This window comes from Mesoplodon mirus (genome assembly GCF_964341445.2).
Source record: "Mesoplodon mirus genome assembly, chromosome: X".
In the NCBI taxonomy this organism is placed as follows: Eukaryota; Metazoa; Chordata; class Mammalia; order Artiodactyla; family Ziphiidae; genus Mesoplodon; species Mesoplodon mirus.
The window spans coordinates 112742663-112886841 of NC_138981.1; the positions used below are offsets into that span (position 1 = coordinate 112742663).

Below are 144179 nucleotides of genomic sequence, written 5' to 3' on the forward strand. Positions count from 1 at the left end.
GAAATTCAGGCCACTCGATCTTCCCTTGGCTTGGTTTAGTTGAACAAACATTTACTGGGTGTGAGCTATATGTCTGGGACTGTGTAGGTATTCTACTGGTTAGACTAGAGAGTTTTCTTGGTAAATTCAGATGAACCTTACTCTTTTTGTGCCCAGAATTGTGCTATATGCATAGTAGATGTTTATATTATTTCTTTTGAACAATTGTGTTAAAGATATTAATTAATTAATAATTTAAGCTGACTTTCCAAGGACTCAAGGTAATGCTTGCCTCTGACCCTAAGAAGAAATGCTCAAGATTTCTCAGTCCTCACCCCAAATTCTACTGTTAAATTTGCACCAAGGCAAATCTCAGACTTTTAGAACTGGAAAAATAGCGGCATTATATACTAGAAGAACAATTGACTAGATGTCAGAGGTCTGACCCATTCCCTAACTAATTGTGTGACTTTAGTCATTTAATAATTGTATTTATTTCAAAATGTTTATTTGAATGCCTATTCTTTGTCAGGCCCCATTCTAGGTGCCGGGAAGAGCTGGAGGTGAAAGTGTGGTAGAGGCAGAAATGAATAAGACATATTCTTTGTCTTAAGGAATTCATTATTAAGTGGCGAGATAGACATATATGCAAAGAATTGCTGTATAACCTGATCAATGCTAAAATAGAAATATATGCAAAGTGCCTTAGTAGCATAGGAAGAAAGAAGGCCTAACTTTAGATGGTGGTGAAAAATCAAGGAATGCTTCACGGAATTTGTGACACTTGACATTTATTTGATATTTGAGTTGGGCTTTGAAGTATGAAAACAAGTTAACCCAGGAGAGGTGAGGCAGAGGTTAAAGTGGAAACAGCGTATGCAAAGTCATGGAGTAATAAATTGTGTGAGATCTTTATTCTGATCTTCACTGGAGATCCTTGTGTCAGAGGTTGATTAAACACAGGAGGGACAAATTTCCATTACAAGGAAGATCACTCTGGTGATAGTGTAAGGAACAGCCTAGGAAACCATTCTCAGTTCATGCCCAGCCCCTTGCCAGCCTTTAAGGTTGCACTTCCATGGAGTACTACGGAGAACATCAGATACACAGCTCGTACTTTTCCCCCTTGGGTTTTCCATTCTATAAGTGGGAATGCATCAAGTTGTTAGAAATTGTTATGCTCTCTGCATGTTGAGTTCCCCTGTCTTGGATGATAATAACAATCGTTAAATTAAACATCTATGCTGTGCACATTATTTTGGTATTTAGGGTGCTGTGGGAGAGATACAGAAATAGTAATGACAAGGTCCCTGCCCTTAGAGAGATTATAACTTACCTGTGAGAGAAGAGAAGCCTCCTAAGTGTCTAGAAGTACTTCATACTGACATATGAAAGTGGGCTGCTTAACAATTTTACCTTTTGTATAATCTACAATGATTTGTTAAGTTTGATGAATTTTCAATAGGTAATTTATTTACATGATTCCCACCTCAAAAGGTACACTTCCCCTGCATTTAGTTTTTCTACCAAGAAGCAATTGATATCACCAAATTCATATGCATCTTTCTAGAACAGTCTATGCACCTACAACTAAGTATAAATATGCTTTATTTTACCTTCTATTACACAAGTGATGTCATACTATAGACACTGCTTTTTTCACCTTGCTTTTTGTCCTTACAATATATCACAGAGCTCTTTCCATAATAGCACATGTAGAGCTGACCCACTCTTTCATGTTGTTTTTGTTTGTTTATGGGTGTATTGTATTCCATTGTTTGGATGTGGTTTAATTTATTGAATCAGTGAGGTTGATTTTAATCTTTTGTTTTACTAAATGATCCTGAAAGGAAAACTAAAACCAATTTTAATCCTATGGCTTTTTTTCCTTTTTTTTTTTGTGGTAGGCAGGCCTCTCACTGCTGTGGCCTCTCCCGCCGCGGAGCACAGGCTCCGGACGCGCAGGCCCAGTGGCCACGGCTCACGGGCCCAGCCGCTCCGTGGCATGTGGGACCCTCCCGGACCGGGGCACGAATCCATGTCCCCTGCATCGGCAGGTGGACTCCCAACCACTGCGCCACCAGGGAAGACCAATCCTATGACATTTTTGTCTCATGCATTTTTATCAAGACTTTAGGTGGAGAAAGGAAACAGGCTGGGCTTTAGATTGCATTATGTTACGTTTCTGCTGCTTCTCACCTCACATCTAACTCATACTCCCCCAAGAAAAGTCATCTGCAGTAATGTCTTCCATGTTTCAAGACAACTGTTTTGAACACCTCAGGATTCTGGGCTACCCTCAGTTAGTGGAAAGATCATGGATTTGGTGCTAAGCAAACCTTGGGCTCAAATTCATATCCTGGTTTCATTACTGTCTGGCTGGATAGTCTTGAGCAGGTGAATTAACCTCTAGGACTCAGTTGTGATATCTGTAGAGTAGGGATAATAACAGTAGCTACCCTACTGTGTTGCTATGAGGATTTAGCACAATAATCCATGCAAAGAAAAGCATAATGCCTAGTATCCACAAAATGTTTAACAAAAGAAAGTTTGATACACTTCCTGTTCATTAATGTGGAGAAACTTGATGGGACAAAGGAAAACACATCATTTTCACACTAGCTATTCTTGACCCTTTAGAAAGATTTCCACTTTGTTAGGGTTTTCACAAAATACCAAGAGCTACTAGAAAAATCAAACTTTCTTTCACAAGGTGTACATTCCTCATTACATCAATTTTCTCAGGGCTACTTTTACATTCCTGTTCCTTAGAGTGTAAATAATAGGGTTGAGGGGAGGGGTAAGTACTGTATACAGAAGGGAAAGCAACTTCAATAAGTCTTCATTCTGAGGCCCTGATGGGAAGCCATAGACAATGCCCAGAGTCCCATAATACAGACTGACCACTGTAAGATGGGAGGAACAGGTAGAGAAGGCTCTCTGCTTTCCTGTGACAGAAGGAATCCTCAGAATGGTGGAGATGATGTCAGTACAAGAAGCCAGAGTTAGCAGAAAGGGACCTAGTGCAAATAAAGAGGTGCATATAAAAGAGGTCATCTCAGCTACTTGAGTATCAGTGTAGGCCAGTTTCACAATGGGCTTCATATCACAGAAGAAGTGGTCAATCTCACTGGCAGCACAGAATGTTAACCGAAAAATGTGGACCATGAGAAGGATGGGTGCCAGAAATCCAGCCATCCAAGAGGCGCCAGCTAGCTGTAAGCAACCCCAGTGGTCCATGATGCTGGAATAATGCAATGGGTTACAGATGGCTATGAAAAGATCATAAGACATTACAACCAGTAAGAAGCATTCTGTAGCTACCAGAGCAGCAAAAATAAATAAATAAATAAATAAATAAATAAATAAAACTGACAAGCACAGTCTGAGAAGGAAATAGGTACATGAGGTGACAGCAATGTCCTTAGCATCATGGGCTCAATGGTAGTGGTGTAGCCAAACTCCAGGAAGGAAAAGTGGTCAAGAAAGAAATACATGGGAGAATGAAGGAAGCAATCAGCCAAAATCACAGTTAGGATTACAATGTTGCCCATGAGAGTCACCACATAGATGACCAAAAATACCCCAAAAAGAAGATACTGAAGGCCGTGAAGATCCCCAAAACCCAAAAGGATAAGTTCGGAAATCTGAGTCATATTTTCTTCAGTACTAGCCATGACTTGGATCTAAAAAAATAAAAAATTAAAAAAAAGAAAAGAAATATAAAGAATGACCATTGATCAAATTCTATTTTTAGAAAAAAATGAAACTGCTTAGAGGCATCATACATATCAAGCATAATTGGCTTCTTTCTGGATGTTCAAGATTTTTAATTAATAAATTTGATCACAGTCCCCCAGAGGCCATTTGGAAAGTTCATCTTTGACTTCAATTATCCCTTCATATATAGAATGTATAGGCCCTTGAAGCTATGATTATGACACATGAAGATGCACATTTTTCCTGCTATTTATTTTTGAAAAAATAGAAAATATTCTATCTTTGGAGATCTTACTCTGGTTGTTTCCATTGCTGCTAGAGGTGTTATCAAGAGCAATGAATATTCTGAATGACTTACCTGTAAACTGTATAAAGTCTATGATCAAATTTGTTTCCTGTTTTAGAAATTCCATACCAATTAAATAATATGAATTGAATTCCAAATGTTGAAGGATGTTTAATTCTTAAAACTTATTTAATAGTAAGTTCTCTGTACATTAGTAGAGGAGGCATAATGACATGAGGGTGAACTAGTGATGGTAGGGATATGGTATGATATAATAGAGACATACCTGAATTCAAATTCCAGCTCTGCCACTGAATGACGTGTGCCTTTGAGTAAGTCACATCACTTATCTGACAGTTTCCTCATCTTTAGAACAGCATATTGATTCTATGTAACACGATTTGCACAATCACTTGTCCATATTAGGCATCTAATACATTCATTCATCCATTCGACAACACTTATTGAGTGACTACTCTATGCCAAACTCTTTGAAAGGTGCTTAGAATAAAATGGTGAAAAAGTCAAGAATTTTTTAACAAGTCAGGAGTACTCTCTACATCTCATGGAGTTAATATTTTAGTAGGAAAGAAAGACTAAAAACAAGTGAAGAGACCCATAAAATAATTTTGAGTTGTCCACTATGAGTGTAAAAAACTAAGGACCCAAAATAGGAATATGCCATATGTATGTGTGTTTAGGAGAGGGCTACTTTGGTTGGTGTGGTCAAGAAAATCCTAAAACATTCAGACCTAAAAAAATGGGAAGGAGATATTCATGCAAGATTTGGGAGTGAGGGGTGGGAGAAAGTATTCTAGGCAGAGGGAACAGGCCTTAAGCAAGGAATGATTTAGAGTGTTAGAAAAACTGAAATTGAAAAATACATATATATGGTTTAGGGGGAGTTGGAGAGAGAGAGAGAGAAACAGAGTCAGAGACACAGAGAGAGAGACAGAGACATAGAGAGACAGAGAGAAAGAGATGAAGAAGAGACGAGTAGAAAAATAGGAAAGGGCCAGGTCATATATGTCCTTGTAGGCCATGCTATGCCATGTAGACATTAAATATGGTAGGAATTCATTGGAGGAGGTTAAGCAGCATTGTGATCAAATTTACACCTTATAATCACTTTTTACACTGTGTAATTAATTAGAGTGAGAACTTCATGGGTAGATTAAGACAGTTAAGAGATTATTTCAGTGGACCAAGTGAGAGATGATAGTAAACCTGAATAAAGTGGTTGCAAAAAAGTTGGAGGGAAGACAGGGTCAAGATACATTTTGGAGGTAGACATGCCAGGGCTTACTAATAAATTAGATGTGAGGAGTGATAAAAAGTGAACTATCAAAGATAACTCCTGGGTTTCTGGTTTGAGCAACTGTTTCCGTTTACTTTAATGGTAATAATGTGGAGGGAAGTTTAGGTGAAAGTTCAATTTGAAGGTGTTAAGTTTAAGATGTTTGTTTATGAGAATTCTGAGTGGAGAGGAGAAGCGGACAGCTGGATTTGAGAGTATGTAGCCCACATGAGAAGGCCGGAGTAGAATATAAATTTAGGAATCATCAGCATATGGATAATATTCAAAGCCACAATAATGGACAAGGTGACCTGCAGAGAGATTATGGATACACAAGAATGTACTACGCTGAGCTTTAAGACCCTCTTTCTCTTAGGCCTGACAGAAGGAAAAGTAAGAAAAAGAGATTGAAAAGGAGTCAGTGAGGTAGGATGTAAAGTGGGAGGAAATACAATAAGAGAAGCCATGTTTGAAGAAAGTTATTGATTGTGTTAAAAGCTGGTATAAGGTTAAGATGAAGACACAGAATAGTCTCTTATGTTTGGTTACATGGATAATAGATTCAGTAAAGTAGTGGAGACTGAGGAGGAACAGAAAAATTGAGTGGTAACTATAGAGAGATGAGCATTGACTTTCCCTTTTGCATGCTGATCAGAATGATCCAGCATAGAGGGGTTTTTGATGATATATTAGTAAATGAGGAGCTAATTTTAAGAGTGAAATCTTTTATAAAGTGAGAAAGGATGGGATACAGAGCACAAGTGGAGGGGTTCACCTTTGGTAAGGGCATGGACACTTCATCTTTTTAATAAGAGGAAGGCTAGAGAAAATAGATGCAGTTGTAGTTAAGTTGATACATCTAATCTTAGGAAGATGGTGGAGTTTGCTTCTAATGGTTTCCATTTTCTCAACGAAGTAGGAGAAGATGTTATCATGCAAAAGTGAGGGTAAAGGAAGACATATGGGAGGTTTGAGGGCAGAGGAAATATAATAGTCATATCTGCAAATGAGAATGCTATCCTTCTAAAAGAAACACTAAAATTTCCAGGCAGTATTGAGTGGCAATTTGATTTTTGAGAGCATAAGTTTAAGGTGTAACCACACGGCTTTCTTGCATGATCTTCATTAGCAATGTTTAGCTGCTAGAGTGGAGTAGGCAAATAGTTGGTTTCAATCAGATTTGGAGTTTGACAAATGAAAACAATGGAAGAAAAGAGGGGCAAGAGAGTTAGGGAATATTTGTAAAAAAAAGTTGTAATGAAGGACTATATGATAAGTGTTAAGTCTCTCCCATTTCCTTCTGCTGTTTATTAAAGACAGAAAGGACATTAAAACTGTCTTTTGACCAACCCTTTAATTTTTTGACTAAAAAAGAAAATTCAGGCAGGTAAATTGTCTTTCTTAGGATCTAGATCTAGTTAGTAACAGAGCAGGAAATTATACCCAGGTCTTATTTTCTGGTACTTGCTCTTCCATTATAGCATGCTCTTATACTTTTTGCTTTCTTTTTGTCTCTCTTCAGTGTCCAGCCCTTAATGTGTAACATGTTAAGTACCTGAAGAAAGACTTACCTTCAGTTTAGTAACTTACGTGTCAGGAGCTTAATGATTTTCAAAGAACTTTCAGATCCATCATTATTTTTAATCTTCCCCAAAATCTTGTGAGGTATGTGGGAGTGGGAGTAGGTCTTTGATTCGTCTCATCTGAGTTTTCAGATACAAAAACTGAGTATGATGATTACTATACTACAACATTGTATTTGTATTTCAATTGTGGCTCTTTTTTTTTGGAGGTAAAAAGTTAATCTTATGTATGTTGATATAAGTGTGAATTTACAAGATGCTGATCATATTATGAGCCAAGAGTTTTTGTTTAGAAACTGGGTGATAGGAGTCATATGGAGATTGCCATCATCTGAGCCAAACAACAAATACCGGAAACTGAGGCAGCTTTCCATGATGGACATGTAACAAAAAACCTGCTTTAGAAAAAAGGGGTTTGGAAGGTAGGATGAAGTAAACTATTTCAGAGCTCTGGTGGGTGTCCAGCAAAAGTAGTACCTTCTTAGGAGAAGAGAGAGAAGGTATTTCAGGCAGAGGGAATAATGTGGAAAAATGTCCAGTTACCTGAGGACCATGTTGGCCATTGATTTCAGAAAGATTGTTTGAGCAAAATGAGTAGGGGGCTGAGGACAGAAAAGTGGGGGAGCACATATATTTTTCGAGAAAGAAATACCAAAAAAAAATTTTAATGGGTTAAAGTGGGAGAAACAAAGAGAGTGATACCACAGAGTCCAAGGAAGGAAAGGAGACATCAGAATTGTTAGTAAAGAAGGAGCCATGAATATTGGAGTGCTGTGACAAGAATCCTGACAGTACTGAGACAGGGAGGTAAAAAGTAAAAACAACAAATGTAGGTTATTATTTCAAGACTGTTGGTGAAGTAAAGGAGAGGGAGAGAGAGCCAAAATAAAGTAGAGGTAGAAGAGAGAGAGAGGGTTGAGAGAAGATATTCTTGTTCATTCTTGATTTTGCTTTTTAGTAAAGGAGAAACTTGATCAAGATTCTAGGTGAAGAGTCTAAGTCCAGAGAGAAGTAAATATGAAAGACATGCAAAGGGATGACTGATGGGGCAAGGAGGGTTAGAGGGGATGGGATGGGGAAATATACAAGTGGAGGCTTTATCTTTAGACAAGAAAGAACAATCATCTTTTAGAAGAGGAGAAAGGGGTAAAGATGGGTGTGGATAGTGATTATCAAGATAATTACTTCATCTTTTTCCTTCCACTTGAGTTTGGAAACTTAAGCCATCCTTAGATGGCTACGATGAGCCCATGGTAGAGATGTTCACTTTCCTTCCTCAGAGCCTGTCTTCTTGTTCCATCTGCATATGTGGAGCCCAAAATACTTAGCAGAAACCAAAGTGGATTGCTAAGACATGTAGCTGGTTTGCTGTACCACTACTATGTCGTTTGACCAGGAATAGATCCAGCAACATCATGACAGACACGATATTGTATGTCCTTTAAAAAGATCCAACAGGGCCTTAAGAATCATAGCTTTCCAACCTTTCCTTTTACATCTGCACAATTATACTTTAATCCCTAACTTCCCTGGAACCCACTAAGCTTCCAAAAAGAAGAACTAAGAGTACTTCACCCTAAAGGCCCTTTTGGTTTTCAGGTGGTTGTAACCAAAGCATTTTTAGCTCCTGCAGTGACCTCCTTTGGGTTTAGAAAGAGCACAATACTTGCCTATGTATCCATGTTTTAAACACTCCTACAACCTTCTGCAAGCAGGGATTGGTAGATACAGTTCAAATAAGAAAACCAATTATCTTTAAGTTTGGCTCCCAGGGGAGCTTTGCTTTTTAATTGAGAGATCAATGTTGGATTCTCATGACATCCTGAACTTCCATTCAGTGACTGCTGACTAATAGTGTGAAATTGGAAATTGGAGTATCTGACATGTCACATGGGTCAGAGCCACGATCCATTTAGGCCAGCCTCCAGAGGCTGCTGAAAGCACCAAGCAATAGCTTGGAGAGGGTACAATGTGAAAAAATACTGAAACGAGTGACAGAAAATCTAGGTTCTAGACTTGGATCTCCTGCTGCATGTGCAATCAGGTGTGTCATTTCATTTATCTTTACTAAATCCCAGGTTTTCCTACTTTGAATGGGAGCGATAATCCCTGCCCTGCTGACCTCACAGAGTTGCTGTGGGACTCAAATGATGTACGGGAAACCCTTTATCAACTAGAAATCTATATGATCCATAGTAATATCATACTTGAGGAGTGTGTTAATGATGTCGCTGATCACAGAAGTTGAGGATAGTTTTGTCTTTAAGTTCAAAGATATCTGGACCCCTAAAACTGGAAGTAAAACTCTTACTTTTTTTACATCATTAAATACCGCCTGAAAACATCTAAATCCCTTCCCCCAAAGCCTTCAGTCAACTCTAAATGAGTTTTACATTCTAATTAAAAGCACAACTGTTAGAGTTTGTTTTTTTGTGTGTGTGTGTGGTACATGGGCCTCTCACTGTTGTGGCCTCTCCCGTTGTGGAGCACAGGCTCCGGACGCACAGGCTCAGCGGCCATGGCTCACGGGCCTAGCCACTCCACGGAATGTGGGATCTTCCCGGACCGGGGCACGAACCCGTGTCCCCTGCATTGGCAGGCGGACTCTCAACCACTGCGCCACCAGGGAAGCCCTAGAGTTTGGTTTTATAATCGAATTAAAAGTCTTCTTACACAAGCTGCCAGAGGTAGTTTTTAAAACCAGTTACTTTGTCATTTTTCCACCCTTGGTAGACAGATTGCATCTAGCCTCCTGAGTAAGTTTTGTCAGTGCAGGTTCTGCTTTCCAAGCTATATAGAAAAGAGTTGTTTGGGGTAGTAAAACCTCTTTGTATAGCAGTTAGTGAGGCCTCTCCCATTTCTCTGATGACTTTGTGAAGCATCATACAAAACAGAGCACTTGTAGAGACATGACCATTTCTTCTCTTATCCCAGGCCATCATCATTGTCACCATCTGGTTACAGAGTTCACAAACAATGCCTGGCCCCTCCTCTGTGTCAGTCAGTACTCTAAATGCTGGGAATATAAAGGTGAAGAAAGGCTGGGAAGCTGAATCCATGACTTAGGAACTCAACGACTAGTGGAAATGACAGACATGTAAACAAAGCAGTGGAACTGAAACACGATAAATGCAACAAAAGGACTCTGTATAACATGTAGATGTAGCACAGAGAAAGGAGTTGTGGGATGGGGGAAATAGTAACAGTGAAGGTCCATTGAAGGACCTGCCTTTTTTTTGAGGATTTTTTGGTTTATTTGCTTCCAAAGCACTTTTTCATCTATCATTTCATTAATCTTTATAATGCATTGGATTTTGAAGGATGAATAGAAGTCTTTTGAGCCAATAAGTGGGTGGAGTTTCAGTCAGAGGGAATAGCATGTGCCAGTAAAGAGTGACAGTAGAGAAGGCTGGAGAAGGAGGCAGACACAGAAGATGGTGGGCCCTGTACACCATCTTAAACAGTGTGGAGTTTATCCTGAGGTCAATGAGAAGGGTTTTTAAATAGGGAAGTGGCGTACTCATGTTTGTGTTTTAGAAAAGCTATATACTTTGGGTGGATATGCAAATAAACTAGAGTCAAAGGAGGAGACTCAAGACAGGAAGTCCAATGAAGAGGCTGTTACTTCAATTCATGAAAGAATGATGGTTATTGGAAAAGGAGAGGAGGCAATGGCTTCAGGCAGTAGTAACATCACTGTCTTTATCACTAAGACCATCTTGTCCCTTCATCATTATTCAACTTTATCAAAAGTAATTTGTGGAAGAAAATAATTTTTCTGAGTATTTGCAAACATATGAATGGATCATAACCCTGAAGTTCACGTGTGACTTAGTTATTTGGTGTCAACTCACATTTCCCATAGAAACAACAGCAGTCCTAAATCTCTGGCCATCCCAGAGAAATCGATTTAAAGTACAAAGTACTTGAAAAGCTTTATGTTTGCAGTGAAATATAGTTGTTCTCTAATAACATTTGTCACATGAATAAATGAAAGAATGAAGGAATAAATGTATTAATATAATTTACTAACACAGGCAAAAATCTGTATTAGGTATTATCAGAGATGCAAAGATGTCTCAGATGTAGCTCTTGGCCGTGAGGGAAATGAAAAAAATGGTTCAGCTGGACAGCTCACCAAAGTGACACCTCCTCTCTAATGGCCAGCATGCTCATCGCTAAGGCTCAGCACGAAGTTTTATTAAAAGAAAATTCAATAAATGTTACGTAATCTTCAATACACAAAGAGTACTAACCTAAGAATCACACAAGGTGTCAGGTCTTTGATTTTAAGCTCATGAATTTTTCAAAAATGAAGTTTAATGAACAATACATAATTTGCACATGGTGAATAATTAAAACAGTATAACTAATCCTCCCTCCAATTCCAGACCAACAGTCCCTCTCTCCAGAGGCAACTATTATAAGTTGTGGGTGCTTCAAGAAACTTTATGTGCTTATACCAGCATTTATATACATTTACATTTTTTCATATTTATACAAAAGTGATTGCACAATCCATAATAATTTCACAGAGCTTTTTAATTTAATATATTTTGGAGATCTTTCTGTATCTGCATGCATAGATCAATCTCATTCATTTTAACATTTACATTCTGCCTTGGCATATGAATAAGCCATTATTTATTTATTTTTGTTACAGAGCTTGTTTTCTAAGAAATAAAAACATTATAGATATGATGAAAATTCTTTTTGTCCCCAATCCCATTTCTCATGAGCCCCAGAGGCATCCACTGTGCTAAAGTTGCTGTGTGTCCTACATGTTCATGTTTTTATCCTACTATATATGAATGTATCTATAAATAATACATGATAATATTTTGTATATTTTAAATTTCACACAACTGGCATAACATTTTGCAACTTGCTTCCCCCCAACCCCCGCCACTTCACATTTGTTTCTTCAGACCTATCCTTGTTGATAGTTGTAATTTTCGTTCACTCATTGTTGATTTATCTTGCTCCTAGTTATACTGAATACTGTGGGTTTGTTGGCTATCCCTTGTAGGCTATAAATAAAAGTCCTACAGTTGGAATTATTTTTCTCAAATCCTTGCTTTGACTTTGAACTGGATAGATTAATAAAAGGATGGAAGATTCTTATAAATTGAAAACCTGGAAACTTTTTGGTCCAGAAAAGGATGGACATTTATGTTAATAAATTTTAGCCAGTACAAACAATAAATATTCTTGAATATGTTTTTTTGTATTTCTTTAAGGTACCTGGGAGTTGAATTGCAGGCTCGGAGTATATTCATATTTTCATATTTACTAGGTATGACCAAATTGCTCTCTAAAGTGGATGTGCAAATACTTATTCCCACAAGTAGCATAAACAGTTATGTTTCCTCACATTCTTGCCTGCATTTGGTATTAGCAGATATTTTTATTTGTGGTAATCTGACGTAATAGTATCTCTGTGCTAATTTAATTTGCATTTCCCTGATTATTAGTGAGGATAAAAGAATGTTTTCATCTTTTTACTGGCCATTCAGGTTTTCTCTTTTGTGCATTGTCCAATAATATTTTGTCCATTGTTAATTTGGATTGTTGTTTAATAAATGTAGTCCTTTATGGAATCCATATCTGTCTGTTATATATTTGTTGCAAATATCTTCTCCAAGTCTGTCACTTGCCTATTAACTTTGTTTACTGCAATGTCTTATAGCATAGAAAGATGGAAGGTTTTATTTTTTTTTGATATGGTTAAATTTATCAGTCATTTACAATTTGTACTTTTCATGCCTTATTCAAAAAATCCTTTCCTACCCCAATATCATTAGTATATTATTCTAAATTTCTTTAAAATTTTAAAAGTGTTTTAAAAAACATTGTTATTGAGTCCATCTTGAATTTATTTCTATATATGATGAAATATAGGAAATTAATTTTATTTGTTCCAATAGGAATAAGCAATTGTTTCTACACCACTTATTGAATAGTCCCTCATTTCCTCTCATGATCTACAATGTCAATTCTGTCACATACCAAGGTCCCTTATACAGCTGACCCTTGAACAACATGGGTCTGAATTGCACAGGTCTACTTATATGTGGATTTTTTCCAACAGTAAATACTACAGTACTACATTATCCGTGGTTGAATCCACAGATGTGGAACCAGGGATACGAAGGAACTGTGTGTATATGAAGGGTCAACTGTAAATTATACATGGATTTTCGACTGCAAGGAGGGTTGATGTCCCTAACCCATGCATTGTTCAAAGGTCAATTGTATTCTCAGCTTTGTGTCTGGGTCTCTCTTTTCTCCAACTGACCTGTTTGCCTCTCTCTATGCAAATACTACGCTATTTTAATTACTATAGTTTCTAAGTCTTGATATCTGTAGGATAAGTACTTCCTATTTATTCTTCTTCATAATTGTCTTGGATATTCTTTGTTAATTTTTCATATGAATTTTAGAATCAACTTGTTAAGTTTCATGGAAAATCCTGTTGGAACTTTGTTTGGAATTGCCTTGAACTGATAGATTAATTTTTGGAATTGTGGACATCTTTAAGTTAATGAATTGTTGTATATAGAAAAATGGTATATATCTCCTCTGATTAAAGTCTTCTTTTAAGTCCTTCAGTAGTGCTTACAATATTTTCCTAAAGAAAATGGGCATCTTTTGTTAGAGTTATACTTAGGTTAATAGTGTTGCTTGTTATTATGAATGGTAGCTTTATTTTAACTAGTTTTATATTTTATTTTTTTTAATTTTATTATTTATTTTTTTAAACATCTTTATTGGAGTATAATTGCTTTACAATGGTGTGTTAATTTCTGCTTTATACAAAGTGAATCAGTTACACATATACGTATGTTCCCATATCTCTTCCCTCTTGCATCTCCCTCCCTCCCACCCTCCCTATCCCACCCTCTAGGTGGTCACAAAGCACTGAGCTGATCTCCCTGTGCTATGCAGCTGCTGCCCACTAGCCATCTATTTTATGTTTGGTAGTGTACATATGTCCATGCCTCTCTCACTTTGTCACAGCTTCCCCTTCCCCTTCCCCATATCCTCAAGTCCATTCTATAGTAGGTCTGTGTCTTTATTCCCATCTTGCCCCTAGGTTCTTCATGACCTTTTTTTTTCTTAGATTCCATACATATGTGTTAGTGTACGGTATTTGTTTTTCTCTTTCTGACTTACTTCACTCTGTATGACAGACTCTGGGTCCATCCACCTCACTACAAATAACTCAATTTCGTTTCTTTTTATGGCTGAGTAATATTCCATTGTATATATGTGCCGCATCTTCTTTATCCATTCATCTGTTGATGGACAGTTAGGTTGCTTCCATGTCCTGGCTATTGTAAATAGAACTTCAATGAACATTTTGGTACATGACTCTTTTTGAATTATGGTTTTCTCAGGGTATATGCGCAGTAGTGGGAGAGATTACTACAAGCAACTCTATGCCAATAAAATGGACAACCTGGGAGAAATGGACAAATTCTTAGAAATGCACAACCTTCCAAGACTGAACCAGGAAGAAATGGAAAATATAAACACACTAATCACAAGCACTGAAATTGAGACTGTGATTAAGAATCTTCCAACAAACAAAAGCCCAGGACCAGATGGCTTCACATGCGAATTCTATCAAACATTTAGAGAAGAGCTAACACCTATCCTTCTCAAACTCTTCCAAAATACGGCAGAGGGAGAAACACACCCAAACTCATTCTACGAGTCCACCATCACTCTGATACCAAAACCAGACAAAGATGTCACAAAGAAAGAAAACTACAGGCCAATATCACTGATGAACATAGATGCAAAAATCCTCAACAAACTACTAGCAAACAGGATCCAACAGCACATTAAGAGGATCATACACCATGATCAAGTGGGGTTTATTCCAGGAATGCAAGGATTCTTCAATATACACAAATCAATCAACGTGATACACCATATTAACAAACTGAAGGAGAAAAACCATATGATCATCTCAATTGATGCACAGAAAGCTTTTTTTTTTCTTTCTTTTTTTTTTTGAGGTACCCGGGCCTCTCACTGCTGCGGCCTCTCCCGCTGCAGAGCACAGGCTTCGGACGTGGAGGCTCAGCGGCCATGGCCCACAGGCCCAGCCGCTCCATGGCATGCGGGATGCTCCCAGACAGGGGCATAAACCCGCATCCCCCGCACCAGCACGTGGACTCTCAACAACTGTGCCACCAGGGAAGCCCCACAGAAAGCTTTTGACAAAATTCAACACCCATTTATGATAAAAACCCTGCAGAAAGTAGGCATAGAGGGAACTTTCCTCAACATAATAAAGGCCATATATGACAAACCCGCAGCCAACATCGTCCTCAATGGTGAAAAACTGAAACCATTTCCACTAAGATCAGGAACAAGACAAGGTGGCCCACTCTCACTACTACTATTCAACATAGTTTTGGAAGTTTTAGCCACAGCAATCAGAGAAGAAAAGGAAATAAAAGGAATCCAAATTGGAAAAGAAGAAGTAAAGCTGTCACTGTTTGCAGATGACATGATATTATACATAGAGAATCCTAAAGATGCTACCAGAAAACTACTAGAGCTAATCAATGAAGTTGGTAAAGTAGCAGGATACAACATTAATGCCCAGAAATCTCTGGCATTCCTATACACTAATGATGAAAAATCTGAAAGTGAAATTAAGAAAACAGTCCCATTTACCATTGCAACAAAAAGAATAAAATATCTAGGAATAAACTTACCAAAGGAGACAAAAGACCTGTATGCAGAAAATTATAAGACACTGATGACAGAAATTAAAGATGATACAAATAGATGGAGAGATATACCATGTTCTTAGATTGGAAGAATCAACGTTGTGAAAATGACTCTACTACTGAAAGCAATCTACAGATTCAGTGCAATCTCTATCAAACTACCACTGGCATTTTTCACAGAACTAGAACAAAAAATTTCACAATTTATATGGAAACACAAAAGACCCCGAATAGCCAAAGCAATCTTGAAAATGAAAAACGGAGCTGGAGGAATCAGGCTCCCTGACTTCAGACTGTACTACAAAGCTACAGTAATCAAGACAGTATGGTACTGGCACAAAAACAGAAATATAGATCAATGGAAGAGGATAGAAAGCCCAGAGATAAACCCATGCACATATGGTCACCTTATCTTTGATAAAGGAGGCAAGAATATATAGTGGAGAAAAGACAGCCTCTTCAATAAGTGGTGCTGCTGCCGGGGTCCCGAGACCCGGGGACGGCTTTCCCGGTAAAGCGCACGGAGCGCCACGGGCTGCTGCAACGTCACGCCGGCCTCTGCCGCCGCAGGCCCGCCCCACACTGCACGCCCCTCCCTCCCCTCTGCCTGAGTGAGCCAGAGCCCCCAATCAGCGGCTCCTTTAAACCCGTCCTGTCTGAGCGAAGAACGGACGCCCTCCGGCGACCTACGCACAGAGGCGGGGCCGGGTCCAAGGCTGAGACCCGGGAGCTGTGAGAGCAGAGACAGGGAAATCTCTCTGTGCAGTCTCGGAGGCAGCGGACTAAAGCTCCACGGTCCATTTGATGTGCCCTGCGTCTGTGGAGTGCATGAATGGACAGCGAATCATCCCAAATTGAGGAAGTGGACTTTGAGGACAAGATTTAAGACTTTCCCCCCTTTTCCTCTTTTTACAACGAATTATTCCAAATTGAGGAGGTGGACTTGGAGAGCAAGATTTTTGATTTTTCCCCCTCCTGCTCTCTTTTTGTGAATGTGTATGTGTAATCTTCTGTGTAAGATTCTCTCTGTATAGCTTTGCTTCCACCATATGTCCCAGGGTTCTATCGGTCCGTTTTTTTTTTTCAATAATTACTTTCTAATTTTAATAACGCTACTATATTTCATACTTTATTCTAATTTACTTTACCTGCTCTTTCTTTTTTTCCTACCTTCCCTTCCTCCCTCCCTCCCTCCGCTCCTCCTTTCCTTCTTTCTTCTTTCCTCCCTCCCTCCCCCCCACCCTTCTTCTTTCCACATTCTTTTTCTTTCCTTCCTCCCTCCCTCCCTCCTGTCTTTCTTTCTTTCTTTCCTTCCTCCCTCCCTCCCTCCCTTCTTCCATTCACTCTTCCTTTTGCTTTCATTCCTCCCTCCCTTCCTCCTTTCTTTCCTTCTTTCTTTCCATCCTTCCTCCCTCCCTCCTTTCTTTCTTCCTTCCTTCCTTCCTTTCTTCCCTTCTTCCTTTCTTTCCCTCTCTCTTTCTTTCTTCTACTAATTCTTTCTCTCTACCTTTTCTCCCTGTTATTCTGAGCCGGGTGGATGAAAGGCTCTTGGTGCTGCAGCCAGGAGCCAGTGCTGTGCCTCTGAAGTGGGAGAGCCAACTTCAGGACACGGGTCCACAAGAGACCTCCCAGCTCCACATAATATCAAGCAGCGAAAATCTCCCAGAGATCTCCATCTCAACACCAGCACCCAGCTTCAGTCAACGACCAGCAAGCTACAGTGCTGGTCACCCTATGCAAAGCAACTAGCAAGGCAGGAACACAACCCCACCCATTAGCAGAGAGGCTACCTAAAAACATAATAAGGCAATAGGCACCCCAAAACACACCACCAGACGTGGACCTGTCCACCAGAAAGACAAGATCCAGCCTCAACCACCAGAACACAGGCATTAGTCCCCCCCACCAGGAAGCCTACACAACCTACTGAAACAACCTTAGCCACTGGGGTCAGACACCAAAAACAACGGGAACTACGAATCTATAGCCTGCAAAAAGGAGACCCCAAACACAGTAACATAAGCAAAATGAGAAGACAGAAAAACACACAGCAGGTGAAGGAGCAAGATAAAAACCTACCAGACCTAACAAATGAAGAGGTAATAGGCAGTCTACCTGAAAAAGAATTCAGAATAATGATAGTAAAGCTGATCCAAGATTCTATTTCCAAGATCCATAATCTTGGAAATAGAATAGACAAAATGCAAGAAACAGTTAACAAGGACCTAGAAGAACTAAAGATGAATCAAGCATCGATTAAAAACACAATAAATGAAATGAAAAATACTCTAGATGGGATCAATAGCAGAATAACTGAGGCAGAAGAACGGATAAGTGAGGTGGAAGATAAAATAGTGGAAATAACTGATGCAGAGCAAAATAAAGAAAAAAGAATGAAAAGAACAGAGGACAGTCTCAGAGACCTCTGGGACAACATTAAACGCACCAACATTCGAATTATAGGGGTTCCAGAAGAAGAAGAGAAAAAGAAAGGGACTGAGAAAATATTTGAAGAGATTATAGTTGAAAACTTCCCCAATATGGGAAAGGAAATAGTTAATCAAGTCCAGGAGGCACAGAGAGTCCCATACAGAATAAATCCAAGGAGAAATACACCAAGACACATATTAATCAAACTGTCAAAAATTAAACACAAAGAAATCATATTAAAAGCAGTAAGGCAAAAACAACAAATAACACACAAGGGAATCCCCATCAGGATAACAGCTGATCTCTCAGCAGAAACTCTACAAGCCAGAAGGGAGTGGCAGGACATAATTAAAGTGATGAAGGAGAGAAACCTGCAACCAAGATTACTCTACCCAGCAAGGATCTCATTCAGATTTGATGGAGAAATTAAAACGTTTACAGACAAGCAAAAGCTGAGAGAGTTCAGCACCACCAAACCAGCTCTACAACAAATGCTAAAGGAACTTCTCTAGGCAAGAAGCACAACAGAAGGAATATACCTACAATAACAACCCAAAGCAATTAAGGAAATGGGAATAGGAACATACATATCAATAATTACCTTAAATGTAAATGGACTAAATGCTCCCACCAAAAGACACAGATTGGCTGAATGGATACAAAAACAAGACCCATATATATGCTGTCTACAAGAGACCCACTTCAGACCTCGAGACACATACAGATTGAAAGTAAGGGGATGGAAAAAGATATTCCATGCAAATGGAAATCAAAAGAAAGCTGGAGTAGCAATTCTCATATCAGACAAAATAGACTTTAAAATAAAGACTATTAGAAGAGACAAAGAAGGACACTACATAACGATAAAGGGATCGATCCAAGAAGAAGATATAACAATTGTAAATATTTATGCACCCAACATAGGAGCACCTCAATACATACGGCAAATACTAACAGCCATAAAAGGGGAAATCGACAGTAACACAATCATAGTAGGGGACTTTAACACCCCACTTTCACCAATGGACAGATCATCCAAAATGAAAATAAATAAGGAAACACAAGCTTTAAATGATACATTAAACAAGATGGACTTAGTTGATATTTATAGGACATTCCATCCCAAAACAACAGAATACACATTATTCTCAAGTGCTCATGGAACATTGTCCAGGATAGATGATATCTTGGGTCACAAATCAAGCCTTGGTAAATTTAAGAAAATTGAAATTGTATCAAGTATCTTTTCCGACCACAATGCTATGAGACTAGACATCAATTACAGGAAAAGATCTGTAAAAAATACAAACACATGGAGGCTAAACAATACACTACTCAATAACGAAGTGATCACTGAAGAAATCAAAGAGGAAATTAAAAAATACCTAGAAACAAATGACAATGGAGACACGATGACCCAAAACCTATGGGACGCAGCAAAAGCAGTTCTAAGGGGGAAGTTTATAGCAATACAATCCCACCTTAAGAAACAGGAAACATTTCGAGTAAACAACCTGACCCTGCACCTAAAGCAATTAGAGAAAGAAGAACAAAAAACCCCCAAAGCTAGCAGAAGGAAAGAAATCATAAAGATCAGATCAGAAATAAATGAAAAAGAAATGAAGGAAACGATAGCAAAGATCAACCAAACTAAAAGCTGGTTCTTTGAGAAGATAAACAAAATTGACAAACCATTAGCCAGACTCATCAAGAAAAAAAGAGAGAAGACTCAAATCAATAGAATTAGAAATGAAAAAGGAGAAGTAACAACTGACACTGCAGAAATACAAAAGATCATGAGAGATTACTATAAGCAACTCTATGCCAATAAAATGGACAACCTGGAAGAAATGGACAAATTCTTAGAAATGCACAACCTGCCAAGACTGACTCAGGAAGAAATAGAAAATATGAATAGACCAATCACAAGCACTGAAATTGAAACTGTGATTAAAAATCTTCCATCAAACAAAAGCCCAGGACCAGATGGCTTCACAGGCGAATTCTATCAAACATTTAGAGAAGAGCTAACACCTATCCTTCTCAAACTCTTCCAAACAATATCAGAGGAAGGAACACTCCCAAACTCATTCTACGAGGCCACCATCACCTTGATACCAAAACCAGGCAAGGATGTCACAAAGAAAGAAAACTACAGGCCAATATCACTGATGAACATAGATGCAAAAATCCTCAATAAAATACTAGCAAACAGAATCCAACAGCATATTAAAAGGATCATACACCATGATCAAGTGGGGTTTATTCCAGGAATGCAAGGATTCTTCAATATACGCAAATCAATCAATGTGATACACCATATTAACAAGTTGAAGGAGAAAAACCATATGATCATCTCAATAGATGCAGAGAAAGCTTTCGACAAAATTCAACACCCATTTATGATAAAAACCCTGCAGAAAGTAGGCATAGAGGGATCTTTCCTTAACATAATAAAGGCCATATATGACAAACCCACAGCCAACATTGTCCTCAATGGTGAAAAACTGAAACCATTTCCACTAAGATCAGGAACAAGACAAGGTTGCCCACTCTCACCACTCTTATTCAACATAGTTTTGGAAGTTTTAGCCACAGCAATCAGAGAAGAAAAGGAAATAAAAGGAATCCAAATCGGAAAAGAAGAAGTAAAGCTGTCACTGTTTGCAGATGACATGATACTGTACATAGAGAATCCTAAAGATGCTACCGAAAAACTACTAGAGCTAATCAATGAATTTGGTAAAGTAGCAGGATACAAAATTAATGTACAGAAATCTCTGGCATTCCTGTACACTAATGATGAAAAATCTGAAAATGAAATCAAGAAAACACTCCCATTTACCATTGCAACAAAAAGAATAAAATATCTAGGAATAAACCTACCTAAGGAGACAAAAGACCTGTATGCAGAAAATTATAAGACACTGATGAAAGAAATTAAAGAAGATACAAATAGATGGAGAGATATACCATGCTCCTGGATTGGAAGAATCAATATTGTGAAAATGACTGTACTACCCAAAGCAATCTACAGATTCAATGCAATCCCTATCAAACTACCACTGGCATTTTTCACAGAACTAGAACAAAAAATTTCAAAATTTGTTTGGAAAAACAAAAGACCCAGAATAGCCAAAGCAATCTTGAGAACGAAAAACGGAGCTGGAGGAATCAGGCTCCCTGACTTCAGACTATACTACAAAGCTACAGTAATTAAGACAGTGTGGTACTGGCATAAAAACAGAAAGATAGATCAGTGGATCAGGATAGAAAGCCCAGAGATAAACCCATGCACATATGGCCAACTTATCTTTGATAAAGGAGGCAGGAATGTACAGTGGAGAAAGGACAGCCTCTTCAATAAGTGGTGCTGGGAAAACTGGACAAGGACATGTAAAATCTGAGATTAGATCATTCCCTAACACCATACACAAAAATAAGCTCAAAATGGATTAAAGACTTAAATGTAAGGCCAGAAACTATCAAACTCTTAGAGGAAAACATAGGTAGAACACTCTATGACATAAATCACAGCAAGATCCTTTTGGACCCACCTCCTAGAGAAATGGAAATAAAAACAAAGATAAACAAATGGGACCTAATGAAACTTCAAAGCTTTTGCACAGCAAAGGAAACCATAAACAAGACCAAAAGACAACCCTCAGAATGGGAGAAAATATTTGCAAATGAAGCAACTGACAAAGGATTAATCTCCAAAATTTATAAACAGCTCATGCAGCTCAATAGCAAAAAAACAAACAACCCAATCCAAAAATGGGCAGAAGACTTAAATAGGCATTTCTCCAAAGAAGATATACAGACTGCCAACAAACACATGAAAGAATGCTCAACATCATTAATCATCAGAGAAATGCAAATCAAAACTACAATGAGATATCATCTCACACCAGTCAGAATGGCCATCATCAAGAAATCTAGAAACAATAAATGCTGGAGAGGGTGTGGAGAAAAGGGAACACTCTTGCACTGCTGGTGGGAATGTGAATTGGTACAGCCACTATGGAGAACGGTATGGAGGTTCCTTAAAAAACTAAAAATAGAACTACCATATGACCCAGCAATCCCACTACTAGGCATATACCCTGAGAAAACCATAATTCAAAAAGAGACATGTACCAAAATGTTCATTGCAGCTCTATTCACAATAGCCCGGAGCTGGAAACAACCTAAGTGTCCATCATCGGATGAATGGATAAAGAAGATGTGGCACATATATACAATGGAATATTACTCAGCCATAAAAAGAAACGAAACTGAGCTATTTGTAATGAGGTGGCTAGACCTAGAGTCTGTCATACAGAGTGAAGTAAGTCAGAAAGAGAAAGACAAATACCGTATGCTAACACACATATACGGAATTTAAAAAAAAAAAATGGCAAGAAGAACCTAGGGGTAAAACGGGAATAAAGACACAGACCTACTTGAGAATGGACTTGAGGATATGGGGAGGGGGAAGGGTAAGCTGTGACAAAGCGAAAGAGAGGCATGGACATATATACACTACCAAACGTGGGGTAGATAGATGGTGGGAAGCGGCCGCATGGCACAGGGAGATCAGCTCGGTGCTTTGTGACCGCCTGGAGGGGTGGGATGGGGAGGGTGGGAGGGAGGGAGATGCATGAGGGAAGGGATGTGGGAACAGATGTATGTGTATGACTGATTCACTTTGTTATAAAGCAGAAACTAATAAAAAATTAAAAAAAAAATAAGTGGTGCTGGGTAAAATGGACAGGTACATGTAATAGTATAAGATTAGAACACTCCCTAACACCATACACAAAAATAAACTCAAAATGGATTAAAGACCTAAATGTAAGGCCAGGCACTATCAAACTCTTAGAGGAAAACATAGGCAGAACACTCTATGACATAAATCACAGCAAGATCCTTTTTGATCCACCTCCTAGAGAAATGGAAATAAAAACAAAAATAAACAAAAGGGACCTAATGAAACTTAAAAGCTTTTGCACAGCAAAGGAAACCATAAACAAGACCAAAAGACAACCCTCAGAGTGGGATAAAATATTTGCAAATAAAGCAACTGAGAAAGGATTAACCTCCAAAATTTACAAGCAGCTCATGCAGCTCAATATCAAAAAAGCAAACAACCCAATCCAAAAATGGGCTGAAGACCTAAATAGACATTTCTCCTAAGAAGATATACAGATTGCCAACAAACACATGAAAGAATGCTCAACGTCTTTAATCATTAGAGAAATGCAAATCAGAATTACAAGGAGATATCATCTCACAACGGTCAGAATGGCCATCATCAGAAAATCTAGAAACAATAAATGCTGGAGAGGTTGTGGAGAAAAGGGAACCCTCTTGCACTGTTGGTGAGAATGTAAATTGATACAGCCACTATGGAGAACAGTATGGAGGTTCCTTAAAATTCTAAAAATAGAACTACCATACAACTTAACTAGTTTTATTGGGGCATAATTTACAAACAGTAAAATTCACCAATTATGTGATGAATTTTGGCAAATGTATACAGTTGTGCAATGGTGACTATAATCAAGATGTGGAACATTTCCCTCACTCAAAAAAGTTTCCTCATGCCCTTTGAAGTGAATCTCCTCCACTCACACTGGGTCCTTGGCTACTGCTAATATATTTCTTTTCACAATAGTTTGTCTTTTTCTAGAATTTTATATAAGTGGAATTATTATATATGGTATATAGGCCTTTGTGCCTGACTTCTTTTACCCAGCATAATGTTTTTCAGATTCACCCGTGTTTTTGTTTATATCTGTAGTTTCCTTTTTATTGCTGAGTAGTATTCTATTGTATGGATGTACCACAGCATATCCATTCACCAGCTCATGTTTGTGTCCATCTTTTGGCTATAATGAATAAAGCTATTATAAACATTCAGATGACAAGTCTTTGTGTGGACGTGTTCTCATTTCTCTTGGATAAATTCCTAGGGTGAGGTTGTTGGGTCATATAATACGTGTATGTTTAACTTCATAAAAATTGCCAATCTGTTTTATAAAATGGCTATACCATTTTTGCATTTCCACCAACAGTATATGCAAAGTTCTTAGAGTTGTCCCCCATCCTTAACAACACTTGATGTTATCAGTTTTCTTCATTTTAGCCAGTGAATGGTAACTATTAAAAAATTCTATTTTCTAATTGTTTTTGCTACTGTATAAGATTATTATTGAGTTTCTAAAAATATCTTCTTTGCAACAATATTTATGAATTCCCTTAATAGTTAAAATAATTTGTCTGAAAATTCTCTTTGGTTTTCTATGTAACCAATCAGGTAGTCTATGAATAATGATACTTTCTCCCATTCCAGTGCTTAAATCTATTTCTATTCTGTCTTATTGAATTGACAGTGATCTCTCCAATGCAATGTTAAATAGTAATTTGGAATGCAGTTATCCTTATCTTGTTCATCGCTCTGATGAAAATATTTCTAAAGCTTCTATATTAATCATAATGTTTATTGTAGGTTTTTGGTAGCTATTATTGTCAGATTAAACCTTTCCCTCTATTTTGATTTGTTTCAAGGGTTTTTTTTTTCCATAGAGAGTGGTTGAATTTCGTTTAATTTTTTAAATCTATTGAGATGAATACATATTATTTTCTCTTTAATCAGCTTAAGTAATGACTTGTAGTAATGGATTTTCTAAGGTTAGACTATCATTTAATGCCTGAAAACAAGCCCATTTGATTGTATAGTATTATTTTTATACATTTGTTGAGTTCAATTAATGAATATTTTAATTAGGACTTTTGAGATTTTTATCAAAAGTGAGGTTGGCATATAATTTTTGGTCTTTTAAACAAGCTTGTCTGGTTTTGGTTTCAAGGTTTTACTAACCTCATAAAATGGATTGGGTAGATTTTCCTGTTTTTTCTGTTCTCTGGAATATTTTATATAATGTAGAGATTTCCTGTTCTGTGATAGTTTGATGAACCTTAACTGTGAAAGAATGTGGGATTGGTGCCTTTGTTGGCAGAGAGGTTGGCTACTGATTGAACTTCTTCAGTGTCTAATGGCCTATTCATGTTTTCAACTTATTCTTGAATAAAATTTTGTTAATTTGGATTTTTCTACAGAATTTCTCATCTCATCAACGTTTTTATATTTATTGGCATAAAATATTTCATAACATACTCATTACTTTAAAAATCTAAAATGTTTAGTAATATCCCTATTATCATTGCTCATATTCATTATTCAGGTCTTGATTCTTTTTTACTTTTTCAATCTTATCAGAATACTGTCTATTTTATTAAGCTTTTAACAAATTAGGTTTTGGGTTTATTAAGCATTTTTATTTTTGTTTCCTATTTCATTAATTTCTGTTTTGATATTTATTTCCTTTCTTTTTCTTCTGGTTCGCTTCACAATTCTTTCTAACTTTTTGAGTTGAATGCTTAACATATTAACATTCAGCTATTTTGTTTCATATTGCATACATCACATTTTCTTATATCACATCAGTTACACTCTACAATTTGATATATGCCATTCAATAATAACTGTGTGTAATTTTAATTAAAATTTTTCTTTATTACATTTAGAAGGATTTTTGTCTAAATGTGGGGGGGTTTGGGGGGTATTTTTTATTAACTTCTATTTTATTGCATTTTTTTGAGAATGTTATTAATATGATATTGCTTATTTAGAATTTGAGACTTGCTTTGCTACTTGACTTGTGTTCCAGTTTTGTAAGTCTTTCAAATGTGACTGAAAATAATGTGTATCCTATATTTGGGGGGCCCAGGACTTGATATGTATGTGTGTTTGTGTATTAACTCAAACTTCATAATTGTGCTGTTTAATATCATATTCTTCCATATCTGCTTTATCAGTTTCTGAGAATGGTGTGTTAAAATTTCCCTTCTAGTAATAAGGATCTGTCAATTTTTCTCTTGTTCTGTCCAATTGCTTCATCTCTCAGACCCCCAGTTTCTCTGTCTGTAAAATGCAATGAGAAATTGTGTATAAAACAATAAGTTCTGGGGTTGTAGGCACTCAGTCATCCAGAGGTGCTCTTGCTTGGTTGTTATTACTATTTTACATAATACTGATATTAGTAAATCAAAGCCCTGCTCTCTCAATAAGTTCTCAAGAGGGCTTGGTTTTGGAGGGTGAGGCAGAATGAAGCCCAAACAAGGAACACTAAATCACGTTGATCAAGTCGTATTATCTAGGCAAGGCCAGTGACAGTTAGGGGTCACCTCATTCACAAGGAAAGGCAGTTGCTTCTAGAATGTGCATCTCTTGGGAACTTTCTTCAAGTCACCAAAGGGACAATGGTCTCAGGGTGGAGTGAGCAATTATAGAGCAATGTAGGGACCAGACCTCAGTATCCTTCCTTCAGCTAAGCAGGGCTCCCGGGCATTGGAACCTCATGAAGTTCTTGAAGGAACACATGGCTACTGGTAAAGTCTTTAAAGATTCTAGACACTCCCAAGGGTCCCTTTCTTAAAATATGTTTCTAAAGAAGTTTTGGCAGTTTTCCTATGAGAATTGGTGTTTTCTGAGGTATCTGAGCAAGACGCTGAAGTGATTTTGGGGAAATCTCTCCTTCTCCTACCTGGGTCTAGTTTCAGGAGGAAGCCCTAAGAGCAGACCAGAGGGTGTGGTGACCCTCCACTCCCACCTTTACACTTTCTAAATGAATGGGATGGCAGGACATTTAAGGATATTTTCTTTCTTTCTTTACTCCCTTCTTCCTTCCCTCCCTCCCTCCCTTCCTTCCTTCTTTCTTTCCTCCCGTTCTTCCTTATCTTTATTTCTTTCTTCCCTCTGTGCCTCAGATATGTTAAGCAAGGGCTCAATCTAAAGAAAATGTGTTGCTACTGACTCAGTCTCCAGTGTTCATCTCTCAGTGCCTTGATGCCACATGTATATAGCACAAACCTAGGATTTTAAAAAAAGTGAAATGATCACTCTAATAGAGGTTGGAAAAGTAGTTTAACATGAAGGCTCTAAAATCAGACAGACTTGAGTTCAAAATTCTGATTCTATCCTATACTGTCTGTGTATGTGTAACTGAGCAAGCCACAAATCCTGATACTCCTGATAAAGTCAGGATAAAATCATGTTGTTGAACCCATGGAATATACAACACCAAGATGAACCCTGATATAAACTATGAACTTTGGGTGATTATGATGTGTCAATGTAGGTTCATCAATTGGAACAAATGTACCGCTCTGGTGGGGAATGTTAATAATGGGGGAGGCTATGTATATGTAGGGGCAGAGGATATATGAAGACTTTCTGTACTTTTCCTTGAATTTTGCTGTGTACCCAAAACTTCTCTAAAAAATAAAGTATTAATAAAAAAAATTAAATCAGTTTGTTGTGAGGATTAAATGAGATAACCTGTGGATTTATCATAGTGTCTGGTATTTGCTAGGCTCACAATAAATGCTAGCTCCCTATTCCCTTCTTTTTTTTTTTTTTTTTTTTTTTTTTTGCAGTACCCGGGCCTCTCACTGCTGTGGCCTCTCCCGTTGCGGAGCACAGGCTCCGGACACACAGGCTCAACGGCCATGGCTCACGGGCCCAGCCGCTCCGCGGCATGTGGGATCTTCCCGGACTGGGGCACAAACCCATGTCCCCTGCATCGGCAGGCAGACTCTCAACCACTGTGCCACCAGGGAAGCCCCCTATTCCCTTCTTAAACTCATATCTAGTTAACTCTGCCCTGCTTTGAGCTCCACATAAACCCTCTTCAGCTACAGGCACATATTTGTTCACCCAGTGGGCGCTTGCTTTGCACAGCTCACTATTACTGGGAAAGTCAAATACAGATGTCATCCATTTCCCCAAAGAACTGTAATCTAGATGGAATACAACACACACACATCAAATCAATAGAAAGCAATGTATTTGCAAATGCTGAGTTATAATGCTGGGGTGGGGGGCGCAGGCAGAGGAATAAGAAAAGGTCAAATGGGAAGTAAATACTGGAGGGGAGGTAGACTACTGAAAAAGGAAAGGAGGGGGTGAATTAGTAATACCCCTTTGGCTTTTCAGAGGGTTCAGAAGTAGACACAAATGCCTATGGCAAAGCCCAGTGAAAAGTTCTTATTCTTCCCATGAACAACATTTCATTAATGCCAACTTGGCTCCAGGCACTGAGGTGGTTACATAGGTATGAGACACCTTGGTCTTCCCCTACAAGCATACAATCTAGTAGAGGAAGCAAGATATGGGTATAAGAAAAGTGGAATAGAATAAGGTAGTATAGGAGTATAGGATGATTGCATGCTGTAATCATTGGTTCTAAAGTTCCAAGGAAGGGGTGAACACTTTTGGTCAGCTCAGGAGGAAGGTCTTGATTAAAAATATGGGGAGTATCTTTCACTGCTGAAAAGTGAGGGTGTTTTGAATGAAGAAAATAGTAAGTGCAAAGGGGAGGATATGAAGTATGGGGAAGGGAAGAGGGGTTGTGAAAGATAAAGTTTAAGAGGTAAGATTCTGATTGTGGGGGATCTGTAAGTTAAAGGATTTGGACTTTATTCCGAACTTTATTCCGAGGACAATGAAAAGCCATTGAAGAGTTTAAAGTAGAACAGTGGATGTAGTCAGACTTCTGCTTAGAATAATCATAAGGCAGCAGTGTGGAGGATAAACTGGTCAGGGCAAGCCTGGAGGCAGTGAGACCAGTTAGGAGGCTACTGCAATAGTCCAGGCAAATGATAAAATAGAGAAAAGTCTGCTCTAGGACAGAGGAATTCCCAATAAAGAAGGTGTCAGAAAACAAGATCTTCCTCTAGGTCTGGCTGCCTTTAGACTTGAAGCGACTACACTAGGTCACACTTGTTTAGACCTTGCCCAAACCTAACTTGATGACAAGTTTTGAGTCAGGAAGTAATTCCCTGATAGCTTCTTGTAATCAAGGCCTCACATTTGTTTGTTGTCTGGCCAATCTGCGTAGTGTGGACTGTAGACAGAGAACAGAGTAAAGCTAGAGTAAAGTTTTATGGAGGTCTTGGCCTCCATAAAATATGATTCTTACTACAACTGTAAGTATTCACTCACTCAAAGCCATCTTGGGTCAATTTAGGGAAATCAGAGCTCTATTTAGAACTTCCTCACACATGGTAGTAAGGAATTGTTTAGATGTTAGCAAGACCTACAAAGAAGGTATATCAGCCCTACCCAAACATCACCCCATTTTGTCAATAACCTTTGCTTCTAAATTTGCCTTCTACCCTGTTCCAGCCAAACCAGCCTTTTATGCATCTAGATTCTATTATCTCAGCCTTTGATTCCAAGATCCCCTCATTCCCTTCACTACGCATACATTCTTACCACTCCTCACTCTTCATAGATTTTATTCAAACCACCCACCTCGAAGCAGCCGCATAGCACAGGGAGATCAGCTCGGTGCTTTGTGACCGCCTGGAGGGGTGGGATAGGGAGGGTGGGAGGGAGACGCAAAAGGGAGGGGATATGGGAACATATGTATATGTATAACTGATTAAATTTGTTATAAAGCAAAAAAAAAAATAAAAAAATAAAAAAATAAAAAAAAACCACCCACCTCTTCCTAGAGGCTCTCTTATGGACCCAATCCATTCTGCTTCCTTTGCCTTGAGTCCCAGCCTCACAGCTTATATCCCTTGGTGCTTATTGATAGGCACCCCAGTAATCCAGGAAGTGATATAACAGAATGGAAAGGACATAAGCTCTTTGGACAGAGACCCGGATTCAACACCTGTATTAACCATTAATTAGCTGTGTTACCTTGAGTGAGTTACTTAATGCTTTTTAGCTATAGTATTCTCATCTGTAAAATGGGAGCAACAGTAGTACCTATATCACAGAGTTCTTAGGAGGATTATGAGGTAACTGATTTGGCATTTATCACATAGAAAGGACTCAATAAATGTCAATTTAAATGAAAAGTCATAGTTCAGTTGCCTTTTGGGTGGGATCTTCTGTCTTCCATAAATTAATTGAAAGATGCCAAAAGTTAGTGACCATAGATTTCTTCCTTGTTATCCCTCTCCACCCCTGCATCTCGTATAGGGCTCTGTATAGAACGTGTTCATTAATTTAATGACCAGATCAGGCATAATACAAAGCCACAGATAAAGAATTGGCTATGGGAAAGGGAGTGGGTCTTAGGGGACAGAAACTAATATAAATTTGAGAGACCAGATTTAGCAGAAAGGGAAAAAATTCGGAAACCTTGGACCCTGAAGGTTAATAGAGAGGGCGGCATCTTGCCTTATGCAGAAACGGTGTAAATTAGTAGAAAGGGAGTTTCAGAGTCAGGCAGTCCTGAATTGAAATCTAGTTTTCACTGCATTCAAGCTATATGACCTTGGACAAATCTCCAAATCACTCAGGGCCTCAGTTTCCTCATCTGTAAAATTAAGATAATAATATTTGACTTCCAGAGTTGTGGAGAGGATTCAAGGTCTAACCTATTTAAAATGCCTAGAATAATGCTTGAGACATGGTTGGTGGCCCAAAACACATCACCTACCTCTTCTTCCCTTCTCTGTCCTTCCTTTATTGCTTTGAACATCATGGAAATCTGGGTATGGGGAGGGGGAAGAATTGTGAGGTCTTCCTGAGAACATTCCCAAATGTTTCCTTCACATCTTTGTTCCTCAAACTGTAGATCATGGGGTTGAGCATGGGGATGACCACTGTGTAAAATACAGAGACCAGCCTTTCCCTGCCTAGTAAGTACTCAGAGGTTGGGCACAAGTAAATGAATACCGTGGTTCCATAGTACAAACTGACATCAGTCAGGTGGGATGCAAAAGTGGAGAATGTCTTGTGTTCGCCCTGGGCTGAGGGGATTCTGATGACAGCCATGAAGACACATGTGTAGGAGACCAGGACTACTGTCAGAGACACAGACACATTAAAACCACCACAAACAGGAGAAGTTGAAGGACCTGTGTGTCAGAGCAGGAGAGCTTTAAAAGGGGAGAAATGTCACAGAAGTAATGAGTGATGACATGGGACTTACAGAAGGTCAGATGAAAGGCTGTGTTAGTGAGGAGCACTGTGTTCATTAGGCCTACTGCATAGCTGGCAGCCACTAGCTGCAAACAGAACCTTGGGAACATGATGATATGGTAGAGCAGAGGGCTGAAGATGGCCACGTAGTGGTCATAGGCCATGGAGGCCAAGAGGAAGAACTCAGTGACAGCAAAGATCACAAAGCAGCTTGTCTGGACCACACAACCAGAGAAGGAGATGGTTTGGCAACCAGAGAAAAACCCCATCAACATTTTGGGGATGGTGATGGAGGAATAACAGAAATCAATAAAGGACAGGTTGCTGAAGAAGAAATACACGGGAGTGTGGAGTCGGGAGCTCACCACAATGAGAACAAGGAGGCCCAGGTTTCCAACTACTGTGACTGCATAGATGAGGAAGAAGAGGGCAAGGAGAATGGGCTGGAGCTGAAGCTCATTGGTGAAGCCCACAAGGAAGAATTCGCTCAACTCACTGGCATTGCCTGCTCCCATTGGGCCACTGCAGGTCTGAGGGAGGGATATGCATGAAAATAGGGAGACGTGTACAGCTCAAGTCCTTAAACAGACACCTGTAGGATCTGGTCCTGGCTACCTAGGGCATGACACACACAGTTGTGTGTGTCAACTGTGACAAATACTTCATCCTGGCTCACTTATTTCTTGCTACCCTCCAGCCTATTGTACACAAGGTTTAAAGGTATGAGAATGGAATTTAAAGTCAGAAGAATGGTTCTTAATCTCAAATTTTGCCACTTATTTTCTCTGTGACCCTGGGGGAGTGTCTTAACCTCTCCGAGTCTTCTTTGTAAACAGGGATAAAATACCAATCTTGTAAGAGTGGTTGTAAGGACTAAAGGTGATGGTAGGTGTATGTAAAATATCTAGCAAGGCATGGGAAGAAAGCAGGTACTCAGTGAATCCTAATTTTCTTCCTCCTTCTACATACTTCTTCTCTCCTCAGCTAAAGTTTAACCTGAATATAAAGTCAAGGACACAAATCTTAGACATGGGAGGGACTCTACAAACTTACTAGTTCTTTCATTATCAGTTGTGTGTTTGAGGGACATCAGGGGATGAGTGGAGGGGGAATATAATATAAAACAATAAAATATAGAGGTAAGAGGGCAAGCTCCAGGGTCAATTATAGGAGGGTTAGAATCCAATACTATGTCTTACTAGCTGTGTGACCTTAGACAAGCTAGTTAACCTATCTGAGCTTCAGTTTCCTCACCTTTAATATGAGAGTACCAAAATTTTCCTACTTCATTAATTTACTGTGAAGATGAAATAATTTATGTAAAGCACTTAGCACAGTGTCTGGTGGACACTAGGCATGTGGTAGCTTTTTTAATGATTGGGAATCTCCTAGTTTGTCTGTTCAAACCACACAGAGGCCCCTTTTAGATTCTGCCATTTGCCTCCTTAAGAATCCTTCCCTAACTTAGCTCCTGTTACTACTCATTGTGTTGTGATTCTCCAGTGTGTTGAGGCAGTAAAAAGGGTGAGAACTACTACTCTAATACTGCTTTCAAGATCTAATACCGTTTTCAAGAGGGAGAAATCCAGAAATCAGGACATCAAAAAGGGGAATAATTTGCCCAAAGTTGTCCCGGGATTTGATGGAAGTGCCAGAACTTGAACCCAGGTGTCCTGTCTACAGTATTCCTTCCACTTGGGGTAGGTAACAGCCTCTGACCTCTCTTCTTTCAGAAACATGGAATCCATATCCCTATCAGAACACAGGGAGCAGCTTAGAAATCACACCGCTGAATTCTGCTTAGGGCCATTTCTATCCTTTCTCTTAGTCAGGAAGATTGACAATGCCTAACCGTACTTTATTTTAATATTGTTTTTCCTGTTAAGAGCTGAGACAGTGAAGGACAAATGATAGCATTGCACAGAGAATTTATATCAATGGACTTAGAGTCAGAATATCTGGGTTTGAGTTCTGATTCCATACTATTTTTTGCTCTACAGAATTTGGTAAGTCCTTTCTGGGTCATAGTATCTTCACCTGTAAAATGGGCATAATAACACTCGCTCTTCTGTACTCACAAGATTACTGCAAAGATCCAAGGAGAGTCTCCAGGAAAATGCTTTGTAAAGATAAATATAGTCAGGGCAAATATTCAGAAAGCATGCACTGGGATAGCCATGTCAACTTTTAAAAAGTTCTATGACGATTGCTAAATTGCTGCTTTTGAGCCTCCTCCTCCCTGGGTGCTTCCCTGACACCTGCCAGCACACCTTGGCTTTCACAACACTGGCCTCCATGTTCTTGTGGGCTACAAGGGAGGCCCTGGAAGAGAAAAATAGATTATCCTCCAGCAACCTGTAAGTTAATGCTTGTTGCCCTTCGGCCCCTCCAAAGTTGTGGCTGCCTGCTTTTGGCTGGTGTTCCATTAAAGTCACCTTTATGGCCATCTTTGGGAACTGAAATTTCCACGGTACATAGTACTGGTTGTTAAAATTTTAAATATTATCCTGAATATATTACTAAATACCATTAATAAAGTACCTAGTAAGTGCCACACATTATGCTGGGTGATTGACATAAATCACTTTACTTAATCTTCTTAACCACCTTAGCAAGTAACTACTATTATTAGCATTTCCACCTTACAAACCAGGCAACTGAGGCTTGGAGAATTTCAGTGCCTTGCTGAAGATCTCATAGCTGTTAAGTGGCAGAATCTACATTCAAATATGGTTCTGCAATATTCTAATGCTATTGTTGTATCCATGTTGTCTTTTCTAAATATAGAGTCATACAATTAGAGATTGCTAGTTTTTTTTTCCCAAGGAATTTACAAATCCATCCTTTCTCTGTTATCATGCTAATCTTGGAAATAATCAAGATGGTTTCTCTTAATTTTATAGATGATGAATTGAAGCCACAAAAAGTTATGTACTTTGTTCTTGGACATGCATGCATTCATTCACTCAACTAATATTCATTGAATGCTTGGTGTGTTCCAGGCAATGTGACAGGCACTATGGGTATTCTCATGGGCTTTACAATCTAAAGGAAGAGATGGCCAACCAACTAACAAACAAACAAATACATAAATAATATCTGAATAATAAAATTATAAAGAAAACCAAACAAGCTAATTGAATAGAGAGAACTCAGAGTTTGGAAAGGCAACATTAGGTAGAGTGGAAGGTAAAACCTGCCTGAGGAGTTGATATTAGGAGCTAGAATCTGAAAGGAGAGAAGCTAGCCATACAAAGTCCAGAGTACACCCAGATGCTTAGTGACATTGTCAGGAATAGAACCTAGGTCTCCTAGATTCTACCAAGAGCTGCCGTCTCCAGGTGGAAGAAAGTTGACTAGGAATGACTGAATATGTGGGACATTCAAAGTTTAATCTGCAAGCACCCCTGTCCTTTATCACCCACCTTTATTCTTTGAATGTCTCTAGAAGTCACAAATATTCACCAGCCACTTTTCTGTTTCTGTACTCATTGAAAATGCTTCAGCTCAGCATCAGTGGTTGGGCTTTCTCCAGATGTTCCCTTGGCAAGCGCAGATAAGTTTGTGTGCCCACAACAGTAAAGCCTCTGGAACTAAGCTCCAAGTTATACTTCCCTCCCCACTTCCCCCTCCAGGCTTGGCCTTTTCTGTGTAATTGGCAGAATCATTAATATAGCAAAGTTTCTGTCTTTGTGACTGGTCTCCTGAGATGCTGAGGAAAGTAAGCTCAAGGACTGAGCAGCTGTGATGTCCAAGATGGCTGAAGCAGTAAGCAGAGCCATCCCCAATGGGGTGTTTTCACTGACTCATATTGAGAGTTGGGGGACCTGTAGTCACCACTGAGATGTTTTGGGAAGAGTTGGAAGAATCAACTTGTCTATGAGATATATTGTGTTATAAACTTTTTATCTAAAATACATTCTTAGTCATATTAAAAAGTCTTACCCACAATTAAAATACCAGTTGTTTCCCCCAACATATGGATTCTAGGAATTAAGGATAAATGACCAATACAGAAGATGGTAGTAAGAATATATTTCTCATTTTATGATCTGTCATATTACCTTGTTTACTCAACCTTTTACTCTGATTATAAACTATAAATTACTTTAAACATTAAAGAATTATTTAATTAGTTTTTATGTGGTCAGTAAAGTCTCTGAGTGCCACTCAGTGTTCTAATAACATACACTTGTACCTGAGATATATGTGGCAGCCAGCTGCCTTGTACCATACTGTTTCATTTCTTATCAGACTGGATTTGGTTCTATGCATTTGTTTTATTTTTTCTATTCAATAAATGTTTATTAAATATCTGTCATATGCTTTTCATTGTGTTCGGACCTGGGAATACAAAATCAATAGTAAATTAATAATATCCCCTGCATACACTCCATTCCCACTCCCCAATACATGCACACGTGTGGATGTGCTCACACACATACACACATAGTCTCTCATTTGGAAGGCAAAAGCAGCTTCAGTCTCCTTTGGTGCTGGCTCATTAGCAGCTTTTATAGAAAATACCAAGTTGTTATGTATTTTAAGTGCTAAAGCTATTGATTTTAAAGCAAGAAAATTGTTTAAAAAGTAGACTTTATAGACATGTCTCTTGTGGGCAGATTCATTTAATTCTGTTGCTTGGCTGTGCAGATTTTGTAGCCATTTAAAGGAGAAACTATTTTTTTCTTCAAGTTAAATTGTGGTACATTAGGTGATATTTGAACCAGTTTATGAGCTTCTGTTATGGCATGATGGGCTGACTCACGTATTGAAGAACGCTGCTCCCAAATTTAATTATCTTGGGGCATTACACCGCACAGGGTAAAATGAGCCATTTTGTTCATCACGACTGCAGCCTTTGCTGAAATGGAGGTTATGGGATAACAACTTAAAGGCTAACTCATTAATGCTCAAGGACGAATGAAGTAATGTGCCAGCAGACCAAATTGGAGCCTGAATGTTTTCATGTAGAGACCTGTATCTCTTTCCCATGTTGTGATATATTAATGGGGATGTCTTTATCCATTGTCACTGCCTGTAGACATTTGAATACCGTAGATGCAATACCTTCTGGGCACTCAGCCTTGCACACTAACTACTTCTCAAACTCCAAGTATCTCTCAATGGCTAGAAGCAAAACTGTGATGGTGCCATAAAATGCCTAATTTATAAGGATTTCTAACAATGGCATCAGTGTAGTCCCTGCTTTTTTTCTCATAGGTGTTTATTAGTGAGCATTGCACCATCCCTAACTATTTGATAGGGGCAATGGAGTAAATTAGTTCTCCAAATTGTGAAGGCTGTGGATTTATGCCTCACTGAAAGCATTTCCTTCCTTGCAATGCCAAAGTGAGTAACCTTTCTGACATTTCTCCATCTGTGCCATGCATTTCTGGAGGACATGAGGAATAGTCTTGATGATACCCAAATATGTTTCCCCTCTTTGTATTTTTTAAATATTTTACACAATTTTTAAATGTTACTTTCCATTTACAGTTATTGCAAAATATTGGCTATATTCCCCATGTTGTACAATATATCCTTGAGCCTGTCTTACACCCAATAGTTTGTGCCTCCCACTCCCCCACCCCTATGTTGCCCCTCTCCCCTCACCCCCACTGGTAACCACTAGTTTGTTCTATATCTGTGAGTCTGATTCTTTTTTGTTATATTCATTAGCTTGTTGTAATTTTTAGATTTCACATATAAGTGATATCATAGAGTATTTGTCTTTCCGTCTGACTTATTTCACTTAGCATAATGCCCTCCACCTCCATCCATGTTGCTGCAAATGGCAAAATGTTATTCTTTTTATGGCTGAGTAGTATTCCACTGCATATATATACCATGTCTTCTTTATCCATTCATCTGCTGATGGACACTTAGATTTCTTCCATATCTTGGCTATTGTAAATAATGCTGCTATGAACATTGGGGTGCATGTACCTTTTTGAATTAGTGTGTGTTTTTGTTTTTTTCCGGATATATACCCAAGAGAGTGATTGCTGGGTCATATGGTAATTCTATTTTTAGCTTTTTGAGAAACATCCATACTGTTTTCCACGGTGGCTGCACCGATTTACATTCCCACCAACAGTGTATGAAGGTTCCCTTTTCTCTACATCCTTGCCAACATTTGTTATTTTTCGTCTTTTTGAAAATAGCCATTCTGACAGGTGTGAGGTGATATCTCATTGTGGTCTTGATTTGCATTTCCCTGATGATTAGGGATGTTGAGTATCTTTTCATGTTCCTGTTGGCCATCTGCATTTCCTCTGTGGAAAATTGTCTATTCAGTTCTTCTGCCCATTTGTTGATCAGGTTGTTTGTTTTTTTGATGTTGAGTTGTATGAGCGGTTTATATATGTTGGATATTAATCCCTTATCAGTCATATCATTTGGAAGTATTTTATCCCATTCAGTAGGTTGTCTTTTTACTTTCTCAATGGTTTCCTTTGCTGTGCAGAAACTTTTAAGTTTAATTAGGTTTCATTTGTTTATTTTTGCTTTTATTTCCTTTACTTCAGGAGACGGATCCAGAAAAGATATTGCTGTGATTTATGTTAAAAAGTGTTCTGCTCATATTTTCCTCTAGGAGTTTTATAGTATCTGGGATTACATTTAGGTCTTTAATCCATTTTGAGTTTATTTTTGTGTATGGTGTTAGAGAATGTTCTAATTTCATTCCTTTGAATGTAGCTGTCCAGTTTTCCCAGCACCACTTAATGAAGAGGCTGTCTTTTCTCCATTGTATATTCTTGCCTCCTTTGTCATAGATTAATTGACCATAAATGTGTGAGTTTATTTATGGGCTCTCTATCCTGTTCCATTGATCTATGTATCTATTTTTGTGCCAGTACCATACTGTTTTGATTATCATAGCTTTGTAGTATAGTTTGAAGTCAGGGAGCATGATTCCTCCAGCTCTGTTCTTCTTTCTCAAGATTGTTTTGGCTATGTAGGGTCTTTTGTGTTCCCATACAAATTTTAAAATTATTTGTTCTAGTTTTTGGCCATGCAGTGTGGCATGCAGGATCTTAGTTCCCTGACCAGGGATTCAACTCATGCCTCCTGCATTGGGAGTGCGGAGTCTTAACCACTGGACCACCAGGGAAGTCTTATTTGTGTCTTCCTTAATTTCTTTCTTCAGTGTCTTATAGTTTTTGGAGTACAGGTCTTTTGCCTCCTTAGGTAGGTTTATTCCTAGGTATTTTATTCTTTTTGATGTGATGGTAAAGGGGATTGTTTCTTAATTTCTCTTCCTGATACATCATTGTTAGTGTATAGAAATGTAACAGATTTCTGTATATTAATTTTATATCATGAAACTTTACTGAATTCATTGGTGCACTCTAATAGTTTTCTGGTGGCATCTTTAGAATTTTCTATGTATAGTATCATGTCATCTGCAAACAGTTAATTGTATTTCTAAATTCAAGCAATGAACAATTAGAAGTAAAAATTTTGAAAATATATGTATATCATTTTAAATGGGTCTAAAAAGGAAATTGCTAAGTATTAATATAACAAACTTGTATAGGATTTGTATGCTGAAAACTATAAAATTCTGATGAAAGATTTCAAGGAAGATATAAACGGTGAGACATACCATGAGCATGGATTGGAGGATTCAGTGTAATAAAGATGCCAGTTCTCCCCAAAGTAATCTATAAATTTAATGCAATAGCAATGAAAATCCCAGCAGAATTTTGTGGTTACTGTTACTATGGACAATAGGAATTTCTATATTCTAGATTTTATATAAAAGGAAAAAGAAAATAAAATAGCTAAAACAATTTTGAGAAAAAGAACAAAGTTGAAGGACTCACACGAACAGGTTTTAAGACTTTGAATAAATCTACAGTAATGAATACAGTATGCATTGGCAAAGGAATAGACCCTTGGATCAATGGACCAGATAGATAGTTGAGAAATAGACCCATGCAAATATGGCCATTTGGTCTTTGACAAAGGTATAAAAGCAATTCATTGGAGGAATGGTAGTCTTTTCATCAAATGGAACAAACGGCCATTCATATGGAAAAAACTAAAAATAAAAATGAACTCTGACCTCAAATTCACACCTGATACAAAAATTAACTCCAAATGGTGCATGGATATAAATATAAAATGTAAAGCTTAAAACTTATGGAAAACATAGGAGAAAACTTATATAATCTGAGTTTAAGCAAAAGTTCTTAGAAAGGAAATGAAAATCATGATATATAAAAGAAAAAAATAAATAAGTTCTTTGTTAAAATTAAGAACTTTTTCTCTGTAAAAGGTGCTTCCATGAAGATGAAAAGACAAAGACTTGGAGAAAATATTTGCAATTCATACATCCGACAAAGGACTTGTATCCAGGATATATAAATAACTCTGAAAACTCAACAGTAAAAAAACAATCCAATTAAAAAATGAGCAAAGGGCACAAGCAGACATTTCACTGAAGAGAATATACAGATAAAATAAGCACAGGAGAAGATATTTAACATCATTTGTCATTAGGCAGATGCAAATTAAAAACAAGATAACACTACACACCTATTAGAAATTCTTTTGGAATACTAGTCTGGTGAGAATGTGGAGCAACTGGAATTCTTATACGTTGTTCTTGGGAATGCAAAATGGTACAGCCACTCTAGAAAACTTATTGGAAGTTTCTTATCATGTTAAAAATGCACCTACCATATGACCAAAAAATTGTACTCTTGGTAATTTTTCTTAGAGAAATGAAAACTTATACTCAGATAAAAATTTATATACAATTGTTTATAACAGCTTTGTTCATAACAGTGAAAAATTGGAAACAATCTAAACATCCTTCAATGGATGAGTGGTAAAACAAACTGTGGTACAGCCATACAATGGAATACTAACTACTCAGCAAAACAAACAAAAAACATTTCTGCCCTGGAAGCTCTCCCAGGAAGCTCTTACAGTTTCAGACAAATGCATTTGGATGTAAATGGTTTACAGTCAACAGAATAAAGGCATTTGACTACATTACTAACTAAAGGGAGGTCAAGATGATTATGATTACCATGTTGTGGATTAAGACCTTCTAGTGGTGGAATGAAAGGACTTGGGAAATAGAGAAACATGAGCCAGAGATAAAGTCATTGGATATTTATGAAGTGCCTTCTGAGCTCATGCAGTGCACTATCCTAGCAATGGGGACTGGTGAACTTAAAATTTATTGTACAACAAGGAAATATGTAAGTGATTGCAGGAGGAAATTAGGTACCAGTCATGCAGGGGTTATAGATTAAATGCATTCATAACAAGTTGAATGTAAAGTGAATAGCCTACCATATAGAAAATCATATTTTCTCACTGACTTCCATTATGACTGGAGAGATATAATATTTTTAATTTGCTTCAGCTAAAATAAACATCACATTTCAGGTTCCAAATGGTTGATTCAAAAAGCATGCTGCCTTTGTTGCTATATGTGAGGTTTAAGTCTTTCACAATCTCTGAAGTCCAAATGGTCAATCAAGCCACTTAATATTTCAAGATCTTTTAAAGCACCCTATGAATGATATACCACCAAGCAAATCCCTATTTAATGGACATACTCCCTGATATCAGGTTAGAAATATGTAGTGCAAGGAGCAGAAGCTTGGGAAACAAACAAAAAAGGTTACAGTCTCAGCACTACCACACCATCTGTGTTGACCTTGGGATATAACCTATCTGAACCTCAATTTCCTATATAAGGGACTTTGTTTCCATGGGGTCATAATATGGGAAACAGCTATGCTATTGAAGCAGATAGTACAAGTTTGTACCTATATGAGTCATGTAGAAATTTCTGAGACTCATCAGAGACAAGAAAACAAGCCCTTATTTGTACATTAACACTTTAATAATAAAGATTTAAACACATCTCTTACCTTCAAGCAAATATTTCATTAATGGTAGTGTATTAAAAGCAATGCCTTTGACATGAAATGTGTTATTTCATTGGACTTCATAAAATATATAGTCTACATCAAAGGACTATTGTAAAATGTTGTTTACTTTTAATGAACTAGACTAGTGATACCTCAAAACTTTTAATGAAAGTTTCATCTGAACAGGTGGAAAAGAATGATGGATGGAATTATGAATAAAATTCTATCAAAACTTTTTTCTACAGATATTTGGTTTTGGCATGGAGATCACCTCACTGTAGAACCAGAAAACACCCTCTCTCTTCCCAGGAAGTAACCATGTCAGGATCGTGGGGGGGGGAGGTAGGTGATTCCATAGCACAGGCTGAGAAGAATTGTATTGCAGTTAGTGAAATCAGGGAGTTCAAAGCTGGAAATCATGTTTTGGAAATCAGCTTGAACTTGGGAGGAATGGCCCCGAAGTGAGCAGAAGTGAGAACTGAAGAAGGAGGGCTGGAATATAAGAGATGGGAGGACTCCTGAGTTGATGGTCAGTTGAATCTCTTGGACTAGTGACAAGGGAGAATAAAGGGCCACAGAGAGTGACAAAGTCATCACAGGTCATTCATGTTAAGAGAAAGAACGCTGTGATACACAAGATGCTTAAGATTCTCATTATGCTTTAGGACCTCAGAAAGAGAAGGGTAGTCCAGGCTTGGAAAACACCTTTGCTAGAAATTTGAGAATGGAGAAATTGAATGGCCAAAATCTAGGCAGAACTGAAAGATAAGTTGAGACTAACCCCCATGAGAGTGACCATGTCCAGGTTCCCCATCATGATGACAGTATACAAGACAATGAACAGTCCAAAGAGAGGGGTTAAACCAAAGGTAATGCTGAGGAAGATCAGTCATCCCTTGGAGAAGGAATTTTGCCACTACACTGGGATTTCTCTCCCATGGTTTCCAAAAGGCATCTAGGACAGAACTCCCAAGACACAGACTCAGCAATCTGGACAGGAATTTACACTGAGAGATCTTCTGGCGCAGTACCTTGCCTTCAGGTTGGTGAGGGTCTCAACTTGTGATTGTCAGTGCTAACCCTAATGTCTCTGTTCAACCTCAATGATCTTTTATGGCATAAAAAATGTTCTTTGCTCCACATTTATGGATTTTAAATTCCCTCTCTTAAGGGCTGGTTACCAAGTTATGGGAAAGGACAGTGAAATTGAGTGAAGCTAGAAAAGGAAGGCTGCAAAACCCAGGAGGCTGTAAAGAGAACAGGTATACTACATCTTCCACTCTTGCCTTTTTTCCTTGCTGTAACTTGCATCTTCGCATAGATAGCAAGAAAGGGGTCAGATCTAGGGCCCAATCTTGGTGTAGTTTTCACTTAATAACTGAAACCCAAAGGATAAGGACCCTGAGAATAAGTTTTGTTTCTGTTTCCCAATCGAGGAGCAAAGTTCTCACTGTGTCACTCCCTTCTCAATATACTCATGTGTCTTCCCAGTCTTACTGGATTAATTTCCCATTTCACAGCTTGGCATTTAAGGCTCTCTTTCTACAACACTTTTCCAATTATTTCCAGCCTTGGTTTTACTGCCCACGTTTATAAAACTTACAGTGGGCATTTCAACCAGTAACAATTGTATCCTCTCTCTGGCTGAAGTGTAAAAATAAAGTCATGAAGGATGAGACAGCACCATCTTTTTTTTTTTTTAACATCTTTATTGGAGTATAATTGCTTTACAACGGTGTGTTAGTTTCTGCTTTATAACAAAGTGAATCAGCTATACATATACATATATCCCCATATTTCCTCCCTCTTGTGTCTCCCTCCCACCCTCCCTATCCCACCCCTCTAGGTGGTCAAAAAGCACTGAGCTGATCTCCCTGTGCGATGTGGCTGCTTCCCACTAGCTATCTATTTTACATTTGGTAGTGTAGATATGTCCATGCCACTCTCTCAGTTCGTCCCAGCTTACCCTTCCCCTCCCCGTGTCCTCAAGTCCATTCTCTACGTCTGTGTCTTTATACCTGTCTTGCCCCTAGGTTCTTCACAACCATTTTTTTTTAGATTCCATATATATGTGTTAGCGTACGGTATTTATTTTTCTCTTTCTGACCTATTTCACACTATATGACAGTCTCTAGGTCCATCCACCTCACAAGATAACTCAATTTTGTTTCTTATTATGGCTGAGTAATATTCCATTGTATATATCTGTCACATCTTCTTTATTCATTCATCTATCAATGGACACTTAGGTTGCCTCCATGTCCTGGCTATTGTAAATAGAGCTGCAATGAACATCGTGATACATGACTATTTTTGAATTATGGTTTCCTCAGGGTATCTGCCCAGTAGTGGGATTGCTGGGTCGTATGGTAGAACTATTTTTGGAATTTTAAGGAACCTCCATACTTTTCTCCATAGTGGCAGCACCAATTTACATTCCAACCAACAGTGCAGAAGGGTTCCCTTTTCTCCACACCCTCTCTGGCATTTCTTGCTTATAGATATTTTGATGATGGCCATTCTTACAGGTGTGAGGTGATACCTCATTGTAGTTTTGATTTGCATTTCTCTAATGATTAGTGATGTTGACCATCCTTTCATGTGTTCGTTGACAATCTGTGTATCTTCCTTGGAGAAATGTCCACCTAGGTCTTCTGCCCACTCTTGGATTGGGTTGCCTGCTTTTTTGATATTGAGCAGCATGAGCTGCTTGTAAATGTTGGAGATTAATCCATTGTCAGTTGCTTCATTTGCAAATATTTTCTCCCATTCTGAAGGCTGTCTTTTCGTCTTGTTTTCCTTTGCTGTGCAAAAGCTTTTAAGTTTCATTAGGTCCCATTTGTTTATTTTTGTTTTTATTTCCATTTCTCTAGAAGGTGGGTCAAAAAGGATCTTGCTGTGGTTTATGTCATAGAGTGTTCTTCATATGTTTTCCTCTAAGATTTTTATAGTGTTTGGCTTTACACTTAGGTCTTTAATCCATTTTGCGTTTACTTTTGTGTATGGTGTTAGGGAGTGTTCTAATTTCATTCTTTTACATGTAGCTGCCCAGTTTTCCCAGCACCACTTATTGAAGAGACTGTCTTTTCTCCATTGTATATTCTTGCCTCATTTATCAAAAATAAGGTTTATCTCTGGGCTTTCTATCCTGTTCCATTGACTTATATTTCTGTTTTTGTGCCAGTACCATACTGTCTTCATAACTGTAGCCATGTAGTATAGTCTGAAGTCTGGGAGCCTGATTCCTCCAGCTCCGTTTTTCTTTCTCAAGATTGCTTTGGCTATTTGGGGTCTTTTGTGTTTCCATACAAATTCTGAAATTTTTTGTTCTAGTTCTGTGAAAAATGCCAGTGGTAGTTTGATAGGGATTGCATTGAATCTATAGATTGCTTTGGGTAGTATAGTGATTTTCACAGTGCTGATTCTTCCAATCCAAGAACATGGTATATCTCTCCATCCGTTTGTATCTTCTTAAATTTCTTTCATCAGTTTCTTATACTTTTCTGCATCCAGGTCTTTTGTCTCCTTAGGTAGGTTTATTCCTAGGTATTTTATTCTTTTTGTTGCAGTGGTAAATGGGAGGGTTTCCTTAATTTCTCTTTCAGATTTTTCATCATTAGTGTATAGGAATGCAAAGATTTCAGTGCATTAATTTTGTATCCTGCTACTTTACCAAATTAATTGATTAGCTCTAATAGTTTTCTGGTAGCATCTTTAGGATTTTCTATGTATAGCAGCATGTCATCTGCAAACAGTGACAGCTTTACTTCTTCTTTTCCGATTTGGATTCCTTTTATTTCTTTTTCTTCTCTAATTGCTGTGGCTAAACTTTCCAAAACTATGTTGAATAATAGTGACAGCACCATCTTGACACTGTTATGTAGTCCCTGGGATGTGTTGGGGAGCAGAGCCTGAGGGGAAAATAAAAGACCAGGATGTTGACTGATAATGCAATCTCTTTGTGATCAGACTGAGACACTGGACCCATAATGATGTCACAATGGGTATGCCTGGGTGTATATGGGTTTGCTTAACCCAACTTTTTGGGATATTCCAACTTCTCACTCTCTTTGAGTCCATTCCAGCCTCTGTGCCCTTATGCTGACCGATATGCTTATGTGCGTTTCTCTTCTTCTCAGTAGTCCAAGCTTCTTCTCTGTTAAGTTCCAGCTCAGAATGCTCTCTTTTAGAGGAAGCTTCTCTGATTGTTTCTTTCTCTGTATACCTATTTTCCTTCCTTACTCTCTCTGGAATCTTTTAACAATCACACATATGTTGCTACTATGAATAACTGAATTAAGGCCCTCAACTAGATACCAAGTCCCCCAAGGCAATCTGCCATGGCCTTTTTAGTCCTCTCTCCATCCAATTCCAGTCTCAAAATTTTATTCTTTCTTGGCATGCACAACTCCATTCCCTCTTGGAAGTTCTAATTCTCTCACCATTCTTTTTCAATATTTTGCTGGATACTCTTCTTCTACCCAAACCTTAATTGTTGGGATTCTTTCATTCACTCATTTGTATCTTAATTTGATTTACAGTTACACTATGACAGTCTGTGCATATTGTTCATGAATCTCTTCCCTTCCTTTCCCTTCCCTCCTCTCTCCTTTCCCTTCCCTCTCCCCTCATCCTCTTTCTCCTTGCCCTCCTCTCCTCTTAAAACATCAACTAACTTGAAAGTGCTGATGACCCCTATTCCATAACTTTAACCCAAATGTTTCTCTTCAGTTTCAGTCCTGTTTCTAGCTGCTTACTGGATGTTCTCTCCTAGATATCAGAGAATGTATCCCAAACCAAATATCTTCTACCTCTTTCAACTTGGCCTTCTCCTTGTATCTCTCATTTCCATTAATTGTCTAATGTTTTACCAATTCATCATCATCATCATTGGCTTTCTTATGATTACCTCCTATGTCTAATCAGTCACAAAACCTTACTAATTCAACTTCTCAGAAATCTCTCATATCTGTTTATCCCCATCCTTGCATGTGTCTACTGTTATTGCCTTAGTTCTGGTCTTCATACTCTTTTATATGGGTTATTGTAATAGTAACTTTAGTTATCTTTCTTCCTAGCTCCCCCCAGTCCATCTTCCACCTGCTTCTAAAGTTATCTTGCTAAATGAATTTGACCATGTAATTCCTCTGCTTTGGAAATATTTATAATTCTCCACTGTATACAGTACAAAGTCCACCCAATTTGGCATAGCAGTTTCAGGCCAACACAATCTGGCCCCAAATCAGTTTTCCAGATGTACTTCCCATCATTCCCTCCATGTGCTCTACACTTCAGCTCCACTTAAGCTATAGTTCTCCAGCACATGAATATATAACATAATGTAAAATCCTCTATTTTAATCCTGATTACATTGTTTTAAGGTATTTATAAGTATCCTAAAGGCAAGGACTATGTATTATTCACCTTTGTAGTCTCAGTGCTGGGCATAAGTAGATCTCAATAAATATTACATAAACTCATGAATGAATGATAACCTGGATTTGAATTCCATTTCTTTTTTTTATTAGTTATCCATTTTATACATATTAGTGTATATATGTCAATCCCAATCTCCCAATTCATCACACCACCACCACCACCCCCTGCCACTTTCTGGGACTTTTGAGCAGTTATCTAAGTTTTCAGAGCCTTAATTTCCTCATCTGTAAACTGGGCATAGTAATAATTGCCATCCAGCCTTATAGATTTTGAAGGGAGTTTTCTTTTATGTGTCCCTTTTATGTCTTTTAACCTCTAAATTCTCAAGACCCTACCCTGGCTTTGGCAGACAGTGGCAGAAGCAACAAGGGGAGTGCTCTGGGGCCAAACCCTGAGCAGCAGCTGCAGTGGGCCTGCCTCACAGCTGCTGCCTAGGCTCTTGGGAACTTTGCATTGTTAACCCTTTGGGTGTAGTTCTTGAGAACCCTACAGATTATTTAACCTTTAACTTTTTGCTTCTTGGTTTCTGGATAACCAACACAGATTATTCACCTACCCAATCTGCTTCATATTTTCTGGGCAACCCTTCTCAAGCAGACCATGATTAGATAGATACAACACACTCACCAATGTCTCAGATGAAATGATTTCTTAAGCTTTCTCCATCTTGGTGGCTCTCTTGTAGACATGTTTCCCTTTTTCAGTTAACACAGTGCTCCAGGTATGGCTTGACCTGTATAAAGAATTGTTAGACTCAAACCTCTGTTCTTTTAGACATTCATATTGTATTACTGATAGCTCAACTTGCATGATTTTATTTAGCAACTGTGTCACACCCTTGCCTCACATCAGCCTGGGAGCAAGTGTAAAACCCCAGGGCATCTCTACACCAATTGCTGTCATGACAAATCATCCTGTATATGTGTACTTGATGTTCTGAATCTTTAAGGAGAACTGTGAAATTTTAATTAATTTCTATTCACCATTCCATTATTTTGATAATTGTTACTATCTTGATTCTATTATCCATCTTTTTCAGCTCTCATTCCTGTATTCCTCCCTTCTTATACCCAGCTTTGAGTCATCTGCCTGTTTGATCATTTGTCTGTGTCCTCATCCACATAATCTGTATATTTTTTTCTCCAATTCTTTACTGTGGGAAAATATACATAACTTAAAAATTTACCATTTTAAGTTTAAATGGTTGAACCATTTCAATTAACTATTTATTTATTTATTTATTACATATATATATATATATATATATATATATATATACTTATCAACTGAATGTGGCCCCCCAAAATTCATATGTTGAACTCCTAACCCCCAAAGTGATGGTATTAAGAAGTGGGGCTTTGGGGAGGTAATTAGGTCATGAGCGTGGAGTTGTTATGGATGGGATTAGTACCCTTATAAGAAGAGACAGGAAACCTTGCTCTCTTTCTGTCTGCCCTCTACCATGTGAGTACACAATGGGAAGGTGGCCATCTACAAACAGGAAACAGGGCTCTTACCAGAACCTGAACATACTGGCACCCTAATTTTAAACTTCTCAGCCTCCAGAATTGTGAGTAATAAATTTCTTTTGTTTAAGCCACCCAGTGTGTGTGTGTGTGTGTGTGTGTGTGTGTATTTGCGTGTATTTACATATATTGAGTACTTACTACAGTTATATATGCCCAATACTGAAAAATTATGAAACATAATTCCAGTTTTTATGAAGCTAATAATTTCCTTGGGGAAGGTAACAGTTTATCTTTTTAACATATCACTATATTTCTAGGTTTTATTTCACCCATACTATAGCAATAGCTCTCTGCTCCTCGACAGTCTGCTCACTTATGGCCTTGGCCTTCCTGGATCCCCAGTGCATCCTCCAAATTATCATTAAAATGGTCTCTTAGAACTCTAAGCTCATTTTCTCAACCCTGGATGCACCTTAAAAACACCAAAGGACAATAAAAATGTCAAAATCTGGGTTTCAAAATACATCAGTTAAGCAAGAGTTTCATGGGTAGGGCCTGAAAATCCATATTTTTGAAGATCCTCACATGATTCTGATGCACAATGAGGGTTGACAAGCAGTGCTATAGACTGATTATGCAGCTCTTCTATTTGAAACTCTACCCTCTTGTGGTCACCTCTACTCAAGCTCCTTTGCATGGCTACAGTGACTTCCATGATCTGGCCTGGGATTCATCTCTTAACACTCTTCATGTCACTCTTCATAATTCAGAAATTTATTCTCTAAATTAGCAGTGCTGCTTCATAACTTTATACCTTTTCATGCACTGTATCCTCTGCTTGAAATATCTTTCCCTTCCTTATCTGTCAAAATATAATTCATCCTTCAAAACTTAAATGACACCTACTCCAGGAAGTTTTTCCTGAACATACTGTCTCTGTAGCTGGTAAAAAATTTTATTGTTACTTATTATAAAAAATGAATTGTAAGCATTTGTTTATACATGTGTCCCCTATTCAACTGTAAACTCATTGAGGGCTGGGAATGTGCGTTATTTACTTCTGTAGCCCCAAAACGTAGACACTAGATCTAGCACATAGTAGGTGCCCAATACATATCTGTGGACTGAGTTGATGAATGAATGAATGAATTTTTTAAAATGTTTAAACATCTCTAAGACCGAAAAATAAAGAAGAAGTAATGACGTAGATTCAAAAGAAGGGGTTTGTCTGTTTAAAACACTCAGTGAGAGGATCTCTATCTTTGGGAAAAGGGATTTTTTCTGGAGAAAACTAGGCTGTACTAGGAAGGATAACTAATTCCATGTAGACAGGCAGCCAAGAACAGGCAGTGGCCAAAGTGTTGATGGATGACAGCTGGAAATATGGCTTGTGAACCAACTAAAAACGACACATCAATCTGAACTGCAAAATAAATCATTGAGACTCCAAAGGCTTTTATTCACTTTAAAATCTCACCCTCCGTGAACATTTAATAAGAACACTCCACACTGTTGTAGCACTTTACCACTTCACACATTCACATACATAATCTCATTTAAACTTCCCAACAACCCTATAAGGACAGCATTATCAACCCTGGTTTAGGATGGAAAAACTGAGGCTCTAATAAATTCAGTAAATAGTCCAAGGTCACACAGATGATGAGTAGTAGATTCAGAACACAAATAGGCCTTGAGATAATAAAGGGAGGTAAAATAATAAAACCAAAAATATATATATAGGGAAAGTAAAGAAAGAAATCCACAATATATACTTTAAATTTCATTCTGGGGTCTATTAACCTCAAGTTTATTAATCTTTTCTCAGTGATGGTAAAGGAATTGGTCAGAGAAAGAGATGCTCCTAGGCTAAGATCAATTGACTATCTATGATGTACCAGGTATGGTGCAAGTCACTTACATTTAATACCAATGATATCCTTATATGGTAGATATTATTAGCCACAGTTTAAAAATGGAGAAATTGAGACACAGAAAAATTAACTAATTTGCCTGAAGTTCTGTAAAAATGTTGAATCCTGTTCTAATTGACTCTAAAACCAGTGCAACTTAAATAACATTATGTAGTTAATTCCTATATGTTGGTTACACTTAAGAAAAATGTTTTATGAAAGAACTATTTGGAATATCTATTATCTTTTTAAGAAAGTAAGACAAAAAGTCAGAGGAAGAAAAGAACGGTGTTCTGAGCAGGGTTGAAATAATCATGAAAGTCAACCTGGAGGAAAAGTGGGACTTGAATCTTTTTTTTTTAACATCTTTATTGGAGTATAATTGCTTTACAATGGTGTGTTAGTTTCTGCTTTATAACAAAGTGAATCAGCTATACATATACATATAACCCCATATCTCCTCCCTCTTGCATCTCCCTCCCATCCTCCCTATCCCACCCCTCTAGGTGGTCACAAAGCACCAAGCTGATCTCCTTGTGCTAAGCAGCTGCTTCCCACTAGCTATCTGTTTTACCTTTGGTAGTGTATATATGTCCATGCCACTCTCTCAGTTCGTCCCAGCTTACCCTTCCCATTCCCCATGTCCTCAAGCCCATTCTGTACATCTGCGTCTTTATTCCTGTCCTGTCCCTAGGTTCTTCAGAAGCTTTTTTTTTTTTTAGATTCCATATATATGTGTTAGCATATGGTATTTGTTTTTCTCTTTCTGACTTACTTCACTCTGTATGACAGACTCTAGGTCCATCCACCTCACTACAAATAACTCAATTTCATTTCTTTTTATGGCTGAGTAATATTCCATTGTATATATGTGCCAATCTTCTTTATTCATTCATCTATCAATGGACACTTAGGTTGCTCCCATATCCACCCTGATACCAGAACCAGACAAAGATGTCACAAGGAAAGAAAACTACAGGCCAATATCACTGATGAACACAGATGCAAAAATCCTCAACAAAATACTAGCAAACAGAATCCAACAGCACATTAAAAGGATCATACACCATGATCAAGTGGGGTTTATCCCAGGAATGCAAGGATTCTTCAATATATGCAAATCAATCAATGTGATAAACCATATTAACAAATTGAAGGGGACTTGAATCTTGAGGGATGGGTAAAGTTTGCAGTGCCAGCTAGGCAAGAAGGGCATTCCAGGAAGGGATAATGACATGGTTGAAGGTACTGAGGAGAGCGGCATCTGCTGGAGAGTCAGTAAAGAACCCAAGAGCATTGGGTGTAATAGTTTGCTACCATCGAAGAAATGCAGTATGTCCTAACCTTCATGGTTTGAGAAATACATTCTGCCCCCTGAAATTTTGGGGTTTGGGAGAAGTTACTTTCCTGGATACTAACAACAACTGAGGGCCTTTCTGGTACAAGGAAATTGAATTGTTGATTGCTGGACTGTGTTATGAAAGGGAGCAAGCCACCGATTATCATCAGCTCCCTGCAGGGCCCTACTGGCACAACAGTGATAACTGGCAAATAGACCCTGAGATAAGAACAAGAGAAGAAATGAGAGATGAGATAAGTAAGCTTTAAAAAAAAGATCCAAAATAGGTATCTTTCATAGATTAGGTATTTTTTATTGAAAAAGTAACACAGGCACTTCATACAAAAAGTTTCAAAGAGTACAAAAGGGTATTACAATGAAAGCCAGTCTACTTCTGCACATACAAACATATGTATGTATATATATCTTTTTTTAATCAAAAAAGGAAAGACACGGTATACTCCATTGTGATCCTTACTTTTTCTTTAATCTCAATAAGCTTTGAAAATCATTATGTTTTAAACTGAATGAATATTGTTTCAATATATGAATGTACAGTATCTGATCCTATAATAATGGACATTTAGCTTCGTCCCAATTTTTCACTGGTACAAATAATGCTGCAATGAATTTGTATATGTATACCTTTGCATACTTGTACAAGTATTTTCATAAAATAAACTTCTAAAATGAGAATTTTTGAGTCAAGGATAAATGCATTTTTCATATTCATAGATATTGCAAAATTATGCACACCAAAGAGGTTGCACCAACTTATAATCTCACCTACAAGGTATGAAATGCTCATGTCTCTACCCTTACCAACACTAGGCATTACTTAGCCTTTGATATTTTCCAATCTGATGGAGAGAAATGATGTTTCATTATCGTTTTAACTTATGTTGCTTTAATTATTAGTAAGGTTACACATATTTTTCTGTGCTTATTGGCCACGTGTAGTTGTTTTTCAGTGAACTGTGTATTTATGGCCTTTATTCATTTTTCTATTTATGTGTTTTCTCTTTTACCTATTGATTTGTAAAAGATCTTTACATATTAAATAACAGTCCACTGTGGATCAGGTGTATTGAAGATGTTTCTTCAGAATTGTTTTTCAACTTTACTGTATTTTCATGAAAAAAAAATACATTTAAAATGTTGTATGTAGTTAGATTTATCAAACATTTTGTTTTCTGGGTTTCGCATCTTCCTTAGAAAGGCCTTTCCACTTCAAGATTGCATATAATTTTTCCATGTCTTTTCCTGATACCTTTACACAATTGCCCCTTCCATTTGACTCCTTGATACTTCTGGAACTTATTTTTGGGTAAGAAGTTGAGAAATCTCTATTCTATGGCATTAATTTATCGAGAGTAGTGTTGCCAGATTTAGCAAATAAAAATACAGGATGGGGCCTCCCTGGTGGCGCAGTGGTTGAGAGTCCGCCTGCCGATGCAGGGGATACGGGTTCGTGCCCCGGTCTGGGAGGATCCCATATGCCGCGGAGCGGCTGGGCCCGTGAGCCATGGCCGCTGGGCCTGCGCATCCGGAGCCTGTGCTCCGCAACGGGAGAGGCCACAACAGTGAGAGGCCCGCATACCGCAAAAAGGAAAAAAAAAAAAAAAAAAAAAAAAATACAGGATGTCCTGTTAAATTTGATTTCAGATGAACAATGAATTTTTTAGTATAATCATATGCTAATTATTGCACAGGACATATTTATCTGATTATTTGTTGTTTATCAGAAATTAAAAATTACTGTGCGTCTTCTGTTTATAGGCAATCCTAACTAAGAAGAAAGTGAGGAGTAGCTTAAAAGTATAAAATAAAGTTGTGTAGATTGATGATTAACACTTTCTGGTCAGTGGGAAGCCCTTAATACAGGCACTTAGACATTGGCTCGAGCAGAGCAATTACAATTCTGGGGTGTGAATTAAATGAGCTTGTTTTGTCTTCTGGGCTTTGGCTTGAAAAATGAAACCTCTTAAATAAAATGCAAGGGGCTCAATGGATTTGAAGGGTTTTTTGGCTTTCCGACTCTTCTTTAAAAGAAAAATCAGCTTAATAGAAATTGAAAGGATTATGTTATATTTGTGTCATACTTTGACAATTTTGATATATAGGCTTTCTCGTAAGATTAGTGTTTCAAGTTCAAATTATTGGTAAAGTTGCCAAATTGATTTTATCATTTGGAGTTGGTAGGGAAATGTCATTCTTATTAATCACTTTAGATAATGTTTAAGTGGAATTCTTTGTGATAGATTCAGTCTTTTATTTTTTAAGTGACCAAGTGAATTGTATCTGAAATTTGGAATGTCTGTAATTCATGAACATTTGCTTACCTAGTCCTTTACTAAAAATTAACCTTACTTTTAGAACAAGCTCCTTTACTTGCTCCTGTGGTATGTGAAGAAAAGCATTGGGTCTGGAGTTAGAAGACCGATTAAAGACCCAGATCTACATTTTGTTATCAAGGTGCTATAAAAGTTAAATGGCTTAACACCTTTGATCCACCAATTTCCTCATCTATAAAGTGGGCATAGTAATCCCTATATCATAGCAATTAAGAATGAAATGAGATGCACAGGCAAAGTGCACTGTGCACAGTGCACAGGCATGGCACTTTATAGGTATTCAATAAATGTCCATTTATTTGTCGATACCTAGACATTAAAAATTATATATATTTGGAAAATCATTTCCATTGATGTTTCTCTAGAAAGTGGTATTTTGTTTAGCATGTGATTTCTCTTTAAAGACTGATGAGTTTTCTATTCTCACAAATATGGGGAAAACCAGATAAATATAAAGATCTAATTTTAGAATGCTCAGTATGAAACAAAGAAAACCCACAAAATATACATGTACCAATGGGGTTCCTTCTGTAAATTTACTGAATTGCAATAATATTGTTTGCCTTTGTTTTATAAAAAATAAGATCTTAATAAGATCCTCTTACCTAACTAAGGAGAAAAAACCACCAGCAAGACTTGGGGTGGGGGTGGAGTGAGCCCAGTGACTTTTCTATTGTGCACCTTTGAAATAAGCCTATGCTTGGCCACATCAAGTCACAGATGGAGGGCATTTGGTTTCTGCTACTTTTTTTCTCATTGGAAATTTGTCAAGGATTTGTTGTATGCTGTGGAATGGTTAGATGTGGGAAAAGAGCCCAAGCACTGTGGCTGGCCCCAGGATTTTTGGATGAGTGTTGATGATCTGTAGGAGTAGGAAGGCTGCTGGTGAGAATGTGTGATATCCAAGAGACACCCAGGGAAAGGTAATGAAGAACAAGGCTTCCCAGAAACAGGATTTTGAATGATAATCCCATAGATTATCTGTTGTCACTTTCTCCAACATAGGCTGTACTCCCAATTATAGTCAGCAGCCCTGGGTAGGAGTTAGAAGACCTGGGTTCTAGTCATTAATTCTCTATGTGTTCTGCAGCAAGTAATTTCAACTTTCTGGGCCTTAGATTCTTCATCTGTAGAACTGAGGTGGTATGTGTGTGGGGTGTGGGTGGGGATAGCTTAACTATCTCCAGGTCTGGTGTAACAAGAAAATGAGAGAACAGATTTGAGTGTTCTTTGAAAAGGCAAGAAGTGTTATGTAAATACAACTGCAGATATTGTTTGTCATCATTTACAGTGATAGCAATGATAATTTGATAATCAAAAGTAACCAGACATTCTTCTTGATTTAGATAAAGTGTGAAGATAGCCTTGGGTAGCATCAAAACCTGGGATTTCTTGGGAAACTTCGAGAGCAGCAAACTGTTCCTTCATCACCTCTTCTTCACCCCTTTTCTCCAGTCAGCTCATGGCCCAGTACAGGTCAAGGAGTCTCTCTTTTTTAGTACCTCTGATAAGGATATAGTTATCCTCATATCAATACCTAGATGTATACTAAAGCTCTACTGAGAGGGGACATTATAGAAGTTTAAAGCCATTAACTTTTCAATTTAATTTGAAAATAAAACTCTACTTCACAATGAAGAGTCATCTGACTTAGGACAATGAAAGGAAAGTCACGTCATCAATCAAATGAAGAGCTTGGGCCAACATATTATTTCCAAAGTTTTCTTCCAGCTTTGATATTTAAACTAAGAGTCCTTGTGACAAAATCTCAGCTACCTTTCCAATCTAATCTCCCCCTGCTCCCAGTCTCTCATTGTAAGCTAAGTCATTTCCTTTGCCTTCCCTTCCCAACCTTGTCCCAGTTGCCCTCCCTCAGCATTTTAATGCACTTTCTTCCAAAAGTAATTTTCATCCCTTTCCTTTTCACCTAGCTAAGCCTATCGAGCCTGAGTTATCAATGATGAAAAAACGGACTACTGACCTGGCAATGTATTAGGTGCTTTATCTATGTAATTTCTAATCTTTACATAAACAGTTTTGAGGTGCACTTTAGTCTTCCCCATTTACAGGAAAGGAAGCTGAAGCTCAGAAACTTCAAGTAACTTGCTCGAGATCACACAACTAGTGGCAAAGTTAGGGTTTGAGTTAAAATCTGTCAGCCTCCATAGTTGTCCCTTCAAGTTCAAGACCCACCTGCCCCAGGCCCAAGACCTTCACCTTCCTCAGACACCCTCCAGGTCTTCAAATCAAGCCATACATTTAATACTATCTTGCAGTAGACTTATTTTAGTTCATAACTTCTCTTTCCAATTCCTTTTTGAGTTTCCTAAGAGAAAGGACCATAGCTGACTCAGATCTCTATACCCAGTGGCCAGTTCTGCGATTTGCACACAGAAGGAGCTTAATAAATATTTGTTGATGAGTGGACCTCAGATTAATTTTCTGTTTTAAACTTGTTTAAGTATTGTTGAATATGTTTTTATCAGTGAAAGGAAACTGTAGCTAAGGTAATTTGTGAGCTGAAGCCATTGTTACCTCTGTTGCTAAGGGAAGTCAGTTACCCTGGGATACTAATTAACTGCAGCTATTGTGGAAATTAAGCCAGCAGCCCACAGCGGGTTCAGAGAGCTGATGGGAGTAGGGAAGCTAGAAGGTGTCAAGTAAGAAAGTATCTTTTCTGATTTCAGGAAAAGAGACTAAGGGAGGGGGTAGCTTGTACACTTTCAGCATCATCACACCTCTGTGAAGCTTTTCTCTTCCTTAGTGGGCAGAGTTTGTTCCCTATAATTAGCTCAAACAGTGGAGGCAAGGTGAATAGACAGCCTATGGCTGAGATCAACAGTTTGGTTTTTGCTAACCATTGAGGGATAAGCATCTGGGGGTAGGGGGCTTTGATGTAAAAGCAACTCCAAGTCTGAATAAAAAGTACCTGTTGGAAGAGACTTTTGACTGTAAGTTATGATTCCAGTTGAGCTGATGAAGGGAAAGCAAGAGATCAATAAGAAAAGGTAACAGACTCTACATAGGGCATCTATTGCATTTAAGAGAATGATCTACTCTGATGTCTAAACTGGAGTTCAACAGTTTTAATAAAGAGATTTATAATTCTAGAAAATGTCTGAACAACATACCCAGAGCTCAAATTTTTGGACTCGGCCTCAAGTTGCTCTAACAGACTAGTTCCATCTAGTGATAGTGTACCTAAATTGCAGTTTGTTTTTCTGAGAAAATGAAAACGTGGCCTTTACAAGCGGCCACTGCAGCACTGAAGTCATGAAATTATTCAACAGCTGAGCACTGGCTTCAGGAGAGGCCCAGGGCTAGGGATGGTGACGCATGTCTGGGGAAGGGAAAGTGAGTGCTTTGCATATTGGCTAAGTGAGACAATAATAAAACTTTGGATTAACAGCAGGAGGTGAGAGCAACAGGCCTCCAAATAATATTTAGAGACCAAAGCAGGTGGGATTAACTCCTTCCCTACTGACTCATGCTGTTAAAAGATCTGTACAAGAGCTCTGCTAAGTGAGAGAGCCACAAGAAGGTGAGAGAAAAAAAATTTCAGGGCGGATTCTGACCAGAAGGACAAGAAAACACAATGAAATCCAGCAGCAACATGGTACCCCTCCTTTTAATGAAGTAAATTTGATAAGGTAATTGTCCAAGTTCACCAGAGTGACACAGAGTTTTTCTTAACTCCACACTCACACAGTCAAATGCATGCTGAGTTAAATACCTTCCACTCTGAGCATCCAAAGCATGGTGGACGAAGGTACAGGTCTGACAGTCCCCAACCGGGGCTATTCTGTACTAGGAATCAGTGGAGCAACCACACCCTTTAATGCCAGAGATGTGGAAATAGCCGGGGTGGATCAGGCCTTCTGTATTTCAAATAAAGGTGAGTTTCAGACCTCATCCTGTGGGCAGAGTTCACCAAGCTCACCGGTCTGCAAGTGTGGGCTGCTGCACTCATATCTGGGGACCTAGACCCCGAAAACATTCTCCAGACTTCACAAACATCTTCCTCATCCCACTGATCTCAAATTTCCCATTGTTGTAGCCTGAACCCACCGGGGGGAATTGGTAACATTTAAACAAGAACTGTTTTAAACTTCTTCAAAGATTTCTGTTTAAGAAGTATCTTGCTTTGAAAATGATGCTGTCTCCTACCAAAAACAGTTGGTAGAAATTCTTTTGCTAAAGCAGTTTGTAGTCGTTCCCCTGGGTGTGTGTCTTCTATTAAGGCAATGATCTGAGAATCCTTGCTACAAAAGCCTGAACAAAATGCTAAATCCCTTCAAACATCCCTGGACAGGCAGATATATTGGTGGTCAGCTGCAGAGGGCAGCTTGGAAACTGAAGTCAATCTGCTTTAGCCTCTGTGCTTTAGCAGCATTTTCTTAAATTGCTCTTCTCTGTTGCTGGTTGTTATAAGGCACCTTCTGTTGAAAGGGAAATTTATGCATGTAAACCTCAAGAAACACCTAACACAGATCCCTGGAATCATAAATTCACATCAAAGGGGGGAACAGAAAGGAGAAAATTTTGTAGATGGAAAGAATTCCCCCTTTTACCTTGCAAAAGTCATCAGGTAGGACCTTGACTTAAGCTGGTACAAAATAATGATTCATTTATCAGGACTGAAGTGAAAACTCCTGAGAGCCAGAAGGGATTCCTTGGGGAGAGAAAAGGGATGGTGACTGCCATGTTGCATAACTCCAGGGGGCACCACTTAACAAGTGGAAGGATGTGGAGAAGGCTCCAAAGAATGGTCCCCTGGTAGCAAATGAAACAGGTGGCTTAGAGGAGCTCTAGGAAACAAGTTGAAACCAGAGTAGGATAGCAAGTGGCTCTGGATAATAAAATCATTTAGCACTGAGAGTGTAGGTATCTGTATGGAGCTCTAGCTCTGCAGGAGTCTAGGCAAATGAATCCAGCAGAGGACAAAAAAAGCCAGCCCAGTTCCAGGTACTGATACATTGCTAGGGAAGGTAGAGGCGTTAATTAATAGAGGGTCAACATGGGAACTTGGGGCACCAGCCTATAAGTCTGACTTATAACAGGAGAGACAGGAGAGTAAAGCAAGACTGGAATGGAAGAACTGAAATTGCTGCTAGGATTTCTGCTAGAAGTAGCAACAGTTCAGAAAAGAGTGAAGGAGAGTTTGCAGTTGGGGAATTTAGTTGCTTGCACTGGAGGAGCTGTAAAAGGTCCAGAGGTTGGGAGCTTACTAGTCTAACCCTAAATGTGTTCCTCGAAATCCTGTTCTGCTTCACACAAACAAATTTGAAAACCTGGACTTTTAAATTTTATTTTCTACAACAATAAAAATTACCAAAACTTACTCCCAGGACACATAGATAGAAAATATAACCAAACAAATTACCATATAAGAAACTGAGAAAATTGTCAAAGAGCAATTCTTCCCCAAAAGCACCAGGCCCAAAATTATTTCATGGGTAAATTCTACCAGATTTTTTAAAAATACATTTAAAAAAATTTTAGGACACTTAAATTTACCAAAAATTTGCAGAGATAGGACAGAGAGTTCCGAAATACTCCATACCATTCTTCCCTTATTTTTAGTATCTTACATTAGTATTGTATATTTGTTAAAGAAACAATATTGATACATTACTAATTAAAGTCCATATTTTATTCAGATTTATTAGTTTTCACCTAATGTCCTTTTTCTGTCCCATGATGTCCCAGCCAGGATCCCACATTACATATAGTCACCATGTCTCCTTAAGTTCCTCTTGGCTGTGATGGTTTCTCAGACTTTCCTTGTTTTTGATGGTCTTGGTTGTTTGGAGGAGTACATGTCAAGTATATTGTAGAATATCCCTGAATTGGGATTTCTCTGAAGTTTTTCTCATGATTAGACTGGGTTTATAGACTTTGGAGAAGAAGACCATAGAGGTAAAGTGCCATTCAAGTTATGTCATATTAAGTGAGCATGTTATCATCATGACTTATCACCATAGATGTTAACCTTGATTACCCAGCTGAGGTAGTATTTGTCTGGTTTCTCTACTGCAAAGTTAGTCCTCTCACTCCCACCTTTTCATACTATACTCTTTGGAAGGAAGTCACTATGTGTAGCCCATGCTTGAGGAGTGAGGAATATCCTGAGGGTGAAGTATCTATTGAAATTATTCAGAATTCTTCTGCACAGATGATTCACCATCTCTCCCTCATAGGATGATTTAGTCAATCCTTTATTTACATGATATTTATTTCATGGATATGTGCTTCAAATTTGGGGTTATAATCCAATACTATTTTATTTTGCTGTTAAATTATTCCAGCTTTGGCCATTGGGAGCTCTTTTAGTTAGCTTCTTTGTCCATTTGACGTACTTCCATCATTTTAGGAATTTTTTTCATGCTTTCCTACTTTCTGGCACTAGAAGCTTTAAGTTCATTTTGTAAATTCCTGCCCCAGTCCTAGAATCTGCAGTTTCTCCAAGGAACCCTGATTCCTTTCACTGGAGAACAGAATTAAAAACCAATGTCTGGGTGGTAGGTGTGCTTGTTGCTACAGGAGTGTCATTGCTTCTAGGCCCTCTCACCTTAAAGAGAAAGCAAATATATGTATGTATACTGACCTGTGTATGTACACATATCTATAAATATTTCTATATGTAACCATCTGTAACTAAACAAAACATGAGTGCATACCAATGTCTCTGACCCTAATTCATTAGTACATGGATCACTCCAGCCTCTTTTACTTGCTTTTCTGTAAATTTCCACTCCAGTGGTGAGAAACCTGTTTAGCACTATCCACCATCCACTTAATTAATTGTTGAATGCCGGCATACATGTATAACAATTATCCGAATTTGTAACCTGTACTCCCATGGGACAAAACTTTACTAACTAAAATACAAGGCTTATGTACATTTCCTTTTGCCTTTATTCTTACAGACTCCACTCATTTCCAAACTTACTTATGTCAGCCTCTTTCTCCCACACTCCTTTCAGTGAAGTTGTTTCATATATTGATAATAGGTTTAGATTCTCTTGTCATAGTCTGCATTCTTTTCTGTGGACCTCTGACCTCCTAAATGATTTTTTCATTTGCATACATTAAGGTTCACTCTGTGTCGTAAAGTTTTATAGGTTTTGACAAATGCATAGTGTCATGTATCCACCATTACAGTATCACACAAAATAGTTTCACCACCTTTATAAATCCCCTGTGCTTCACCTGTTAACACTCTCCATGGTCTTTCCCTATGTCCCCAGAAACCCTGCCAAATACTGATCTTTTAAACATTTATACGTTTGCCTTTTCCAGAATGTCATACAGCTGGAATCACACAATATGTAGACTTTCCAGATTGGCATTTTTCTACTTAGAAAATATGCATTTAAGATTCATCTATGTGTTTTTGTGGCTTGATATCTCATTTCTTTTTATAGCTGAATAATATTCCATTGTATGAATGTACCACTGTTTATCCATTCACTTATTGAAGGATATGTAAGTATCTTGCAATTTTTAGCAATTGTGAATAATCTGACTTCTTTCAAGGTTTTCTTTGTCCTTGGTTTTCTGAAGTTTTAATATGATATGTCTAGGTGTAGATTTATTTGTTTGTTTTGACATTTCTTCTGCTTGGTATTCTCTGAATTCCTGGATCTGTCCTTTGTGTCTGTCATATATTTTGGAAGGGTCTCTGCTGTTATCACTTCAAATTGCTTCTTCTCTTCCATTCTCTTTTCTCCTTCTGGTATTCCAATTGTGCCTACATTACACCCTTTGAAATTGTCCCACAGTTCTTGTATGCTCTGTTCTGTTTTTAAATCTTTTTTTCTCTCCTTTCATTTCAGTTTAGGAAGTTTCTACTGACCTGTCTTCAAGCTAACTGATTCTTTCCTCAGTTTTAGTCTATGAATGAGATTATCAAAGTAATTCTTTATCTCTGCTACAGTGTTTTTTCATTTCTAGCATTTCCTTTTGATTCTCTTTTAGAATTTCTATCTTTCTGATTATATTACCTATCTATTTTTGCATGTTGTCTATTTTTTCCATTTAAGTCCTTAGCATATTAATTCATAGTTATTTTAAATTCCCTGTCTGGTAATTCCAACATTCATACCATATCTGAGTCTGGCTCTGATGCTTGATTTGTCTCTTTGGACTGTGTATTTCCTTGACTTTCAGCATGTCATGCAATTTTTTGTTGAAAGCCAGACATGTAGCAGGTAATAAGAACTGAGGTATATTAGTAAAATTATTTATGTTAATCTGCCTAGGAGTTGGACTGAATTTTATGGTTGCTGTAGGTATAGGTGCCAGAGGCCTCACATTCCTCCAGTGTCCTTGTTTTTGTCTCCTCCGTTGATTTGAGATTTCCATAAGTACTCTTCCTCAGGGAGAGTCTGTGATTTGCAGCTCTTTCAGATGTAATCTACTGTTATTATATTGGCACCTTTTTGGTATGGTGGTAAGGTATAGGGAAAGGGGTTGTATAGTGTTGTATAATCTTACTATTAAATTTCAGTCTTCTAGTGGGTCTGTTCTCTAGGCTGTGACCTTCACAAGTGTTTCTTCAGTGGTATAGCTTCCCTCTGTTTGGTGAGACAGGAAAGTTAGAAGGGACTGGAGTGATGGAAATGCCCTTCTCCCAGCTGGTATAAGGCTCTGGTAAAGTATTATGCCTTGTATAGTAGGCATTTGTTATGGAGAATACTCACAGCATATTTCATAAGGATTACTTTTCCCCTCCCCCAGTCACAACCACAAGGGGATCTTTCCCAGTTCTTCACCTTAAAAATCCATTGGGGTTCCTGTAAGTAAAATCCATAAAAGTGTGGCCCCCCAGGAGTTTCTTACTTTTGAACTAGAACATACTGGTCCAAACTTAGCCTCAATCAATTTGTCAAAATTACCATTTAAGTATTCCTACCAATTTATGGCTCTAGCAGCTTCTACTCCAGGTAAGTAGATCTGGGCTTTGACTCTGAATTCACCTGTTTCTCCAGATTTTGGGGTGGCAGTTTGCCTTGAAACCTCAGTTTTCTGATGAGTCTCAGAAGAGTCAGTGGTTTTCAGTTTATTCAGCTATTTCTTGTTGTTAGGACAGAAGTGATGACTTCCAAGCTCTTTACATATTGGAGCTAAAACTGGAAGTCTCCAATTCTATCAGATTTTAAAGAAACAAAGTACGTTAATGCTGTTTAATGTGCCATAGAACAAGAGAGAGAAGAAAAGTTTCCAAACAGATACAAAAAACCTGATAAAAGAAAACTATAATCAATTGCCAATTCTTAACACCAATGGGAAAAAAAAACAAATTAAATGTCAACAATTAGAAGCCATCAGTCCATTAAAAGAAAAAGACACCAAGACAGTGAGTTTAAACCAGAAATGCATGAAAGATTCAATATTAGGAAATCTATTAATAAAGTTAAACATGCAAATTTGTCAAAGAAAAATCTTATAATCATTTCCAAATACAACATGTCTTTTTTATAAAATTCAATGGCCATGCCTGATTAATAAAAGCAAACTATTAATAAAACAGGACAAAATGAACAGAAGAATAATAATAAAGAAATAAAGTGAGAATGAGAAAATAATTAGCATATTGCTAAATGGTATAGTGATACTAGAAGTGTTACTATTTGTCAGAAATAAGGCAGAGACGTCCACTATTATCTCTATTACTTAACATTATTTGAGAACTTTCTAGAGCAAATAGCTAAGAGTGAGAAGAAAGAGACATCAACTTTGAAAAGGAGGAGTTAATTGTTTTAAATTTTCCACAGATGATATGACTGTATACCTTAAATCAACAACACAAATACATGTAAATTATTAAAAACAGTAAGAACATCCTTCTTCCTTTTCTTTTCCCTTGGAGATGATGTGGCTGAGATTTAGAAGGTGACAAGGCTGAGGAGCCAGTGGGCTGAGGAAATTGATTATATATAAGAATATTGAACATATCAGTAAACATATTGAGAATAATGAGAGCTAGGTATCTCACTGTCGGAGAAGGGATTTACAAATATGGAAAGGGGAAGGCTAGAAAGAGTCCTGGGATGTTGTATTTGAATTGGAGATATTGATGGGTATTAATCACAGGCATACACAGAAAAATAAATATAGATGTATGTGGGGTGTGAGTGTGTTGTGTACACACATGTACATGTATGTACAAAAATATTTCCTAGCTCTGTCTACTAGAGGGCACTGAATGCACAGATCTTGGTTTATAATTATCACCCTTACTTAAAAGGAACCAAGGCTCCTTGGAAAATGACCGATTATGGGACCAGAGCAGGAAAAGTACAAGATGATCCTGGAACATCTTATTGTATTTGACACATAAGGAGGCAATCAAAGAATGAAGGGGATGTGTCAAAAGGACACTGGAGCAAGCCTGAAAGGACTCCCACTAGCCAAATATAGGATAATTTGAGTATCAAAATAAATAATGATAGTGAGCGACTACAACCAAATAAATATAGGAATCCATAAGTCCATATAAATACAAAAGATTAATGAGTTTTTAAAACGGAGGAGAAATAAAAGTTCTTCTTTAGAGTAGAATGTAAGCTAATGAATGCATAAGGAATAATGTAAAGAGAAAATCATTATTTGAGAATTACCATAGTAGCAGTTAAGTTAGGCAGGAATCATCAAGGCAAGTTAGTGGGTGTTTGATTGAAGAACGGGATAGTGAAATAGCCTCAGAGTATCTCCTCAAAAAAGGCAAAAATTATAAGGGGAAGAATGATGACTCTAAGATGGAGAAACTGGAAGACACCATCTTAAGCAAGTAAAGAAGACTACCATCATCACTGGTGGAAAAGAATTGCCATCATTGCCCCCTGATGCACTGTTTAAAGCATATTATCATTTCTGTGTTCTTTCTGCCAGGGTTGTATGGCTTGAATTTGAACAGGAGTAATTACCAAATAGACCCAGGTTGAGGGACGTCATACAAAATGGAAGACGTGTACTTATTAAACTGTCAAGGTCATAAAAACAAGAAAAGATTGAGAAAATGTTCTAGACTGTGGAGACTATAAATAAATGAAGACTAAAAGTAACATGTGATCCTGGATTGGATCTTGGACCAGAAAATAAAAAGGCATAGCTGTACACTTGGCAAAATTTGAAAAGGATCTGTAATTTGGATGGTAGTGCTGTATTAATGTTGATTTGTTGATTTTGATGGTCTTATTTGTGACTATGAGAGATAACATCCTTGCTTCTGAGAAGTACACACTGGAGTTATTTGGGATGATTGGGCATATATCTGAACTTTGCTATCAAACCAATTGGTTTATAAAAAAGAGTAATAAAAAAAGAGTAATGATTGTGTGTGTGTTCATATGTGTGGTTGTGTGTGTCTACAGAGAAAGGGAGAAATGGAACCAATATGCTAAAATGTTAGCCATTGAGTAATATGGGTGAAGGAGATACAGGAGTTCTTTGTTCTTTCAACTTATTAGTAAGGTTGAAATATTTCACAAAAATACTGAATCACCATGCTGTACTCCTGAAACTAACACAATATTATAAATCAACTATACTTCAATTTAAAAAAAAGAAATGAAAAAATAAATCCACCATGCAACTTTGTAATTTAGACCTGAGAAGGTCATTAAAATAAATATCCTATAAGATAGAAAAAAATAAGAACTATAAATATTGCTAAATCACCTTTTCTAAAGCAGAGAAAGTATTATCAAGCATTCTGTATTAAGATTTATAATATTGTTCAAAATTAATCCAAACTTATAGTTTATTTACTTAAGAATAAACATATTTTATTCTTTAAAAAATAGGAGAGATCAATAAGACCAATAACACAAAAGTAAAATTAAAAAATGCAAGTGTTCATATGTAAACACATTTTTAAACTTTTTAATTTTTTAAACACATTTTTAAAATGTCATGAAAGAAAACATATCATTTACAATTGTAACTATAAGAGCAAACAAAAAAAAAGAAAAACAAATATCGTATACTAACGCATATATGTGGAATCTGAAAAAATTGGTAGAGACAATCTTATTTACAAAGCAGAAATAGAGACACAGACATGGAGAACAAACGTATGGATACCAAGGGGGAAAGGGGTGGAGTGGGATGAACTGGGAGATTGGGATTGACATATATACACTACTGATACTATGTATAAAATAGATAATTAATGAGAACCTACTGTATAGCACAGGGAACTCAACTCAATGCTATGGTGACCTAAATGAGAAGGAAATCCAAAAAAGAGGAAATATATGTATACGTATAGCCGATTCACTTTGTTGTACAGTATAAACTAACACAATATTGTAAAGCAGCTATACTCCAATAAAAAATAAAAAATAAATGCTATTGAATAAATAGAGCATAGCAATTTAAAAATGTAAGCATACTATATTTTGAAAAATTATATCCTTTGCAGCTATTTAAACATATGATGAAAAATTTTAGATGTCAACTTAAAATTTTTAAAACCACGAACTTAAGTTTTTTCTATTCTCTCCTTTGTACTATAACTATTTGTTTTCAAACTTTATCCCCTTTATGAGTATGCAGGTGAGTGAGGATAGGGATCAAGTTTTCTAAGCTTTGTATCTTTTACAAAACTTTAATAAAGTGTCTTGTTCATAAAAAAGAAATAGACTCTAGGAATAGACATAACTAGAAATGTATAGGGAGCACATAAAGAAAATATAAAACACTGCGTTAGGTCATAAAAGTTAAATGAATGGGATGACATACTTTGTTGTTTAAATTCACCTATAATGTTAACATGATCCTATTATAACACTAACAGGATTTTTTTTAACTTTATTTTTTAGAGCATTTTTAAGTTCATGACATTTACAACATTGGGAGGTAGTTACAGAAATTTCCCAGATACCCCTTGCCTCCACACATGCATACCTGACACCTTTATCAACATCACTCACCAGAATGATACTTTTTCTTAAACCAAGGATGAACCCACATTGACACATGATTATCAGCCAAAGCCCTAACGGTTTACCTTAGGGTTCACTCTTGGTGTTGTACATTCTCTGTGTTTGGACAAATGCATAGTGACATATCCATCACTATAGGAATTTTTTAATTAATCAAGCTTATTTTAAAATTCCTCTGGGAAAAAATCATTGAAGAATAAACAAGGCCTTTCTGCAAAAGAATAATAATGAAATGGAACTGGCATACAACATCTTATGCATTATAAAGTAAAGAGGCCCAAATCATACTGGAATTTGGTATATTGAAAAGACGGCATGTAAAATCAGTAAGAAGAAGAGATGATTCAATTAATAAATAGTGCTGAAACAAATGTGTTTCCCACTAGAAAAAAAAGAAGAGTTGGCTCCTGATCTCATGCCATAAATCAAAATAAACTTCAGGTGGATCAAAGATGCAAATTAAAAAATTAAGACAAAGTACTAGAAGAAAATATAGGAGCTCTTGTCTTTCATTTCAGAGTAGAGAAGACCTTTCTAAGTATGACACAAACCAAGAAGCCATAAAAGAAAAGACAGGTAAATTAACTATTCAAATCTTTATGAATTTTTGCTTCTGGAAAAATAGAATCTATTCAATTTTTCTAACTTACCCGGCTAAGTACAGATAAAAACCTTGGATATTATGTATAAAACAACCATTAAAATATTGAAACTGGAGGGAACAAGACATAGGCCTGGGACCTCAGGACCCAAGGAATGGCATGGAGGAGAGTTCCCTAAGTATTCATTTTTCTTCATATTCCCAGACCAGGTAATGGAGAACCTGGAAATCTGGAAGCACCAATGGGAACTGATAAAAAAAAAAAAAAGAAAATAAAGAAATAAGAAAAGCCTGCTCTCTCTAGCTAAAGGGCCAGAAAAGGGGTAACCTAACAAAACAGAAATTTTTAGACAATAAGTGTTCTACTCTGACTACACACCACAGAAAATCTTTGGCCCCACCCACACTCTTGCCAGCAAATGTTAATGAAGAGTGTAGACTTGCACCTTCCTCAGGCTATGAAGTATCTTGACACCCTTGTCAGGGTGGTGTCAGAGTGGGTATTTGGGACATTCACCCACACTTGGCAGTAATGAGACATCCTCTCACCCACAATATCCATGGAAACCACAAGGGGAGCAGGAAGGAGATGCCCCTCCCTCTTGCAGTCAGTGTGGTATCACAGTAGGCCTAGTAGAGAAATCAAACTCCCACACCTGACCAGTGACCATCAGTAATGAAAATCTCATCTGCACCCTGCCCTGTATCAATAGAGACCAAATGGGAACATGAGCAATATCAGAAAACTAGAGCAATATCTGAGGAAGCTTACTAAAACCCAACATTTAAATAAACTCCAGAGTATCATAACATAACAAAAATATCCGAGTTTTAACCAAAAATCATACCAAGAGCCAGAAAAATCTCAACTTCAATGAAAAAAGACAACTAACAGATACCAACCTTAAGATGACAGAGATCTGAGAATTAAAAGCACTCATCATAATAATGCTTCAACAGAAAATTACAAACACACTTGAAACAAATGAAAAAATTAGGAAGTCTCAACCAAAAATAGAAAGTCTCAGCAAAGAAATTGAAGATATAAAGAAGAACTAAATGGAAATATTAAAACTGAAAATACAATAACTGAAATAAAAAACTAAATAGATAAGATCAGCAGAAAAATGAACAGAACATAGGAAATAATCAGTGAACTTGAAGATAGAAAAGTTAAAATTACGCAATTTGAACAACAGAGAGAAAATAGAGCTTTAAAAAATGAACAGACTCTCAGGAACATGTGGGACTATAACAAAATAACTATCATTCATGTCACTGTATTCTCATAAGAATTGAGAAAGATGATGGGAATAAAAAAGTTTGAAGCTTAAGGTAAAAAGTAAAAAAAAAGTGTTTAAAGGTATAATGGCTAAGAATTTCCCAAATTTGGCAGAAGACCAACAGATTCATGAAGCTGAGCAAATCATAAACACCAAAATTATTCATGCCAAGACACATCATGATTAAATTCCTGAAAATTAAAAACAAAGAAAAAGTGTGTAGGCTGCCAGAGAAAAACACCTTATCAGTAGGGAGAAGGCTATTAAAATGATAAGGAATTCCTCATCAGAACTGATGGAGGACAGAAGAAAATGGCAAAATATTTTTCAAATGCTGAAAGAAAAGAACTGTCAGCTCAGAATCATACATCCAGTGAAAATATCCTTCAGGAAAGAAGGAGAAATCAAGATATTCTCAAATGAAGGAACACTAAGAGTTTTTCACTAGTAGATCTACCCTAAGAACAGCTAAAGAGAAGTTCTCTGAACAGAATGGAAATGATAAATGAAGGAATCTTGGAATATTAGGGAAGAAGGAAGAACAATGGAGAGAGAAAATATATGAGCAAATATAATTTTAACACTGCCTAATATGGTTCTCAAAGCATGTAGAGAAAATGTTTAAGACAATTATATAGTAAGTGGAGGAGGGTAAAGAGATGGAAAAGGAAGTAAGTTTTCTAGTCTTCATTTAAATAGGTAAAATGTTGATACCAGTAGACTGGCATAAGTTATACATATATATAATGCAATACTTGCTGCAAATAGTAAAAAAAGCTATACAATGAGACACTCTCAAAAACACTATATATAAGTGTCCATCATCGGATGAATGGATAAAGAAGATGTGGCACCTATATACAATGGAATATTACTCAGCCATAAAAAGAAACGAAATTGAGTTATTTGTAATGAGGTGGATAGACCTAGAGTCTGTCATACAGAGTGAAGTAAGTCAGAAAGAGAAAGACAAATACTGTATGCTAACACATATATATGGAATTTAAGAAAAAAATATCATGAAGAATCTAGGGGTAAGCCAGGAATAAAGACACAGACCTACTTGAGAATGGACTGGAGGATATGGGGAGGGGGGAGGGTAAGCTGTGACAAAGTGAGAGAGAGGCATGGACATATATACAGTACCAAACGTAAGGTAGATAGATAGTGGGAAGCAGCCGCATAGCACAGGGAGATCAGCTTGGTGCTTTGTGACCGCCTGGAGGGGTGGGATAGGGAGGGTGGGAGGGAGGGAGACGCAAGAGGGAAGGGATATGGGAACAGATGTATATGTATAACTGATTCACTTTGTTATAAAGCAGAAACTAATAAAAAAATATATACATGTAAAAAAAAATCAACCCCCCCCCGAACAGACATATGCAGAACATTCCATCCAACAGCAACACAATACACATTCTTCTCAAGCGTCCATGAAGTATTACCCAGGATAAATCACATGTGAGGTCACAAAACAAGCCTTAACAAATTTAAGAAGACTGGAATCATACCAAGTATCTTTTCTGACCATAATGGAATGAAACTAGAAATCAATAGCAGAAGGAAAAATGGAAAATTTATAAACATGTGGAACTAAACAACACATTCTTGAATAACCAATAGGTCATAAAAGAAATCAAAAGGGAAATTAGAAAATATGTTGAGACAAATAAAAACAAGACACAAGATAGCATACCAAAACTTATATGATGCAGCAAAACAAAACAAAGAGGGAAGTTTAATGCAATAAATGTACATATTAAAAAAGAAAGCTCCCAAATAAACCACCTAACTTTACAGCTCAAGGAACTGAAAAAAGAACAAACTAAGCCCAAAGTTAGCAGAAGGTAGGAAATAATAAAGATAGATTAGAGCAAAAATAAACAAACTAGAGAATAGAAAAACAATAGAAAAATCAACAAAATTAAGAATTGATTTTTTTTATTTAACAAATATAATTTTTTAAAAGCTCAAAGAAATCGACAAACCATTAGCTACACTAAGAAAAAAAAATAGAGATGACTCAAATAATAACCAGAAATGAAAGAACCATTACAACTAATGCCACAGAAATAAAACATATTATAAGAGACTATTACAAACAATTATGTGACAACTGGATAATCTAGAAGAGAAGAATAAATTCTGAGAAACATACAATCTACCAAAACCAAATCATGAAGAAACAGAAAATCTGAAGGGACCTATGAAGTAAGGAGGTTGTATCAATAATCAAAAACTTCCTTAAAAAGAAAAACCAAGTACAAACAGCTTCACTGGTCAATTCTACCAAATATTTAAAGGATTAATGTCAATCCTTCTCAAACTCTTCCAAAACATTGAGGTGAAGGGAACACTTCCAAACTGATTTTATAAGTGTATCATAAGTATACACTTATACCAAAACCTGGAAAAAAGCTAGAAGAAAAGAAAATTACAGGCCAATAACCCTAATGAATATAGATGCAAATATCAGGAAAATACTAGCTAATCTAACTCAACAGCACATTAAAAGGATCATACACTATGACCTACTGGGATTTATCCCTGGGAAGCAAGGATGGTTCAACATATGAAAATCAATCAACAACATACACCATATCAACAAAACAAGAGATAAAAATCACACGATCACCTCAGGAGATGCAGAAAAATATTTGACAAAATTTAAAACTCATGAGAAAAACACTCAACAAACTAGGAATAGAAGAAATTACCTCAACTTAATAAAGGTCATATATAAAAAGCCCTTAGCTAACATCATTCTTAATGGTGGAAAACTGAGAGCTTTTTCTCTAAGATTGGAACAAGGCAAGACTTCCCACTCTCACTGCTTCTATTCAACATAGTTTTGGAAGTCCTAGTCACAGCAATCAGAAAATAAAAAGAGATAAAAGGCATCCATACTGGAAAGGAAGAATTAAAGCTGTCACTATTTGCAGATGATATCATACTATGTATAGAAAATCCTAAAGACTCCACTAAAAAACTACTAGAACTACTAAATGAATTCAGTAAAGTTGCAGGGTACAAAATAAATATACAGAAATCTGTTGTGTTCCTATATACTAATAATGAACTATCAGAAAGAGAAAATTTTGAAAACAATCTCATTTATAATTGCATCAAATAAAATATCTAGGAATAAATTTAACCAAGGAGGTAAAAGATCTGTATATTGAAAACTACAAGATATTAACAAAAAAAAATTGAAGCGAACAGAAATAAATGGAAAGATATACTGTGCTCATGGATCAGAAAAATTAATATTGTTAAAACGGCCATATTATCCAAAGCAATCTACAGATTCAATGCACCCTCTATCAAAATTCCAATAGTATTTTTCACAGAAATAGAACAAACAATCCTAAAATTTGTGTGGAACAACAAACTACCCTGAATAGCCAAGGCAATCTTGAGAAAGAACAAATTTGTGAAAGAACAAAACACTCCCTGATTTCAAACCATATTATAAAGTTATTATAATTAAAACAGTATGGTATTGGCATAAAAGCAGACACATAAATCAATGAAACATAATGGAAAGCCCAGAAATAAACCCACACATATATGGTCAATTAATTTACAACAAAGAAGCCAAGAGTATACAGTGGAGAAAGGACATTCTCTTTAATAAATGGTGCTGGAAAATTCGACAGCCACACGCAAAGGAATGAAACTGGACCACTATTTTACACCATACAAAAAAAAGTTAACTAAAAATGGATGAAATACTTGAATGTAAAACCTGAAACCATTAAATTTCAAGAATAAAACATAGATCGTAAGCTTCTTGACTTAGGTCTTGGTGATGATTTTTTTAACCTAATACCAAAAGCAAAAATGACAAAAGCAAAAATAACAAGTGCAACTACATCATTTTAAAAGCTTCTGCACAAGGAAGGAAACCAGCAAAAAAAGGAAAAGACAGCCTACTGAATAGGATTAAAACACATATATTTGATAAAGGACTAATATCCCCAATATATAAATATCCCCAATATATATATATATATATATCCCCAATATATAACAAAGTGAATCAGCTATACATATACATATATCCCCATATCTCCTCCCTCTTGCGTCTCCTTCCCACACTCCCTGTGCCACCCTTCTAGGTGGCCACAAAGCACCCAGCTGAGCTCCTTGTGCTATGTGGCTGCTTCCCACTAGCTATCTATTTTACATTTGGTAGTATATATAAGTGCATGCCACTCTCTCACTTCGTCCCAGCTTACACTTCCCCCTCCCCGTGTCCTCAAGTTCGTTCTCTACATCTGAGTCTTTATTCCTGTCCTGCCCCTGGGTTCTTCAGAACCATTTTGTTTGTTTGATTCCATATATGTGTTAGCATACGGTATTTGTTTCACTCTTTCTGACTTACTTCACTCTGTATGACAGACTCTAGGTCCATCCACTTCACTACAAATAACTCAGTTTTGTTTCTTTTTATGGCTGAGTAATATTCCATTGATTATATGTGCCACATCTTCTTTATCCATTCATCTGCCGATGGACACTTAAGTTGCTTCCATATCCTGGCTATTGTAAATAGAGCTGCAATAAACATTGTGGTATATGACTCTTTTTGAATTATGGTTTCTTCAGGGTATATGCCCTGTAGTGGGGCATGGTAGTTCTATTTTTAGTTTTTCAGGGAACCTCCATACTGTTCTCCATAGTGGCTGTATCAATTTGCATTCCCACCAACAGTGCAAGAGGGTCCCCTTTTCTCCACACCCGCTCCAGCATTTATTGTTTGTAGATTTTTGGATGATGGCCATTCTGACTGGGGTGAGGTGATACCTCATTGTAGTTTTGATTTGTATTCCTCTAACGATTAGTGATGTTGAGCATCCTTTCATGTGTTTGTTGGCAATCTGTGTATCTCCTTTGGAGAAATGTCTATTTACGGCTTCTGCCCAACTTTGGATTGGGTTGTTTGATTTTTGATATTGAGCTGCATGAGCTGCTTGTAAAACTTGGAGATAAATCCTTTGTCAGTTGCTTCATTGGAAAATATTTTCTCCCATTCTGAGGGCTGTCTTTTCGTCTTGTTTATGCTTTCCTTTGCTGTGCAAAAGCTTTGAAGTTTCATTAGGTCCCATTTGTTTATTTTTGCTTTTATTTCCATTTCTCTAGGAGGTGGGTCAAAAAGAATCTTGCTATGATTTATGTCATAGACTGTTCTGCCAATGTTTTCTTCTAGGGTTTTATAGTGCCTGGCCTTACATTTAGGTCTTTAATCCATTTTGAGTTTATTTTTGTGTATGGTGTTACGGAGGGTTCTAATTTCATTCTTTTACATGTAGATGTCCAGTGTTCCCAGCACCACTTATTGAAGAGGCTGTCTTTTCTCCATTGTATATTCTTGCCTCCTTTATCAAAAATAAGGTGACCATAAGTGCGTGGGTTTATCTCTGGGCTTTCTATCCTGTTCCATTGATCTATATTTCTGTTTTTGTGCCAGTACCATACAGTCTTGGTTACTGTAGCTCTGTAGTATAGTCTGATGTCCAGGAGACTGATTCCTCCAACTCCGTTTTTCTTTCTCAAGATTGCTTTGGCTATTCATGGTCTTTTGTATTTCTGTACAAATTGTGAAATTTTTTGTTCTAGTTCTGTGAAAAATGCCATTGGTAGTTTGATACGGATTGCACTGAATCTGTAGATTGCTTTGGGTAGTAGAGTCATTTTCACAAGTTGATTCTTCCAATCCAAGAACATGGTATATCTCTCCATCTGTTTGTATCATCTTTAATTTCTTTCAACAGTGTCTTATAGTTTTCTGCATACAGGTCTTTCATCTCCCTAGGTAGGTTTATTCCTAGGTATTTTATTCTTTTTGTGGCAGTGGTGAATGGGAGTGTTTCCTTAACTTCTCTTTCAGATTTCTCATCATTACTGTATAGGAATGCGAGAGATTTCACTGCATTAATTTTGTATCTTGCTACTTTACCAAATTCATTGATTAGCTCTAGTAGTTTTCTGGTAGCATCTTTAGGATACTCTATGCATAGTATCATGTCATCTGCAAACAGAGACAGCTTTACTTCTTCTTTTCCAATGTAGATTCCTTTTATTTCTTTTTCTTCTCTGATTGTTGTAGCTAAAACTTCCAAAATTTTGCTGAATAATAGTGGTGAGACTGGACAAGCTTGCCTTGCTCCCGATCTTACAGGAAATGGTTTCAGTTTTTCACCATTGAGAATGATGTTGGCTGTGGGTTTGTCATACATGGCCTTTATTAGGTTGAGGTAAGTTCCCTCTATGCCTACTTTCTGGCAGGTTTTTATCTAAAATGGGTGTTGACTTTTGTCAAAAGCTTTTTCTGCATCTATTGAGATAAACATATGGTTTTTCTCCTTCAATTTGTTAATATGGTTTATCACCTTGATTGATTTGTATATATTGAAGAATCCTTGCATTCCTGGGATAAACCCCTCTTGATCATGGTGTATGATCATTTTAATGTGCTTTTGGATTCTGTTTGCTAGTATTTTGTTGAGGATTTTTGCATCTATGTTCATCAGTGATATTGGCCTGTAGTTTTCTTTCTTTGTGACATCTTTGTCTGGCTTTGGTATCAGGGTGATGGTGGCCTCATAGAATGAGTTTGAGAGTGTATATATACACTAATATATATAAAATAGATAATCAGCAGGGACCTACTATATAGCACAGAGAACTAGTCTCAATACTTTCTAATAACCTATAAGGGAAGAGAATCTGAAAAAGGCCATATATATATGTATATATTTACATAACTATATCTATATATAAGTATAACTGAATCCCTGTGCTGTACACCTGAAACTAACATGATATTGATATTATAAATCAACTATATGTCAATAAAAATAGAAAACACATTCAAAAATTCTTGTCAGTCCAATCAAAAAGGTCAAAGTCTGTGCCACCATCCCTTGAACTTAGTTGGGGCTTTGCAACTGCTTTAATGAATAGAATAGAGCAGAAATGATGGTGCATGACTTCCAAGGCTAGGTTAGAAAAGATCATGCAGCATCTACCAGTTTCTCTTAGGACAATTGCTCTAGTAGCATTTAGTTGCCATGCATGTAGTCTGGCTATCATGAAGCCACCATAATGGGGGTAGGGGGGGAAGAAGCCGGAAGAAAAGCATAGGAGAGAAAGAGAGAGAGAGAAAAAAACAGAGAGAAACAGAGAAAGGCAGATAGACAAAGATGGAGCGAGATATGTCTGAGAAGGAATTGGTCCTTGTCCCCAGATGCCAGACATATTAAGTGATGAAGCCTGTAGCTATAAAAGTATTCCACCCCAAATTACCATCTGATTGCAACCACATGAGGGATCCTGAGTGAGAATTCCTACCTGAGTCCAGTCCACCCCAGATTCATGATCAAAATAAATGATTTTTATTGTTTTCTCACTCTTTTGAGGTTTTTTCTTGTGCTAAATAGATAACTGGAATAGCTGATATAGAACATTCTCTAAAATATAATTTTATGTGAAAAAAGTAAGGTGCAGAACAGTGTGTACAGTGAAATAATTTTTACATTTTTCAAAGACATGTTTTAATGTATTTATAACATGGAAGGATGAATAAAGATGGATAAGAATAGTTGCTCCTTCAGAGGAAAACTGGAGGACTGGAGATAGTAGATAAGAGGGAAACTTTTTACTCTATACCACTTATTACCATTTAAAAATGTTTAACCATATGTATGTGATATTTTAAAATTTTACCTTGTATCATTTATGAAGCAGAAATAGGATTTGTTTAGGAGTAGAACTCACTTTTTAAAAATTTATTTATTGTTAGTTATTTGTTTATTTCGGCTGTGCTGGGTCTTAGTTGTGGCACGTGGGATCTTCGTTGTGGAATGAGGGATCTTTTAGTTGTTGCATGAGGCCTTCTTAGTTGTGGCATGCTTGTGGGATCTAGTTCCCAGACCAGGGATCGAACCTGGGCCCCCTGCATTGGGAGCGCAGAGTCTTACCTACTGGACCACCACGGAAGTCCCAGAACTCACTTTTATGAAGCAAACGTTCCATTATTTCCTTCTGGTTAGTAATGCCAGTCACAGGGAATCTTTCTATGGCTCCTAAAAAGACACTGTTTATACTAACACCTAGTTAGAAATAGATAGGCTGATCTTTCTCTTAAGTAACCACCTTATATAGATATAATTCACATATTTAGATGCAACAAAACTATTTAAGTTGCACAATTAAATGATTTTTACTATATTAACAGAGTTGTACAACTGTCACCACAATCAATTTTAGAATATTTTCATCATCTTCCCCAAAATCTTTGTACCCATTAGCAGTTACTCCTGATTCTCCTCTCCTCCAGCCCCTGGCAACCACTAGTATATATTTTGTCTCCATAGATTTACCCATTCAGAGCATTGCATATAAATGGAATCATAGAGTATATGGTCTTTTATGACTGGTTTCTTTCACTTAGCATAATGATTTCAAGATTCACTCATGTTGTACCATGTATCAGTACTTCCATCCTTCTTATAGCTGAATAATATTCCTTTGTTTGGATGTATCACATGTATTCACTCATTCATTGATGGACACTTGGATAGTTGCAACTTTTTGGCTACAGTAGATAATGTTTCTATGAAACTTTATGTATAAGTCTTTGTGTGGACATATATTTTCATTTTTCTTGGGTATATACTTAGGAGTGAAAATTCTGTGTCATATGGTAACTCTATGTTTAACTTTTTGAGGAACTCTCTGACTATTTTAAACAGTGGTGACACCATTTTGCATTCCCGCCAGCAGTTTATGAAGTTTACAATTTCTCCACATCCTTGCTAATAAACTGATTCGTAGAAGAAGTGACAAGGGCATAGACACAGAATAAAGATATGAGGAAGAGATGTGGTGAGGGGATCAGGACAGAGACAAGGGAACAGACAAAGCAGGTAGAAAGGCTGGTGGCCTCAAAGAATCCAAGCCTTCAAGAAGATATTAAGCTTGTCTGGATTTAAAATCCCTGATCTTCCAATTGTATTATATTTCTATGTGAGACACAAAAGGTGGAAATGAGAAAAACGTTAGGTTAGAGAAAGAAGATAGGAAAACACTTAATGAGATCATTCTTTCTCTATGGAGACAGAAATAACAAAGTCCCAATTTAGGCGCTGGACATGCAAAGTCATATCTGATCCTTGAAGAAAGGATAGTTCATTCTTTATCCTGGATTGAAGCTATGCTCTTGCATCTGCCACCACCTTGCCACTATCACCTCTAATCAGGTACAAAGGAGCAGCAACATCTCATCCAGGGTCTTGCTTCTCCATATTTGGGATTCCCCATCACTTGGGCTCCATGGTTTAGAAGATGACTTAATTGTATTCTTGGAGCCTGAGACCAGAACATTACAGGCTTAATGGGTGTTGTTAGATATTACAAGTGGTGTTTTTGACTTGTGAGTAAGGAAATGAAAGTTACACCCTTCACATATGAAGAATTTTAATTCCACTACCCACTATATCTTTTTAATGGAATGCAGTTGCAAACCTTCCCAAATTGCTTCTTGTTTTTCCAACAGTGTAAATGAAGATCTACTGCCTGACGTTCTCCTTAGGTGTAAGTTTTACTACTAATGGCAAATTTTTCTTGAATACTTTTTATGTACATTATCTTATTGAGGTCCCACAATAATCTAGACAGGAAGAAACTGTGATTACCTTTAGGTTTTACATGAGAAAACTGAGGTTATGTTGCTTTTGGCTTGATCAGAGGTTCAAGTTAAAGATGAGTGAATATTGTTGGATAAACACAAGAACTCCTAGCTCTAAAGAAAATGCCTACTGGAGGTGGGTGGAGGGGAGGGTGGGTGGAGGGTTTTCATTGCTGGCAATTATCAAGTAGAAAGGGAGACAGTCGTCTATCCAGATGGTTTAGACTAATGATTCTCAACATGTTCCATGTTATGACACACCAATTTTGTCTAATTTTGCTAATTCCCCAAAGCAATATGTGGGTTCTTAAAAGTAATTAAAGTAGAATTAAATATTATGTTAATTAAACATGCCTTTAAATGAATTTAAATGATGTAAATTGGTTTTACCCCTTGGGATAACTGCAAATTGCCTATACTGATTTTGTGACAACTCTGAGTAGGAACCAAAACTAGAGGACCAAACCAGAATATCTCTCAGATCCCTGAATTTGTATCTTAGGAGGTTTATTTCAGATGACTTTTGGGAACTATGGAAGAAAGTTTCAGTGTTATGGCAAAGTTCATTCTCCTAGAGCTGACTGATCTTCCTCAGATTTACTTTTATTTTAACTCTTCTCTTGGGCTACTCATCCTCCTCTATACTATCACTATAGTACCAAAACTGGCTGTCATCTTCACTGGGGTAAGTCCCCTTTTATCTCTCTGTCCTGCTTAGATTTCTTTACTCACTGTGCCCATGGCCAGCATCCTGTCCAACTTGTTTTCCAAGCACCAAGGGCCATCAACTCCAGTGTCCTTATCAGCTCTTATGCTTTACACTCTATTCTGCAACTTCCACTACTGACCACTTCTTTTGTGATACTCCTCCTTTGATTAAACTGCTATGCCTTCCTCCTTATCCTCTGTGACTCTGAAGCCTTTAATTTCCTCTGCACTGCATTCACAAACAGCCGTCTTCCTTACCATCCTCAGAAGGCTCTCAGCTCCAGGGCAAGTACAAGTCCTTCTTGTACTGGCTTCCCATCTGACTGCTCTCAGCCTAGGTTATAGAACCAGGGCATTCACCTGCTTCTCCCCTGACATCCTTGGGATGAACACTCAGTGGCTGGCACAGGCTGGTTTCAGTGTTCTACACTGAAATAATATGCATGTTCAACTCCACAATTTAAGGGAAAATGTCTAGTAAAATCTTTTAGAATATCAGCTTTTTCTCTTTTCCACCTGTTCAAATAAAAGTATCATTTAAAGCCTTTGTGTTCACATGAGATTTTATCATAGGAGATAATTCTTCTTCCTAGTAACTTCATTTAGCCAAGGCTCATATGAATTAAACAAAATGTAGTCACATTCAAATTGTGTATTCCATCTCTTGCTTTGAGCACATTGATAGAAGCTAGAAGTCCTTCTTGTCAGTCTTTTCAAAGTTCTTTGTTAACAATTAGTCATGAGAGTTCATCCATACAGTGGGTATTATGCAGCCATTAAACTCAAGAGGAAGAATACTTATCGACATGCATATTTATCTAACATATTTTAAGTGAAAAGGAAATGGCACAAAATAGTATTACATTATTATTCCGCTAGAAATACATTTATAGACACACACATACACACACACACGTATGCATGTATTAAAAAGCATAACACTAGAAGGACATATAACAAAGTACTGATGGTTGTCTCCAGATGCTGATTTATATTCCTCTTATTTCTCCGTATTTTCCAATTTCTCAATAATGCGCATGCCACTCTTTTATAATCAGGAAAAAAGTAGTTTTAGATAATTCAATTAGTTATCAAGGTCAATCAGCATGTGTGGAAAAGGTGGCAGTTCTTACTGAAGAGAAATTAACACCTTTATTGTTGTTTCGAATTGAGGTTATATTTTTTAAGGTAGGAACACATCTCTAAATTTAAAATGTAAGTTAGTGGGAACTTATTGAGCTCTAAATAGTCATTTCACATATCCCTTTTCAAGAAAAACATAAAGTAAAACCAACTTATATTTGACTTTTTCTTTAAGTACTTAAAGATACTTAAGTATCTCTCACCTCTCTCCCCATTCTCTTCTTTATGCTTCTATACTGCCTAGAATACGTTTGTATACACCATGAATACTTAGAAAATATTTGTTGATGGACTTGTTTATTTCTGTTTTCCATTAATCCCAACCGAGCCATGTTCTCAGAATTCTACAAAATGGATTCTGCCTCTTCAGAAGCCTGATATCTGTTCCTACTGCCCCTGTTTAGTGCTCTGGGTCCCAGAACTCCACTTGTGCAGTGTGAGACAGACCTCAGCTGGTTCCACACTCCAGGATTTCTCCCCTTTCAGGGATTGTGGGTTTGCTCCAGCCAGTCCCCCTGATCCACAGAGGCTTGACCAGGAGGCCAGTCAATATCCAGGAGGCCAGATGGGGACATTCCTCCCTGAATGGGACACCCCTGACCACATCCTCAAGGAAACCCAAGTGGCTGACAGAAGTGTCAGCTCCGGGCCAAAGGAGTCCCTGAGATGTCCTTGGCTTGGACAATAGCTAGGAACCACACAGCCAGCTGGACTCCGTGGCTCAGCCTTTGCGGGCTGTAGGATCCTGTCACTGGGAGCCCCAGCACCACCCTCCCCACAATATTGGAGCATTTGCTCAGGCCCCCGATTCAGCCTGAGGACTGGCTCTGGCTGAGTTCAGTGTGGCTGAGAACTGTCTCAGCAGGGTCCTTCAGTCAGAGAGACCAAGACCAAATGCTTCTCTGAGCACCGCCACCTGGAGCAGTGCTGGGGAGGGAGACCCAGGCCAGAATAGCTGGAGAAGCCCACCCCCCAAGTGTAGCTGAGTGCAGTCCACCCTGTGTGCATGCGGGGCGGGGATGGAGGGCTTGGAGGAGACATGCTGAGAGCTCCCTGGAAAGCAAGGCTTAGTTCTCCTGCAACTTTGAGTGGCAGATGCAGAGAGGGGTCAGTGATTATTCTCTTATAGCATCTGAGGGGACAGAGTTGTTGCCTTAACTTATAGAGGCCTCCCTCCACCCACCATCCCTCATCCCCTCACTGGGAGGGGCCTTGCTCCCTCTGGAAGGGCTGGCCTAGGCCCCACTGGTTTCACACCTAGTTCTGACTCCATGACTGTCCATGTCCCTAAGGGCTGGAGCTGCAGCAGCAAGACTGAGATAGGAACGCCAGAGATTGCCTTGGAGAGTCTCTTCCATTAGCCCTATAATTAAGAACCACTATTTATAAGACAATAAGGATATCCTCTTCTTGAAAGCTAGTTGGAGAAGCAGCAGAACTAGATGTGAGGTCCCTGAGGCTGAGTTTGGTAGTTTTGAGATCCAGTATGGTACAGCCTAACACTAACTCAAATGGGTCCTGAGTATGTAAAAGAAGAAACTCTAAACCGTACCACTGACAGCTGGCTGGGCTCACTCAGTTTGTATAAATCTAGTGGACTTCCCCTTAAGCCTGAGAAGTCACTGGAGACTAAGTCTGGTTATATGCTGTGCAAGCTGGGTAAATACCATTTGGAACACAGGCCTATAGCAGATCCAGAGTAAACAAAACCTGATGCCTGTATTGAATACCCGAAAATTGTAGAACCCTACAATAAGGATAAGGATATTCTTATTATCCTTATTTTACAGATAAGAAAACTGAGATAGGAAAGTTAAGTAACTTGTCTAAGGTCAAAGAATTAGAAAGTGAGGGAGGTGGGCCTCGAAGTCTGGCAGTCTGAATCAGAGCTTGTGCTCTTAACCACTACATTATACTGCCTGACAAAGATAAAAGAAATCCTTCTCCCTAAGCAGAACTGGCTTCATGGACATGTGATCAGTGCAGTGGTACAGCACCCTGAGCTTAGAAGAGCCTTGTACTTGGGGTTTAATGCCACTGTCTTAATTTTAATAATTTGAATTTGTGCTTTGTAAGTGAAAACCAAAGTGTGATAGAATAATTGAGTAGGCACTTGAAGCTTGGAGTCTCAGCTAGCACATAGTCCCATCTTTCACTGCTTCTTCACCTCCCTGGGACAGATTATTGATTGCCACTTCCCTGTCCATTAATACTCAGGGCCCCACCCAGCCTCTTCTTCTCTGTCTCACCCAGTGACTGCTGCAACCCTCCACTCTCAGGGATCTGGGCATGGGCCCAGGGAGGATTGGGGTCAGGTACACATGCCCTGCAACATCTCAGGGTTGGACGTGATGACAGCCAGCCATCCTGGCCCCAGGGTGGTAATGCCATTGCACATTTGGCAGATCACCCAGCAGGGCTCATTGCCCACCCTGATCCAGGTACCTAGTGTATCCTGGTGTAGAGGTTGCAATACCCTTGATGGTCACCTGTCTACCATGGGTTGGGGCAGCTGACCCATGGGAAGAGGATATGCCTGGTTCTACCTACTCACTCCTGACCAGGGTACAATGCATCTGTCCAGCAGGTAGGAGGAGGACCCAGCAGCCAGTGGGCCCCGCACATGTGCATCAGATCACAGGGCAGGGTCACAGGGCACTTGTGAGGCTATACACTTGCCCCATATGTATCCCTGTGCCTGAGAGGGTATGACATTAAATGGAAAATTTTAAGCACCATGAGAGGTTGACAGAAACACTCCAGTAGAAAGGAAAGAAACTTTCTATCTGAATACCTTTAACAGCACTTTTTCTTGCTTTTTGAACAGGGACTTCACATTAACATTTTGCACTGGGGCTACAAATTATATAGCCAGTTCTGACTGTAAGGACAGTCTATTACTAAAGTATTTTGTTATCCCCTGAGATCTACCATTCCCTGTGTAGAAATGATGAAGCTGATGAGGTTTGAACTGTCTCTAGTCTTGCTGGGGCTGTTTAGAGAATAGGGGACACTTCTACTTGCCAAGGAAGAAGCCCATTTCGTCCCAAACTCCCAGCTGTGTTAAGTATCTCACATCATGAGAGGGGTTTAGGAGGATGTGGTAGTAGACAATATTCTGTGGTAGGAATCAGGAGACCTGAATTCCAAATCTGCCTCTCCCTCTGACTAGCCGAGAATGCTGCTCTCCCTTGGGGACACTGTGTGTCTTCATATGTGAAAAGAGCAGTTTCAATTAACCTAGCGTTTTCAGACTGTCATTGAGTTTCTAGAGCAGTGCCTCAGAGAGGGAGAGGTGAGTGCTAGGCAATGGGGCTATAGGCACCCCACACTTTTCCAGCCAAATCTGCTCCACTTTTGTTTTATATTTTTTTGTTCTGCATTGGAATTCACTTAAAGAAATAATTCCAATGCTTAAAAAATTAAAACCCGTAATTCTCAATGATCTCTATGGGCCCTTATACCTCTGAGTTCTGATTGTGAGAGTCTTTAACCTTGAATCCTACAAAAAGGATGATCTTTATTCCAGGAAGAAATCTATGATATGCATGAGCTGGTTACCATAGAAGAAGAGAAATCCAGGGAGGACAAGGGGTTAAAGGGCAAAGGACTGGGTGGTATAGAACTAAAAGATAAGGTCAATGAAGAAGAGTTTCAGGTTCCCTACTGTGGGTTGAGTGTTAACAGGAAACATCCATAAAACCAGGAGATTCAGCTAGATGATCATGTCTCAAGAGGTAAGATTTTCTACCTCTCCTCCATTACATGGTAGAATGTAACAATGTCTTGTGGATAAAATGAACTGAATAAGGAAAAGGGTTAGCTGGGAGTGAACTTCAACTCTGCTAATGTTTTTTGAGCCTTTACCGGGTACCAAACTTTAGGCTAGACTTAGGGTGGAAGATAAAAAAAATTAACCAAATATGGCTCCATCTTTCCAAAAGTGTTTCAACACAGGTGAGCAAAACAGAAATTCTGAAAAATGCACAGAGTATTTTATAAGGCCAAGCATCATAATGGTAAAATAGAGGTGCAAAGTACAATGGGAAAACAGTGTATGAATACTCACTTCCATCTGAAATGTCAAGAAAAGTTATCTGGAAATGAAGATTGGATTTAAGTTTGGACTTTATAAATGAATAGGACTTGGACGAGCAGGACCTGAAGGTCTTCACATGCCAAATTTAGAAGTTTGGAATATGTGTTATAGGCAAAGAGAAACATGGAAAAGTTGTAAGCAGTGTGGAGGTTAGGAGAAGGCTGATCTGGTTGGATTTACATTTAAACCACTGGGCTTGTTATGTGAAAAGTAAATTTAATAGGATCCAGGGTGGATTCATAGAGAGGAGATAAAAGACTATTTTGCTAATCCAGGCAAGAAAGGAGTGTGCCATGATCCAGCACAGTGCCAGTGGCAGTGAAAAAGAAACTAATACAAGAGGCATTTGGGAGGGAGAATTGACAGGATTTGGTAATTGATTAAATACAGGGAGCTACAGGGCAGGGAAGTAACAAGGACTCACTCAGGTTTTGGGCTTAAGAAACTGGGTGATGCCATTCACTCAGGGTACAAGGAAAGAGGAGAGCAGGTTTAGAAGAGTTCAGTTTCTGAACGTTAAGTTTGAAGTGCCTAAGGAACTTTCAAGTGGAGGTTCTACTTGGTAACTAGATATAATGATCTGGAGCTCTAAGGGGATTGGTTTTCACACAGCTACCAAATAAACCACATTCCCTCACAACTGGGTTTTAGGAGTCCTTGGCAGATGGCTACTAAGGCTAGACAGTTTCTGGGAATAGAGGCAGAGGCAAAACCATTCTTGAGGCCCCAAAATTGCATCTAACCTAGATGTAGCTAAATACTACTTTCTATTTTCCTTGCAGCTTGAGTCACTCAATTACTTTTCCCCAACTAGTTGTTTGATATTGGTCACTTTCTCTTCTCTTGGCCTTGATTTCCTCATCTATAAAAGTAAGATATTAAGGTGTTATATTCTTCAGATATAGGATTGTTTGTTTTTATGGATAGCCTGTTCAACATATTTAGATAAGATAGCAATATCCATGCATTTCGTGCATCTTTACAAATTCTGAGGACTAGCCATGGACTAATAAATTAACTGGGGTTCTACTTACACTTGTGTTTCATATTGGAAGTATATTCAGAAATACTAATGGATTTGGCTCAGATCCATTCAAACTTTGCATAAAAAAAAACCCATCGCTGCAATTCAGGCCTGGAATTTTCATTAATAAATGATCCATTGTTCCTTGCAAAGGATCTTCAAATCCTAGTCTAGCTAGTGAAACCAATCTCTTGTTTGGCTGAGTACTGTTCTCTTTAAGATTTATCCCTGTAGGGCTTCCCTAGTGGCACAGTGGTTGAGAGTCCGCCTGCCGATGCAGGGGACACGAGTTCGTGCCCCGGTCCGGGAAGATCCCACATGCCACGGAGCGGGTGGGCCCGTGAGCCATGGCCGCTGAGCCTGCGCGTCTGGAGCCTGTGCTCCACAATGGGAGAGGCCACAACAGTGAGAGGCCTGCGTACCACAAAAAAAAAAAAAAAAGATTTATCCCTGTAAATCTCAATAATTGCACATGTGAATTCATATATAGACTTACATTTTACAGCTTCACTGTGGCAGATATCATAGAGCATTTGGAAAACACACATCTAGGAATATTCTGAGTCCTTATGAAAGATATGGATTTAACTTAATTCAGCCTAAGGGATATCAAGGAAATCCTCTATATAAGTACATGAGTGGTAAAGCAAAGGAATTAATGTTCTCTTCTATAACTTATAGTCAAATTACATTGTTTTCTAACCTTGTTATCTTGGAATTAACTCATGACTAGTGTTATACTCGTTCACAACTCAGACTGACATATTCATACCCACATATATTATTTCCTCCTCTTAAAGAATTTCTTATCAGTTGTTTCAGAAAATACACATCATTTTGTCCATATAATTTCTTCCTATCATATTGCTGTTTATCTAAGCATCTACACCTAAACACTTAGCCAGAGCAATTCAATTATTCTTAAAAGGCTTTATTCGCAGGTAAGGAAAACACTGTGAATAGAACTATGAGCAAGTCTTCATAGAATATATTACACTTTGGAGACACAGAATGGGAGATTAGGGACTTTTCTTCAATATTTTCTGTAGAGCAACTTTCACTTCCTGGTTTCTCAAACTATAGATGAGAGGATTTAACACTGGGATCACCATTGCATAAAACACTGAGACCATCTGATTTCCTGCCTGGGATCCACGTTGAGAGGGCTGCAAGTAGGTGTACATAGTTGTTCCATAGTATAGGCCAACAGCAGTCAAGTGGGAAGCACAGGTAGAGAAAGCTTTTTGCCTGCCAGAAGCTGAGGGAATTCTCAGGATAGTCATGAGGACAGACAGGCAGGAGACAAGGATTACCATAATGGAGGTGATCAGGGTGAATCCTCCACAGCCAACAATCAAGATCTGGGTGACCCAGTGGTCTGAGCAAGCCAGTGCCAACAGTAGAGGGTTGTCACAGAAGTGAGGAAGGACATGTGGTTGACAGAACGATAGTTGTGTGATGGAAGTTGTCACAGAAACCATGTTAACTAATCCACCAAGGTAGCATCCTGCTACCAATTCGAGACGACGGACTCTAGACATGGTGATGTGGTAGATCAGTGGGTGACAAATGGCAGTATAGTGGTCATAGGCCATGGAAGCCAAAATGTTGCATTCAGCGGAGGCAAAGATTATGGACAAGCCCATTTGAGTCACACATGCAAGGAAAGAGACAGCCTGCAACTTAGATAACAAATTTGCTAAAGTCTCTGGGATCGTGACAGAAGAAAAACAGACATCAAAAAGGACAGATTAGAGAGGAAAAAATACATGGGGGTGTGGAGGCAGGGACTGACTCTGATCAGGACTACCAGGCCTAGATTCCCCAACACAGTGACAATATAAACAATAAGGAAGACTCCAAATAGCAGGATCCCAAGCTGAGGGTTATCTGTCATGCCCAGAAGGATGAGGTCAATCACTGTAGATGAATTCTCCATCAATACAAGCTGGGTATTATCCTTGATGAGGTAAGAGTGCTTTTGACATGCTTTAAGTGAGGAAATAATAGAAAACTGGATGATACGGGTAAAACAGTCCCACTCAAAACACATGAATCCACAGCACTCTCCAACCCTTCCCTGCATCTACAATCTCACTTGAAACACCTTCCCAAATAGTATCACTATTTCCCAAGCATAACATTGGGAAAGTAATGATAGGAGAAAAAAGGGGAAGGAAAACGAGGTAAAGAAAATTCAGAAAGCAAAAGGAACACAGCAGTAAGAAAGTAAAGGCCTAGGATGCAAAAGACACAATATTTGTTGAAGGAATAAATGAAGTACAAAGAAAAACAGATGTCATCAGGAGATGTTCTTTACTAATACATATATCACAACATTGTAAATCAATTATACCCCAATAAAAATGTTTTAAAAAATAAAAGAGATCGGCTCGGTGCTTTGTGGCCGCCTGGAGGGGTGGGATGGGGAGGGTGGGAGGGAGGGAGACGCAGGAGGGAGGGGATGTGGGAACAGATGTATATGTATGACTGATTCACTTTGTTGTAAAGCAGAGACTAATAAAAAAAAGAAAAGAGACTATTAAATTAAAAAAAGAGAGAGAGAGATGTACTTTACTGATACAGGACTACAAACTCTTAGAAAATTTGGGGGTATGGAATTCCATCTCACCCTCCCTCACTTTTCCAAATCAATCTCAAGGAATTATTGCAGATGAAGTAACAATATAGTAAATATGTCAACTGATTTCATCTTGACAGACAGCCCCCTCCTCCCTTCAGTATTAGTGACATTGTTTCTGAAAAAGTAGAAGTCACAAATACTCACTATTTTGCTTGGTAAGTAAAGGGTTTTCCAGGACCTTGATCACCTCTTCACTGGTAGATTGTTGCAGAATCAGAATGCCCCGAAATGGCCATCAGAAACTGAACTCAAGGTTATCAGGTATCATTTGGATCCTGTGAAAGAGCAACCGAAAGATTCATGAAGTTGTTGTCTGATCATCACCTGATCGATTCCTTTAACTATGCTTGGGGCAAAGGTTATGCAGCTGCACAAAACTAACTGCAAATTCCACAAGGACTTGTTGGTCAGATCCATCTGAGCAAAGGGCCAGGTCACAAAATAGTTGGAGTCAGGTGGCACTGAGGCTAAGTGCATGGACTCTGTCCCCGTCTCTTGCAGTCACAGGATATTTCTAATGCTGACTTGCTCCCTCACACAAATGCCTGGGTCTTACCCTGGATGAAGCACCAAACAAGAGAAGGGATAAATCCATACAGATCCATCTCCACTTATACAATTTAAACTAAATCAGAACCCTTGTGTTTCACTGGGTGGCCATCAGCAAGTGGTGTTTAGAAGGGATTCCTGTATTCAGTGAGAGTGTGGACAAGGAAACCTCAGAGGGCTCTCCCAACTTTTATTTAAAAAAAAAAAGAAAAAAAAGCCTATCTGTTTCAATTCACCAGAAAACATAGGTTCTTTATTTGGTGTAGTAGTTAAGGTGTCTGATTCTGGAGCTATACGGACCTATTTGAATCCTGGTTTTGGAGATCACTCGTTCTGTGACTTAGGACTTAACCTACCTAAGTGCACTAATCTGTAAAAGAAGGGCACTAATAAGACCCACGTTATGAGGCAATAGCAAAGGTTAAACTAAATATTTTAAGTAAAACACTTGGTACATATTAATTGCTCACTGACTTCTACGCTCTTTATTCCTTTATGACCACTCCTACTTATGTATTTACTATTTTTTTTCTTCTGCATTTCACTAAATGGAAGCAGAGGTATTGTTTTTTGTATACTATTATCGTTTTAGACCAACAGCAGTGAACCTTAGAGACTGGCTGAAGTATAATCTCCATGTTTCACCCCCTAACCATCCCTCAGACACACACACACACACACACAAACACACACACACACACACACCACAGCAGTTTTGTCCGGAGCAGATGAAAGAAGCATCTTTTACTTGTGGTAGTAATTCACTCCTTTTTGCTCTATCCAAACTGTTGGAGTTAACTCCTGCTGCTACTGCTGCTGCTGCTCAGCACAGCAGCCTGCCCAGTGGAATATTCAACTTATACCTCCAAAATGGGAAGACTGGAGGAGAAAATCCCGGGCTGAGTGGAGACAATGGATAAAACACTGTTTTGAGAGACAAAAGACATGAGTTCTAGTCCTGGCACTAATTTGTATTGTCTTTCAGTGGAAAAGCCACTTACCCCCTTTGAGCCCCATATTTTCTCATCTTGAAAATGGAAAAAGCAATATCCACCATGGCATTCTTTTAGGGCTGGCATGAGGATCAAATAAGATAATGAATGTGAAAACACTCCGTAAACTCTGAAGGGTGATACAATACACCTGGAACGGATCCCTATTATTCTTCCATCATGGGAGGTGGGAGAGGGAGGAGGAATGCGTCAATATGATCATTTTCTGCTGCCTCTGCTTCAGTTCCTGCTTACAGAGCTGTACTCTTTGCCCTCCCACTCACCCCCTACACACACATCATCTGTTCTGCCTCTCCACTGTGAAAGTTTCAACCTGTGAAGGCTTAAACAAACAGCTCTCGGTTGTTCATGTATCTTGAATCACAAAAAAGACAGGTTTTCAATGTTAGTTTCACATCCTTGTATCATTTCTTAAATTTCCCATTTTAGGCTAACATTATTCCTTGATGTCTGTATCCATTGTAGGCATTCAAAAAATATTAGTTGAATGAATAAATGACTCTCTATTAGTCTTTAGAACATAGTGAAATCTTCCCTTAAAATAAGATTGAATTGCTTTTTCTTCCCCAAAGAAATAAACATACAAAATTAAGACTGTATTAAGGAAATGATTGGATACACCCCATCTGCACATGCCACTGCATTAACTAGTGTCAATATAACAGCCAGAATGGGTATGTTATTAACTTGGCTAATGTGTCTTGGATATGTACTTATAGGAAATAATCAGGCACTCCTCTTATTTGTTGAAGAAGTAACCTTTCATGTTCAAAAAATGCATTCATGTAAATTTACAGTACCAGATGTTTAAGAAAAATTTTTTGGTTACCCGTCTTTTCTTCAGTTATGTAGCTCACTGGGAATCTTCCAAAAATAGCATAACATTTAGAATTTAAATAAAAATTCACTTATTTACTTATTCAATAATTTTTTTTTAATGCGGTACGCGGGCCTCTCACTGCCGTGGCCTCTCCCGTTGCAGAGCACAGGCTCTGGACGCGCAGGCTCAGCGGCCATGGCTCACGGGCCCAGCCGCTCCGCAGCATGTGGGATCTTCCCGGACTGGGGCACGAACCCGTGTCCCCTGCATCGGCAGGCGGACTCTCAACCACTGCGCCACCAGGGAAACCCTAAAATTTCTTTTTTTAAACATCTTTATTGGAGTATAATTGCTTTACAATGGTGTGTTAGTTTCTGCTTTATAACAAAGTGAATCAGTTATACATATACATATGTCCGCGTATCTCTTCCCTCTTGCATCTCCCTCCCTCCCACCCTCCCTATCCCACCCCTCTAGGTGGCCACAAAGCACCGAGCTGATCTCCCTGTGCTATGCAGCTGCTTCCCAATAGCTATCTATTTTACATTTGGTAGTGTATATATGTCCATGTCACTCTCTCAGTGCAGTCTTCCAAAAAATCATATATTCCAACCCACATATTTCCAGATGAAGAAACAGAAGTCCAGAGAGGTTAAGAGACTTGTCTAAGGTCTCACAATGAATTAGTAGCAGAGCTGGTGTTGGAACCCAGATCTCCTTGACCTAATTCAGTGACCTTTTCACATCACTATCTGGCTTTCCCCTTAATTTGTTTTCTGAAGTTATTCTGGATAGGACTTTCACATTTGGTACATTCATTCTTTCAATAACAGATGAAATAACAGCGTCATCCTCTGTTGCTGTATTTGAGCTATACAATCTTGTGAAAATATCTTGCTCTTTCTGGGTCCTAGTTTCTTCATCAATAAAATGAAGCAGCTAGATTAGGTGGTCTCTGAGGCTCTTTCCAGCTTTGAGCTCTAATTTCCCATGGCTCTGTGAGTTAAACTGTACACACATCATTGGTCATTCTCAATATCTGACTGAGGGATGCTGAAAGATAATTTCTGTAATTCCATGAATCTAGGCTATACAAACCACTCCATCCTACTTGCTCTCTCAGCCCTCACAGTGACAGAAATGTCATATTGGTGTTTGGTCTTAGTGCGAGGCACTGAGGTAAGAGCATGGGAGGGATGTTTCCAAACTTACTAGCCACCTTAAGGTAGAAAAGCTCAATCAAAGATCGGGTTAAAGTGTCCAGGTTATGTCACATTCTAACCCTATAATCTCAGACAGTTTTTTCAACCTCTCTGCCATCAATTCCCTTATCTAAAATGGAAATAATTTTACCTAAATTAAATGACTGTTTTGAAGATTAAATAAGAAAAAATATACAAAGTGCTTAACAGATATTTAGGTGCTTAATAAATGTTGCGTTGGCTTCTCCTTAAAAGTCCATTTTGTGTTTTATGATTCCATATATATGAAAGGTCCAGAACAGGCAAATCTACACAGGCAGAAAGTAGATTAGTGGTTGCCAAGGTCTTGAGGAGTGGTGCAGGAATGGTAGGTATGGAGGTTGGTTTGTCTGCTTGTTTGTTTTGATTAAAAGCTACCTGATCCTTAAAAATTTATGGACTTATACTTTCAATAGGTCTTAAACTTTTAACACTTATGTTGCCAAGGACCTTATTGTTCCTTTATTTCAATGTCCACCATTATTTGATATTCCCATATGTTTACAAGTTTCTCAGCCTTTCTCTCTTTTTTTGGTGATGAAATGTTCTAAAATTATGGTGAAGGTTGCACAATTCTGAATATACTAAAAACTCTTGAATGTACACACATTCACATGTGTGTATTTTATGGTATGTGAATTACATCTCAATAAATCTGTTACCAAAAAAAGTAATCCTGATGAGTACTAGGGGAAAAAGTCCATTATAGATTGGTCATCCTTGGCTGCATCTAAATCCTTCTACTGACCTACAGCAGAGAGCCCTGGTAAGCACTGGATGAGATGATTAATTTAAAAATACTTTCAAAAAATTTAAGAATGATACAAGAAATATATTCAAAACAAATGATAAAATCATAATTGGAGAAATAAAGAAATGGAAAGAGACACCTTGCTCCCAAACAGCAAGGCTAAAATATAAGAAAGATGAGACTCTTTAAGTTAATGTATAGATTTAATGCAATATCAATTTAAAATTCTCCAGGATATTTTATAGACTATGAAAATTTTATAGTGAAATTCACCTGGAAGTATAAGAAGACAAAAATGACAAAAAGTATTATTTTTAGTAATGATGCAGATAGCCTCTCAGGTTTTAAACTTTATTACAAATCCATACATGTAAAAAGGACCATCTGGCATTGGGTTAAAAACAAAGATTGATCAATGAAATAGCATATTTTAGAGAAAGAGAACCAAATACATAAAAACGTCTCCAGTTGGCTAGAAAGAACCTGCATACACATACATATATATACACATACAGTAAAGGAAGCACTAACAAATAAATATTATTGGGAAAAGTGTGTAACCATAAAAAGAGAAATAAATTTGGATATGTACCTCACATCATATATTTCAGTAAACTCCAGATCAAAAAGATAAACATAAAAATCTAAACTGTGAAACTAGAAAAAAAATGAATAGCATTGTTTATCTAGCTAGTGTAGCCATTGAAAAAATGGAAGGTAACATCAAAGCCAAGATGATGTGTTCAAATATGACTAAAAATCTTGTGCACACTGTACTATAACAAAATGAAGATCAAAAAGGAAACAACAGAAAGAGAAAATTATGTAATTGAGCAGAACTTTTAAAACACACCAGTCAGAACATATAAATAAATAATGAAACATATGAGATCAATGTATGAAGCTCACTAGATGAATGGTCAAAAAATGGACAACATTCACAGTAGGAAACATACTGAGTATGTAATCACATAACAAAACATGTGACCTCAGCATAATACAAATTAAAACACAGTTTCCCAAAAACCTTGGTAGGTATATATATATAATAAAGAGCACTATCAGGAAACAGGTCACCCTGTAAATTCCTGATGGAAATGTTTATTATCTGTCTTGCCATGTAAATTGCTGGTGATATTTCTGAAACACAGCTCTTTGCCCAAGTAATTTTATTTGCAGGAATACAATCCAAAATAAATAAAAGTAATTTATGCAAAAATGTTCATTATATTGCTATTTAAATATTCATCTACTGTATATGTATATCTGTAAATCACCATGTTATATGTTTAGGGGATTCAATTACGTGTAAGACCCAATCCCTCTCCTCAAGGATCCCATAATGTAGCAGGGAAGGCAACTATATGTAAGATAAAGACAAAGAACTACAGCAGCAAAGAAGAAGAACCAATTTCATTCCATGGGGGTGGAGTGGGGTGGGGTTGGGGAGAAAAAAGGTATCATGGAGGAGGTAATATTAAACATGGACCTTGAAAGATGAGTGGGATTTGGTGAAAGATGGGAATGGTTAAAAGACATTTCATGAAAGATTCCAAATGATCAATAGCTGAGGGATGGCTAAACACACCATTGGATATTAACAGGCTGGATGCCTATGTAATCACTAGAAACAATGAAAAGAAATATATTTGTGAAATAACCTCAAGCCACATAAAACCATGATTGTAACTGAAAAATGTCAGACAGGCACTCAGAGTGCTGGATATCCACAATGTTTGATTCAGTAAAGTTGCTCAAGTTTCATAATTTTAAAAAGTCAACACCACTAGATACATATGAGTGCTAAGACAAACCAACAAACATTTGATCTGATCCTTCTCTGAGATTAAACTCTCAGGGTCAGGAAGGCTGTGAACATTGAGTTCCTGCAGTGTCTTCAGGAAATTAAGAGTGGTAGTTGCTTGTGGTTACTGCAAGGGGCTGGATTCTGTGCTTCACTTTTACATTTCCTATGAACACGAGTCATGTGTTTGACGTGCTGCTCCCTCCTCTATTCACCCTCTTGCCCCCTCATATCCTAGCCCACTAAATCCTCTTCTATTTCAACAAGCAATTGCAATGCCTTGTCTCCAAAATCTATGAGTAATGGGATAGGAGTTAGGAGGACTCCAAACATCTGTCTTGTTTTACTAAGTCTACTAACAGGGAGAAAGAAAAGCACCCAGGATTGAGAACCTTAGTTTATGTAAGCTTGGAATTCATCCGCTCTGATTCCTCCCCACTACATTCTTACCCAAATTTATTGAGTGTTTCCTTTGCAGACATAAAATAGAAATGTGAAAAGCAATTTGGAGCTACTCAAAGACTATCTTGTTTCTATGTCTGAAGTTTTTCAAGTTCTATGCCTCAGGCAAACATATAAAAATAGATCAATTTTTACTGTATGACCAAAATCAGTGGCTCTTGGTGAAAAAGCCCACCCCATTGTTCACTCTCCTCCACTCCAAATGTAGGAATTTCAACAAAATGCACAATGCTGCTAAACTCACCGACAATGTCTTGTCATTTTTATCAAGGACACCTTTAGCATTTCACCCATCTCCCTCAACTGTTTCTTCTGGAAGGACTGAGGCTTTCAGCTTCCTGGACTTCCATATAAATAGCCACTTATGATTCAACTGTGTAGTATTCAAAACAAGCAATATACATCATATAATGCAGAATCATTCTCCTCTGAGAAAATCTGAGGCTAACTGAAAGGCTACTGTGTAAAAAAACTCTTTGCTTAATTATATCTTATGTTTTAGCAAATGTTAAAAAAAACCTCATGCCACTAATTTTTTTCATCCAAATCCCACTCAAATCTATTCCTACACTTTCACTGTCCTAACACCCCTGTGAGATTACTAGGCCAGTGTTGGTACACACTTTCACATCTGGGCTGATTACAATCAGGTCCTATCAACAGGCCTCAAATTAGAAAGAGCAATGGGAGAGACCTTCAGGATGGCAGAGGAGTAAGATGTGAAGATCACGTTCCTCCCCACAAATACATCAGAAATACACCTACACGTGGAACAACTCCTACAGAACACCTACTGAACGCTGGCAGAAGACCTCAGACCTCCCAAAAGGCAAGAAACTCCCCACATACGTGGGTAGGGCAAAAGAAAAAAGAATAAACACAGACAAAAGAATAGGGACGGGACCTGCACCAGTGGGAGGGAGCCGCGAAGGAGGAAAGGTTTCCACACACTAGGAAGGCCCCTCGCGGGCGGAGACTGTGGGTGGCGGAGGGGGGAAGCTTCAGGGCCGTGGAGGAGAGTGCAGCAAGAGGGGTGTGGAGGACAAAGCAGAGAGACTCCCGCACAGAGGATCGGTGCCAACCATCACTCACCAGCCCGAGAGGCTTGTCTGCTCACCCGCCGGGGTGGGTGGGGGCTGGGAACTGAGGCTTGGGCTTCAGAGGTCGGATCCCAGGGAGAATACTGGGGTTGGCTGCAGGAACACAGCTTTAAAGGGGCTAGTGCACCACAGCTAGCCAAGAGGGAGTCCGGGAAAAAGTCTGGACCTGCGTAAGAGGCAAGAGACAATTGTTTTGGGGTTCATGAGGAGAGGAGATTCCTGCCCTGTGTGCCCACAGAAGGCAGAGAGAGCACTGCCTAAGCGAGCTCCACAGATGGGCGCGAGCAACTGCTATCAGCTCAGACCCCAGATACAGGCATGAGACGCTAAGGATGCTGCTGCCGCCACCAAGAAGCCTGCATGCAAGCACAGGTCACTATCCACACCCCTGCCTCCCAGGAGCCTTGCAGCCCGCCACTGCTGGGGTCCCAGGATCCAGGGACAACTTATCCGGGAGAACACACGGCATGCCTCAGGCTGTTGCAACATCATGTTGGCATCTGCCGCCACAGGATCTCCCCGCATTCTGTACCCCACCCTCTCCGTGGCCTGAGTGAGCCAGAGACCCCTAATCAGCTGCTCCTTTAACCCCATCTTGTCTGGGCAGGAACAGACGCCCTCAGGTGACCTACATGCAGAGGCGGGTTCAAATCCAAAGCTGAACCCCAGGAGCTGTGTGAACAAAGAAGAGAAAGGGAAATCTCTCCCAGCAGACTCAGGAACACCGGATTAAACCTCCACAGTCAACTTGATGAACCCTGCATCTGTGGAATACCTGAATAGACAACAAATCATTCCAAAATTGAGACGGTGGACTTTGGGAGCAACTGTAGACTTGGGTTTGCTTTCTGCATCTAATTGGTTTCTGGTTCTATGTTTATCTAAGTTTAGTATTTACAGTTTATTATCATTGGTAGATTTGTTTATTGATTTGGATGTTCTCTTCCTTTTTTATTTTTTTATATGTACATATATATATTTTGTCTGTATAGCTTTGCTTTAACCATTTGCCCTAGGGTTCTGTCTGTTCATTTTTTTATTACGTATTAATTTTTTTTATTTTAAATAATATCTTTTTTATTTTTAAAAACATTAATTTAATTAATTTATTTGTTTCTTTCGTTTTTTCTCCCTTTTCTTTTAAGCAGTGTGGCTGACAGGGTCCTGGTGCTCCGGCCACTTGTCAGGTCTGCGCTTCTGAGGTGGGAGAGCCAAGATCAGGACATAGGGCCACCACAGACATCCCCACTCCAAGTAATATCAAACAGTGAAAGCTCTCCCACAGATCTCCATCTCAATGCTAAGACCGAGCTCCACTCAACGACCAGCAAGCTACAGTGCTGACACCCTATGCCAAACAACTAGAAAGACAAGAACATAACCCCACCCATTAGCAGAGACGCTGCCTAAAATCATAATAAGGTCACAGACACCTCAAAACACACCACTGGACATGGTCCTGCCCACCAGAAAGACAAGATCCAGCCTCATCCACCAGAACACAGGCACTAGTCACCTCCACCAGGAAGCCTACACAACCCACTGAACCAACCTTAGCCACTGGGGAGAGACACCAAAAACAACAGGAACTACAAACCTGCAGCCTGTGAAAAGGAGACCCCAAACACAGTAAGATAAGCAAAATGAGAAGACAGAAAAACACACAGCAGATAAAGGAGCAAGGTAAAAACCCAGTAGACCAAACAAATGAAGAGAAAATAGTCAGTCTACCTGAAAAAGAATTCAGAATAATGATAGTAAAGATGATCCAAAATCTTGGAAATGGAATGGAGAAAATACAAGAAATGTTTAACAAGGACATGGAAGAACTAAAGAGCAAACAATGATGAACAACACAATAGGTGAAATTAAAAATTCTCCGGAAGGAATCAATAGCAGAATAACTGAGGCAGAAGAACGGATAAGTGACATGGAAGATAAAATATTGGAAATAACTACTGCAGAGCAGAATAAAGAAAAAAGAATGAAAAGAACTGAGGACAGTCTCAGAGACCTCTGGGACAACATTAAACGCACCAACACTCGAATTATAGGGGTCCCAGAAGAAGAAGAGAAAAAGAAAGAGACTGAGAAAATATTTGAAGAGATTATAGCTGAAAATTCCCCTAATATGGGAAAGGAAATAGTCAATAAAGTGCAGGAATCGCAGTGAGTTCCATACAGGCTAAATCCAAGGAGAAACACGGCAAGACACATATTAATCAAACTATCAAAAAATAAATACAAAGAAAAAATATTAAAAGCAGCAAGGGAAAAACAACAAATAACACACAAGGGAATCCCCATAAGGTTAACAGCTGATCTTTCAGCAGAAAATCTGCGAGCCAGAAGGGGGTGTCAAGACATATTTAAACTGATGAAAGGGAAAAACCTACAAACAAGATTACTCTACCTAGCAAGGATCTCATTCAGATTTGACAGAGAAATTAAAACCTTTACAGACAAGCAAAATCTAAGGGAATTCAGCACCACCAAACCATCTTTAAAACAAATGCTAAAGGAACTTCTCTAGGCAGGAAAAACAAGAGAAGGAAAAGACCTACAATAACAAACCAAAAATAATTAAGAAAATGGTAATAGGAACATACATATTGATAATTACCTTAAATGTAAGTGGATTAAATGCTCCCACTGAAACACAGACTGGCTGAATGGATACAAAAAAAAAGACCCATATATATGCTGTCTACAAGACACCCACTTCACATGTAGGGACACATACAGACTGAAAGGGAGAGGGAGGAAAAATATATTCTATGCAAATAGAAAACAAAAGAAAGCTGGAGTAGCAATTCTCATATCAGAAAAATAGACTTTAAAATAAAGACTATTACAAGAGACAAAGAAGGACACTATATAATTATCAAGGGATGAATCCAAGAAGGTATACCAACTGGAAATATTTATGCACCCAAAATAGGGGCAACTCAGTACATAAGGCAAATGCTAACAACCATAAAAGAGGAAATCCACAGGAACACAATCATAGTAGGGGACTGTAAAACCTCACTTTCATCAATGGAAAGATCATCCAAAATGAAAATAAATAAGGAAACACAAGATTTAAATGACACAGTAAATGCAATGGACTTAATTGATACATATAGGACATTCCATCTTAAAACAACAGAATACACTTCCTTCTCAAGTGCTTATGGAACATTCCCCAGGATAGATCATATCTTGGGCCACAAATCAAGCCTTGGTAAATTTAAGAAAACTGAAATCATATAAGGTATCTTTTTGGACCACAATACTATGAGACTAGATATCAATTACAGGAAAAAATCTGTAAAAGATACAAGAACATGGAGGCTAAAGAATACACCACTTAATAACCAAGACATCACTGAAGAAATCAAAGAGGAAATCAGAAAATACCTAGAAACAAATGACAATAAAAACACAACTACCCAAAACCTATGGGATGCAGCAAAAGCAGTTCTAAGAGGGAAGTTTATAGCAATACAAACCTACCTCAAGAAACGAGAAATGTCTCAAATAAACAACCTAACGTTACACCTAAAGCAATTAGAGAAAGAAGAAAAAAACCCCTAAAGTTAGCCAAAGGAAAGAAATCATAAAGATCAGATCAGAAATAAATGAAAAAGAAATGAAGGAAACGATAGCAAAGATCAATAAAACTAAAAGCTGGTTCTTTGAGAAGATAAACAAAATTGATAAACCAGATTCATCAAGAAAAAAAGGGAGAAGACTCAAATCAATAGAATTACAAATGAAAAAGGAGAAGTAACAACTGACACTGCAGAAATAAAAAGGATGATGAGAGATTACTACCAGCAGCTATATGCCAATAAAGTGGACCACCTGGAAGAAATGGACACATTCTTAGAAAAGCACAACCATATGAGACTGATCCAGGAAGAAATAGAAAATATAAACAGACCAATCACAAGCACTGAAATTGAAACTGTGATTAAAATCTTCCAACAAAAAAATCCAGGAGCAGATGGCTTCACAGGTGAATTCTATCAAACATTTAGAGAAGAGCTAACGCCTATCCTTCTGAAACTCTTCCAAAATAAGCAGAGGGAGGAACACTCCCAAACTCATTCTGTGAGACCACCATCACCCTGATACCAAAACCAGACAAAGATGTCACAAAGGAAGAAAACTACAGACCAATATCACTGATGAAAACAGATGCAAAAATCCTCAACAAAATACTAGCAAACAGAATCCAACAGCACATTAAAAGGATCATACACCATGATCAAGTGGGATTTATCCCAGGGATGCCAGGATTCTTCAATATATGCAAATCAATCAATGTGATAAACCGTATAACAAATTGAAGGAGAAAAAACATGATTATCTCAATAGATGCTGAAAGAACTTTTGACAAAATTCAACACCAATTTATGATAAATCCCTCCAAAAATTAGGCATAGAGGGAACTTTCCTCAACATAATAAAGGCCATATATGACAAACCCACAGCCAACATCGTCTTCAATGGGGAAAAACGGAAACCATTTCCACTAAGATCAGGAACAAGACAAGGTTGCCCAGTGTCACCACTATTATTCAACATATTTTTGGAAGTTTTAGCCACAGCAATCAGAGACAAGAACGAAATTAAAGGAATCCAAATCAGAAAAGAAGAATTAAAACTGTCACTTTTTGCAGATGACATGATACTATACATAGAGAATCCTAAAGATGCTACCAGAAAAATACTAGAGCTGATCAATTAATTTGGTAAAGTAACAAGATACAAAATTAATGCACAGAAATCTCTTGCATTCTTATAAACTGATGATGAAAAATCTGAAAGAGAAATTAAGGAAATATTCTCATTTACCTTTGCAACAAAAAGAATAAAACACCTAGGAATAAACCTACCTAAGGAGACATAAGACCTGTATGCAGAAAACTATAAGACACTGATGAAATTAATTAAAGATGATATAAACAGATGGAGAGATATACCATGTTCTTCGATTGGAAGAATCAACACTGAAAATGACTCTACTACCCAAAGCAATCTACAGATCCAATGCAATCCCTATCGAAATACCAATGGCATTTTTCACAGGAATAGAGCAAAAAAATTCACAATTTCTATGGAAACACAAAAGACCCAGAATGGCCAAAGCAATTTTGAGAAAGAAAAACGGAGCTGGAGGAATCAGGGAGCCTGACTTTAGTCTATACTACAAAGCTACAGTAATCAAGACAGTATGGTACTGGCACAGAAGCAGAAATATAGATCAACGGAACAGGATAGAAAGCCAGAGATAAACCCACACACATATGGTCATCTTATTTTTAATAAAGGAGGCAAGAATATACAAGTGAGAAAATACAGCTTCTTCAATAAGTGGTGCTTTGAAAACTAGAGAGCTACATGTAAAAGTATGAAATTAGAATACTCGCTAACACCATACACAAAAATAAAGTCAAATTGATTAAAGACCTAAATGTAAGGCCAGACACTAAAACTCTTAGAGGAAAACATAGGCAGAACACTCTATGACATAAATCACAGCAAGATCCTTTCTGACCCACCTCCTAGAGAAATGGAAATAAAATAAAAAATAAACAAATGGGACCTAATGAAACTTAAAAGCTTTTGCACAGCAAAGGGAACCATAAACAAGACCAAAATACAACCCTCAGAATGGGAGAAAATGTTTGCAAATGAAGCAACTGACAAAGGATTAATCTCCAAATTTACAAGCAGCTCTTGCAGCTCAATATTAAAAAAACAAACAATCCAATCCCAAAATTAGCAGAAGACCTAAAAAGACATTTCTCCAAAGAAGGTATACACATTGCCAACAAACACATGAAAGGATGCTCAACATCACTAATCGTTAGAGAAATGCAAATCAAAACTACAATGAGGTATCACCTCACACCGGTCAGAATGGCCATCATCCAAAAGTCTACAAACAATAAATGCTGGAGCAGGTGTGGAGAAAAGGGGACCCTCTTGCACTGTTGGTGGGAACGCAAATTGATACAGCCACTATGGAGAACAGTATGGAGGTTCCTTAAAAAAGTAGAAATAGAACCACCATACGACCCAGCAATCCCACTACTGGGCATATACCCTGAGAAAACCATAATTCAAAAAGAGTCATGTACCACAATGTTCATTGCAGCGCTATTTACAAGAGCCTGCACATGGAAGCAACCTAGGTGTCCATTGACAAATGATGGATAAAGAAGATGTGGCACATATATACAATGGAATATTACTCAGCCATAAAAAGAAATGAAATTGAGTTATTTGTAGTGAGGTGGATGGACCTAGAGACTGTCATACTGCATGAAGTAGGTCAGTAAGAGAAAAATAAATACTGTATGCTAACACATATATATGGAATCTATAAAAAAAAGAAAAAAGCAAATGGTTATGAAGAGCCTAGGGGCAGGACAGGAATAAAGGCGCAGACATAGAGAATGGATTTGCAGACACTGGGATGGGGATGGGTAAGCTGGGACGAAGTGAGAGAGTGGCACGGACTTATATATACTACCAAATGTAAAATAGGTAACTAATGGGAAGCAGCCACATAGCACAGGGAGATCATCTTGGTGTTTTGTGACCATCTAGAGCGGTGGGATAGCGAGGGGAGTGGGAGGGAGACGCAAGAGGGAGAAGATATGGGGATATATGTATATGTACAGCTGATTCACTTTGTTATACAGCAAAAACTAACACACCATTGTAAAGCAATTATACTCTGTTAAAGATGTTAAACAAAAAGAAAGACTACCTCTGCGTCAAAAAAAAAAAAAAGAAACTAAAAATAGAACTACCATATGACCCAGCAATCCCACTACTGGACATATACCCTGTGAAAACCATAATTCAAAAGGAGTCATGCACCACAATGTTCATTGCAGCGCTATTTACAATAGTCAGGACATGGAAGCAACCTAAGTGTCCATCGACAGATGAATGGATAAAGAAGATGTGGCAAATATATACAATGGAATATTACTCAGCCATAAAAAGAAACGAAATTGAGTTATTTATAGTGTGGTGGATGGACCTAGAGTCTGACATACAGAGTGAAGTAAGTCAGAAAGAGAAAACCAAATACCGTATGCTAACACATATATATGGAATCTAAAAAACAAAAACAAAAATAGGTTCTGAAGAACCTAGGGGCAGGACAGGAATAAAGACGCAGACGTAGAGAATGGACTTGAGGACACGGGGAGGGGGAAGGGTAAGCTGGGATGAAGTGAGAGAGTGCCATGGACTTATATATACTACCAAATGTAAATTTGATAGCTAGTAGGAAGCAGCCACATAGCACAGGGAGATCAGCTCAGTTCTCTGTGACCACCTAAAGGGGTGGGATAGGGAGGGTGTGAGGGAGTTGCAAGAGGGAGCAGATATGGGGATATATGTATATGTATAGCTGATTCACTTTGTTATAAAGCAAAAACTAACACACCATTGTGAAGCAATTATATTCCAATAAAGATGTTAAAAAAGAAAAGAAAAAGAAAAAATACCTATTGGAAAAAAAAAGATTCAATGAGTTTAAATTCATAGACATGTTTCAGGGCAGTCCACTATTTGCAAAATATAGTATTGGATGAGACGCAAGAGGGAGGGGATATATGTATATGTATTCACTTGGATTCACTTTGTTATAAAGCAGAAACGAACACACATTGTAAAGCAATTATACTCCAATAAATGTGTTAAATAAATAAATAAATAAATAATAAAGTTGAAATTATATTGGCTTTGACGTACAAGAAAACTGAGTCTGAATCTTGTATTTACTACTAAGCAGTTTTACTTTAGCAAAGTTGTCCTCTCTGAACCTCACCTTTCTTGTCTGTAAAAAGGTGATAGTAATACTAACCTCATATGCTATCGTGATGATTAAATATGAAACATAGGTAAAGCACATGGCACATGACAGCTTCTCAATAAATGGTGGTCACTATTAGCTGCTATGTAGGTTAATACATTGTAGCTTTCTCTTCAGAACATATTTGTACATTAATTATTTATAAATACTCTCTCTTTCTAGTTCTCAGAATAAACATAGATCTTCTCTACTTTCCCAAAGAATAGCTTGGCAATATTGTAATTATTAGCAACCTGATTTTACACATAAGGAAACCAAAGTTATATGACTAGTGTAATGTCATACAGTGAGTTAGTGACAGAGCTGAATCTAGAACCCAGGTCATCTCATCCCCAGGTCAGCAGATTTTATGCACTCAACTGATACCCTTTAGACTAGGCTGTACTGCTATTAACAGTTTGTGGTGTCAGGCAATAATAACAATTATTTTCATTCACTTTTTTTAACATCTTTATTGGAGTATAATTGCTTTACAATGGTGTGTTAGTTTCTGCTTTATAACAAAGTGAATCAGCTATACGTACACATATATTCCCATATCCCCTCCCTCTTGTGTCTCCCTTCCACCCACTCTAACCCACCCCTCTAGGTGGTCCCAAAGCACCGAGCTGATCTCCCTGTGCTATGCGGCTGCTACCCACTAGCTATCTATTTCACACTTGGTAGTGTATATATGTCCATGGCACTCTCTCACTTACCCTTCCCCCTCCCCATGTCCTGTATTGCTTATCTAAGTCTATGCAAGAAGAGCAAAATAGAATACTGGAAATCTGAGTAATTCAGACTAAAGCTTTTTTTCTATGTTCGGGACAAATGAGCCAAATGAAAAATACTTGGGCAGTTGCAGAAGGAGCAGGGCAAATTAATGTCAATGCTTACTTCCCCATATATACTCCTGTCCTCCTCCAATTAGTCTGACCATCTGAGTGAAGGGTGCAACTCTCCATCTAGCCAGAAACCTAGGAGTCACACTTAACACCTTCATATCAATACCTCCTTTCTCCACTCCTCCCTTATCCAAGGTAACCAAGTCCTTCTAACTCTATCTTCTAAATTCTGTTCAATACTTTCTAACCCCTTTACTAGGTGAAAATTTTTTCTCACCTGGAAACTGCAAAAATCTGCTAATTGATCTCCATTTGGATTTTCTTAGGCTTCTAAAATAAATTTATTATGCACATCCAGTTGGTCTTTTAAGACAAAAATTGGAATATGTATGGAAAAAGTGAAAATTTATGTACTATTATTATGTATCTTGTCCTGTATACCTCTTTTCCTTGAGTCTCTAATTATCATGTTGACTTGACTAATTTTCTATATAATTATTTTCACTTTTCCCACAAACACTATCAGATGTTAAGACTACAAATATCATTTCTTCCAAATAATAAAATGTCAGATTAATTTATTCAACAAATATTTACTGAGGGTCTATTATGTCCTAGGCACTAGAAATGCATAGTGAATAAGATAGACAATATCCCTATTTTTATGAAACATGCATACTTGTAGATGAAGACATATAATAAACAAATATATAAATATATAATACAATGAAAATGCTACAATAAACTTGTTCAATGCCATGATGAAAAAGGGTTTCCAGTTAAATGCAGTGGATTAGACATTCATATTTATCTATAAATGACATAAAAGAACTATTTTAGAGCCATAAACCCATGAGAAAAAAACAGGAAAGAGGGGGCTTCCCTGGTGGCGCAGTGGTTGAGAATCTGCCTGCTAATGCAGGGGACACGGGTTCGAGCCCTGGTCTGGGAAGATCCCACATGCCACGGAGCATCTAGGCCCGTGAGCCACAACTACTGAGCCTGAGCTCTAGAGCCCGTGAGCCACAACTTCTGAGCCTGCGCATCTGGAGCCTGTGCTCCACAACAGGAGAGGCCACGATAGTGAGAGGCCTGCGCATCGTGATGAAGAGTGGCCCCCGCTTGCCACAACTAGAGAAAGCCCTCGCACAGAAATGAAGACCCAGGACAGCGCAAAATAAATAAATAAATTTAAAAAATTAAAAAAATTAAAAAAAAGAACTCTGGTATTTATCCTGAGTTTAAAAAAAAAAAAACAGGAAAGAGTATGAAAACAGCAGCATTTTGGGAAATGGAAAGTTAAAGGCAAATATTAACTGATTAGCAAACCCATGGAACCTGAATCCTAAACCAGCAGTGAGAAAATGAACAATACAATTTGTACCAACAAACTCCCAGAAGGCTCAGAAACTAGAAGCATCAAGTCAGCATCCGGTACTTCTATAAGTGAGGGTAAAAGTGGAGCCAAAAACATGGGAATTAGTAGATAAGTGATTTGTGAAGCAATTAGGCCTCCAAATCCCCTTCATTCTTTGCAGCTGGGTAATTCCCCTACATACTTCCCTCTCACAAAAGACTAGAGACTTATTCTCTGATAATTAAAATAGGAGTTCTGTCTTAGAGCTGAGTGTAAGATTAGGTGAAAGTCTAGCTATATACTGCATGTTGAGACCACTAGCCCTCTTCCACTTGGTTCTCAGAAACCTACAGCCAAGGCTTGTATCCCCCAAGTAGAAGATTAGAAGATTATTTTCTGAGAGAAGTTGACCAGACTTACAGAAAATTATCTGAAAATAATTAGGGATTCACCAAAGGAAAGAATCCAGCCAAATCATCCTACAGTAGGGCCCACCGTAACAAAAAGTTTTAATCGTGCTTTTCATGCCCCATTAAAATATAACCAAACATTCAAGGATCCCAAGACATATGATTTGTTTTTAATTCTGTCATGGAAGGAAGAGATCAAAACAAATGAGGAAAAAAAGCAACTTAGAGGAAACATTTCAGGAAGATGAGAACCTTAAAAATCTTTAAGATCATCACAAATATAAAAGAAGATATTGTAGTCATTAAACAAGAATAGTATATTATTTTTTAAATGTGCATTAAATAAAAGAGTTCTTGGATATTTTAAATGACAGCAGAAATAAAGCTTCAGTAGAAGTAGTGGAAAATGAAGTTGAAAGATTCTCACAAAAACTAGACCAGAGGGGGAAGATGGCGGAAGAGTAAGACGTGGAGATCACCTTCCTCCCCACAGATACATAAGAAATACATCTACACGTGGAACAACTCCTACAGAACACCTACTGAACGCTGGCAGAAAACCTCAGACCTCCCAAAAGGCAAGAAACTCCCCACGTACCTGGGTAGGGCAAAAGAAAACAGAATAAACAGAGACAAAAGAATAGGGACGGGACCTGCACCAGTGGGAGGGAGCTGTGAAGCAGGAAAGGTGTCCAAACACTAGAAGCCCCTTCGTGAGCAGAGACTGTGGGTGGTGGAGGGGGGAAGCTTCGGAGCCGCGGAGGAGAGCACAGCAACAGGGGTGCAGAGGGCAAAGCGGAGAGATTCCCGCACAGAGGATCAGTGGCGACCGGCACTCACCAGCCCGAGAGGCTTGTCTGCTCACCCACCGGGGTGGGGGGGGCTGGGAGCTGAGGCTCAGGCTTCGGTCTGATCCCAGGGAGAGGACTGGGGTTGGTGGCGTGAACACAGCCTGCAGGGGCTAGTGGGCCACAGCTAGCCGGGAGGGAGTCCGGGGAAATTTCTGGATCTGCCAAAGAGGCAAGAGGCTTTTTCTTCCCTCTTTGCTTCCTGGTGCGTGAGGAGAGGGGATTAAGAGCGCTGCTTAAAGGAGCTCCAGAGACGGGCGCGAGCCGCGGCTAAAAGCGCAGACCCCAGAGATGGGCATGAGACGCTAAGGCTGCTGCTGCCGCCACCAAGAAGCCTGTGTGCGAGCACAGGTCACTATCCACACCTCTCTTCCAGGAAGCCTGTGCAGCCCGCCATTGCCAGGGTCCCAGGATCCAGGGACAACTTCCCCGGGAGAACGCATGGCGCGCCTCAGGCTGGTGCAACGTCATGCTGGCCTCTGCCGCCACAGGCTCGCCCCGCATCATGCCCCTCCCACCCCCCGGCCTGAGTGAGCCAGAGCCCCCGAATCAGTGGATCCCTTAACCCCGTCCTGTCTGAGCAAAGAACAGACACCCTGAGTCAACCTACATGCAGAGTCAGGGCCAAACCGAAAGCTGAGCCCCGGGAGCTGTGCAAACAAAGAGAAAGGGAAATCTCTCCCAGCAGCCTCAGGAGCAGTGGATTAAATCTCCACAATCAACTTGATGTATCCTGCATCTGTGGAATACCTGAATAGACAACGAATCATCCCAAATTGAGGAGGTGGACTTTGAGAGCAAGATTTATTATTTTTTCCCCTTTTCCTATTTTTGACAGTGTGTATGTGTATGCTTCTGTGTGAGATTTTGTCCATATACCTTTGCTTTCACCACTTGGCCTAGGGTTCTATCTGTCCATTTGTTTTTCTTTTCTTTAAAATTTTTTTTTTCTTCATAATTTTTTATTTTAATAAATTTATTTTATTTTATCTTACTTTATTTTATTTTCTTTATCCCTCCCTCCCTCCCTTCCTCCCTCTCTTTCTTTCTTTCATTCTTTCCTTCTTTCTTTCTTTCATCTTTTTCTCCCTTTTATTCTGAGATGTGTGGATGAAAGACTCTTGGTGCTCCAGCCAGGAGTCAGTGCTGTGCCTCTGAGGTGGGGGAGCAAATTTCAGGACACTGGTCCACAAGAGACCTCCCAGCTCCACGTAATATCAAATGGCAAAAATCTCCAGGAGATCTCCATCTCAACACCAGCACCCAGCTTCACTCAACGACCAGCAAGCTACAGTGCTGGACACTCTATGCCAAACAACTAGCAAGATAGGAACACAACTCCACCCGTTAGCAGAGAGGCTGCCAAAAATCATAATAAGTCAACAGACAACCCCAAACACACCACCAGACATGTACTTGCCCACCAGAGAGACAAGATCCAGCCTCAGCCACCAGAACAAAGGCACTAGTCCCCTCTATCAGGAAGCCTACACAACCGACTGAAACAACTTTAACCACTGGGGACAGACATCAAAAACAACGGGAACTACGAATCTGCAGCCTGCAAAAAGGAGACCCCAAACACAGTAAGATAAGCAAAATGAGAAGACAGAGACACACACTGCAGATGAAGGAGCAAGATAAAAACCCACCAGACCTAACAAATGAAGAAGAAATAGGCGGTCTACCTAAAAAAGAATTCAGAATAATGATAGTAAAGATGATCCAAAATATTGGAAATAGAATAGAGAAAATGCAAGAAACATTTAACAAGGACCTAGAAGAACTAAAGATGAAACAAGCAATGATGAACAACACAGTGAATGAAATTAAAAATACTCTGGAAGGGATCAATAGGAGAATAACTGAGGCAGAAGAACGGATAAGTGACCTGGAAGATAAAATCGTGGAAATAACTACTGCAGAGCAGAATAAAAAAAAAAGAATGAAAAGAACTGAGGACAGTCTCAGAGATCTCTGGGACAACATTAAATGCACCAACATTCGAATTATAGGGGTCCCAGAAGAACAAGAGAAAAAGAAAGGGACTGAGAAAATATTTGAAAACTTTGCTAATATGGGAAAGTAAATAGTTAATCAAGTCCAGGAAGCACAGAGAGTCCCATACAGGATAAATCCAAGGAGAAATACACCAAGACACATACTAATCAAACTGTCAAAAATTAAATACAAAAAAACATATTAAAAGCAGCAAGGGAAAAACAACAAATAACACACAAGGGAATCCCCATAAGGTTAACAGCTGATCTTTCAGCATAAACTCTGCAAGCCAGAAGGGACTGGCAGGACATATTTAAAGTGATGAAGGAGAAAAACCTATAACTAAGATTACCCAGCAAGGATCTCATTCAGATTTGATGGAGAAATTAAAACCTTTACAGACAAGCAAAAGCTGAGAGAGTTCAGCACCACCAAACCAGCTTTACAACAAATGCTAAAGGAACTTCTCTAGGCAATAACACAAGAGAAGGAAAAGACCTACAATAACAAACCCCCCAAAATTAAGAAAATGGGAATAGGAACATGCATATTGATAATTACCTTGAATGTAAATGGATTAAATGCTCCCACCAAAAGACACAGATTGGCTGACCGGATACAAAAACAAGACCCATATATATGCTGTCTACAAGAGACCCACTTCAGACCTAGAGACACATACAGACTGAAAGTAAGGGGATGGAAAAAGATATTCCATGCAAATGGAAATCAAAAGAAAGCCGGAGTAGCAATTCTCGTATCAGACAAAATAGACTTTAAAATAAAGACTATTACAAGAGACAAAGAAGGGCACTACACAATGAACAATGGATCGATCCAAGAAGAAGATATAACAATTGTAAATATTTATGCACCCAACATAGGAGCACCTCAATACATAAAGCAAATACTAACAGCCATAAAAGGGGAAATCGACAGTAACACATTCATAGTAGGGGACTTTAACACCCCACTTTCACCAATGGACAGATCATCCAAAATGAAAATAAATAAGGAAACACAAGCATTAAATGATACATAAAACAAGATGGACTTAATTGATATTTATAGGACATTCCATCCCAAAACAACAGAATACACATTATTCTCAAGTGCTCATGGAACATTGTCCAGGATAGATGATATCTTGGGTCACAAATCAAGCCTTGGTAAATTTGAGAAAATTGAAATTGTATCAAGTATCTTTTCCGACCACAATGCTATGAGACTAGATATCAGTTACAGGAAAAGATCTGTAAAAAATACAAACAGATGGAGGCTAAACAATACACTACTTAATAACGAAGTGATCACTGAAGAAATCAAAGAGGAAATTAAAAAATACCTAGAAACAAATGACAATGGAGACACGACAACCCAAAACCTATGGGATGTAGCAAAAGCAGTTCTAAGAGGGAAGTTTATAGCAATACAATCCTAACGTAAGAAACAGGAAAAATCTGGAATAAACAACCTAACCTTGCATCTAAAGCAATTAGGGAAAGAAGAACAAAAATAATCCAAAGTTAGCAGAAGGAAAGAAATCATAAAGATCAGATCAGAAATAAATGAAAAAGAAATGAAGAAAACGTTAGAAAGATCAATAAAACTAAAAGCTGGTCCTTTGAGAAGATAAACAAAATTGATAAACCATTAGCCAGACTCATCAAGAAAAACAGGGAGAAGACTCAAATCAATAGAATTTGAAATGATAAAGGAGAAGTAACAATGGACACTGCAGAAATACAAAAGATCATGAGAGATTACTACAAGCAACTCTATGCCAATAAAATGGACAACCTGGAAGAAATGGACAAATTCTTAGAAATGCACAACCTGCCATGACTGAATCAGGAAGAAATAGAAAATATGAACAGACCAATCACAAGCACTGAAATTGAATCTGTGATAAAAAATCTTCCAACAAACAAAAGCACAGGACCAGATGGCTTCACAGGTGACTCCTATCAAACATTTAGAGAAGGGCTAACACCTATCCTTCTCCAACTCTTCCACAATATAGCAGAGGGAGGAACACTCCCAAACTCATTCTACAAGGCCACCATCACCCTGAAAGCAAAACCAGACAGGGATGTCACAAAGAAAGAAAACTATAGGCCAATATCACTGATGAACATAGATGCAAAAATCCTCAACAAAATACTAGCAAACAGAATCCAACAGCACATTAAGAGGATCATACACCATGATCAAGTGGGGTTTATTCCAGGAATGCAAGGATTCTTCAATATACGCAAATCAATCAATGTGATACACCATATTAACAAATTGAAGAAGAAAAACCATACGATCATCTCAATAGATGCAGAGAAAGCTTTCGACAAAATTCAACACCCATTTATGATAAAAACCCTGCAGAAAGTAGGCATAGAGGGAACTTTCCTCAACATAATAAAGGCCATATATGACAAACCCACAACCAACATCGTCCTCAATGGTGAGAAACTGAAACCATTTCCATTAAGATCAGGAACAAGACAAGGCTGCCCACTCTCACCACTCTTATTCAACATAGTTTTGCAAGTTTTAGCCACAGCAATCAGAGAAAAAAAGGAAATAAAAGGAATCCAAATTGGAAAAGAAGAAGTAAAGCTGTCACTGTTTGCAGATGACATGATACTATACATAGAGAATCCTAAAGATGCTACCAGAAAACTACTAGAGCTAATCAATGAATTTGGTAAAGTAGCAGGATACAACATTAATGCACAGAAATCTCTGGCATTCCTATACACTAATGATGAAAAATCTGAAATTGAAATCAAGAAAACAGTCCCATTTACCATTGCAACACAAAGAATAAAATATCTAGGAATAAACCTACCAAAGGAGACAAAAGACCTGTATGCAGAAAATTACAAAACACTGATGAAAGAAATTAAAGATGATACAAATAGATGGAGAGATATACCATGTTCTTGGATTGGAAGAATCAACATTGTGAAAATGACTCTACTACCCAAAGCAATCTACAGATTCAATGCAATCCCTATCAAACTACCACTGGCATTTTTCACAGAACTAGAACAAAAATTTCACAATTTGTATGGAGACACAAAAGACCCCGAATAGCCAAAGCAATCTTGAGAATGAAAAACGGAGCTGGAGGAATCAGGCTCCCTGACTTCAGACTATACTACAAAGCTACAGTAATCAAGGCAGTATGGTACTGGCACAAAAACAGAAATATAGATCAATGGAACAGGATAGAAAGCCCAGAGATAAACCCACGCACATATGGTCACCTTATCTTTGATAAAGGAGGCAGGAATGTAGGGTGGAGAAAGGACAGCCTCTTCAATAAGTGGTGCTGGGTAAACTGGACAGGTATATGTAAAAGTATGAGACTAGAACACTCCCTAACACCATACACAAAAATAAGCTCAAAATGGATTAAAGACGTAAATGTAAGGCCAGAAAGTATCAAACTCTTAGAGGAAACCATAGGCAGAACACTCTTTGACATAAATCACAGCAAGATACTTTTTGACCCACCTCCTAGAGAAATGGAAATAAAAATAAACAAATGGGACCTAATGAAACTTAAAAGCTTTTTCACAGCAAAGGAAACCATAAACAAGACCAAAAGACAACCCTCAGAATGGGAGAAAATATTTGCAAATGAAGCAACTGACAAAGGATTAATCTCCAAAATTTACAAGCAGCTCATGCAGCTCAATAGCAAAAAAACAAACAACCCAATCCAAAAATGGGCAGAAGACCTAAAAAGACATTTCTCCAAAGAAGATATACAGATTTCCAACAAACACATGAAAGGATGCTCAACATCACTAATCATTAGAGAAATGCAAATCAAAACTACAATGAGATATCATCTCACACCAGTCAGAATGGCCATCATCAAAAAATCTAGAAACAATAAATGCTGGAGAGGTTGTGGAGAAAAGGGAACACTCTTGCACTGCTGGTGGGAATGTGAATTGGTACAGCCACTATGGAGAACAGTATGGAGGTTCTTTAAAAAACTACAAATAGAACTACCATATGACCCAGCAATCCCACTACTGGGCATATACATTGAGAAATCCATAATTCAAAAAGAGTCATGTACCAAAATATTCATTGCAGCTCTATTTACAATAGCCAGGAGATGGAAACAATCTAAGTGTCCATCATCGGATGAATGGATAAAGAAGATGTGGCACATATATACAATGGAACATTACTCAGCCATGAAAAGAAATGAAACTGAGTTATTTGTAGTGAGGTGGATGGACCTAGTGTCTGTCATACAGAGTTAAGTAAGTCAGAAAGAGAAAGACAAATACCGTATGCTAACACATATATATGGTATCTAAGAAAAAAAATGTCATGAAGAATCTAGGGGTAAGACAGGAATAAAGACACAGACCTACTAGAGCATGGACTTGAGGATATGGGGAGGGGCAAGGGTAAGCTGTGACAAAGTGAGAGAGTGGCATGGACATATATACACTGCCAAACTTAAAATAGATAGCTTGTGGGAAGCAGCTGCATAGCACAGGGAGATCAACTTGGTGGTTTGTGACCACCTGGAGGGGTGGGAGGGGGAGGGTGGGAGGGAGGGAGAAGCAAGAGGCAGGAGATCTGGGAACGTGTGTGCATGTGTGGCTGATTCACTTTGTTGTAAAGCAGAAACTAACACACCATTGTAAAGCAATTATACTCCAATAAAGATGTAAAAAAAAAAAAAAACTAGTCCAAAGAAACAGAGACAGAAAATAAGAAAAGAAAAATTTTTTTTATTTTGAAGATCAAACCAGGAGGTTTGGAATAGTTTTGATAGGAATGAAAAGTTTTTCTGAAAGAGAGCAGTGAAAATGGAGGAGTGGAAATTATCAAAGAAATCATTTAAGTAAAATTCCCAGAACTGTAGAAATAGTTTCCAGATTAAAAGGGCCAATTGAGTACCCAGCAATACTGATGCAAGTAGGTTCACACTAAGGCATGCCATATTGAAATATAAGAATACTGGAAACCAAGAGGAGATTATATTTGAATGGCAGAAGTTGAGTAGGAAGGCAAAGATGAATAAGGGCCACAGAGATGACCATAGTCATGGCACTGCATATAACTACTATATCCAATCCATCATACTCTGCCTGCTCTGCTCTAAAAGGTCATCCAGTATCCAAAGACTTCTATTTACCTCTACTGTACCCTCTTAGCCCAATCCAATTGTCTTTCTCTTAGATTACTACAATAACCTATAACTGGGCTCTCTGTCTTTACTCTGGGTCCCTATCGCCCATCGTCCAGATAGCAGCCAGAATCATCTTTGCAAAGTGTAAATCAGACCCCTTTTCTTCCTTTCTTAATCCTATCAATGGCTTTCCACTGCTTTCAGAATTAAGTCCAAACACTTCACCATAGCATTCTGGACTCCACTATTAGATGCCCTTGAATATCTTTTGACATCATCATCTATCTGTCTCTCTCATTACTTCCAGACACATTGATTTAATTTACATTCTATGTACATGCCCACTACATTTCCAGCTTAGGTGTTTTTCACTAGTCTCTATCTGCAACCTCCAGCTCTTTCTCATCACTCATTACTTAGGTCTCAGCTCACTTGTCACTTCCTCAGAGAAAAATTCCCTGATCAACTTACCTAAAGCAGTCACTGACCCAGCAATTCTCTACACCATTTTATTCCAGCATTTATTCTAGCTATTATCGGCTAAAATTATGTTTTTAAATTCATCTCTCTGTATATATTTATTATCTGTATTCTTCGACAAGAATATAAGTGCCATATGGGCAAAAGTGAATTTGCCTATCACTTTGCATGTTCATCGGTGCTCAATAAATATTGCCTGAATTTCTAATGGATTAACCACCAAGAGTTCACAGACCTTAACACAGCAACAGAATAGAGTTGCAGATATTCATGGTGACATAGTGGCCACATATTAGATAATCCGAAAGGCATCCCATGGCTGAGGAAAAAATGATAAACAGGCTCATCAATGTCACACCTGAAGAGAAACCAATAGCTTCAAACTCTGCTATAATGTCCTCTAGCTTCTTTGTTCCCATGACTAAGGAGTAGCAAACATGGAGAAAAGACATGGACTTGAGGATATGGGGAGGGGGAAGGGTAAGCTGTGACAAAGCGAAAGAGAGGCATGGACATATATACAGTACCAAACGTAAGGTAGATAGATAGTGGGAAGCAGTCACAGAGCACAGGGAGATCAGCTCGGTGCTTTGTGACCACCTGGAGGGGTGGGATGGGGAGGGTGGGAGGGAGGGAGATGCATGAGGGAAGGGATGTGGGAACAGATGTATATGTATGACTGATTCACTTTGTTATAAAGCAGAAACTAATAAAAAAAAGACACACTAGTGAGTAAGAAATACACAAATGGTGTAAAATGGAGCATGTATGTGCAAGGTAGGGGTGATTATTTTTATACAAGAGGGTAATCAAGCCCAGTTCCTCAGTATAGCAATAGAAAAAATAATTTTTATTGCCCCTCAAAAAGAGACCCCTGAAGAGCCAGGCTCTAACGGATTCTCAAGAACATAAACTCAAATTGGTGGTATTAGATTTCCTTTCTTTACAGATCACATGGCAAGTCCAGTTTAGGAGAGGGTACTTGTCTTAGTCCATTAAGGCTGCCATAACAAAATACCACTGAGTGGCTTAAACAACAGAAATTTATTTTCTCACAGTTCTGGAGCCTAGAAGTTGCAGATCAGGGTGTCAGCATGGTCAATTAATGGTGAGAGCTCTGTTCCCAGCTTGCAAACAACCACCTTCTTGCTGTGTCCTCACATGGCAGAAAGAGAGAGAGAGAGAGAGAGAGAGAGTGAGAGAGAGAGAGAGGGCGCCCTCTGATGTCTCTTTTTATCAGACATCTAATACTAATCCCATCATGAGGTGCCCACACTCATAACCTCATCTAAACCTAATTACCTCCAAAAGGTCCCATCTCCAAATGGCATCACACTGGGGGTTAGGGCTTCAACATATGGATTTGGGCGGGGGGACACAATTCAGTCCATAGCAGTAATGAAACTGATAGAGAAAGGGGGCAAAGTGTAAGGCAGGCCTGCCAGATGATACAGTTGAATGAAAGAGTCTACAATTACATCCCTCTCAAGATTTATCTATTGGTGGAGCTCACTAAAGCACTCCTACATTTCCAATTATCCAACTCCCAGAACTCCCCTCTCCATCCTACTACCCTTCCAAACCATCATGTGGTAAATACAAAGATTGTTATATTCTAAAGTTATCTGATGGGATCAACTTACATAGCCAGGAAAGGAATTCCTTCGTGTTTAATAGATCATAAATCTAATATGCATATTAGGAAAATAATATGTTCAAAGTCACACTGAAAATAAGATTTCAAGCCGGATTTGGGACCAGAGCTCTTGTGTCCCAGCAAAAGGCTTTTCCCTCTGAAGATACGGCTATTGTCCCAAGGGACCCATGCCTCAGGTTGGTTCTGAAAGAATGCCATAGAGATTTAAGGGCTGCTAAAACCTTGGGTCACTGTGACCCTTACTCTGTACTTCGTTGTTGAATTCTGTCTTTCACTTCATCTAAGTAACTGAAAATCAGGAAGATCCTCCTTCTCTACCAACCTTGAATCTCATTAGGGAAGAAGTACACTGTGTACTTGTTCCCTTGGCACTTCGGGTGGCAAATTTCATCCTTTCCCAGGCCAATTAGAAGCTTGCAAGTATCTTGTTCCCTTGCCAGCTGTCTTCAAGGACAGTGTGCTCCCTAAGACCCACATGACAACAAATATTACTTAACACAGACCAATAATTCCATACCACAGTTGAAAATATCAAGATTACTACTGAGATTGAAGCATTGACTAGAAAAGAGTCTCAATGATCTCCTGATTATGAAGCAATTATGGGTATAGGAACTGTCACCTCCCCTAAACTTATGTTCTCCAGGACATCTTTTATGATAAAACCCACCTAACTCTGACTACTCAATTCCTCGACTTTGCATTCTATTGTTTGCCTTTGTTCAGTTGTTGCTTTAAAAGACTACTTTGGGATGCAGAGCTGTCATCGTACAAGTATGTGTTCTCCCTAACCAACTTGTGTGTTCTGTATAGCTGCTTCTGAGTATGGTCTTCATTACCTGTGCTTTATCTGTTCTAAATTTCTCTTTCCTGCATTTCTTTTCACTGACAAAATAATCTAATGTTATGGGGAAGCATAAAAGCTAAGGATTGGCAAAATATGGCTCATGCACCAAAAAAGCAAGCTGAATAGCAAAATGTGACACCATCTGCTATGATCCTCTGTGATAATAGGAACTAAATGGTTTAAATTTGATGCCCAAATATCTCCCTACTAATCTCCCTTCAATAGTCCTGCTATGTCCCAATGTCTCCTTATGTAGCTGCCAACAAGACCTTCATAAATTGATAACTGGATGGAACAGGGATGCTGTAGGTAATCTAACACTTGCTCTCTCAGCTTTCTCACTCCTCTCAGTATTTTTTGTTTTATTATTTTTTTTTGCTGTAAAGGATGTTTGTGGAGGGGAAAGAGAAACAGGTAAGAAGGGGAGTCAATCATAGATGCTTGGGCCCCCTCCCCCAGCTGGATGAGAGAGGAGAGGGGAGACCTGTGGGATGCTTCTCTCACTTCATTTTCTCTTCTCTAATCCTGAAGAACAGCTTTAATACTGCCTCTTTCTCCCATTAGTGAAACAATGAATTAATGGATAATCTGTTTGTCCACCCTGAAGAGGTTGCCATTAAAGGTAGAAAGAGAGATTGGCTCCAATTTAGTTGACAAGCTGATAACAGTTCCTAGTGTTTTTCAAAAACTTTTATTAATCAGATTACTTAAAGCTATGTTTAATCTTTTTCTTTCCCTTCTGCTGCTTACCTTTACTACCACCTCCAGATGACCCCTCTTCCCTAACACCTCTTCTATAATAAGTCCACTACCCCCACACATAGCACAGGTGAACCAATCAGGCAGAATGTAATTTTATTGTCACAAACTCTTTCTAAGCTAGAAATTGAAAAACTTCATGAATTATACATCAAAACACATACACCAAACCAACTGTGTTAGATGAAAAGAAATTGTACTATTTCTAATACCCACCTTCTAGTCATCGATGATCACATTTCCACCACAACCTTCATAAATGTACCCAATTAGAAATCACAGAATTGTCAAGTGTCAGAGTGGGAAGGGAGTATAGAGATAATTTAGTCTAACCCTCTCATTTACAGAGGATAAAACTAATACCCAGAGAAAGGGCTTTCCAAAGGTCACTCAGGTAGTTGAGAATATAAGTTCAACTAAAACCATGGCCATGTTTATGATCCTCTGTGTCAAAACAAACATATATTCAACTAAGAATTTAAGGGTATTTGGATCCATCCTCCAAACGAGGAAGCATCAATCTTTTCAAAGCAAAAATGACCCCATTCATCATATCTGAACATCCCTGCTCTTTTCTGTACTGCTTTGCTGCTATTGTCAATTCCCAGGACTCTTTCCTTCCCTGGCCTCTGAACAGCCCCCACGAATGAGCAATTCCTAAATGCATTTGCTATGACGTTTGCAAAGGCAGCCACTCAGAGAAAAGGTCAGTGTCACTGTTCTCTGTTTCCAAATATGTCCCTTTAAAGAATCAGACATTACAATACTGAATACCAATTGCCTAAAGACTTAGAAATCTCCTCTAGGAAAGTTCAAGGCTCCTGAAAAAAATGGAAAATCCAGTGAAGTTTGTGAAGTGATTTACGAAGTTGAAAAAGGAACACAAAAGGGGAATGAAGAGACACCATTTTTCTACTGGCCTGGGGAATTGTGCTGATGGGTTCACAAGAGAGTGACATGACTCCTCATTCCTCTGTCTTTATACTCAGCCATTTCTCTAGTGAGTTGGAAAGTCAGGCAAGCCCCACACATGCTCTCTGGTCACTAGAAATAGGGGGTCAGGTTTCTAGGGAGCCTCCAAACATAGAAGTAGAGCCACAAAGGAAAGAAGTAATTATTTATAGCTATTTTGCTTTGTACTTCTGATGTTAGTTCTTACCTGGTACCTGTCAGTCAGCTCTGATCTCTGAATTTCCCACGACAGAAAATGATGCTTACTATTTCTCTTAGATGTTTCCAAGCATCCTTAATCATATGGTATACACAAAAACCTTCACAATCATACCCAACCTATTACTTTCTAGTCTCACCTTCTACCACTTTCTCCTGTGCTACAGCCCACACTGGACAACTCTAAGTTACTGCACGCATCTTGTATTTTGAGGACTCACACATTTTTCCCCTCTATATCTTTACAAATTGTGTTTCAAATTGCTAGAATGCCTCCATCCCATCCTCCATTTCATTACATAAAACATATTTTTAAGCTATTTTCTCTTTAAAGTCTTCCATGATCCCTACCCCTACCTCAAATTAATTGTTCTATAAATAATTTCTATTCTTCTATTAATTCAATCATTCACAAATTGTTGAGTATGAACAATTTGTCAGGCACTTTGCTAAGCACTGGTAATATAACAGTAGGTAGACATATTCCCTATCCTTATAGAATTTATAGGATAATAGGAAAAATAAGTATTTGCAGTACTTTTCATAGGAGATGTATGCATGGCTATGGGATGTCACTGCAAGGATTTGACATAGTCTTGAGAGGTCAGAAAAGGTATACCTTCAGAAGGAGCATTTAAATTGAGAACTGAAATAAAAACATGAGTTAGCCAAATATAAAGACTATTCCCTTCCAGAAAGAGAATATAAACATATGAAAAAAACAATAAGGTAAGAAGGAATTTGGTATTTTCAAGAAACTGAAAGAAGGGGAAAGTGGCACAATGTGAGAATTCAGAAGAAGGCCAGGCATTGTAGGCTACATTATTAATTCTGGAACATAAACTAAGAGGATTAGGAAGTCACTGAAAATTATCAGCCTGGGGACTATTTGGAGGAAACAAAAGTAGATGTAGAGACATGGTGATGGCTTAGAATAGGGTGATGGAGAGAAGCAGATACATTTAAGAGATATTTAAGATGGGGAATCTACAGGACTTAAATAATGGGATCTTAAGAAATAAAGATGGAAGGTATCAAAAATGACAAAAATTGATAATGCTATATTTTATTGAGGTAAGGAATAATAGAGGAGGGCCAAAATTAATTTCAGCAGTGTTGTGGGTAGACAATGAATATGGTTTTGAAAATACTGAATTTGAGGTGCTTATGAGATACAGAATTGTATATAACAAACAGTCAGGTGTGTGGTTCTGGGGTTCAGAAGAGAGAGCTAATTAAAGATAAGAAACAGAATCATCAGCATAAAGGTGGTAACTGAAGTCATGAAAGTGGATAATTTTATTTTAGGGATAGAGTAGAGTGAGCAAATAAAAACTTTGTGATATCACAACAAACATTTAAAGGTTATATTGAAGAGCCATGAAAGGACATGGAGAAAGAGTGGTCAAAGAGATAGAAGGAATACCAGGGGATTGCAGGTTCTCAACATCCAACAAAAGAGGGTACATCAAGAAAGAGGACCTACTGTATAGCACAGGGAACTATACTCAATATTTTGTACTAACCTACAAGGGGAAATAACCCGAAAAATGATATATATGTGTGTATATATATATATATATATACACATATATGCCTGAATCACTGTGCTGTACACCTGCAACTAACACAACATTGTAAATCAACTATACTTCAATTAGAAAAAAAAAAAATATATATATATATATATAAAGAAAGAGGACCATCATCTGAGGTGAGTGTTGTTGAGTTGCCAAGAAGTGTGGATTTAGCAACATGGGTGTCATTGTGACCTTATCAAGATCTATTTCAGTAGAGTTGTGTGAGGCAGAAGACAGATTGGAGTGGGTTGAGGTGAAGAAATGGAGACAGAAATGTAGACAATTCAAGAAATTTGTGTTTAATGGTAAGAGTGAGATTGTTTAGTAACTGAGGAGGCTAAGGGATCCTGGGGGCCTTGCTTGTCTCTTTGTTTGAACATAAGAAAGACTATAACATGTTTTAAAGCCAAAAGAAAAATCCAGTAGAGAAGGGCTGATTGAAGATATAAGAAATAAGTTAACTGATAGCATAAGTCTTCTGGGAAAGCAAAAGGGGAAGGAATCCAGAATATAGGTGAAGGGGTTGGCCCTTAATAAAAGGAAGGATAGCCTTCCATAGTAACATTAAGAAAGAAGAGGGTAGTGAAATGTCCATAATCTCTCGGTTTGGAGGCAGAGTTGAACAGGAAGTGAGGTCCTTTGCTGGGATTCAGGGTAGGGAGAAAGATAGGAGTGAAGTTTCAGAAGATAATTTTTAGTCAAGTTCTCTGAATGCTTTTTTTTCTAGAGCTCCCCTATGACTAATAAGGGATATTTTAATGCAGTGGTTAAGAAAATGGGATCAAGAGTGAGAGTTTCTGGTAAGAACCTTGGCTCTACCATCAAGTAGTTGTATGACCTTGGGCAAATCATTTAACTTTTTTATTTTCAGTTTCCTCATCTGTGAAAAGGGGATGATATTTTTACCCACCTCATACTTTTATTGTGAAAATAAATCAACTGAGTTAATATACATGAAGGGCTGAGAATAGTGCCTGACAAATAATCAGCACTCTGCAGTGTTGCTTTCATTATTAAAGCTCACCAAATATCACCTGAGTCAGTATGTTATCAGATTACGAGGAGATACAAAAGATAATTATTAGGTAGAAAGGAAGGTGAAGTTCTTCAAAAGTTGATATATTAGTTTTCTAACTAGAGTAAAAATACAACAGGACATAAGGCTTACTTTCTATTCATATATATATATATATATATATATATATATATATATATATATATAAATCCCAAGAAATCAGTGAGTATCAATATATCCCAGTAGAGAGGACTTCATCCGTAGAGGATGGAATTTAGAGTGGTTTCTAGTGAGTAGCCTAGAGAATTGTGTCCTGAGCCCTAGGGTGATCTTTTTCTAATTCCAGAAGCAGGGACAACACCACAAGTTGAGGTTTTCAGTTTTATTTCAGCCCTCTCCTCTGTCTTTTTCTGTATTTAGAAAGAGAAAAGGTTCACATCTGTGGCTGGGAAAATCACCATTTTTTGAGTGGAGGAAGTGGAACTGTTTTTTTCTGGAAAAGCTTTGGAAATAGCCACAAAACGTCTAGGTAAGTTCTAAAGGAGGGGGATCCCCAACCCAAATACACAAATGTTTGTTCCCCAAGTCCACTACAAGAGTATTGTGCCTTGATTCAAATCACAAATTAGTGACTTGAATATACAAGGGTTGAAAACCTGAAGATACTTATGTGTTTGGTTGTAAAAGATGGTGCCACCTAGGAGATAGTAGATGAGAACATGCAGTTAAATGGAACTGACTGATACGGTGTTTGAAGGTGAAATCAGAAACGTGGACTGTCAAATTTTGCTAATACAGTCTGCATTAGTGAAAAGCCTATATTACATGTACATAATAATATGCCACTTGATTATTTTCAGTACATTCTGTACATATGAAATTGCTAAATGTTGCCTAGCAGAGGTCCCACCAGAACTGATCCTGCCTGATTTATAATCAGCACATTTATTTGTTAGTATGCAAATAAGAACTGCTATAGTACTTGGGGAAAATTGTGTTGTTAAGTAAGTGCAACATTTCTCCTGCAATTTTGCTCCAACTGTTAATTAGTTCTGCTAACCTCTTTTTGCAGATTGTATGAAGTTAAACAGCAAACCAGCAGAAGTATGTGAATTTATACAATGGCAATCCAGTTGTGTTACACTGGGAAGGTTGTATGAAGACATACAGATTTTTTTTAAGAATTAATTTTTTATAGGTTTTATTTATTTATTTATTGTCATTTATCTATCTACCTATCTATTTATTTATTTATTTATGGCTGCGTTGCGTCTTCGTTGCTGCGCGTGGGCTTTCTCTAGTTGTGGCTAGCGGGGACTACTTTTCGTTGTGGTTCGCGGGCTTCTCATTGTGATGGCTTCTCCTGCCATGGAGCACCGGCTCTGGGAGCATGGGCTTCAGTAGTTGTAGCACGCGGGCTCAGTAGTTGTGGCGCACGGGCTTAGTTGCCCCTCGGCATGTGGGATCTTCCCAGACCAGGGCTCGAACCCGTGTCCCCTGCATTGGCAGGTGGATTCTTAACCACTGCACCACCAGGGAAGCCCAAGACATACAGATTTTTCAGTAAGTAGCAAGTGTGTAAAATGGATTTCACAGCAGCATAGATAAGGTACAAGCTGGAATAATCAAAGACAAAGCTTCCCATTTGTTAGCCCATTTGCTCTCATTTGGACTTACACAGATATGGCAAAAACGCTTTGGCATCAAGATTCAAAGTCAAGCTCCACCACCTGCTAGCTTTGTGACGTTGGCTGAGCAAGCTCTTATGTGCCTAGAACATAGGTGATGGTCTTTACAAACATGAAGCTGTAAGCAATATAGTAGCAATGGAGCACAGTTGTTAAGTAAGAGGGTTCTGAAGTCAGACTAACTGGGCTCAGAATCCTCACTCCACTACACTAGCTATGCATCACTTTTATCAAATTATTTAACATCTTTAATTCTTGATTTATTCATCTGTAAATGGAACATATTCTTAGTAGACCTACTCAGCTCACAGAGTTGTGGTGAATATTTAATAAAATAATCAATGTAAAGCACTTAGCACTTGCATGCAACTGCAACATAGTAAGCCCTCAATAAACACTCGCTGTTAAAAGTGTTATCCCAAAACTTTCTTCATTGTGGCTTATGCCCAATCAGCTCCAATATAAATAGCCTTGTTAAGGACACTTACCTTTGCATTGCTTAATTCAGTGGACACCCCTGCATGACTTCAGCAGCATTTATGGCAAATAACTAATTTTTCCTTGTTGAGAAGTAAAAACTGGGAAGTTTTCAGAAAGATATGAGGAAGAGCTAATTACTTAAAGGATAAAATTTTGGATCAGGTGCTGGAAGTAGAGTGTGGCATCTCTCTCTCTCTGGAACACTAAAACATGATCAGCTAAACCATTGCATGCATATTGAATATTTAACTGCCCAAATACAGAGGCTCAGCTAGATGTTCTCTGAAGGTTTCTTTTTGCCTTTAAAGTCTGTGATTTTTCCAAATTAGTGAATGATATCAGCTACTATTTGTGCAGCAATAGCTAAAATACAGATATGGGCATTTTACATATGTCCTTGCAATCCTCACAAAAATCCTATAAAGTGGGTATTCTCCACATTTTAAAATTGGTGAAATAAGCTTAGAAAAGCACAGATAACAGTCATGAAGATACTGAGTGGTAAATTCAAAATACTTCTTTTTTAATTTATTCACTCATTCTTGTATGAATACAACCAATATTTATGAACACCTACTATGTGCTGGGCACTGTCTTTAACACTGGTGTATAGCACTGAACATAGTAGATAAAATCAACGCCCTTGTGGAGCTTGTATTTTGGTAAGCAGAAAATAAGACACAAAACTATCTGGTTCCAAGGCTTGATTCACTTCTATAATATGGTACAATGTCCTCTGACTGGATTTTGTGTCATGTTACCATTTTATGGTGAAGTCGAATTTTTCCTGTTTTAGACACAGCAAAATCATGCACCAAGGAAACCAAACTATCTCCGAATTTTTCCTCCTGGGACTCTCAGTGGTGTCTGAACAGCAGCAACACATCTTTACACTGTTTCTGTGCATGTATCTGGTTACGATAGTGGGAAACTTACTTATCATCCTGGCTATTATCAATGATGCTCACCTCCACAGCCCCATGTACTTCTTCCTTGCCAATCTATCCTTCACTGACATCTGCTTCACAACCACTACCATCCCAAAAGTGTTGGCAGACATCCAAAGCCAGAGCCTAATCATCTCTTTTGCAGGGTGCCTTACACAAATGTACTTTTTTATGTTGCTGGTGGACCTGGACAATTTCCTCTTGGCAGCCATGGCATATGACCTGAATATTGCCATCTGTCACGCATTACACTATGCTGCATTACTGAGTCCCAAGGGTTGTATCCTGCTGGTAGTGACTCCATGGGTTGTCTCTAATCTTGTTTCAGTACTGCATCTCAGTCTGCTGGGCCTCTTGAATTTCTGTGATCAGAGAGAAATCCCACACTTCTTCTGTGACCTGGAAACCATGTTAAGGCTTGCTTGTTTAGACACCCAGATCAATGATTTGACAATCCTAGTCATTGGGGGATCAGTTATCTTCATCCCATTCACCTTCATTTTTGTCTCCTATTCCCTTATTGGTTGCACTGTACTTAGGATTCCTTCAGCCAAGGGGAAGTGGAAAACATTCGCCACTTGTGGCTCCCATTTCTTAGCTGTGGCCCTCTTCTATGGATCCATTGTTGGGGTCTACTTTCCTCCATCTTCTGCTTACTCAGCAGAAAGGGATAAGGTGGTGGCCATCATGTATACAGTTGTAACTCCCATGATGAAGCCTTTCAGCTATAGTCTAAGGAACAAGGACATGAAAGGAGCACTGAGGAGACTACTCATCAGGGAAATCTATTTCTGGAGATGGTGATCCCTGCCGTAAGAAATACCTGTATCAACTTCTTAGACTTAGATGAGCACACAGAGGATCTAAAGCCTCAGGCTACTGTGCCACCATGGTAGTTTCTTCCCCATCCATTTCCTGCCCCCAATACAGGCCCAAGACTCTAGATCGGACTCATCTCTCCATAAAAAATAATACCAAAATAAAACAAAAAAATGCTCCTTTACTCCACAGTCCTTCACAATTTACAAACAAGAGTTTTACCTGAATAAGCTTATGGCTGTGTAGTCAGTAATTACTAATTGGTCTCTAATTTTTGGTTGGTGTCTCCTTTCCCCCTCTACCAAACCCTACATGCTAGATCATTGATAGGAAGGAAGGGAGGAAAAGAGGAAGGAAGGAAGAAAACATTGATGACAATAGTTCAAAATATCTTACAGATAATACCATTTTGAACTTCACAACTTCCAAACAATGACTTGATTCACACTAATATTTTGGGGTGAATACTGTATTATTCTCATGTACGAGGCAAGAAAAAAGATGCACTAATAGAAGATAAACAAACTAAGGCAAAAACAATCATGTCATTTGTCCTGCTCTGAGCCCTACAGAGGATCCACAGCAAAGCTTAAGTTCTTCAGCATCTAAGGTCCTCTACCACCTACACTCACCTACATTTCCAGAAGTAAGAATCATCATTCTCTACCTGCTCAACATCTTTTGAACACCCTACATCCCAGGTACACTGGACACTTTGTAATTCTTTGGGCAGTGTATGGATTTGCATGACTCTTGTCTTTGTACATGTTACATCCTCTCCTTGGAATATCTGTTCCATTCTCTCTTCCTATAGACATTTGACACTTTTTAAAGGCTCCATCTCAGGTCTTACATTCTCTATGAATTTTTCATAATTCTTCCACCTTTCTAGGTAAAATTATTCCCTTCTCTCCTCTAGGATCCTGTAGCACTTTATTTTGCTATTGTATCACTTATCACAATTAATTATAATGATAAGGATATTTGTCAGTGTTATCCAAGATGATCTGAACTCTTTACAGTGTACAGGAACTATGTTTTATTAGTCTCTGTAGCTCTAGCCTAGTATAATGCCTGAAACAGGGTAGGTATTCAGTAAACCAAATTGAATAAAACAATTGTCATCTCTCAAAACAGAAAATTTATTTTTAGTTTATCTTCTGCTGACTTGTTGAGTAATACTAGATGACTCAATTAATCTCTCTGAGCTTAGTTTCCCATTGATACAATTCATGAAACAGTATACTAACTTTTGCCTCCTAGCTACCCCCATTGATGATATAGAACATGTTAGAGGTTAAAACTTTCTGAGACAGAAGGCTGTTAAAGTGCCACACTGGGTAGGTGCCAGGAGTCCAAAATAAATCAAGAGAAACATAAAGAAAATCAGGTGTTCAACATACACAAGAATATAAGGATTTGAGGTGTGGTTATGAAACTTAAGACATGATACCTGGGCTCTTTTATTCTGTATCTGTGTAATATCCTAACCTTTGATCACGGAGGAAACTTCAGGCTTTTCATGCATCTGATACTGCTAAAACATATCCCAGTTATACTGTCTGGTTGAATGAACCTAGCTCTTTGTTCCGCCTTCAGGGTTGGGTTGGTGGCTTTGCTGTGACACCACAATAGTCCAGTCAGTGCACTCAAAGTGTAGTTTGCCGACCTATGCTAATCACAAAACTATTTGTTACTGGTTAGCAGAGGGATTGAGGTGAGATAAGTTTAGAAACTGAGACAAACATTTAGAAATATAGAGCAATTTCACATTGCTATGAAGTTTTTGTTTTATTTTACAAAAGTATCAGTTTACAAAAATTTGGAAATTAAAAAGTCTAGAAGCACTAGATGCTTCTCTGTCTTCTCCTCCTCCTTCTACTTCTTTTTCTTCTTCTCCTTCTTATACTCCCCTTCCTCCTTTCCCTCCCCAATTTCTCCTTCTCCTTCATCATGTTCAACATAAAATCTTAAGCGGGACTCTGTATGATGAATACCTTTTAAACCAATACCATCAGGGACTGATATTGGATATTTAATTTAAAGCATCAATTAAAGCATTTCTAAAGTATACAAACAACTCATACAGCTTAATACAAAAAAGAAACAAACAACTCAATCAAAAAATGGGCAGAAGACCTAAATAGACATTTCTCCAGAGAAGACATACAGATGGCCAACAGGCACATGAAAAGATGCTCAACATCACTAATTATTAGAGAAATGCAAATCAAACCTACAACGAGGTACCACCTCACACCAATCAGAATGGCTGTCATTAAAAAGTCTACAAATAATAAATGCTGGAGAGGATGTGGAGAAAAGGGAACCCTCCTACACTGTGGGTGGGAATGTAAACTGGTGCAGCCACTACGGAGAACAGTATGGAGGTTCCTTAAAAAAGTAAAAATAGAACTACCATATGTTCCTACAATTCTACTCCTGGGCATATATGTGGAAAAAATGAAAACTCTACTTTGCAAAGATACATGCACCCCAATGTTCATAACAGCACTATTTACAATAGCTAATACATGGATGCAACCTAAATGTCCATCAACAGATGAATGGATAAAGAGGATATAGTGTATATATATCAATGGAATACTACTCAGCCATAAAAAAGGATGAAATAATGCCATTTGCAGCAATATGAATGTACCTAGAGATTATCATACTAAGTGAAGTGAGTCAAGCAGAGAAAGACAAATATCATGTGATATCACTTATATGTGGAATCTAAACTATGACACAAATGAACTTATCTACAAAACAGAAACAGACTCGCAGACATAGAGAACAGACTAGTGGTTAGCAAAGGGGAAAGGGGGGGAACTCAGTTGGGAATATGAGATTAACAGAGACACATATCTATATTTAAAATAGACAAACAACAAGAACCTACTGTATAGCACAGGGAACTATATTCAGTACCTTGCAATAACTTATAATGGAAAAGAATCTGAAAAAGAATATATATATGTGAAACAATCACTGTGCTGTACACCTGAAACATTGAAAATCAACTATACTTCAATTAAATAAATAATTTAAATTTTTAAAATTAAAAATACATCAATTAAAGCAAAGAGTCATTAAGCACACACAGCCCCTTAACACTTCATTTTTCAGAATACTCTATTTTGGCTTATTCCATGCAAAGATATATTCCTTAACTAATCTTTTGATGTAGGGGACAAGACCCTTTCTTTGATTATGGATTGACTGATTGTGTTCTGAATAATCACTGTTGAATGAACTTCACATTTTAAAAAAATATCATATATTGTTTTACTCTTGATAATAAAACTGGGCCTACTCATGTTATAAAATTTAGAAAATACAGTAAACTATATAAAAGATAAAATTTAAAAAATCACCACAATCCCACTTTCCACAGATAGCCATTGTGATATTTTGGTGTATTTTTTTCTATGAAAATTTATGAGATATATAAAGAATATATATAAGGATATACATGTAATATAGAAGTTAAACTAGAAATGTAACAGGTGAGGCCTTAGATGTACTTTTGGCATAGATGTATTCCTTTTGATATCAGTGTTGTTAAGCCCTATGCCTTCAAGTCTTTGCACCCCTGTTTAGCTTTGCAACATGCCCTCACCCCACCCCCAGCACTTCCAGCTTCCCTATCCTGCTCTACTTTTGTTTTCTTCAACACTTGCCACCGTTAATCTATTAAAAACTTTTCTTATTTATTATGTCTATTGCTTTCTGTGTGTCTTTTCGTCACCCCTTCAGTGTAAGCTCCAAGAAGGCAGGATCTTGTCAGTTTTGTTCAATGATGTATCTCAAATGCCTAAAGCAATGGCAAGCGCAAAGTAGGTGCTAAATAACTCATTGTGAAAGAATGACTTAAGATTATATGAGTCTTTGGGGGGAGTAGTCAAGATTGCAGAAGAGGAGGACGTGAAATTCACCTCACCTCACAAGTATATCAAGAATACATCTACATGCAAAGGAAACCATAAACAAGACCAAAAGACAACCCTCAGAATGGGAGAAAATATTTGCAAATGAAGCAACTGACAAAGGATTAATCTCCAAAATTTATAAGCAGCTCATGCAGCTCCATAGCAAAAAAACAAACAACCCAATCCAAAAATGGGCAGAAGACCTAAAAAGACTTTTCTCCAATGAAGATATACAGATTGCCAACAAACACATGAAAGAATGCTCAACATTAATCATTAGAGAAATGCAAATCAAAACTACAATGAGATATCATCTCACACCAGTCAGAATGGCCATCATCAAAAAATCTAGAAACAATAAATGCTGGAGAGGGTGTGGAGAAAAGGGAACACTCTTGCACTGCTGGTGGGAATGTGAATTGGTACAGCCACTATGGAGAACAGTATGGAGGTTCCTTAAAAAACTACAAATAGAACTACCATATGGACCAGCAATCCCACTACTGGGCATATACCCTGAGAAAACCATAATTCAAAGAGTACAGAGTACAGAGTCATGTACCAAAATGTTCATTGCAGCTCTATTTACAATAGCCCAGAGATGGAAACAACCTAAGTGTCCATCATCTGATGAATGGATAAAGAAGATGTGGCACATATATACAATGGAATATTACTCAGCCATGAAAAGAAACGAAATTGAGCTATTTGTAATGAGGTGGATAGACCTAGAGTCTGTCATACAGAGTGAAGTAAGTCAGAAAGAGAAAGACAAATACCGCATGCTAACACATATATATGGAATTTAAGAAAAAAATATCATGAAGAACCTAGGGGTAAGCCAGGAATAAAGACACAGACCTACTTGAGAATGGACTTGAGGATATGGGGAGGGAGAATGGTAAGCTGTGACAAAGCGAGAGAGAGGCATGGCCATATATATACTACCAAACGTAAGGTAGATAGCTAGTGGGAAGCAGCTGCATAGCACAGGGAGATCAGCTCGGTGCTTTGTGACCGACTGGAGGGGTGGGATAGGGAGGGTGGGAGGGAGGGAGACGCAAGAGGGAAGGGATATGGGAACAGATGTACATGTATAACTGATTCACTTTGTTATAAAGTAGAAACTAATACACCAATGTGAAGGAATTATACTCCAATAAAGTTGTTAAAAAAAAGAATACATCTACAAATGGAATGATTTTCACAGAACACCTGCTGAACACTAGTGGAAGACCTCGGACACTTAAAAGGACAAGAAAAATCCCCACACAACTGCATAGGATGAAAGGAAGAAAAAAAGAAAAGAGGAAACAGGAAGGGACCAGCACCCCTGGCAGGGAACTGAAAGTGAAGAGAGGTTCTCGCACTCAGAAAAGCCCCGCTCATGGTGGGGAAATCAGCTGGGACAGAAAGAGACCTTCGGGGAATTGGAGGGGAATGCAGTAACCAGTCTGTGGAAGGCAGGACAAAGTAAGAACTGTGCTCATGGTCCGTGCCACAGCCCTGCACACCCCAGCATGAGTCATGTGTCCCCTTGTAGAGTGGGGGCCTGGGAGCTGGAAAGTGGGGTATGGAGAGTGGACCCAGGGAAGGGACAGCTGTTGGCTGTGAAGAGACAGCCTGAAGGGATGGAGTAAGGAGCCCCACAACTGGAAAAGTTGCAGAAGAAGCCTGGGCCACCATAGAAGCAAGGTGCCACTGTTGAGTGGCATGCAAGGGATGGGGTCAGCATTGCAACCCCTTCCCCCCTCACTGGCCCCTGCCTCCATGGGCACTGGCGGGGGGCACCCATCTGAACAGGTTCGCCCGCTCCACAAGCTAAGGCCTCCCCTCCTCCATCTGTGCAGGCTCCAAGGTCCTGAGCGCTGACACTGCCAAAGCCTCCATTGGCTGCACAGGCCCTGGTGGGCCCACCCATGCCGCTCATGCCAAAGCCTCCTTGGGAATCAGCCTGAGATGGGAATCTGCCAATGCTGGCAGGGGCTGAGCGCTAAAGTGTGGGGTTAGGAGAGTGGATCAGGGAGAGGACTGCTATCGGCTGCTTGGAGAAAACCTGAGGGGATGGGAGTGAGGGACTCCAAGGACAGGAGTGAGGAGCTCCATGGCCGGGAATGCTCCTAGAGGAAGCATGGTCTGCCTTGGAAACGAGGCACCATTGTTGAGTGGTGTGCAAGGGGCGGAGCCTACATCCTGGACTCTCTCCCCACATGCCAGCCCCTGCCTCTGTGGGCACTGGGAGGGACTCCCACCAGAGCAAGCACACTGTAGGCTGTTGCAACTTCCTTCCAGTCTCTGCCACCACAGGCACTTTGCGCATGCCCTAGTTGTGACTGCCTTATCCTTCCCCAGCCTGAGCAAGTAAGTGTGCCCCAATCAGTTACCGCTTTTGGCCCCTCTCGCCTGGGCAGGGAACAGATGCCTGAGGGTGGCCCACATGCAGAGGTGGGGCCAAAAGCAAAGCTGAGCTCCAGGGCCTGTGCAACTAAGGAAGAGGAACAGAAATCTCTTCCTTGCACCTGCACAAACTGTGGATTAAAGCCCTGCAATTGGCATGGTAAACCCTGCATCTGTGGAATATCTGAATGGGCAAGTGCTCCCACAACTGAGACCAGTCTAGCTTTAGCAGCTGTGGACTTTGGGGGCAAGTACACATGGGAGTTGTGCCAGGTCAGAGTCTGAGCTGCCCCCACAGTGCCCACAGTGGGTTCAGAGACCTACCTAGAGGTATTGGAGAGCCTGCTGGGGAGGCAGCGTTTGGCTGTGGCTCACTGTGGGGGCAAGGACACTGACAGTGGAGGCCCCAGGAAAATATTATTATTACTATTTTATTGTTTTGTTTTGTTCTGTTGTTGCTTTTACTTTTTATTTATTTTTTCTTCTTTTAACTTTTTTTTAAAATTAATTAATTCATTTATTTATTTATTTTTGGCTGTGTTGGGTCTTTGTTTCTGTACGAGGGCTCTCTCTAGTTGCGGCAAGCAGCGGCCACTCTTCATCGCGGTGCGCGGGTCTCTCACTGTCGCAGCCTCTCTTGTCGCGGAGCACAGGCTCCAGACGCACAGGCTCAGTAGTTGTGGCTCACGGGCGCAGTTGCTCCGTGGCATGTGGGATCTTCCCAGACCAGGGCTCGAACCCGTGTCCCCTGCATTGGCAGGCAGATTCTCAACCACTGCGCCACCAGGGAAGCCCTCTTTTAACTTTTTAATGTATTTTTTCTTTTAATATTTTTACTTTACTTTTTTGTTGTTTCTGTTCTTGTTTTTGTTTTGTTTTATTTTTATCTTTTTTTGATTGTTTTTCTGTGTTTGTTTTACGTTTTCTTTTTTTTTTAGTTTGCTTTCTGTTTTTCTTTTTTTGTGTGTTTTGTTTTTATTGTTTGTTTTCATTTTGGGTATTTTTTGTTTGGTTGGTTGTTCTCTTATTTTGTTTTCTTTGTTTTTTGGGGTCTGTTTCATAGTTTGTTTTTGTTTATTTTGTTTTGCTTTTATCACTTGTCTTGGGTTTTGTTTGTCTGTTGTTTTCTTTTCCTTTTCTTTTGGCTGTTGTTGTTGCTGCTGTTTCTTTGTTTTTGTTTTTGCTATTTGTCTTGGGTTTTGTTTGACTGCTTCTTTTCTTTTCTTTTTTTTTTTTTTGGCTGCACCGCCTGGCTTGAGGGATCTTGGTTCCCTGGCCAGGGGTGGGGACTGGGCCTCCGGGATGGGAGCACTGAGTCCAGGATGCTAGAACACCAGATAATTCCTGGCCCCAGAAAATGTTAATAGGCCTGAGTCCTCCCAGAGGTATCCATCTTGACACCAAAACCCAGTTTCACCCAAATGCCTGCAGGTTCCAATGCTGGATGCCTCTCACCAAACAACCAGAAAGACAGGAACACAGCCCCACCCATCAGCAAGACAGGCTGCCTAAAGTTGTACTAAGCTCACAGATAACCCAAAGCACAACCCCTGATGCAGGCCTGCCCATCAGAGGGACAAGACTCAGCTCCACCCACCAGAGTGCAGGCACCAGTCTCTCTCACCAAGAGGCCTACACAAGCCCCTGGACCAACCTCAGCAACCAGGGGGCAGGCATCAGAAGCAAGAGCAAGACCCTGCAGCCTGCTGAAAGGAGACTACAAACACAGTAAGTTAGACAAAATGAGATGACAGAGAAGTATGTTGCAGATGAAGGAGCAAGGTAAAAACTCACAAGACCAAATAAATGAAGAGGAAAAAAGTAATCTATCTGAAAAAGAATTCAAAGTAATGACAGTAAAGATGAATGAAGATCTCAGAAACAGAAGGGAGGCACAGATTGAGAAGACACAAGAAATGTTTAACAAGGACATAGAAGAACTACAGAACAAACAAACAGTGATGAACAACACAATAACTGAAATGAGGGACTTCTCTGGTTGTCTAGTGGTTAGGACTTCACCTTCCAATGCAGGGGATGTGGGTTTGATCCCTGGTCAGAGAGCTAAGGTCTCACATGCCTTGCGGCCATAAAAACAAAACATAAAACAAAAGCAATATTGTAAAAAATTCAATGAAAGCTGAAGAAATGAGGGGGGGGACCTTCAAGATGGAAGAGGAGTAAGATGTGGAGATCACCTTCCTCCCCACAAATACATCAGAAATACATCCACATGTGGAACAACTCCTACAGAACACCTACTGAACACTGGCAGGAGACCTCAGACTTCCCAAAAGGCAAGAAACTCCTCACATAGCTGGGTAGGGCAAAAGTAAAAAGAAAAAACAGAGACAAAAGAATAGAGACAGGACCTGCACTTCTGGGAGGGAGCAGTGAAGGAGGAAAAGTTTTCACACACTAGGAAGCTCCTTCACTGGTGGAGACGGGGTGGAGGCTTTGGAGCCATAGAGGGGAGCACAGCAATAGGGGTGCAGAGGGCAAAGCGGAGAGACTCCCGCACAGAGGATCAGTGCCGACCAGCATAACCAGCTGGAGAGGCTTGTCTGCTCACCCGCTGGCTGGGATGGGTGGGGGCTGGGAGCTGAGGCTTAGGTTTCAGAGATCAGACCCCAGGGAGAGGACTGGGGCTGGCTGCGTGAACACAGCCTGAAGGGGGCTAGTGTGCCACAGCTAGCTGAGAGGGAGTCCAGGAAAAACTCTGGGCCTGCCTAAGAGACAAGAGACAATTGTTTTGGGTTGCATGTGGAGAGGGGATTCAGAGCACCATCTAAACAAGCTCCAGAGACAGGCGCAAGCCACTGATATCTGCATGGACACCAGAGATGGGCATGAAACACTAAGGCTGCTGCTGCAGCCAACAAGAAGCCTGTGTGGAAGCACAGGTCACTATCCACACCTCCCCACCTGGGAGCCTGTGCAGCCTGACACTTCCAGGGTCCTGTGATCCAGGGACAACTTCCCTGGGAGAACACACGGCATGCCTCAGGCTGTTGCAACATCATGCTGGCCTCTGCTGCTGCAGGCTTGACTCGCATTCCGTACCCTTACCTCTCCCTGGCCTGAGTGAGCCAGAGCCCCCTAATCAGCTGCTACTTTAACCCTGTCCTCTCTGGGCGGGGAACAGATGCCCTCAGGCAACCCAAATGCAGAGCTGGGGCCAAATCCAAAGCTGAACCCAAGGAGTTGCGTGAACAAAGAAGAGAAACGGATGTCGCTCCCTGCAGCCTCAGGAGTAGTGATTAAATCTCCACAATCAACTTGATGTATCCTGCATCTGTGGAATACCTGAATAGACAATGAATTACCCCAAGATTGAGGCAGTGAACTTTGGGAGCAATGATATATATATTTTATTACTTTTCCTCGTTTTGTGAGAGTGTATGTGCATGCCTCTTTGTGTGATTTTGTCAGTATAGCTTTGCTTTTACCATTTATGCTAGGGTTCTGTCTGTCTGTTTGTTTTTGGGTTTTTTTAGTATAGTTTTTAGCACTTGTTATCATTGGTGGATTTGTTTTCTGGTTTGGCTGCTCTCTTCTTTCTTAATAATTATTTTTTATTTTAATAACTTTATTTTATTTTATTTTTCTTTCTTTCTTTCTTTCTTTCTTTTCTCCCTTATCTTCTGAGCCATATGGCTGACAGGGTATTGGTGCTCCGGCCAGGCGTCAGGCGTGTGCCTCTGAGGTGGGAGAGCCGAGTTCAGGACATTAGTCCACCAGAGACGTCCCGGCTCCACATAATATCAAAAGGTGAGAGCTCTCCCAGAGATCTCCATCTCAACGCTAAGACACAGCTCCACTCAACAAGCAACAAGATATAGTGCTGGACACCCTATGCCAAACAACTAGCAAGAGAGGGACACAACCACACCCATTAGCAGAAAGGCTGCATAAAATCATAATAAGTTCACAGACACCCCAAAACACACCACCAGATGCCGTCCTGCCCACCAGAAAGACAACATTCAGCCTCACCCAGCAGAACACAGGCACTAGTCCCCTCCACCAGGAAGCCTACACAATCCACTGAACCAACCTTAGCCACTGGGAGCAGACACCAAAAACAAAGGGAACTAAGAACCTGCATTCTGTGAAAAGGAGACCCCAAACACAGTAAGTTTAGCAAAATGAAAAGACAGAGAAACACACAGCAGATGAAAGAGCAAGGCAAAAACCCACCAGACCAAACAAATGAAGAGGAAATAGGCAGTCTCCCTGAAAAAGAATTCACAGTAATGATAGTAAAGATGATCCAAAATCGTGGAAATAGAATGGAGAAAATACAAGAAACATTTAACAAGGACCTAGAAGAACTAAAGAGCAAACAAACACTGAGGAACAACAAAATAGGTGAAATTAAAAATTCTCTAGAAGGAATCAACAGCAGAATAACTGAGGCAGAAGAATGGATAAGTGACCTGGAAGATAAAATAGTATAAATAACTACTGCAGAGCAGAATAAACAAAAAAGAATGAAAAGAATTGAGGACAGTCTCATAGACCTCTGGGACAACATTAAACACCCCAACATTCAAATTCTAGAGGTCCCAGAAGAAGAAGAGTAAAAAAAAGGGACTGAGAAAATATTTCAACAGATTATAGTTGAAAAGTTCCCTAATATGGGAAAGGAAACAGTCAATCAAGCCCAGGAAGCGCAGAGTCCCATATAGGATAAATCAAAGGAGAAACATGCCAAGACACATATTAATCAAACTATGAGAAATTAAATACAAATAAAAAATATTAAAAGCAGCCAGAGAAAAACAACAAATAACATACAAGGGAATCCTCATAAGGTTAACAGCTGATCTTTCAGCAGAAGCTCTGCAAGCCAGAAGCCCAGAGGATACATTTTAATAGACTCAGTCATGAGCACCATAATAGGGCTTGCTGGCATGACCTGAGTTAGTAAATATGTACACAAGACCAGTTACTGGTTGTCATGGAACAATGGTCTGGACTCTGCCACTGTCTCCATGGGTATCTTTGCATCTTTGCTCTCAAGATTCCCCATTTACAAATGAGATTAAATGAGATGCTTTCAAAGGTTACTTCTGAGCTCAACATTCTGTGATCGCTTTTAGTAAATTTCTTGATGGAAATATTGCCTAACACAAATGCTCGATGTTAGTTTGTACTTTAAGAGGAAGCTAAACGAAACTCTCACTGGAAGAGTTTGTGAGGTCAGGTTATTCCAGTTCCTAGTGTGACCACAGTACCTGTGACAGGACTAAGACTTCAATGTGGGTTCTCTATTCTTGGAGGTAAATGTGTTCTTTGAACGTTATGTTGTATATTATTTTTAATATTCCTTTGGGAGCCATGTAGAAATTCTAAGAAGATGCCAAACTTTAATTGAAGAAATTATATCATCAGGCAGTTACCTTGGATTTACATCTTTTTCATTTTTGCCACACAAGAAAGATCTACAGAAATGAATTAGTTCAAAGTTTTGAATGTGTATAGGCAAGAGCATTTTTCCCTCTTCTCTCTTTATGAACCATTCACATAATAGGCATTTGAAATCTAAATCCAGGTTAACTTAACAGATCTTTCTAGAGTATCCATAAACTCACCAGGTCATGAAATTCACATACAAGAGAAAGTTTATGTAACCCACAAAACTGTACTTGTATTTAGATAGCCATCTCAGATGTGTGTTCAGAGCTAAATAAGGAGCCGATCTAGATAACGTGCTGGCTTAAGTAAAGGGGAAAAAAAAAACCCTGTATATGCTTAGGTCACAATGTAAAAACTACATATAAATGATGGTGGTATTAAAACATTAACTATATCCATTCTGGTAAGAATCACTCACAACTCTATTAAAACCAAAAAGAGGGCCTCCCTGGTGGCGCAGTTGTTGGGAGTCCGCCTGCCGAGGCAGGGGACACGGGTTCGTGCCTCAGTCCGGGAAGATCCCACATGCCGCGGAGCAGCTGGGCTCATGAGCCATGGCAGCTGAGCCTGCGCGTCCAGAGCCTGTGCTCCGCAACGGGAGAGGCCACAACAGTGAGAGGCCCACGTACTGCCAAAAAAAAAAAAACAAAAAAAACAAAAAGAATGCTTGATTGAATATATTCCAAAATAATGCTTTGTGGAAGGTCAAGAAAATATGGTTCCATTGAAAACTGCTGGAAATATGAAAGTATATACATACATGTAAGTTTATTAAAGTGTTAAATATCTGAAACGCAGGACTTTCAGAAATACTGTGAATAAGACTTCCCAAGTAAAGGGACATTCAAAAAATCATAGACATTTCATTATGAACATGGACACCTCCTCACAGGTAAAGAATGTGAAGTGCAGAGAAGATTAAGGGTAGTTTCCACTCATAAAAGAAAGAGGCAGACATTTCAGCTTAAAGGGCACCCCAACTTTTTGCTGACACGCTGGAAAAAAATGCATACCCACAAAGGGAAAATAAAGACGTTAAGGGAGATGGAGTTAGAAGAAGGGGCCAAAGTAAGAGGATGCAAGTGCTCAGTACTGGTCCCAGCAGACATTATGACTCTGGGCATGTGGTGGGAGTACCCATTTATCTCTGCCATCTCTCCCTGCCCACTCATGCTCAGTCCCTCTCTAGAGAAACCCCTGCTCTGGAGAGAAAACCCTAGATCATGCTCACTACAATAGAAAGACTAATACCAGTTCCCTGGGACTCCCGGGAATTGCTGGGGGTGAGCAGGAGAGAGGTGGGGAGACAGATGGAAGACAGGGTGGCAAAGGGTGTGACTGTTAATAAAGGTGACACCAGTGCATTCAGCTAAAGGAGTCTGGTGCAAGTGGGAGAAGTTGGGGCAGGAGGTCTTCCCTCTCTTCCTGCATCTGTGTGGGGCTGTGCTGGTGACCGCCACACTTTCAAAAATGTCCTGTTGCAAACAAGTGCCAGTGTTCTTGCTACACTAACGAGCTAAGTGACGCAGTGGACAAAGCAAGGATGCTGTTCCTGGCTCAATCTCCCTTCAACAACGATAATTTGCCACGTCAACTTACCTTGCCAGGCATGAAGCATCAGAGGGTTAGCTATTAAAAGATTTTCTTGCTCATTACAGCCTACAATGCAAAATGTCCAGAGATGTAAAGAGTTCTGTTTTCAACATTAAAGTAGAAATTATTTCCGGCAGCTTTGGGAGAAAATGCAATTATTTTCCTTCCTGTCACCGAGTCTCCACACTCTCCTAGAGATGATCATACCCTATTAAAATGGCCTCATCTTCCTTTGAATGATGCCAGTGAAAGATCTTCCCTGACCTGGGTGGGGGGGCTGGTCCCTGAGCCCTCACGCCTTGGGATGTGGGGTCACCAAAGGCAGAGGTAATTAGACAGCACTGAGTCATTGCCACTCACATCCCCTCGCCGCAGGAAGAGGAAACTTTTTATGGAGGCAAATGAGCTCTTCAGGCAGAGTCCACTCATTTTTCCAATGACCAGAACCCACTCAGGCCAGATTGCCACAGGCTGTGTCAGCGCTCTACTGCTGGAGAAGTCCAGTGGGCCCCCCCTAGGAAACGCTACACTTTGGGTCTGCTTAGCCTCAGCTCTTTCCCCTCTTAGCCACCACAGAGAAAGAGGGATACCTGTAGCTCCACCTACACGAATCAGAGCTCATTGGTGGTGGTCACATCTCTCCGCCAGCTTGGTTGTTGAGTGAAATTGGCCCAGGTAGCAATTTGCCTCCCTGCGCAACTGATTCACTTGGCTTTGATCTGGCCACTGGGCTGGCCATAATCTCAGCCCCTGCTTCAGGCCCTCTTCCTCTTGGTTCCAAAGAAGAACCCAGTGAGATGGTGTGGCTATCTCAGTGCAATCTCGTCCTCATAAATTCAGGATCAACATTCTAAAGATGACACGTTTGCACCATCTGGCCTCATGAACATTCGTATCACCACCCAAGACAGATATCCAGAATAGATAAGTCAAGAATCCTTCTCTCTCTACACACATACCTTCTTACCATGCTTTTTACTTCAGTATGTTTTCCATAGTTCAGTGAAAATTAAGTGTTATGATATAACCGTAGCAGTGAAGTATTCTGATTTATGTTTTTTAAAAAAGATTGCTCTGTTGAAAGTGTAAAATAGATTCAAAGAGAAGGCAAGAGAAAAGTTAGAGCTGCACAGAAGTTCTGGGCAATATGTGATAGTGTGAGAAGGGTACCTGGAGAGATAGGTTTCTATATAAGACAAATTTTGTAGATGGAATACACAGTATTTGCTAATGAATTTTAAATAAGGGGTATAGGGAAAAGAGGATACAAAGATGACTCGCAATTTTCTGACTTGAATAACCAATTTTACGAACATTCCAGTTTTGGAGATAGTGAAGATTACACTTGTGAACAGGTTTTGGGGTAAAAAACTTGTATTTCCATCAAACAACTAACTTTCTGACCATTCTCCCCCACTCATAAATCAAATCTAACAAGTCAACTCCATCTGGTTAAGGCCAGCCAAGCACGACCAGTGCTCCCAAAGGATAGTCCTACGTTCTCATTTTTGTGTGGTTCCAGCATAGACTGTGAAGGGAATAAGTCATCATACTGGTAATTCTTATACAATGACAAATATCTTCATGCAAAATTCAATCCACCATCCAGAAATTTCCAATTAATAAAACAGTAGAATATTATTCGGCCTTAAAAAAGGAGATCCTGCCATTTGCGACAGCATGGATGACCCTGAAGAATGTTATGCTAAGTGAAATAAGCCAGATACAGAAAGAAAGATGCTTCATAACCTTACTTATATGTGGAACCTAAAAAACTCAAATACATAGAAGCAGGGAAAGAAATGGTAGTTACCAGTGGCAGGGAGGTGGGAGAAATGTGGAGATGTTGGTCAAAGGTTATAAAGTTGTAGTTATATAGGGTGAATAAGTCTAGAGATCTAATGTACAGTATGATGACTGTAGTTAATAATACTGTAGTGAGTACTGGAAATTTGCTAAGAAAGTAGATTCCAGGTGCTCTCACCACACACACAAAAAAATGGTAATTGTGAGAAGGGGATGTTAATTAGCTTAACTGTAGTAATCACTTCACTATGTAAAAATCAAAATATCAACTTAAATATAAACAATTTTTACTTTTAAAAAATGGATGTTTGAGCAATATTTTTAGATGTTTGAGATTTTTCTCTTTTGATCCAGATATTTCATGCTATAGACCATATCTTGAGCATGCCAAGGAAAAGTTAAGCATTGTGTGGTCATTCTAAAAACCACTTAGGGTAAAAACTTTTCTTCCTGGAACTTTCATATAGTGAAGGATCACAGTTATTTGACCACCTCCTTCACCAAAGATGCAAGTGCCACAACCTCAGGCTTCTGGGCATATTGTTACACTTTTCCATGTCAAGGGACGATTTTTCAAGGCTGTCATTCTTTAACACATGTAATAAAAATGTCATGATCTGCTTCCTTCTTAAGCAAGAGACAAAGCCTAGGTTGCCATGACAACAAACAATTTAATAAAAAATAGAAAAATGCAATTAATCAGTAAATCAGTCAATCCTTTCATTTCCAGAAGGATCAAACAACTTATTGGGCATAGTGTGACATTCTTTTAATGTCTTGAAGAGACAACCAGAATTTTTACAGCAAATTTTAGTATGATATACGAATAATTTAAGCAAAATATTGCCTTTCAAGTTTCCTGTTTAACTGGATATTTCAAATAAAAATGTTAATGTTGCTGAAATGAGTTGATAAATGTTCTCAACTCCCCATATCACTTGACACTTCTTGGCAATTTAAGTTGCCTTCATATTTCAAGCTCATAATAGTAATGGAAATCAGACCTGCAATAACAGAGATTAACTTTCATCACATGAGAACCCAGTTTCTTATCACTGATTAACAAAGTATAACATACAAACACTGACTGTAGGACGTATATGTGAATTGTAACTCCTATCATGTAGTTGTGTTGCACTGAGTCAGTCATAGTCCCATATTCTCACTTTTTTTGGCAACAATATGCATTTGTTAAATGATTTTTAAGGATTTAGAGTGAGTTTGTAGTTGACATGATGAATCTTTCTGTGGCCAGGACGAGGATCTGTTTGTTTATTTATCTTTCTCTATCTAAATCTGTCCAGTGAGCTATTATTCTATGATTAGAAAAAAATCGTTTGAGGCAGATCATAAAGCTAAACATAATACAAGATACATATAAAACTATTAGTAAAGTTAATGTGCAAAGTTTATGTAACAATCTGTGTACTATGCTAAGAAATGACCCACGAATTTCGTTCAGTCCCACACAGTAGCAAAAGCAAAGGAGGAAATACAGTGACAACAGCCATACTGTTCACAAGAGTATTATAAAAGAAAATTTTCATGAGAGACAGTTTTTTTGGGGTAGCAAATCCAGAAAGAAATGTATAACGTGGGTCTTTATAAAACTGGAAAATATAGAGAACAATGTCCTCAAAAGCATTCTGTCAGTAAAATACAATAAGTAGCTAGTTTCATGGGACTCTTGATGATATACCTCAATGCAGGCTGATAGCATTTTGTTAAAGGGCAATTTCATTAAATAATTTTGCAAAAAGACAAAATAATGTGGTCTAAATATACATCTCTCTGATGATATAGCTTGATTTCCAAAGTATAAATCTGGAGAAGTGAATGTAATATATTTCCTTTAAGCTATTATATGTATCCTTTTCCCACCCTCACAACTCAGGTTTAGGTAAGATACAAAAATTAAGACTATACTTTCTGAAGACCAACTGGGGTAAAGATTTTCCAGTTTGCCAATTAAGGACAGACTAGTAAGTTTTAATAGTTGCTTAAACAGCTTTGAAATAGATATCACATCATGAAAATTACACAGTGTAATACTAATTTCTGAATGTATGGCCACATATTGAATATTTTCTCAAAAAATGAGCAAATGAGCTAAAAAGGTCCCAAAGTTCTGTGACATGATGCAAGGTCTTTTTAAAAATTTCTAACCTTTTCAATTCAGTGGTGTTAAATGTAAAATATATTCACAAGTTTATGCAACTATCAGCACTATCTAATTTTAGAACATTTTCGTTACCCCAAAAAGCCGTCAATCCCCATTTTCCCACCTCTCCAGCCACTAATTATCTGTCTATAGATTTGACTATTCTAGCCATTTCATATAAATTGAATCATAGTATATGTGGAGTTTTGTGACTGGCTTCTTTCACGTAGCATAATGTTTTCAAGGTTTATCTCCATGTTGTAGCATATATCAATGCTTTATTACTTTCAATGGCTGAATAATATTCCATTGTATGAATATACCAAACTTTGTTGAGTCATTCATCAGTTGACAAACCTTTGGATTTTCCCAGTTCTGGGCTATTATGATTAATACGGCTACGAACATTCATGTACAAGTTTTTGAGTATATACCTAGAAGTGAAATTGCTGGGTCATATGTTAACTCTATGTTAAACTTTGGCCAACTGTAAAACTGTTCTCAGAAGTGATTAGGATTGACATAAATACACTACCATGTGTAAAACAGATAGCTAGTGGGAACCTGCTATAAAGCACAGGAAGGTCGGCTCAGTGCTCTGTGATAACCTAGATGCGTGGGAAGGGGGTTGGTGGGAGGGAGGTCCAAGACGGAGGGACTATATGTATACATATAGCTGATTCATTTCATTGTACAGCAGAAACTAACACAACATTGTAAAGCAATTATACTTCAATTTAAAAAAAGTGAATGCAACATTTTACATTCTCACTAGATATGTATAAGATTCCAATTTCTCCACCCTTGCCAACACAGTATTGTCCATATTTTTATTATAACCATTATAGTCGGTGTGAAGTCTTATTGTGATTTGGATTTGCACCTCCCTAATGACCAATGACGCTGAGCATCTTTTCATGTCCTTACTAGCCATCTGTATATCTTCTTCAGAAAATAATGAGTCCAACCCTTGGCTTATTTTTAATTGGACAATCTGTGTTTTTATTATTGAGTTGTAAAATTTCTTTATATATTGTGGACACAAGTCCCTTATCAGATATGTTACTTGCTAGCATTTTCTTTAACTCTGTTCATTGTCTTTTTCACTTTATTGATGGCATTCTTTGAGAACAAATATTTTCAACTTTGACAAAGTAGAATTTATCCATTTTGTTGTTGTTGTTATTGTGCTTTTGGTGTCATAGCTAACAAACCGTTGCATATTACAAAGTCATTAAGATCAACATCTAGGCTTCTATCTAAATTTTTTTATAGTTTAGCTATTACAGTAAGGCCTTTTAATTGATTTGTAACTTTTGAGCTAATTTTTTTAGATGACAACAGTCCAACTTCATTCTTTTGCATGTGCATATCCAGTTTCCCCAGCACTGTTTGTTGAAAAACTACTCTTTCCCCCATTGAATTCCCTTGGCATACTTGTCAAAAAATAAATTGACCATAAATGTGTGGGTTTATTTCTGGATTCTCAATTCCATGCCATTGATCTATATGTTCGTATTTATGCTAGTACTACACTGTCTTACCATGACTCAAGCTGTGCAATAAGTTTTGGAATCCAGACGTGTGA

General features: G+C 38.5%; 2 protein-coding genes and 1 pseudogene across 3 annotated transcripts; 1 reads left to right on the plus strand and 2 right to left on the minus strand.

Moving 5' to 3' along the window:
- Nucleotides 1-2706: 2706 nt before the first annotated feature.
- Nucleotides 2707-3866, minus strand: LOC309797278 (olfactory receptor 10A4-like; annotated as a pseudogene). The gene has a single exon. The product of its transcript is annotated as an olfactory receptor 10A4-like (transcript).
- A 26726-nt stretch (nt 3867-30592) lies between these two features.
- LOC309796286 (uncharacterized protein) lies at nt 30593-86896 on the minus strand (the record flags this gene model as incomplete). The annotated part of the gene is given in 5 exon segments (XM_082609329.1): nt 30593-30930; nt 30933-31566; nt 84734-84795; nt 85985-86698; nt 86701-86896. Coding segments are annotated over 5 exon segments (1944 nt in total).
- A 37410-nt stretch (nt 86897-124306) lies between these two features.
- LOC309796287 (olfactory receptor 1f45-like) lies at nt 124307-125263 on the plus strand (the record flags this gene model as incomplete). The annotated part of the gene is made up of 1 exon (XM_082609330.1): nt 124307-125263. Exon 1 carries the CDS (start codon nt 124322-124324, stop codon nt 125261-125263), a length of 942 nt encoding a protein of 313 aa, XP_082465456.1. The 5' UTR covers nt 124307-124321.
- Nucleotides 125264-144179: the final 18916 nt, after the last annotated feature.